Genomic DNA, 142,724 nt, shown 5'->3' on the forward strand with positions numbered 1-142,724 from the left:
CAGTCCGTCACATGCACAGCCCTGGAAGGCACAGAGCATGACTCAGAGCTGTGAATTGTCACTTCATACCCTGGATGACACAATCCAGAGACAAAATAAAGTCTGAACCTGCTGGAGCAAGGGGACCACCATCGACAGGATGATGAAATTTAGAAGAGACAAATTAGGAGAGCAGCACAAATGTTCAGACAGGAAACGGCCCACATTCCAAATGCAGTAGGCCTTTATGGGAACAAAAGGCTAAAACGTTGAACATGTGCTCCCTGAGTCAGAACTTCAAGCAGCACCCCATCCCCCCTGTGGGTGGCATGGCAGAAGCATCCAGAGCGAGACCCAACAACGCTCTCCGGGATCATCACCATTCCTGAGTCCTGGACTCTGTTGATTGAGCAGGTGCCTGCCCCTTCTCTTGTACTGGGGCAGGCTTGGTACTGTGGGCTCTGGGCGTCTTCACATGGGCATGGCCGGTTGTGTCTTTGGCTTTTGTTCTGGGAGATTTTCTGTTGATACTGAGACATGAGATGCGAAGAGAGGTAGGGGAGAATTAACACCCAAATCCTTCACCAATGGGAGACAGGGGTCATAGACAAATTCTTCCCGCTTACTTTCTGAAGATATTCTTATTCCATGATGTTGGATGATGGAGATCAAGTGACCCCATGCACTTCCTACCAGGTGGTGGACACCTTAATAGCCACACAGGGTCCAGTGTGGCAGCCTAGTGGTGGAAGTCCTCACCTTGCATGCTCTGGGATTCTATATGGATACCATTCAGTGTTCCGGCTGCTCCACTTCCCTTTCCAGCTTTATGATTGTGTCCTGGGAAAGCAGTGGAGGACAGCCCAAAGCCTTGAGATCCTGCACTTGTGTGGAAAACTGGAGGAGGCTCCGGGTTCATCTCCAGCCATTATGGCCACTTGGGAAGTGAACCAGCACATTGAAGATCTTTCTCTCTGTCTCTCCTCTCTCAGTAAATCTGACTTTCCAGTAAAAATAAATGCATTTTTTTTAAAAAAAATAGCCATGTTACCGAGACATCGCCTTGCCTACTTTTCTGCACTCCTTACCCCTGTTCCTCAGTTGCATTTCTTAATAAAGGCTTTGCATGTATTTAGTCCCAGATTCTGATTTTAGGAACTCAGGCTAAGACTGACTGACATTGTCTACTGGATCCCTACAGCTGGAGGAGTATTGTGGCCTCACGGGCTCCGTTCTGGAGGGCCGAGGATGAGGAGGAGCCAGGCTGAACGTGGGAGGGGTGTCCACCGTCTCGGGCTGGCTGCTCTAACAGAACTCCTGAACTTGGATGATTGACAATGGCTGTGAATTTCCTGAGCTCCCAGTTCTGGAGACTGAGAAGTCCGAGGCCGTGACCCTGATATCTGATGCAGGCCTTCTCTCTGCACCATCCAGGGCAGAAGGTGCAAGTGTGGGAGAGGCAGGGCGCAACAAGTGAGAGGGCTCCACACTTGCTCCGATGACTGCCCACCACCTGAGAACTGACTCAGTTTCTCAATGACAGCATCCAGTCCACCTCGTACCGGGCCTCACCTGCCCCCGCTGCTGTACTGGACAAGAGCTCAGGACACATTCAGACCACTGCAGCTGTCCCGCTGAGCTGTGTCTGTCTTGCGTCATCATGGGGACCCCCGAAAAGAGAGGAAGAAAGGGAGAGTCTTCTACGCTGGCTCTCTCCGCAGATGCCTGCAGTAGCCAGGTCTGAGCCAGCTTAAAGCCAATGAGCCAGAAATTCAGCCTGCTCTCCTTCCTCTGTGGGTATGAGGGATCCAAGAACTTCAGCCACCAGCACGGCCTCCTGTGTTGTGCACTGTCAGGGAGCCATGGCCTTTTCTGTAAGGGAAGCCTGGAGATGAGGAGGGAGGGCTTTCTCCCTGGAGGCTGGGCCTTCCTGCCTCTCCCCAGAGCGGCGTGGGCAGTCTGGTGCAGATTGGTGGGCTTGTTTGTTTGGCTCATGTTTTGGAGAGGGAGTGTGTGGTCTGTGCCACGTGCAAAGACTCCACCCTCCCCCTAGTCTCCTGGTCTGCTTCTCCATTGTCTTACAGCATCTTCCATCCTCTTGGCTTTCTTCCCAAAGCCATCCTCCACCCTCTCCAGGGACACCCAGCCTCCTCTCAGACCACTGGGTTCAAAGGTCACAGAAGGGAAACCCCCTGGTCCAATTCCACCCCAGGCCTACTTTAGTTGTTTTTTTTACTACAGTGGAACTTTCTGTAACAGGGAACTTAAAGTGTAAATGCCAAGGCCTGATTTCTCTGGAAAATTCTGAATAGAGGGCAATGCTGAGTACTGTTGAGAGCTGCTGGCTGGGAAGTGGGGTGAGGCTGTGTGCACATCCCCTTGGCCAAGTCCTATGTGTCCCAGGATGTCGTGCCCAGCCTTGGTGGGCATTCCGCTGTGAACTGTAAACGTATTTCATTACTTCAGTGAGTACTTTTTTAAGGGCCAGGGTTCCCTGTGGTTACTGGGAATGCAGAAATAACCAGAATCAAGAATCCTGATGGGAGAGGCATAATACTAAAAACACAACCATATTTCATATGTCAGGTGGCGATTACTGCCATGAAGCTGACAGAGCAGACTAAAGGAATAGCAGGTGGTGGGCCAGGGCTGGTGATGAGTTCCGTCTTGGAGGCAATAAGGCGATGTGCAGGTAGTGACTGAAGGCCAGGAGGAGCTTCACGAAGCCAGGGTAAAATAAGGAAGCTTAAGTCCCAGGAGTTATTGGCTGTTTTTATGTTTGCATTGTACTAGAAGTTAAGCACCTGTTGATGTGTCAATTGAGGTTTTAGTTTCACTGTTGTAAACCTTTCAAGTGGATAAAACCAACACCCAAACCTGGTTTTTGCCCTTCCAGTGGAGAGTGAATTGATTCTATTTTCCTAAAATTATTCCCTGCGCCGGGGAGCTGGGTTGTCAAGTTTAATCATAGGACACGTGAGGCAAGACTCGGTAATGCGATTGTCGGATGAGGGTGTGCATCTTCCTGAAGCTCTTTTCTTGGGACATGATCACAGCTGGTGTGAAAACACTACATTGTTGGCTGGTCACCCTGCAGGCTGGGTGATCCACATAAACATGATGCCGTTGTGAGTTCACTTTTCTATTTAGAGAAGCGTGTCAGCTAGAAATACCTCCACCTTCTCTCCCTGACGCATGCGTGCTCAAGCAGTGGCCAAAATAGCCCGTGGAGTAAGTGGCCGCTTTAAAAACCGTCCAGCCACCGACTCCTAAACAGACGGCCAGCAAAGGGAAGTAGAAGTTGGATTGTGAGCGATCAAGGTGCCCACTGGAACTTAACGGGGATTTTGTCAGGATTTGGAAGATCTGAACCACCAGTGGAGGCGCCTCTTGGGATTTCTCGCCTGTTGCTTCGCTTGGTCTCCCGTCTTCGGATTTGAAGATGAACGTGCAGGCTTGCTCCAGGTGCGGTTATGGAGTTTATCCCGCAGAGAAGATCAGCTGTATTGATCAGGTCAGTACACCCTGTGTGACCTTTGGGAGTAAACAAAAAAATGCAAAAAATTTCTCTTGTCCCACGTAGACTCGTTTTTTTTTTTGTTGTTGTTCCCCAAGTTTTTCAAACCACAAGAAAAAGATGTATTTTCCCACCATTAACATTAGATTTTAGTGTCTTCCAAGTTGTCTCATAGAAAGTTATCCGTTCATTTAACTTGTCATAGCTATGTGTGATGATTACTTTTTTAGAGAACGATTTTCTCCTTAGAGCTCAGGGATTTTTATTTTGTTTTATTTGTACCCTACAACATGTGTGCATTCTGAATCAGGGGGTGGGCGGAAAGTAATAGCTCCATCGTCTCTGTGTGATTTCTAGATTTGGCACAAAGCGTGTTTTCACTGTGAGGTCTGCAAGATGATGCTCTCTGTTAATAACTTTGTGAGTCACCAGAAAAAGCCGTACTGCCACGCGTAAGTGCTCGAACCCCCCCGCCCCCACACTGCTGCTGGAGTTTTGTTTGTTTTTCAGCAAATTGCCGATTATCACGTCCTCTGGGGTTGACTCCGAGAAGCTTCTTCCCAGACCCACTTACATTCACTTATTGAAGGGACCCGAGAGATTTTTTTCACTATGCCATACACACACAAAATACACCAAACTTCTTAAAATGAAACCTGTCCATTAAAACCTTATGAAAATATCATCAAATGTTATCCACAACAATGCATTTCTATGAATATGCATATAAGACTTCAAAGTCTTTTAAGTTATTTGAAAACCCTTTCCTGTTTCTTCAAATGCGTTTCAAGCAACCACCTGCGGTCTTTATGTATATTTAATGTATTGGTTTGTGCCTTTTTTTCTTCTGGAATTCTCATTGTTTTGAAAATGAAATTAATCGTTAAGTTTTGTATTTATGGCTTTTATAAAAATGACTGCGCCTTCAAGAGTAATCCCTCGCTTGTCTTGGATAAAGTGTGTTTCTAATTTTGATTTAAATCTATTTTTTGGTAGCCATAACCCCAAGAATAACACTTTCACAAGTGTCTACTACACTCCATTAAGTCTAAATGCGAGGAAGTTTCCAGAGGCCGTGGGTGGGGTAAGTTGCTTCATTTTCCATTTTAAAATAGCCTTTAAAGAAGATCCCTGGGTGAAGGCACCTGTCAGGTTTTTAAGTGTCTCTGTCTGTATGTGAATTTGCTCAGTTCCTCTACACACCCTTGCTCAGTGCATTTCAATAACAAATGTTCTCTTTGTCCACTGCAGTGTTCGAGTCTTGGATAATCTAGTTTGGATATTTGTGTTTCTCGATCCTGGTGTATTCTTTGGGTCTGACAAGCAGTGGATGACTTAGCGATAGCTTATATGATAGGCCCTGCATATGCTAGATACTAGATACATAAAATAAAGATTTTCTAGGTGGAATATGGTACAAGGACCTTTAAAAAATCTTTTTCCTGTAAAAATCTTTTACATTTTGTGAGAGAAATTTAAAAAATCTCTGGATTCACTCTCTCGAGTCTCTGAATTCAACAGTTATTTCAGATTACTGGGGTAGAACTAGGTCAAGGATATTTTGATTTGGAAATTCAGTTGGGTTTGGGACTTGAAGAGCTGGGATGAGGGACTAGACAAGGAAGCCATGTTGATGAATCCAGCCTCTTTTGAGAAACTATCCATCTAGCTACTGATGGAACTCGTACCTGTTAACATGATGATTCACTGAGCTCGCCTTGCCCGTGCCCCACGCAAATAGTTGCTCAGTGGAATGAAGCGTTAGTGACTTTCTAAATTTAGAGTATTACCCAGAGCTGGAGGACTCTCTAGTCATCTGTCCTCACCCATGATTTCCTCCCTAATGTTACCCCACCTTGTCCCCGCTGCTGTCCTCAGTCCTCAAGAAAATGCACAGTGGACAGAGCCTGGAACCTTACCCTTGGCTCTCTGCACCTGTTGCCCAGATGTCACAGTTCACTAAGTGCCTTGCACAGTTGTGAACTTCTTACCATCTTTATCCCACGTGTTTGCATAGCATTTACATTCACTGCATGTTATTACGGTCCCATTTCATGGACAAGGAGACAGAGGCTCCTGGGGTTGCCCATGCTTCGTTGAGTTCTGAGGATTCACAAAGAACCCTCAACTCTAGAAATGGCTCATTGTTTTAGGACTTCATTCTGAATGCTGATTTTAATTCTTAGTTGAGTGCCACACCCTTGTCCAAGTTCTTTATGCTGTCTGCCCTGTTCTTCATGAACACCTTCTGCAGCATTTTCGTTTTTTAAAAATATTTTATTTTTTATTGCAAAGTCAGATTTATAGAGAGGAGAGACAGAAAGGAAGATTTTTCATCCACTGGTTAACTTTGGTCCCTTTCTCCCATCCAAGTGTTAACCTGGCCTGACTCTGCTTAGCTTCTGAGATCAGACAAGATTGGGAATGTTCAGCATAGTATGGCTGTAGACATTGGCCCCTTTCTGTATGTACCCAGAGGATGACAAGCCTTAATGATGTCTTCTAATGACCAGATGTTTGTGCAGTTGGGTAGCAGGGTTTGACAGCTGAAAAGCAGTGACCGAAAGTGCCATAGTCAAGGTTTAACTTTTCTCTGAGCTTCTTTTCTTATTCTGTAAAATTAATGATTTAAACTTCAACTTGTAGAAGTAACAGTTTTCTGGGTCTCATCTCAGACCTAATAAATGATGATTTATTGGTTTGAACAAAGTTTTTAGCCCCTGGAAGTTAGTCTTTTCATATATTCTCTTTAAGAAGTCAGTGCTTTGGCCTAGGTCCTGAAGATGTTGCGGTGGCAGTTCTCAAACTGATCTTTACGCTCAGTGAAATTCGAATAAAAAAATCCTGTTTTTAAGCAGAAATTGACACATTGATTGTAAAATTGATGTGGAAACACAAAGGTTCTGGAATAGCTAAAGAAATCTTGAAGGACAAAATTGAAATACTCTGGTTACCATACTTCAGGCAGAAGGAAATAACCCAATGTAGGACTGACACAGGAATGGACAAACCAGTGAGCTGGAAGACAACATTCAGAAATAGAGGTGCATGTATGTGGTCAATTTTATGACAAAGTCAACCACTGCAAATCAACTTAGCAAGGATCTTAAAGTAATTTGTACTGGCACGACTAGATATTTGTTTGCAAAAATGAACTTGTATTCATGCATGAAAATTAACTCAAGGTATATGACAGACAAAAATGTTAATCACAAACTTATAAAGCCGAGGTGATTATTTCCAAGAAATTGGAGAGCCATCACTTTAGCAAGCTCACTGGTCGATTGAAGTTAAGAACCACGATGGGAATACACACTGTTTTCTGGATTGCTCCAACCTCGGTGAGCTCAGGCAGACATGTGTGATGAGTTCAGGTAAACAGGACTCGGTTCTTCAATCTCTGTGCTCTACACCAGGTGCTCCTTGTGTCTGTGGCTGGGCTGATGGATCAAACGAGGCTGTAGATGAACTGACAGTAGAGTATGCATCATGGTGCACTTAGGATGCTTTGCAATGGACATTTAGGAAAACCTGCAGATTTTAACTGTGCTCTATTTATTTATTTATTTTCTTTCCTGGTGGAAACTTTTATGGCAACATCTTCATTGTGCAGATTGATGACCCAGAAGATAATGAGCAGTTTAAATCTGGTTTTCGCTGGGACATGAAATCCAACGGTGAGGCAGGTGCACCTCACAGGCAACCACTTGTGAATGAGGTGAGACAAGAGTGATTAGTGGGTTTGGAAAAATAGAGAAGAACACCATTCTATACAAAGTAAATGCATTATTGTTGGTATTATTCCTCAGGGAAACTCAGGTGTTATTTTTTGTTTAGCCAGTTGTAATCCAGCAGCCTATGTAAGTCCTCCATCAGCATGTCCTTGTGTTATCTTAATTGTGGTCCAGGCTAAGTTCATTGTCTTCTGTCTCTCAATCACGGGCTTCAGACACAGGGAGGCTCGAAAGCAAGGCAGCCTTTTGCTCTCTCTTCCTGGTCCCGTCTCCATCCTCCCCCTGTGTCATTCCCATCCGGGCCTGTGTGAGGTGCTCTCCCAACAGTCTCTCTTCCAGGTTTGCCTTTCTGACACCTGTGTGCTCATCATGCCCACACATGGACTCCTGGATGACTCAGACTTACTCTTCCCACTGTGACTGTCTGTTGACAACTTCATCACTTCAAAATTCTTCACCATTTACTGTGAATTACACAGAGGAGTAGCATTTTTCTTTCTGTAAGAGAGAATGCACTGAAACTAACCCACTATATACCTCCTCCTATCCTAGTCCCCTCAGTAGAAACACCAACCATTATTAGACTGCATATCCTTTCGGACTGTTCTATTCTCATTTCATTTATAAGCCAATCTTTCTATAAATTATCTATCTATCGATCTGTCAATCATCTCTCCTTCCAAACTATCTTCCTAGTTATGGGGTTCGAACATAATTATTGGAGACTTTGAATGAGTTATTTAATCACTCCTGTTAAGTTTTCTCATCTATAAAGTTAACTGAAAACATCCCCAAAGCCATTACTTCTAATTGAAGCTGTGTGTGTGTGTGTTTCTCCTGAAGCATCCATACCTTTATTTCTTCATGAGACAGCATGCATTGCTTTGCAGTCTGAGCCTCTCGCTCAGTGGAATCTTGGAGCTGTTCTTGTGTCAGTGTCCTTAAACTGTGATGGGTGGATGCCCTGTGGGTGCATCAGAAAGAATGAGTGCACCATGCAGTCCTACCAATGGCCAGGACAGCAACAAACATCCTTGTCTATCAGTTCTTTTGCATTAAATGTTTCTGTAGAATTGATAATGAGAAATGAGGCTTCTAGGTCAACAGCTGTGTGTACACTACTAGAATTATTCAGCAGATACCCACTGGGTGTGTTACATGCTAGACACCAGTGAACCAGGCATGGAACTCCCTGCTTCATGGAGCTGTCCTTCTGGGGTGGATGCCATTCTTTCTCCTTTTGCCTCTGAATGACTGGATGCCCAGCTCTAAGTCTATCTTCCTGCTCAAAAGTGGACCTAGCTCACACAGACTGTTTTTGAAAACCTCCTGTTGTATTTGTTTTCTGCACGGAGCGTTGAACCCTTAAATGCTTTCTGATTTCCATTTGTTCCCCATGTTAGTTCTGTCTCCCAAGATAGGCTGTAATTATCTTAGAAGCGGAACTCTATCGTTCTTTCAGTTTTGCTTTTGCAGTTGTCAGCTGTCAGGCACACATAGGTGCTGGGTTTTTGAAGCTTGTCTGTCTGAGAAATGCTGCTGAATCTCTGAGTGGCTTCCACAGTGGCTCCTCTGTCCAGTCTTGGTCGAATAAACAAAAAAAAAAAAGGTGAAGTTGCATTTGACATTTTCCATGACTCTAGGTGAACTTCAGAATGTTCAGTGGCCGAGGCTCATAGGCTGTGTTATAGTCTAAGAACGCACACATTCTAGCTAGTTGAGACTTACCATATACCTGAAGGAGCTTATTGATTTTTCAAAGGAGTTTATTGTGTATTGAAGCCATCTTATTTTGACAGTGTGTGGAAGTGTGTCTAGGCATGTTGGGGAAGGAGTGTCTTGCCAACCAGATGTGCATATGTTTGCATGTGTCTGTGTGCTTCCTTTCCAGCCAGCCTATTGGGCTAGATACGGGGAGGAAGATGCCTGGTGCCCAGGAGCTCTGCCAGATCCTGAAATTGTGCGGATGGTTGAGGCTCGGAAGTCTCTAGGGGAGGTAAGTGTCCTGGGAGTTGCTTTAGCAGTTGATTGCAATGTTCCTTTATTTTTAAGAGTATGACAGACAGAATGGTGCCACTCCTCCCCAAAGATTCCTGTGTTCTGACCCATAGACCTTCTGTGTCTGTCATGTTCCTTTGTCAGTGAGGCTGTGGAGGGTAGATCCTGGAGGACCAGGGTGGCCCGAACATGTTCATAGGGTCCTAGTGGGGAAGACCTGAGGTGATGTGATGACAGGAGTAGAGGTCAGAGCCATGAAAGGCTGGGAACCAAGGAGTGTAGGCTGCTGTGGGAGCTGGAACCGGCACAGAAAGAGATTCTCATTCAGTCTCTCCAGAAAGAACCAGCCCCAATAAGCTTGGGCCTCCAGACCTAAACAGGACTCTTGTGTAGGTATTTGTCTGTTCCTGCAGCTGTGGCTGCAGCAAAACCTCAAGACCAAGTCACTAATAACGAATAGTGGCCAGTCCAGCTCGTGGTTCTGCAAGGGGAGAAAGCCGAGATCCTGGTGCTGGCATCTTCTTGGCCTCTGCTGAGGAGCTTTTTGCTTCATTACAACGTGACCCAACACAGCAAGCATGCCAGAGAGGGCTTGGCTTTGTAACAGATAACCCACAAATCTGTGAGGCAGAACCCTCAAAACCCTCCTAAAGGTCCTACTCCCTCAGATACCTTGAGGCAAACGCTTTGGAGATCATGTTTCTACCACATAAAATTTGTGGAACACATTTGGACTATAGTGATAAAGAAGGCAATTCCAGCGTGGATTACAGAGACACTTCACCATAGGCACATCATGCCTGCTGGTCCTCACCGCACACCTCCACTTTAGAGAATCGCCTTTGGGAAAGCTTGGTAGTCTTTGGGACTTCTCCTTTAGAAAAAAAAAAAGCAACAGAAGCTACAGCTCATCCAGAAACAAATCATCAGAGTCACTGAAATGTGAGGAGCAAAAAAGAGCAGACATGTCACCACCAGAGCTGTAGAAGTATCCCTAGTGAGTGAGTTACAGCCATGTCTCCTGTGTGTTCATTGCTGAGTTTTCACATGTGCTGTTGGGTCAAGAGTGTTTATGTAGGTTCCTGCCACCTGACACAAGCATTGAATGGGAAACCTTTTGGCCTGGGGAATCTGAGCTCTTCAATGTTGATGATGTTATTCAAATTGCCAGTTCATACCATTTTCACATTTCTTACAAGTGACTAAAATATTTTCCAAGGACCTTACAACTCCAGTTCCATCAGGTTTTGTTGCCTTCCACCCAATATCCCATTGGTTCTCATGTGGTCACTGGTTTTGGCCAACAGGAATATGTGGAAGACTATGAGCAACAAAGAGGCAAGGGGAGCTTTCCAGCCATGATCACGCCTGCTTATCAAAGGGCCAAGAAAGCCAACCAGTTGGCAAGCCAAGTGAGTGTCTGGGTGCTGTTTGCAGTGGATTATGCTCATTTTGTGATTAATGAACTCCTGTGATTCAAAAAGAAACATGGGAGAATTCCTTGGGGAGTAGATATTGATATTGTTGCATTAGGGATTAAATGGCTTTTGTTTATTTTCCACCATTTATTTCCTTTACCTTGATTGGACCACATTTCTAAAATGGAGAGAAGATCGTGTACCTCACCCAAAGACTGGACCAGATTATATTTTAGGGTTGTTTTAGCATTCAAGACACCTTTTTAGTTTTTTTTATAAAGATTTATTTATTTTTATTGCAAAGTCAGATACACAGAGAGGAGGAACATCTTCCATCCAATGATTTACTCCCCAACTGGCCACAATGGCCAGAGCTGAGCCAATCCAAAGCCAGGAGCCTGGAACCTCCTCCAGGTCTCCCATGCAGATGCATGGTCCCAAGGCTTTGGGTCATCCTCTACCACCTTCCCAGGCCACAGGCAGGGAGCTGGACGGGAAGCAGGGCTGCTGGGATTAGTACCAGCACTCATACGGGATCCCAACACATTCAAGGCAAAGACTTTAGCCATTTGGTCACCGTGTTGGGCCCGAGACACCGGTTTTTATTGGCTGCAGAGTAGATCCACTTGAGAAATGGTATAGTAGTTTTTTGTTTTTTGGGTTTTTTTAGTTGAGAGATCAAATTTTGGAGCCTCCATGCTAGAATTTGGACTCCTGCCTCTTTCTACTACATGTGTGCGATGGACAAATAAAAACAAAGAGGTTGAGAAAGACATTTCATTCGTAAAGCGAGGAAAACCTAAGTTCTGAAAAATACAGCTGCTCCAAAATTAAGTGAATTACTCTTTGTTAATGCTTAGTGGTGCCTGTGTTCTCTAAGACTAAGCACATGAGCACAGGTGCTTTTGCTATTTTGCTATTATATTAGACTTGCCCAGGTTTGTGATGAAAGTATCCTGAGAGTATGGCTTCAGGAGAGCTGCAAGGAGAGGTCCTCCCAGCTGCTGTGAAGCACCTGTGACCTTGACCGTGTGCTATTTCATTAACAGGTGGAATATAAGAGAGGCCACGATGAGCGCATCTCAAGGTTCAGCACGGTGGCAGATACCCCAGAGCTGCTACGGGCCAAGGCAGGAGGACAGCTCCAGGGTGATGTATGAATGAGTCGGAGTGGCTTTAAGATCTCTTCCCTCCCCCCACTATTTTTTTTTCCTGGAGAAGCAAGAAGAAAGTATGCAGGAGGCACCCCAGTGCTGTATGGGTGCCAACTTCCTAAGAATTATTTCTAAGGCTTGTACGTCAGCTGGTGTAGACCTTGTGAAAAAAACAGATCAGATTAGTATCCAACCAGATGCATCCCATTAACCATTTCTTTTGCCACTGCAAATCAGAGAGCCTGATTTTTGAGCAGTTTCTATTCCTTGGCTTTTCAAAGCCCCAGTGCTCCTTAGCATAGTAAGAACAAGAGCCTCATGTTGTTCTGAATGGAAGGTGGAAGCCCCAATCCACATCAGCTTAGTCAGCAGTTTTTACTTGATTTGACCTATGCCTAGGGTTGAAATGCCTCTTTTTTCTGCCAGACTTCAATGATAAGACTCAAGGGCAAGAAAGAGGCTTAGGTTCTGGTCTAGAGCCACAGCTGGTCCACAATGGTATAACACAAGTGTATGCTGAATTCCAGAATTGTCTCCCTGTGCCAGATGCTGGGAATAGAAAGGATAACAGGACTTGCATGGCTCTTGGAATATTTGCCCTTCCATGAAGTAAAGCTGTGAAAGGGTAGGCTGTCAGGGTCTCATTAAGAGGATCTGATCGTGGAGGGATTGTGGGCCATGATCTTGCCTTTTCTTTTTCATTCTGCAGGTGACATACACAGAGGACTACGAGCAGCCAAGCGGGAAAGGCAGCTTTCCTGCGATGATCACCCCAGCCTACCAGATAGCCAAAAGAGCCAATGAGCTGGCCAGTGTTGTAAGTGTCTATACCAGTGTTATGCCAGGGAGGAAGCAGGAAGTTAACCTCACCTGGGGAATCGAGCTTCTGGTCTCCTTTTGTGTGTGCTTTGGAGCCAGGAAGTGGCTTTCCTTCATGGGTTTTCCATGACAATGACCTGACACTTTGATGTCCAAGACACACTCATGCAGAAAATCAGCATTTTATAAGACATTCAGTTTTACTTTTTTGGCATCTGTGTGTGGAGGGTGAAATTCTGCAGCTTTGGCCTTTCCCTGTAAACAGGTGAGGTACCAACAACAGTATCAGAGAGAAATGAGGGGTGTGGCCGGAACAGCTACTGGAGCTGAGAGCGCAGAGGAACGTGGAGACCAGTATGGTCAGGTATGTGATGAAATAACTTCCTGGAAACCTACCCTTTTGCATGACCCTAGCCTTGTGGCCTGGGACACAGCTTAAGGAAACAGCTGGATTCTGGCTTTTCTTTGCCCTATTGGTGGAAGGTGGATTTTTCCAAGCCAGAAAGTAGAAATGGAGCAATGATTCAGGAGTCAATTTTGTTCATTGAGAAAAGAGATTCTAAGCCTTCCCCTCCCCGTTTCAAGTAAAGAACTTATACAGACATGTTCTCTTTTGTGTTTGGGCAGTGCAAGCCACCATTAGTTATAACACACATAACTTCACCTATGTACCTAGGTGTGCCTGTTCACGTAGATAAAGCGTAGGCTCATGTACTGTTGTCTTAGATTTGATTCTTGATGATTAGAACATCTTGAGTGAATTTTCAGACCTGACAGGAACAAATACAGAGAACCAGGCAGGCAGACAGATAAACTGTAAATATCTGTAGTGACTTAGATGCCAAGAGGTCCATGCCTCTTTGTAACAAATGAATGCTCATTGCAGTGACCGTGCCATGGAAGCAACTTCTGCTTTGTATCCAAGCAAAAAGTCCTTCTATAGGATTAAGTATCTTATGAAAAAAGCTTACCGTGCATGATGTATAAACACACACCTATGTGAATGTGTGTGTTGAAATAAAACCACAGAAAATTATAAAATGGGCTAGTCCGTAGAGCAAATTACACAAGAATTTGAGAGCTTTTTAAAAAATGTATCTGTTTTGAACTCACTACACCTGGCCGAGGTCATTCTGGCAGTCAGGTACAAAGGAGCACCCAGGCTAAAGAGTTTGCATTCTTGGCAGAGTGGGAGCCAGATGTTCTCACTGGGCCTGGCTGTTTTACATAGAAAGCTGTGTGTGACGGAATCCCAGCCTGGCTCTGGGGAAGACAGGCCCTACCTTTGTTGAGGCCATGGAGAGACAGAGGCAGGAACCCAAGGGGGCATTGTAAGGTCTCTTCCAGATGTGTGTGCCATGTGAGAACAGTGAGAACAGAGGCAGAAGTGGCTAATCCTGCCTGGTGCTTGTTTTGGGATGAGAGACATATAGTATACCCAACAGCCCGGGAAGGGGTACTTGGTCACATGATGAGTTTCATGAACGAAGTTTCCCTTTGTGGGGGTGGGTAGATGATGAGGGGAACTAAAAGAAAAAAAAAACCCTGAGATTATACAATTCTTAGTCTGAAATCCACCATTGGTGCTATTTCAGATAATCTTATGACAGTTGGGAGGTTTTCCCACAAAATTGCAAACAGTATTGTAGTTCCCCCTTCTCTGGTTAATGGTTTCATTACCGGGCAGGACAGTACTGAGGAGGGTGCCATGGCCTCCTTTCTGCATAGGTCTCCCTTGGGGCTTAAGTGAGGACTTCCCTGGGGTCAGTTAAGAAATGAATATTCCATAAATGCTTGGCTGGGGAGACTGGTCATCACCCCAGTGGAATAGAGATGTGGATTCTCCCTTACTGCTGACTGTGTGCTGGGTACCAATAAGTGGGCTGGGCTCCAGGTCTGTCTTCACCAGCACATGGACACCACTGGAATGGCCAACGTGGATGGGAAAAGATGGGGAGTGTTACTGATGGAAGGTTTGGATTGACTCAGCAGGGTTCCCTGGAGGACTATGACGGGCACAGGGGAAAAGGCAGCTTCCCAGCCATGATCACCCCAGCTTATCAGAACGCCAAGAAGGCAAATGAACTCGTTAGTGATGTAAGTATCTTGTGGTGGCAACCCACAGAGGTATAGAGGTGGGGGTGGGGAAGAGACTTGTACAGCGGTGCCTACTGAGCCCCATGTAAAGATTTATTAGAACTGAATCAACATAGAGCGATCACTCGGCCCTCACTTCCTGCCCCGACTACTGATATCTGATTCTTTGGTCCCATAAGTGCTTCCAAAAAATTCTGACACAGACACACAGCTCTGACTCATATTTGAAGGTTGTTTGAGACCAATGTCAAGGCTTGCCCAACCCGATAAGCTCAGGTTTGGAAGAGTGCTCACCAGAGAATGCACTTAGAAATTGAGGGTTTTAGGGAAACAGCTAATTAAAATGTGTGCCTGAGGGTGGAACCCGGGATAAAGTGGTTTTTATTTGCCAAATGTTAGGCAGCCAGCAGTCCTTGATAGTGTATAATTAGCCTGTAATGTGACATGCTCACTGCAGAGTTGAACAACTTGGACTTGGTTCTCTAATCATTAGAACTTAGCATTCCTTTCACCTGTCTGGTCCTTCCTCTGTGTTCCACTGCTGTTCAGTTATTAGTTACCAGAATGGTACCAAGCTTGCCCTGAGCCCAGAACTCACACATGACTCAGTTACTCATTACTAAGGGGATGAGAAGAGACACAGAAGCTCTGAGCAGGATGGGCTCGGACTTAACACTGTTTGCTCTGATCATTTCAAAATCAGTTTTTTTTTTTTCCCCCAGTGAAAAATGATCAAGTGTGAAAAGGGTCAGGAAGTTCCCAGTACAAAGAGGTCCAAGTTATTGATATAGACTTATTCAAAAATGTCTATAAACCCAGTGCAGACATTAAGTCTGGGGTACTTCTGGATGGTTTCTCTCGCAGAGTGTGGAAACAACACTGGTTAGATCTCCTTCTGTCTTTTCTTCCAGATAAAATACAGGCAGCACTTCCAGAAGATGAAAGGAGCAGCGCACTACCACTCTCTGCCAGCGCAGGACAACCTGGCTCTCAGACGGGCTCAGAGTGTGAACAAGTTGGTGAGCGAGGTGCGTATGGCCGTAGGAATCACACGTGTGTGTCCTAACCTTCACTTCGGGGCAGGCAGCAAACAAGGGGCCCCTATGGTAAAAGGTGTCACATGTCATCAATTGCCCACGGGCGGTTAGCTTCCAAAGAATGAATGTGCAGTGACATGCCACGAGCAAAGAGCCTTGAATGAAACACGTGACAGCTTTGTTGGGTTCAGACTTGTCTTCCCCAGTTGTCACAGGGCTGTTGAGTGTGTCAGGCAACGGATTGCTAGTTGCCAGGAAGAACACTGGATGCTCCAACTGTTAGAACAGCCCAAGGGCACTTCAGAAGGTTGGTGGGAAATGGAATGAAGAGATGAGGTGTGCTTGCACAAACTGGAGAGCCCTAAAATGTCAGAGAAGTTCAAGATCAGAGTGTTTCAAATCCAGACACCCTCTCCTCTGGGTTGCAGTCCACGTTCCTAGAAGCCACGTGTCTATGCGAGCCCCGCTTCCTTAGCGGCCAGAGGGGCAGGGTTCTGTTTGATGTCCCTGGGATTGGGTGCTTGGTTTTGTTTGTTTTCCTTTTCACTAGTGAGGACTGACTGGCAAGGGAAGAAATCCCTTTGTAGCCTTTCCTGGTTTCCTCGCAGAGGCTTCTCTCATTTGCATTACTTACTTGGACTCTGCGGGTGCTGGTCCAGTTGGGAATGACAAGAGTTCTGAAAGAACTCTTATTAACAGCTTACCTGCAACTCAGAAACCCCTGCAGATAGCCTCAAACCCGCGTCTGCACTGACTTCCGCATGGCCAGCCTTTTGCCCAAAGCAGTTGGTCAACTCCAGGTCCTCTGACTCTGGACTGCTCAGGAAACAGGAACTGACGTGTTCCCAGGTCCAGCAGGAAGCACTAGAGGAGTTCTGTGGCCTCGGGATCTGCATTTTTTAACCATGTGTTGCAGTTGATTCTGACACTCTAGGTCAGAGGTCCACAAATTACATCCCGAGTTCAAAATCTTGTCCCCAGCTTATATCTATAAATGAATGTGTTACTGGAACACCTGCATCATTTTGGTAGGAAATTTTTTATCTTAGGCCACCCCTTTTGTCATAGGCTCAGAAAAGTCTAGTGTGTTTCTAGTTCAGAGGCTGTCAGGGTCAGAACTGGAACCAGACGTTGGAGGTGCTGTTTGGCCACCAGGTGTAACACTATCACCATGTTGGCCCTTTTCCTGTATGACTGTGCTAAAATTGAATACAGCAATATAAAAACATACTTACAGAATTCGAATCAAATTGCAAAGCAGTTTTATATGTTGTTTTCCCTCTATGCTGTATGTTGAGCACCATAGTGCATCTCACACATGTGCTTTGAAAGGCATGTTTCCATCATACAGTTTTGTAAAACAAATTAAGTTGCATTTTCTTCAGAAAGAAGCTAAAAGGGAACCTTTTCTTTCATTCCGTCTGCTGTTTTATCCAGTAAGTCACACCAGCTCTGCTTCCATGAATGGTGATTAGCCTTACCTGCCTTCTACAGTGACCTGGCATAACTTAGACTCTATTTAATAGCCTTACCTCTTCTACCGAGTTATCCAGGGGGAGCCCAGAGAGTCTGCCCTCTTCAATCGGTAGACATTCTGCATCCAAGTGGTCTCAGTTATTATAATCCTTTGTAAAGTGTCTTCTTAGGTTAGGTTCTGGTGGAATGTACATTCAGAGCCGTGCATCACCCTGAGCACGCGGTGTAAAGGGTTTCTGCCTAGGGACACATTCATGGGCCTAGCACCCAGTTTGAAGAGCAGAAGTCTAGACACTTCTATGACCCCTCAAAACATTTACCCCAAGAGTGACACTGATTTCTAACACAAATTTTTTCCTTTTTAAAAGTTGTTTCAAATATTGTAGCATTTGTTTTTAAGAGGCATTATACATCTGTGGTTTTCAGAATGAAATGAATGTTTTACTTATGATTTGTTTTTATTTATTTATTTATTTATTTATTTATTTATTTATTTTTTATTGTTGCTTACATTGTATTATGTAGTACAGTTTTATAGGCGCTGGGGAATCCACCATGGGGGGAGGGGTATGGGAGGGGTGGGGGGAATCCCCAGCACCTATGATTTGTTTTTATAAAAGAAAATGCATACTGTTGCCGTACGGTATCATATGCCTGGTATTTCAAAATCTTGGGTTGAAAGTTTCCTAAGAAAGAGTGACTTTGAGTTTGGTTCTGTTGTGTTTCCAAGGTGGAATATAAGAAGGATCTGGAAAGTAGTAAAGGTCACAGTGTGAACTATTGCGAAACACCTCAATTCAGGAACGTGAGCAGGATCTCAAAATTCACCAGTGATGTGAGTTGGCAGTGCCAGACCATCGGTTTGGGTACTTCCGTGAGCCTTGGCTGTAAGTCTCTTTAGGAGACTGAATGTGTCCGTGTGTCCGAGAGATGCATGGTCTTCAGGGCACAGAGTGTTGGTGAGGATGGCCTGTCAAGATCGCTCCCCGCAGTGTTCAAACTCTGTCACAGACCCCACCTGCTCCTCCCTCCTTGCCCTTGACTTGGCCAGCTCTGGGTGAGCCCTGTTGTGTTTGTGCTCCTGCATCCCTAGTGTGTAGCACTGAGTCTGCTCCTGTTGAGAAATGCTGCTGAGAGAGCCTGGCTGAGCGTGTGAAGTTCGCTCTTCATGTGGCTCAAGCCTCGGGTTGCCTGGGGAACCAGGTGTGATGTCCTTGTTTTACAGGTGGGCAGATATGTACCAGAGTGACATTTTCAAATTTGAAAATTCTCAGAGGAGGTCTGAAGATTCATTTATGAAAATATCAAGGACCTACACTAAATTCTGTGATTTTACTTCTATTTAGCTAGCTGCACGTAACAATAGAACTTACAATTGCAAGGGACTTTGTAGTGGTCAACTTTAGGCAAGTTGTGGAACTTTTGGAGCCTTTTGCCCATCTGTAAAAGGGGGATGTTATCAATTCTTGCTCCATCACGGAATGCTTATGAAAATCAACTGATACATAGGAATGGAACTCTGCTAAATACTTTCTGTCTGGAAATTCAGGACTGATGATTTTATCATTATTAGTCAGTTACCAAACTTTTCTGTTTACAACTTCTTGTCATTATTTCAGTCTAGTCTCTCTTGAATTGGTGGTGGGATATAAACATCACTTTATGCAGTGTCCTAGGGACTATTTTTCCCATCACATAAATTAGCAAATCTCAGGTTTTATTCTTCGTGCACGACCATTCCTTGGTGTGTGAACGGATTGGCTCTAGTAATCCCAGCCTCTGAGGACCCCAAATGTGCAAGTGCCCCAGTCTCTTCGACAAAATGGTATTTTCGCAGAATCTAAGCACAGCCTCCAAGAATGCTTAATATCATCTCTTGGTTATTTGTAATGCCTAACACAGTGTTCACACTGTGTAAGTGATGCTTTCCTTATACTATCTTGTTTAGGCAGTAGTGACCAGAAAGCAGCCTGTACACATTTGATTCAGGTGTAGTAGCTGCTTGTTTTTTTTAACCTAGTTGCTCCATGGTTGGATGTGGAACCTGAAGATCCAGGGGGACCACAGTGTTCAGAAGCAGAGACAGTAGCATGCATGGGTTTGTAGCATTGCACCCATGGAGTTAGACATGCAGAGCCTGAACCATCAGTGCTTTTCTGTTGCGGCATTCACTGTGAGTTTTCACATTGGAAAAATCTGGTAAATGTGAAGCTCAAAATGTCGAGACAAACAAAAATCAAATCTGTCTTGTGCGATCTATTCCCGTCAGATCCCACATTTTTCTTCTTCTTTTTGCACGCTGTCTGCCTGTCTTACTCCAACTTCTTATATTTGCTTGAAATTTAAGATGAAGAGATTTTCAAAAAATAAGTTTGTCTTGTCTTTGTTTAGTGAAGCACCAATTACTTATCTAGGTTCTATTTACGCTTTGGAATGCTGCATTAAAACAAGGAGTTTGTCTTTGAGTAGTTGGGAAGAGAATGGCTTATTGAAAATTTTCTGTTTCCATGTAGAATAAATACAAAGAAGACTACCAGACCCACATGAGAGGCCGCTATGAAGGGGTTGGCATGGACAGACGCACCCTGCACGCTGTGAAAGTTGGCAGTCTAGCCAGCAACGTGAGTGCTTGAGTGCAAGGGCCTCTGGCGTCGAAGGGGTGGGCATAAGGAATGCAGCCAATTCTTTCTCATTTTGCCCTTAAAGACCCCTGTGTTCGAAAGAGTAAAGATTGACACATGGGAATTTGTAAGAATAAATGGATACAACTAAATTAGGTTAGAGACCTGAAAAATTTCCTTTATCTTCGCTTGGTGTGCTATGAGGAGTACTTAGATTTTTTTCTAACTGATCTAGTGTGCACGAAGCTTCCCACATCTGAGAGAAAAAGATAAATGGATGGGCATGAATCTCATTTGAAGTTCCCAAGATTTCCAAAGCTGGCTGATTTGTTTGTTCATCCATTTATTTCGCCTTTGTGTTTGTAAATGCCTGCAAGGTCATAGGATAGTGGAACAGATCAGGCCTCTGTGTACCCTATAGCATGTAACGTATTCATCTCACGTTGGCTTTGTCAATCTAGTTTATAGGTTTGCAGACAGCAGGCTGTGAATCTTGGAGATAAAGAACACTTAAAGGAAACTGATTACATTATGAAAACACAAACATTAGATATTCTTACTAAAGAAGAATGTTCAGATCTTTAGAAAACAATTTAAATATGTCAGACTCTTGAGTTTTCTTTGCTTTTTTGGGGGGGGCATTACTCAATAACTCTTTCATTGTGCAGAGGTTCCTCTTTTTTTAAAAAAATAAAAACAACAAGGGATTCTGTAATTAATAAAAAAGATAAAATAAATGTGCCACAGACAGAAGTTAACTAATTTTGACTTAATTAAGGAGAACTCTAATTAATTAAAGGCAGACGTGTGAGCATGATTTTTCTTGGAGATGATGAAACCAAATTGCTTTGCTTCTGGTTATTTTGGAAAATATTTCCTGTGACATTCAAACAAGGTCAAAAGAAAGCAGAAACTGATTTTTCCTTTCTGTCTTGTGTGTTTCAGATCGCCTACAAGGCTGACTATAAACACGATATTGTCGACTACAATTACCCCGCCACTCTGACGCCTTCCTACCAGACAACCATGAAACTGGTCCCCCTGAAGGACGTAAGTTCTCTTCCCGCCCTTTCCAGGCTCTTCCCTGGACTTCCTTCCGAGAGAGTGATTCTTAGGCTGCAAGACAGAGGACACAGGATGTAGTAGCCTGTAGGAAGTTACAGGGGTTGAGAAAGGGCAATTCTTTTATGCATGGTTGGAAACAGGTTTTCAATATCAAGTGAGATAGGGACAGCTCTATTTTTCTCTTGATGATAGCCTGAGCCAGATTTTCTCAAAATTTGGTGGACTGTGTATGCTGGACACATAATTTTCCTTTGTGTTGATGGCTTCTTTAAAAAAAATACTTTGGAAGGTAGTACGCTAAGGACTGAAGGAAGCAAAGTAGAGGAGGTAGAGAAAGAGGGAATGCTGGCTTATTTTTTCCTCAGGATTGCATAGGAAGGCGTGTGTATTCCTTAATTTTTATAGGAGTGATTTTGTTAAGGATTTTATTGTAGCTTATTGTAGGAAATGTAGAAAACATATAGCAAAGATGTAGAGAAAAAGATGAAAGTCATCTACTGCATTAAACACTACTTAGTATAGAAGTAAGTTGGTATCAAGGTTCTTTGTCAATGAAGTTCATGTCCTATCAACCAATAGATCAACAAGCAATCCAACCTTTACTTATTGAATGCCCAGTGCCCCTTTCCTTCAACTCCTTCAGGATCTGCACAACCCTAGCCGTTGACTTGGGCACTGCTGGTGGCAGCTAAGTCTGGCTTCTCTCTGGCTCAGAAGCAGTAGGGTTCGGTCGACGTCTCTAGTGTCTGTTGTAGTGTCCAGGATACTGAAGCACAATCAGTGGTGAATGATAGTGTGGTGGATGAAAGGGGCGTTTCAAGGTTGAACTTGTGCATGGGATGGGAAGCAGAGGAGTATGAGGGCCTATATTTTGCTTCTTTTCCCAGGAACTTTGGTTGGTTTAACTCTTTCATTTTACCTTAGTGAAGCCCAAAGTTAAACTTGGACACAGCCAAAGCTATTTCCTTTCTTTTTTTGACTGCATACATTGCTTGATTAAGTTTCAGATCAAGAGTACCTCATTAACATTTGAGTGTGTGCTTTTATAATAGACTTCTAAAAACCGTGCCTACTAAATAGCACCATCCAAATGGGATAGAGCCCTACAGTGCTGTACTCCTATGACTGGCTATTCTGTCTATGTAAGACTTTGGATCAGACCATGCCTCCTCTGAAATATAGCCAGCCTACCTGGTTTTTAAAAGCTGATACAGGATTAATGCTTGATAAGATTGGAAATATTATTGGAGTTTAAAGACAGGTACCAAACTGGCAGCCCAAGAACCACATTTATAGAATGTTGAAGTTTGTTTTTTTTTTTTTTAATTAAGCTAATGTACGAAAGTTGAGAGCTCACCTAACATCTAGTACTTCCATCTTTTCTTAGAACCCGTGGGACACGTGGCCCTAGCTCCTCCATGGCAGCAGTTGACTGGGACTGAGTGGCTGTTCCTCCTTACTGAATACTCTCCTTTAAGTTCCTTCCTGCCTCTGGCATCAGTTTGAGTTTCTGACCTCTAACGTAGGGACCTTACAGTTAAAGAAGTTTAGGAAACTCATTTACAAGAACATTTGCTTTTTCTCTGGTTGGTAGCCTTAAAGATGGTGAAATAACTGTGAAATTAAATAAACAAGCTGGGATTCTTAATTAGAGAATATTCCCTTTCGATGGCAATACCAACACTAACAGAATTAAAATGAGACTCTATTTTCAGCAAAGAAACCTTCAGAACGTAGATGGAATTGAAGGCCAAGCATTTGTCCTGTTGCAAAGATGTGATTAATCTAATGGAGTTTGTTAATTATGTCCTGCAGAGAAAAGTAATTGTATTCTGCAACATACTTAATGCAGAACTATTGGGAAGGAATATGCCATTTAAAAATAGAGGTTTTGTCACATTTTATCATGCATAATTCTGAATTGTAATAGACTCTATTATGAGATGATAATTTTCTCCTCTGAATTAATGTGTTAAGAAGCCACTATACTATAATCTCATTAATAGCTGACATTGAAATGACTTTATATTTCTTAGTTTTCTCTACAGACCTCCTGGCCAAAACTCAGGGCATGCATAAACCTCTCTTTCACCATTAACTAAAAACTTGTGAGCAGTACCTGTCCTTTATCCCCAGATTCAACAGAGCACCCTGTGGTTCAATGTCAGGAACCCTCTGTAGTTCCTAGGTGCTGTTCTAGAAGTTAATGTGTAAGTCATTTTTTGTGTAAATGGTGCTGTCTGTAGCTATGAAGTATCCCTTGTTCGTATCTAAATTGTCAACTCTTAGCCTAAGCATGCTGCCTTTCATAACTCTGGTCCCTAGTGTCTAGGCTGACAGCTGGCTTTGGAGGCAGACATCTGGGGTTCAAATCTCAGCTCTGATATTTACTTGAGTATCATACTCCAGGGCTCCAAGCCTCGGTTTGTAAGGCAGAGGGTGGTTGGGGAGGTGAACTGAGTGACTGAAACAGCACCTGGCACATGGTGGGTTGTTAGTTGATGTCAGGACAGGCAAGGACCCAAGGAAAACGTGGAGTATATGATTGGCAGTCAATGAAGCTGAAGTGGCTCTAAGCACTGTTTCACTTGGGTCACTGATATTTTTAAGGATTTATTCATTTTTTGTTTGAAAGAATTATATATATAGAGAGAGTGTGAGATCTTTCATCCACTGGTACAATCCCCAAATGACTGCGACAGCTCAACTGAGCCAGGCCAAAGCCAGGAGCCAGAAACTTCATCTGAATTTCCCATGTGGGTGCATAGTTCGAAAGACTCCACCAGTGCTTTCCCAGGCTGTAAGCAGGAAGCTGGACTGGAAATGGAGCAGCTGAGACATAAACTGATGCCTTAAGATGGGCTGTCATGGTGGGGAGGCAGTGATTGGAAGTAGGAGCAGGCAGATGGAAGGGCAAATATGCCAGGCCTAGTGAAGAGACAGGAAATGGTCAGAAAGTGCAGTGGTAACTGAGATGTGAGCTCCTGTGGCAGGCAGAGCCACCCAGCGGAACATGGGGAGAAGCCATGGGTGGAAGTCCAGGCAGGGGAGGCAGTAGGAAGTGGAGATACAGCAAAAGGTGTGAAGTTCCAACCAGGCCTAAAGGAGTTGCCAAATTGTGTGGGATCTTGAGTGGGGTTGTCGGCTTCTAGGAGTAAATAGATGTGAAACCAGAAGTGTGAGTGGGGGGTCTGGATGGTGCTATGGCTGCTGTAAGCCACACAGGAACACAGCTGGCTAGTCAGCCTCACCTGGCATTTGTCCAGAGGGAAGAGTCTGTTTAGGGGTCCTGGGAGCGAGGCCACATCTGAGATATCTGTGTGGGCAGCAGTGTTCCTTTTGCTTCTAAGCACAGAGCAGACGCTCAGGACTGTTTGCCAGTGGAATGGATGGACAAACAATGGGTGATGGGAAAGAGCAGGATAAGGGATCAGTATGCTGCTACTTCTGCCTTTCAGGCCAACCTTGTTTAAGTGACAAAACAGGTCATGTGTCAGTTACAATCACTCTCTTTCACTGTAGTTCTGTTGGGATAGGTTCCTGGGGCTCTCATTCAGCCCTGCTCATCTCCTAATACTTTATTATCTACCCTCAAGCCTCAAATATAGTCCTTTAGTTCTTTGCACAAGTTCCCGCACCCTCTGCCATGAGTCTTGGTCACTCACTCGTATTTGGAGGAAAATAAGACAAATTTGGATGAACATGTTCTCATGGGCAACCTTCCGAAGGGCAGTTTTGTGTCTTAACAAGAGAAAATCCACTCGCCCTAGATACCTTGAAATGGCAAAGCAGCAACCCATCAGGCTGAAATGTGGTACCCATCTCCTCCCTCTCTGAAGTCACAGTCTCCATTCAAGTGTTGAGTAGAGGGCTGTTTCCTTAGGGACGCTGGCAAGGTGATGTGAGGGCTAGGACAGGGCTGGGGTACAGGGTGCAGACGTGTTAGGAATGTCCCTCCAAGGGGCCACTAATGTTCCTTTGCCATCGCCACTAAGAAACAAGGATGGTCTTGGAAATTTTCTTATTTTTAAACATCATTTCTTGGTGCATTGCACATAAAAATATATGAAGTATAAATACATAGCTTGAGTTACTGTAAAATGTTCTTGTTCACACATTTTCATTGGGAATGATCCTCAAGATAGAACTCTTGGGACATGCTGTGTATGTGCCAAAACTATCATTTTTTTAATAAGATTTATTTATTTTTATTGGAAAGTCAGATATTCAGAGAGGAAGAGAGACAGAGAAGATCTTCTGTCCGTTGATTCACTCCCCAAGTGGCCACAGTGGCCAGAACTGAGCCAATCTGAAATCAGGAGCCAGGAGTTTCTTCTGGGTCTCCCACATGGGTGCAGGGTCCCAAGGCTTTGGCTCGTTCTCGACTGCTTTCCCAGGCCTTAAACAGGGAGCCGGGATTAGAACTGGTGCGCATATGGGATCCCAACATGTGCAAGGTGAGGACTTTAGCCACTAGGCTATCGCGCCAGGCCCTAGGGCTCTATCATTCTGATTTGGAAAATTGTTGTGGCTGTCTGGTCTGCTAGAAGCTTTGTGAGAGTTTCCATAGCTCCTTACCATGGTCAGCTCTTACTATTGTCAGAAATTACAACTTTCTGCTCTTTAGCAGGTGTGGAAAGGTATCTTGCTATGATTCTGCTGGACATTTCTCTGATAATCATGTGGTTGAGCATCTTTTCTCATATTTACTGCGCAGTTGGCTGACCTCTTTCATGAGCTGCTTGCTTAAATCATTCGTTCCTCAATGTGCTGTTTTTCTGTCTGTAGGCTTGCCATATCTTTTTGTATTCAATTGCAATTTTGGGTCCTTTTTTAATTAATTTGAGAATCATCAGTCTGATGGGCACAGGGGAAGGAAGCTAAGAAAATCTTTGGGGAAAGAGCTAGTGATATTTTCTTATGCCTGTTTTTGCCTAGGTTAACTACAGGCAAAGCATTGACAAGTTGAAGTACAGCTCTGTGACCAATACTCCGCAGATTGTTCAAGCCAAAATCAATGCTCAGCAACTGAGTCACGTAAGTGGCCTGCCCTTGCCTAATCATTGCAAGTTACCTGAGTACCTGACTCCAAGGATTTGGTTTTTATTATTGCTGACATTTATTTAATTAATTAAAAGGCAGAGATGCAGAAACAAGGAGAGAAAGAAAGAGGTCCTCCATCTGCTGGTTTGTTCCTCAAATGGCTAGAATAGCTAGCGCTGGGCTAGGCTAAAGCCAGGAGCCAGAAACTTCACCAGAGTCTCCCACATGCGTGCAGGGGCCACAGCACTCCGGCCATCTTCCACTGCTTTCTTAGGTACATTAGCAGGGAGCTGGATTGCAAGCAGAACAGCTGGGATTTGAATGGTCTCCCAGTGGGATGCCTATAGTCCAGGTGGTGGCTCAGCTTGTTGTGCCATAATGTAGGCCCATGACCTGTGTCCTATTACATCCAGGAAATGACTCTCCCCCACCTTGAAACTTCTTATTTGAAGTACTTCTACATTGGAAAGTAGAGAGAATACCGCCATGTAAGTGCGTTCACCTGTCTATCCCAGCTTTACCTGCTGTCAGCTTGTGGCTAGTCTTGCTTCCTCGATATGCCGTTTCCCCTCTCTCAATCATTTCAAAAAATTTCCACATCGTACATAATTTGATATATAAACATTTCAGTATGACTATCTAAAAGTTAAAAAAGAGACCTGTTTAAGCAGTATTAATAGGGTACCTTGAAAGACTGACAGTCATTCTTAGCATCACCAGGGTGTGAGTTTCGGATGGGATTGGGAGGTGGGACTGCAGCTTTCCGTTTCCATCAAGACTCAGGTTGGGTCTTTTCTCTGTGTATAATCCAAGGTGACTCCCCCTCCCGCCACCCCAGTATATGTATGTGTTTGAGAATTATTCATGACTAGTTATTAGCCCAAGCTCAGCAAGGCATTCAGTACTGCAGCAAGTTCAAACACAAGTTTCCCACTTTTACATGCTTATAAGTGGAGATGGTGTGTCATCCCAAAGAACTCTGGAAAACTGTGTTGAGTGTGCCTGTGGGGTGTGTTACTTTTCCTGTGGCATTTTCACTCTGTTGATTTAAGACATTGAGAACATCACAGTTGCCTCATAAAATGGTATTTGAGAAATTCCTGCTCAGCTACAAGACAAGGGTAAAAATTGGGAAATAGCACATTTATCCCAAAGTTCTCCTGTTCATAGAAAACCCTGCAAATCTATTTTAAATCCAACAGGTGAATTACCGTGCAGACTACGAGAAAAATAAGTTGAATTACACTTTGCCACAGGATGTGCCTCAGTTGGTGAAGGCCAAAGCCAATGCTGAACTCTTTAGTGAGGTAAGCAAGCAACATGGGGGAACCTGTGGTGAGGATTCTTGCAGGCGTGAAAGCAAAGATACCTGGGTGAGCCCAAAGTAGGGAAGAGAGCCTGTTCCTGAGGAGACTGGCCAAATGCATCCACCATGGCATCATTGTGAATTTTTTGGTCTCCTGATACATAACCAGGAATGAATTCAACAAAGCAATCGGATTTTCATTATATGAGCAGGTATACAGCATGTATGTGTGAACACACGTACACACATCATCAGCATCATCTTGGTATTACTGTCTAAAACTGGTGACTTGCCATAGAAGAAATTTAAAAAGACCAATTTAAACAATGATGTGTTTTATGTGTTTGAAAGGCAGAGAGAGAGAGAGAGACATCCTCCAGCCACCAAATCGCTATGATGGCAAAGCCTGGACCAGGCAGAAATTAGGAGCCCAGAATTTCATCCTGGTCTCCCACGGGGATGATGGGAGCCAACTATGTGGGTCATCATCCCATGCCTTCCCAGGTGCATTAGGAGGGAGCAAGATGAGAAGTAGAGTAGCTGGAACTTGAATAGCTGCTCCAATATGGGATGCAGGCATCACAACCTACCAAGCCACAACATGGCTCCTAGAACAGTCAACCATCAGATTTCTCCTGGAGTCACTTAATGGGCTGTGGTGAGGCCTCATTCTAGATGGAATTCGAGACGCACAAGAAGAAAAAGCTAACATTTGTGAATGCTTCTTTCATACCGAAGTGGACACTGTGCGTATAGAATTATACCACCATTAGGCGTTGTGGGGATGCAGTTTACAGCATGGGCTTTGGTGTGAGTTGGCCCTGGGTTTAGATGTGGACATTGTTGTTTCTTTGCCTGTGTGATCCTCAGGGAGCTTTCAGATTTTTCTGATCCTCATAGGCCTAATGTGGTGATGTGCAGTCAATGAGCAGAAAGCATTTAGGAAAGAGACCATAAGCAGTCGCTGTGACTACTATGACAGTAGCAATACTTTCCATCTCTGTTACACTTTACTAGTTTAGGATCCATTTTTATGCTTGAATTCATATAGGAAACCCCGTTTATTCTCATAATAAGTGGCATTCCTTTTACAAATGATAAAATGAGGCCCAAAGAGATCATTGCACCAAGTCTCCTGATGGGGAAACGGCAGAACCCGAAGGAGCACGGGGACCTTCTCTTGGCTCCGTTGCATTAGTTCTGCCCTGTGTGGCTCTCTGCAGCAGGACAGAGAGCAGCTGATGTCACTAATCACTGTTGCCATTTTGATAATGACAGTCAAGAGCCCTCTTGTAATCCAATCAGAAGTCAACTTTGCTTTTGAAAAAAAAATATCCTGTTTAACTTTTGGCAGAAACATGGATAGCAACTCGACTCCTGCTCACCTGTGGTTTTGTTTGTCAGGTTAAGTACAAAGAAGGCTGGGCGAAGACCAAGGGCAAGGGATTTGAGATGAAGCTGGATGCCATGCCTCTGCTGGCCGCCAAAGCCTCCGGGGAGCTGGCTAGCAACGTAGGTTTTTTTCCTCATTAGCTTGGCAACACATAGCAAATAGTTCCAATGAAATGTCAGTGGTCTCCCTGACCAAAAAATAATGACAGTTGCTATTGTAAACATCACAACTCTTTAATCTTCGTCTGGATTCATGAATTACCGGGAGACGTATTTCTGGGATTGTTGCCTTTGCACTTGTTAAAACCAAAGTCCCTTCTTTGCCAAAGTGCTTCTTCCTCTCACCATAGACTTTCTTCTTTCTCTCAAGATTAAATACAAAGAAGAGTATGAAAAAACAAAAGGCAGAGCCATGGGAACCGCAGACTCCAGGCTTCTGCACTCCCTGCAGGTGGCCAAGATGAGCAGTGAGGTAAACTCTCCTTCATCCCCAACCCTCTTAGAGTTGTGTTGCTTTAATTTTTTCTGTTGCCTAGATCACCTGGGACAGTTCCTTTTTTTTTTTTTATTGACTTCTGCCTGCAACTCCTTCTCTTTCCTGGCTTGCATAAGAAGTTTGTCTAGGTTTTTTATTTCACAAATGCAGACTGCCTTTTAAGTAGGTAAGGAATGTGGACTCAGGGTGATGGCATCTGCTATCGAAGTACAAGGTGTTTGGGCACAGTTACTCACTTCAAAGGTGCTCACCTGGCAACTACAGTGGGCAAGATGGTGTAAGAGACCCAGGGGAGGAGGGCTTTGGGAATAACTTATAATTCATGAAGCTTCATCGGCTGTGGGTGTCTTGTTCCATTGTGTGTTTCCATGAACAGTGAATGTGGGTCTCCTGGAGTTGGTAGAGGGCTTGAAAACTGAACCCTAACGCTCTGGTTGCCTGGCACAACCCCATCATGACTCTCCCCATCATTGCCACCATCTGCACCATCCTCACCATCCTCACCACTGTCATTTGCACCAGCACTGCTGTCACTCTCATCACCATCGGTCACCACCCTTGTCATCTTCACTGCTCACACTTGTCAAGCATTTGTGATATGACCATCCCTGTATTAAATATGTTTCAATTATAAAGCACAACAGTCCTCCCAAGGAAAATGAGCCCTGAGGTAGCTGAAGGAACTTTCCAGAAGTCTCCCAGGTGGTAAATGGTAATTGAGATTTGAACTTGGTCTCATCTGGCTGTGCGGTGCAAGATGTGTTGTTATCCATCTTAAAGCTCTCTAGTAACCATGATTAGAATATTCACTTCCTAAAGTAGCTGAGGAAAAAGATTGCTGATTGACAGGAGACAGTCCTTTCAGACACAAAGTAGTATGACCTCAGCTTCCCTATGTCACACCTCCCCAAAATGGATGGCATTGGCCAAACTGCCAACTTCCCAGGAAGTCTTGGGAGTCTATTCTGTGTTTTCATATCACTCTTGCAGGCACAGGCTTTGACTTACAGGCCTTGTTTTTGTGAATTCAAGGTTGAATACAAGAAAGGCTTTGAATAAAGTAAGACCCACTTCCAACTGCCCATGGATATGGTGAACATCAGCCATGCCAAGAAGGCCCAAGCCCTTGCCAGTGACCTTGACTACAGGAAGAAACTGCACAAGTACACCGTACTGCCTGAAGACATGAAGACTCAGTGGGCCAAGAAGGCCTACGGGCTGCAGAGCGAGGTGAGCTCTCAGCTGCAGTTCTCTCTCTGTGTCTCCTTCCATTGGATACACTCTTGAATATACATGTGGCTCTCTAACTTAAAGAGCCAGGAAGAATTGCTAAGAATGGTCTGGGCCTGGGAAGGAGAGATGAGGAGGTGAAACTATAGTTAAGGCAAAGGAGATTAGAGGATGGAAGGTTGGAACAGAATTAACATGACAGCTAAGGTAGGTTGTTAAGGAGCAGGAACAAAAGGAAAGCAAATGTTAAACATGGTAAGGGAATCTTGGAAATGTAACAGGTTGGTGAAGAAGTTCCCTGGCTTGAACACAAACCATGTGATTGGCATTGCGAGGTGGGCACAGTGGCTTCCCTCAACACCACAAGTCTGGCCATAAAGGGATAGGGAGCTGTTCTAGGTGATAAAAGTAGGATCAAGATTTTCATCACTGTCCCATTGGCTTTGTCCTGTGTGGGCCCCTGTGATGGAGGAGAACTTGGTGACCTTTTCTCTTGCAGTTGCAATACAAGGCTGACCTGGCATGGATGAAGGGAGTCGCCTGGCTGACTGAGGGGAGTCTCAGTTTGGAACAGGCCAAGAAGGCTGGACAGCTGGTCAGCGAGGTAACCCAAGCTGGGGCAATTCCTCTGTCCTCCCCCTAGGATTATTTTGTGTGTTTTTCAAAGGGAAAGACCCCCTCACTCTGCACTCAAAGCACTCCCTGAACTAGCTTACCACACCCTTAAACGTCCCGGAGAGTTTTTTTTAAAGAAGCCAACTCATTTGCTTTCAGATGCAGCAGCTCAATACAGTTTACTTAGTTTAGAAAGCTTGTCACAAGCAACACACACAGACCATGTGTTTCTTGCGTGAGGACTGTGTGATTCCTTAAGAAGCCTCTCTTTCTCATTCTCACTGTGTCTGCAATTTACTCTCACTGAAGGCTTTGGGCAGGGCCATTTGACCTTGCTGAGCCCCTCACAGTCAGCTCTGAGCCCATGCTGCCCTGTATGCCATGGATAGCTGGCTTTGGTGGCAGACAGAGGAAGGCTTTTGGAGGCCATTTCATTTGGAAAAGTGACTCAGGAACTTTGGGATCTTCAAGGGGGATTCTTGTTTCAGAGCCAACTAGGTAGAGCAGGCCTACATCTTGGGGATCTTAGCTATGATATCCATAGTGATAATAATAGCGGCTGTTTGTGGACTGATGATGTTATTTAATTGTTGGGTGATTTTTTTAAGTGGATGGTTAATTTATTTTTAAAAATTATTATCATTTTATGATATAGTTCCATAGGCCCTGGGATTTCCCTTATCCCCTCGCCAATTCCCTCCCCCCCTCACTGAGTTCCCCTATATCATTACTATAGTATGGTTCTTTATACACAGTCATATGTCCGTCATTGACGACATGGACAATGGCAGAGAGTCCAGCATCCTATTGTCAAGATATAGTAAACAGTTTCATTGGGAGTCCATCTTTGTCTGGAAGTAGAGATGCATACTGCATTATATCCTCACATCTGGAAATGTCAGTCTCCATTACACAGTTACTTTACATCCCCTTATATGAAAAGCCACAGTACAAAATTAACAACAAAAGGAAAAATAGAAATTTATAATACCATGAAGTTAAACAACATGCTGCTAGATGATAGTCTCCATTACACAGTTACTGTACATCCCCTTAAATGAAAAGCCACAAAACAGAATAAACAGCAGGAAGAAAAAAAATTAACAACACCATGAAGTTAAATAATGTGCTACTGAATGACTAATGTGTCACTGAAGAAATGAAAAATAAAATCAAGAACCTCACTGAAGAAAATGATGTTACTGTATGATTTATGAGTCATTGAAGAATTTGATCAGAAGAAAGTGTTTTGAAGAGATGAAACTAACAACAACAAAAAACACATCTATTTGTTGCCTATAGGAGACACATTTCACCAATTGTTGAGTGATTTATTGTTCACTTTGAGCGTGCCATCCATATATGGTCCATAGTATTCCTGTGAAGTGGGAATATTATTCTACTAATAGTCGCACTTCACAGGAGGAACACGAGGTTTAAGCAAAGTATAACAGAGCTGGGATCCGTACTCAGTGTCTTTGTTTCAGTGCCCCAGCCTTGACTGCTAGGCAGTATTCCTCTCTAAAGCATGTTGGGTAATTTGATCTTACATCTTATTGTCTTATTTCACTTACTCTTCTCTTAAATAAAGATCATTATGGTTAAAATAAATACCTAAGGAAGGTAGGAGGGAAAGAATCTCTTTAGGCTTTTTATGAACTGGTTTCTTACAGACCAACTAAAATCCAGGTGCTGGGACCATAGTCTCATCTATCCTGAAAGGAAAATCATCTGATCGGTCCTTCAACTCAGGAATGTTGATTTTTAGCTCATTTCCTACAGAGTTGACTGATTTTTAAATTCCTGAAGGGCCAGGAAGATTTTTACCATTTTTATATTGTTCCCATGCACTATAGGAAATGGATTTGTGGCTGTCTAGCATACCTGGGATTTGACCTGTTTGGAGTCTGGGTTGCCTGGAAGTTTCTAACAATGACAGGGTAGTGTGCCTGCTTGTGGCCCTGGGAGTCTGGGCAGAATCGGACTGTGAGTGCATCTCTAGTTTCCCCCACCAACACAAAGCCTTTGCTTCAACAAGTCATCCTCAGTGGCCAAATCTCCCTTCCACTTTGGCAGCTCTGGTGGAAAAGCTAGAGGAACTAATCTTCAAGAAGGACAAGAAGTCCCCATAGTGGAGTCAGGGGAGGAGAAGGCCAGAATCAGCACATCTGAAAAATGAACCAAATGGTTTGTGACTGTGAGAGGAGGATGCTGGGAAGACAAGACCACAATCATCCAGGAATGGAAAATTATGAAGATGAAAATCCACCTGACCACTCTTGGTGGCTTGTGGTGTTTCTCCTTCCTTAGTGCTGCTACAACCTGAGTAGTCATAGAAACACTATGGCTGGTGTGAATGGAAGGGTACCAATCTCTCTATGCCAGAAGCTTGATGTCTGTGTACACAGTACAAATAATGTGTGTGTGTGATGGTAGACAGTAGCCCAAGTCCAATGTTGTAACATCTCCTTTCTTTGGGAACAGAAAAACTATCGGCAGAGGGTTGATGAACTAAAGTTCACCAGTGTGACCGACAGCTCACAGATGGAGCACGCCAAGAAGAGCCAAGAACTGCAGAGTGGGGTGAGTCCTGAGCTGCCCTTCCCCCTCGAGTTGCTGTGTCATGGGCCTGGGAACCTCTGGGGACAGCAGCAGGTGCTGCCTGAACCAGAGAGCCAGCCCTCTGAATGGACTGCAGCCAGCTTCCTGCAGCCTCCCAGGCTGTTCTGCAAATTGCACACTGGATCTCCTTGCTTCACCCACTGCACTTCTTCCCTCGTTGTCAGCGGTGGAGGCAGGGCTGAGCTGGTTATTACATGGATGGGAGACCCATACTCCCTAGTTCCTCCCTTTGCTTCGTTCTCTGTATCTCATTGAGACCTCTGCAGCTAGTGGAGAATTATCTCAGAGGACGATATCTGTGCCATCTGTGCAGGTCATACCCACTTAAGCCCAACTCTGGGAGGCACACCAGTGAGGCCCAGAATTGATTACAGACTGGTATTCAACAATGAGCAGGTGCCAAAGTGGCTACACTACGGCCAGCACCTTCCTAGCATTCCTTCCTAAAGGTGTGGGTACACCTGCCAGAACAAATCCTATCAGCATGAGAGTCACAGCAAACCCCTGTTTGCAAACTCAAGTTGCAGAGAAGGAAGAGAAAGAGGGAGAGTATTGAGATTCCCAGGGAGATGTTCACCTATGCTGGCATTCTGATCACTGTGTCTGTTCTGGCGAGTTTTGTATGAGCTTCCTGTGCAAGTCAGGAAGTGCCAAGCAGACAGACGTGAAGACACCGTGATGGCTGTAACTGTGACCAACCTCCACCTGCTTCTGACTCGGTGCTGTCTTCCAACAGGTGGCCTACAAGGCAGGGAATGAGCAGTCTGTCCATCAGTACACCATCAGCAAAGATGAGCCTCTCTTTCTACGGGCCCGAGCCAATGCTGCCCAACTCAGTGAGGTACAGCCAGAGGGGATGGGCACCTGTGTGTAAAGCCACTTGGTCCCCCAACCCATCAGCCAATTGTTGGTGTTCGTGTCAACTGAGGTTACAAATATACGGTCATTCTGAAAAAAACAGCTCATGCCCCAGATCTGGTTCTGCTCAGTGTTTTAGGGTAAGGAGAATCACCTTCTTTTGCAATGAACTGGTGGAGGACTTGAGCCAGTGAAAGGATCACGGGCTAAGAAGTAGTGGCTCTTCCAGGGGTCAGAGTTGAAGGTTCATAACAGGCATGGCAGAAGGGAGCAAGGCTCAGGCATTACTTCTTTGCTGTCTGGCTGTGTTCCTTGTGAGTACCACTTTACTGGGTGTGTAATCTCAAGCAGACAGTCTTCTCTCAGTTGTCCCATTAGCAAAATGAAGCTAATATGAGTCTCTCACTGGGCTGTGGTAAGGCTTCAGTGAGCTGAGAGGGACTTGGCCAGTGAGGATTCTGTCCACGTGCTTGTACAAGAGACTGCAGAATCCTGTCCTTGCTCATTGCATGAAGCTCAAGGGTATGAGTGCAGTGACTGCTAGTCTGTGAGTGTACCCCTACACTGAACTTCTTCCCACTGAGTCATCCAGGAAGGGCCTTTCTTGGCCCTCGCTGCTCAGCTCCCAAGTCTTTGAGGGTCTGATCCAAGCCAGAGGTGGGGAGAACTGTGAGGAGAAGTGGAAGCTTGAGTTTGTTCAGGTACAGAAGGCAAGGCTAACCTTCCAGAAGAAAAGTTCGTGGAATTTGGGGTAGTGACAGGAGAGGGACGAGGAGGAGTCCAGAGAAAGGTCAGGTTGGCTGGGGGCCGTGGGGACAGGGCAGGGGTGATGTAGGGGTGAGACAGGGGCACAGCCTGTGGCTGCAGGAGTGTGAATAGATGTGGGGAACAGGCTTTCTGAAAACGTTGCCAAGCTGTGCCACCCTTGGCTTGTGTATGGGACCCTCGTGAGAACTCCTGGTGTATTCCCAGCTTCAACAGGTTCATTTGTTTCTCATTGAAACCCTGTGTGCCAGTAGGTCATCACGCAGGAACGGGATAGTCTGCCTGGCTGTATCTGGGGTCTGTGGTCATTGCTGTCCTCCCTGGAAATGTCCTCCCTAGGAAGGCCCAGAGACACGCTGTTCCATGGGCATCATCTCTTGTCTCCCAAATCTCCTTTTAGAAACTGTACAAGAGCAGCTGGGAGAACCAGAAAGCAAAAGGATTTGAGCTGCGTCTTGACTCTTTGGCCTTCTTGACAGCCAAGGCCAAGAGGGACTTGGCCAGTGAGGTGAGTCCACCCCTAGTTTAAACAAGAGATCCAGGAGCCTGCTCATGTCCATCCAGGAGGGTTTCAAAGGGGCTGGGTAATTCAGCTCTCTGTACCTCAGTGCTCTTATCTGTAAAGTGGGGATATAGCAGTCACCTTGCAGTGAGGTGAGTCATGCTGGTACCTGGAACGAATTCCCTTCTGCACATTCATTTTCAGTAAGCAGTAGCTGTGAATAGCAACAGTAGCAAAAGATCATCCAAGTTACTCTTTTCAGCAATAAACCAATGCCCAGAGACATTCCACATCTTTCTAAAGATGCTGTGGCTTGTCCAGGCTTAGGAGGGCAGGTTCTGGAGTCAGACAGGCCTGGACGCCGATCTCAGCTCCACTGTGTACCAGCATTGTTCCATGGGGCTGGTCGCTGAGCCTGTCAAATCACAGCGAATTTGTTATTACATGGGTCCTTGTAAAATGAGGAGGAGGAAGTGAATTGTGTCTGTTGAGGACCAGAATGTAGGTTAAATTCTGCTTCCTTCATTTAAAATCCATAGAGCCAAATCGTGATGCAAGCGCCCAAGCTCCTGGTCAGCTGCGTGTGAAGCAGCTCTGACCTGCAGATGCCCTTGGGGGGGGGGGAGGTTCATCCTGTACCTGGCTCAGAGTACATACTCGTGAAACAGGGCTGTACCTGATGTGTTTGTGGTCGGCAGAGGTGTGGGCTGAGCCTGTGTGTCTGTCCTAACGGCCATAGTCATGATCATTTTTGAACGTGATGCCACATGCTGGTGTCAGGTAACAGCTGTTAGTGCATTTATCCTTTCGCTCTTGGCCTAGGGTCCCTAGTGTTGTTGTTGTTGTTGTTGTTGTTGTTTATTCTAAGCAGGATGCTCCCTCCTGCTCCTCAGCCTTCTGAACACCTACATGTATGCAGCTGTTCTTGACAGGGAGTTCCTGTCTCCAACAGCAATCACACTTGGCATAGTCTGTGCCTTTTTCACTTCACGATGACTTTATAATATTCTCAGAATTACCAAAACAAAGGGAGAGGGGAGGATTTTAAGGTAGCTTTCATGGAAAAACATATATAAGATATTCAAAGGAAATCAATGTTGATGGTTGATTCTAAGAAGAGCTTGTAGATGGCTTTGTAGTTGGGATCAGTGCAGTTCCTGTAGCAGGGTCTCACGTATCCCTGCTCTGTTCTTCTCGCTTAGGTCAAGTACAGGGAGGATTATGAGAGGTCCAAGGGCAAGCTCATTGGAGCCAAGACTGCCCAGGGGGATTCGCAGATGAGCCACTCGCTGCACATGTCCAAGCTGCAGAGTGACCTGGAGTACAGGAAGGGGTTCGAGGACTCCAAGTGTCAGTGCCACATCTCACTGGACATGATCCACCTCGCGCATGCCCGCCAGGCTCAGGCTTTAGCCACAGACATCGGCTACAGGACGGCGTCACATCACTTCACCTCTCTGCCCACAGACATGAAAGTGGAATGGGCCAAGAAGGCTTACGGCCTGCAGAGTGACGTAAGCTGCGTCGGCGTGTGTGTGCATGTGCACCTGCTGGTGCAAGTGTCTCCTCACACAGCTTCAGATGGGAAACCAGCCTCTGCATCCCTAAGTGTGCACACTTTGGTTTCCTTGGCGTTTGTTCAATTCCATACCAACAAGCAGAAAGTGGCACAGTTCCTTCTGCCCTTCTGGAGCTGGGGTCTGCGTGTGGCCCAGGTTTCTTTTTCTTGCCGGAGGAAGAATGGATTGTGACTTCCTTAGCTGTTGCTTATCACACATTCCAACCCTAGCAGTCAGTTTTGGAATGAGCTCAGTGGCTAACCAACAGTTCTGCCCCTTTCCTCCTTCTTCAGCTAACTCTTGCACAAAAGTGTAAGTGAGCTCTCAGGCTGGTCAGTCTGTTACACACAAGTGTGCATATGTGTTTGTGTGTAGGTAGACACACTTCCCAGTAGAACTCTTGCATGATGAAGCATGCTAGCCTTAACATATCTATCTAAATGGTGGTCCACTGAAACTACTTGTGGCATGGCAGGTAAGGCCTTGAGAAATTCCCTCCGAGAACTGCCACCTGAGCCCTGTTGTGGTTTCTCATCTGCTTCTCCCTCACATGTCATTTTCAAGAAGCAAACCGATAGTTCAGGAAAATAGGGAGACAGGGAGACATAGCCCCCCATCCTCTCGGCTCCTCCTTCCCTAGCATTGGGTGGGGCCTAAACGCCGCCAACCACAGGGAAGGCTCCAGTTAAAGGGGAAATTAATTTACACATCAGAGCCCTACCTGTGACAGTGCAGAATCAGATAAGACAAAAGAGGCATCTAATTTGACTCAGCTGGCACCAGTGCTACGTTGGGAGCTGGGAGCGGCTAATAGCCCTTTAAATGTCTCTGTGCCAACAATGGCCTGCCTTTCTTTCTTCTTCTTTTTTTTTTTTCCTTCCTTCTTTGTCAGAACCAATACAGGGCAGATGTGAAGTGGATGAAAGGCACGGGCTGGGTCGCCACCGGGTCATTAAATGTGGAGCAGGCGAAGAAGGCAGGAGAACTCATTAGCGAGGTGAGATTTCCTGACAGCGTGCAGCGGGCCTGGCTGCATTCGGCGTGCGGTGTTTCTGTATAAAATTAAAATAATTTCCACTCAAAAGGCAAAGAAAAAGGGAAAGCCACATGAAAGGCCTCAAAACCCAGACTAGGGCTGGTAATTAGAGGGAAACCACATACCAAACACACACCAGTAGGGGCCCATTGAGCCCTGGCAAAAACAAAGTGGGTGACAAATGATATTATGAATAATAATGACAATCAAACAGGGCTCAATTGCTCCCCACCAACTTACCTTTTTTAATGAAGCAACACAGGAGAGATGATGAAAAGATGCATTTAAGGCACCCAGGAAGCTTCTTTGTGACACATTTTCTTCCTCAGTGTAAACAGTTTTTGATATTCACGTGACAATGGCATGTGACATAGCTCTATCTTGTGGGAGAGATGTCTCGTTTCTATTTAAATCTTACTCCTGCCAACTTGTAGCCACTCTAAGGCATTGTTGCTTAAAGGGGGTAAAAAAAAGAGCCAGTTTGTGGCATTTTTTTTAGGGTGGTGCCATCAAACAGCTGTTTATAAAGTCTGGATGAGGGCTTGTCTCGGTCTGCCAGGTGGGACAGTGTCACCATGCTGTGTTGTGAAGGCTCTTCGTGTCTTACAGGCTGTTTGGCAGCATCGCTGACCTCTGCCCACGACATGGATAGCTTCAAGTTGGGGCAACCGACACATTCTCTGCCCAGCATCCCTTGGGGGAATTGTCCTGGCTCGTACTTGAGCTGAGCTGAACGCCATCAAGCAATCATAGCCAAGTCTCTCCGTATCTGTGGAGGGACTTTCTTGGAAGCCCAGGGAGTCTTTTCTTCTTCTTTTTTTAGTTCCTTTCAGCTGCCTTCAGTGCAGCAGCCTCTCTCTGGACTTTTCTGGATGTGGAGGTGACAATGACAGCCATAACCTTGCAAGATTTTTGCTTTGGGCATGAGCCTCCTGGGATCTTGATTTGTGAATACTTTCTGATGGAATGCCGTGCTTAAGACACAAGACCCCTGGTTTGGCTTCTCAAATGCATCTGTCCATTGAGGGGGCCAACTGATCACTTGATAATAGAGCCAGCATCCTCAGGGACTTTTGTCTGATTGGCCTCATTTTGGGGAACCTTGGTTAACACCTGAGTCAACAAAGACCCTGAGAACACAGCAAGGGCAATACTTCAGTGAATTATTCAGTCTGGTTATGGAGAGGAGCGCATAGAAGATGAACATGAAAACTTTACAGAACAGACATTTAGGTTTGAAGATTCATAATCCCAAACTCCTAGTTATTGGGCCACTATTGGACGCTTACAAAAAAAAAGAGTCAGGACTGTTATATGCACACGTTAGACTTCAGGTTGATTTCTTTTTGATCTGTCTCTGGCTGCCATGAGATCTTTGGGGACCCACTTATCACACATTGGTCTTCATTTGCCACTTAGTTTTGCCAAGTTTTTCAAAGAAGTTGCTTATTTTGATGTCTCAGGCAAGTCCTTAGACTTTTGAGTCTGATAAGACACCCTCCAGCAGTTTCTCCCAGCTGTCTCATTTCAGGCTGGCACATTTTCAGGTCAATGTTGAGAGCTGCCTTCTTAGCTTTCAGACACAATGGCAGACACTGTGACAGAGCCACCAAAGTTGACACACCCATACCTGTTGCATAAGGCCAGAATCAGCAAAGCTGTCCCGTAAAGGGTTAGAAGGCACGGATTTTCTGCCTTGCAGGTCATGTGGTCTCTGTCATGACTGCAAAGCAGCCAAAGACAACACTGAAAAGAATGAGCATGTTCAGAAAAACTTTTTCCAAAGACAGATGGGAAGCCAGCTTTTCTTGGATATTTAGCCATCCTAAGACAGTCTCATATATAAAAATCCAGTAAGACCTGTGAGGGAATGATTATGAAACAATTATTTCCTTTTGGAAAAAAAAAACATATGATTTCAATCCCCAGAAAATAGACTTTGATTAAAAAGAGAAAGGAGACATGGCCATTTGGCTTAGTAGCTAGGAGCAGGTGGAGATGCCTGCATCCCGTGTCAGACAGTGTGGGTTCTTTCCTGCCAGTGCAGATGCTGGGACACAGAAGTGATGCTTATAACATTGTTTCCTACTGTCCACATGGGCAATGTGCATCAAGTTCCTGCCTCTGGGTTCCTGCCTCCTGGCTTTGGCACCAACTAGGAAGCTTTGCAAGCATTTGGGGAGGGAACCAGCAAAATTGGAGCCTTCCCCCCCCCCCCCTCCCATCTGTTTCTCTGCCTCTCAAACAAAACTATGTTTTTTGGCAAAATCAATTAATTTAAGGTTTTCAGAATGCTCCACAACCCACAGTGCCCATGCGTATACCAACATTTAAGGCCATTGTGATTTTTTTTGTCTGTTTCATTTCTTCACACTGTATGATGGCTTCTAATGAAAGCACTCCTTTTTTTGTGCGTGATTGTAACATTTTAAGACTTCCTGCATATGTTAACTGAGTCTGGCTCTGAAGCAGTTGGCTGGGGTCTGTTCAATGGAAGGGTTTCGATGGTGGTATCTGCTGAGCCCTTTTGTGGGGAAAACAGCCTCAATGGAAAAATATAACTACGAATGCTCTTTCTTGCTCAGAGGAGCCAAACTAAGATATGTAAACAACTGTGACATAGCATTTGAAGCCTCTAAAGAGAATCCTTCCTAAGTGTGTATCCTACAGTATTTTACCAGTGTAACCTAATTTTGAGATGTTGTCTTTGCACCAGGTGGAAATACTTTAATGTTAATTGACATGAGGTTATTCTTAAATTGAAACAAATATTAACCTGAAGGCACCTAGGATAGAAAGATGGAGGAAGTAGAATAATAATTATGTTCACAAATTCACTCTAATCTCAAGCAACCTATGATTTTCTCTTTCAAATGGCATGAAAGAGCAGCACAAAATTCACAGCTTTGATCTTTTTCTGCTCAACAGAAGCTGTACCGTCAGCATCCAGATGCTTTGAAGTTTACCAGTATTAAAGACACTCCGGAGATGGTCCAGGCCAGAATTAGTTATACCCAGGCTGTGGATGTAAGTGATAATGTATATACATTATGACTCTGAGAGTGGGCTGTTCTTTCAACACGGCGATTGAAGCACAGGGGTCCTTGGGCTTGCTCCTTCTGTTGTCCTAAGGATGAAGGAGCTCCTTGTCCTTTGCAGAGGCCCCCTTAGTGGGAGTGCTTCCTCATTACCGTGCCCACGGGGCGTTCCTACACTTCGGATGCCAAGTGGGGCTCCGCACCCCACTGCCCCAGGATGCCGCTCCCGCCTCCCCATTTGCATGTCTCACTCTTGCATCCCTGATGAGGCCTGAGGCCGTCTCCCCCTCTCCTTTTGTTTGAAAGGGTTGCTTTCAGGACTGTGGACTTGGGTGAAATGCTTGGTCATTGGAAAACCGAGGTCAGGTTTAAGGGCTCTTGGCGGCCCAAGCTCTGGAAGTGTTGCTGGCTGACCTGCCTCTGATGTGTATGTACACGATGAACAACTAACGATCAATATCCAGCCCATTGTTCACGCTCCCTTTTGGATGGGAGGCCAAGGTCCAACCCTTTGCTCCCTGGTCCCGGGGCTGGAGATGAAGCTAAGTGATGGGGACCCTTTAGAAATTCACGTTAGGACATGGATTCCCTCTTTTTGGCTGATTGCCCTGAAAGGAGCCCACAGATCTTTGTAAAGGCCAGACCTGGCTTTCAATATTGGAAAGTCATTCAGTTTTCCACAAGGTGAATTGGCAAACGGTGTGAGGAGGGGTTTCAGAGTCTTCTCCTTTGCTTTCTGACGGAGCCAATTACTCTGACTTGGCTATCTGCAGCAGGCATTCTGAACTGACCTCAGTGCCTGTCGGGATGTGTGTGACAGGGTGATTGGCGTGCTTCTCCATTTAGAATCTTATAATTTCTTGATAATCAGCTCATCAGAATCAAATAGCATTTTGAAAAATACAGAGGGTCAAGCCAGAACTTTCGTGTGAAGGAAAAAAATGCTTGCTTCCTCCTTAATCCTAACCAACTCTAGGGGGCACTGCTGTGATACGTAGAAACTTGGACGCGTCTGCTAAGATTCGGGTTTAGAAAAGCCAGGGTTAGAAACTTTCTGTAATGACTGATGCCAACTCTGTGTGTCACTGCCAACTATTAGGATATCAGGAGCCCAAATCAGATTTCTGGGTGATCAGGTCCCGAGACTACCTAGCACCCACTGGGGCCAGGGTCCTTGAACCAGGAGGAGGGCAGAGTGTTCCAGCAGGGATGGTACAAGCCTCACCTGTGTAAGAACACCTCCTCCACTGCCTCCCACGTCTGGTGCTTCCAAGTAATGAGGGACTGGAGAGACCTCATTGTCCTGCTTGACATCCATCTCCGTGGCATGCCAGGAGTACAGCACTCACTAATGGGAAACTGCAGCATGTCATAATCTGAACTGGGCCTCTGCTAGCTGTGAAGTCTTAGTGGGGACAGGGCACTGCAGTCGTGTCTCTGATGACATGGCAGTTGTGGCGCTTGGGTGGGGGGCGTCTAGGATGCCTGTATCAGGGAGGCTCTGGGTTTCATGCAAATCCTCTCTCTGTCCACAGAGGTTGTATAGGGAACAGGGAGAAAACATCAAGCATCGTTACACGCCGACTGCTGATCTCCCGGAAGTGCTGTTGGCCAAGTTGAATGCCATGAATATTAGTGAGGTGAGGCTGATGCAAGGGGCGCTGATGTTACTGACAAGAGGGTCATGACTTGCTTCCTGGGCACTGCCCACGGTGCCTTGTGTCCAAAAAGACCCAGTGCTGCCTTTATGCTCTTCCTTCTTGTCTTGAAACTTAATGATTTGTTTTTTTTTAGCAAGAGGCCTACATTCTCCTGTACACTAAACTCTGTGGATTATGTAGCTGGTCCTGCAAGAGGGGTCAGGCTCTTTGGAAAGAATGGGACTAGGAAAGTGTCTGGCTTAGAACAAACAGCATCGGCACTGATGAGCTGGGATGTGGGAGCATCTCAGGTGGGCTGAATAGATCCAGCAAATGTAGCAAGGCGAGGGTCAGCTCAAAGCCTTTCCCTCACTCAGTACCCCACACACTGTTTCTGATCTCTGAAGGAAACTTCTGACTTCTTACATATGAAGAACTGTGTCCAAACAATCTCTTTCTTCCTTCAGTCCACTTGCTTCTTAGGAAATTCTGCGTCTGACTCCAGAGCCCTGGCATTTGTAACCTTGTCCCATTTGCAGCTTTACCCGCTTTGAGCACATGTGTGAGGCAAGAGGCAGATCTTTGATGATCATCCTGTTTAATTTTTTCCTGCGTAGTCTCTAACCTCAAGTAGGGTACAGGGAGAAAACCCAACCACAAAACAGAGCTTACCCCCTTATGACAAACTGAGGGTTTGGAAATCACAGGGTCACGGCGAGGTCCTTATCTGGGCTTATTTGTATATTCCTGACAGACGCGTTATAAGGAGTCCTGGAGCAAACTTCGAGATGGTGGCTACAAGCTGAGGCTGGATGCCCTTCCGTTCCAGGCAGCAAAGGCTTCCGGCAAAATCATCAGCGATGTGAGCCTTCAGGACTGCACTGGTGTTGAGCACTACTAATCGGTTTTCACTCCTTTTGCTCCTAACCTCTGCCTTCTTTGCCTGTGGTTAATATCCTCTCCTCTCCAAAGCAACTGGGTTAGCGCAATCAAATAGTGACCGGTGAGAAAGAACGAATCTTCCAACAACAACAAAAAAAATTGCCTGGCCTGGGGTACAAAGCCAAATGCTGGACACAGTACACATGGACCCTGGGCAGATAAAATGCACCCTCTACCAAGAGATTGCAGAAAGCGAGTCCATGTGAAGAGACTGCTAACAATGCACCCACCTTCCTCTGCCATGGGCCGCCCACGTGCTGCAGCGTCCTGCCATTTCATCGCTGAGCCCTTTAGTCATTGGGAGTCTTGCATATGAAAGAATAGACCCTTTGCCGACTCCCGCGCGGTTTCTTTTAACTCCCCCGGTTACTGTCAAAAGAACAAAACATTGTCGCCCAATACCCACCTCTTCCATTCCGTGTCCCTTGTCCCCCGAGCTGTGACTCTCTCTCGCTCTCTTTCCCTTTAGTACAAATACAAAGAGGCATTTGAGAAAATGAAAGGACAGATGCTTGGCTCCCGGAGCTTGGAAGATGATCTCAGCCTTGCACATTCAGTACATGCGACCTCTCTGCAGAGCGATGTAAGTGGGAGAAAAGGCTGTGGGCACGTGGGCCTCACCCATGGATGCGCACGCCACCACTGCTGCCAGCTAATGTCATTTGTACTTCTGGAAGTGGGCACTGATTTGACCACTGTCTTGCTTGATGGCATTGCTGAATCACCTCTGGATTTTCGTTTACTCCTCTCTAAAATGAGGTGGGACCAGTTGATGCTTTAATTTCCTTCTAAGCTGGGGCATCTTTGATTTTGACCAGTGCTAGAATGTGAGCTGGATTTGGCTTATAGAGTGGATTAATTGCAAAGCTTTAAACATGGAAACTTTTATATGAAAGTGTGAGACTTCTGGCCAGTAGTCGGACTGAGTTCCCAAGTTGAATGTGGTGATTGACAGTTCCCGCTGGAGCGGATGTGCGCTCACCCATCACTCAGCCACCTCCTTCTCCAGCTTCTGGCTTTAGGACCCGTGGCACCTGCCTGATCCACAGTTATCGGAGTTTGCCTCCGCACTGTGGTTGCCGATTATGACCTTTCATTTGCTGGTGAACATGGATGAATTTGCTAATGCCAGCAATGAAATTTGTGCTCAGTGTATTACAGAAAAATAAAAACTTCCACATGCACAGTATTGGTCCCTTGTCCAATACTCTGGGAACTCCACCCTGAAAAGGAGATGGAGACGCTGGATGGCTGAGTGGCTGCCCGAGGTCAGTTAGAAAGGGGCAGAGCCAGGACACGGAGCCAGCCCATTCTCCCTCTGTCATTTCATACATCCTCTGCCCTACTTTCCCCATTCGTATCATTTCCTCCCCTTTCTGTCCTGGGAGTCTGGGATTGGTTTGTGCATTGTTGTTTTGCTGAGGGTGAGGGCAGGAGGGGACAGCGGACAGGGCGGCAGAGACTGCAGAAGAGGCCGTTAGGGAGAACCAAATGTCTTGGAACTTCAGGTACCTTTCAACAGCTCCTCCAGAGACGACGGTGGAACTGCTAGTCTGGAATGACCTCCCCCTGCCTCTCTCAGAATGTGGCAGAATTTGGGGGTATCTGTCTCCACGTGTCTTATACACTGCTTCACGAGGCAGTCATCCAAGGCTGGGAGGAGGCTCTTCTTGAGTTCCTGAGGAAGAAGCACTGGTGCTTGAACTTGGCAGATGATGAGGAAAAGAGGGTGGATAGAGCACTAGTTAGCTGTGCATCTGCTTGCCCCTGGAAATGGAAAGAGACAAGCACTTGAGTAAGGGGATCATTGTCATTGCACTGATTCCTTGAACTTCTGGGTAACCCCAACCATAGGGCTTCTTCCTCAAGACCAATGACTCCTGGGAACTGAGCAAGGGTGAGGAGTGTCAGGACCTGCGACAGGATGCATCTGTTAGGTTGCCAGAAAGAAGGGAGCACCCACACTGCCAGGATCATCCCAGGCAGATCCCAACAAATGCACTGAGTAGCTCTCCCTGATGTTCACCTAGCCAGTGGTGACTTTAAAACAGCTGCTGTTGATGTGTCTGCCCCACCAGGTAAATTACAAGAAAGGCTTTGAGAACTCCAAGGCACAGTTTCATCTGCCACTGGACATGGTTACCCTGGTGCATGCCAAGAAGGCACAGACCCTGGCCAGCGACCAGGACTACAGACATCCACTGCCCCAGTATACCTCCCTGGCAGAAGACTTGAGGCTAAGCTGCGCCAAGCAGGCTCACAGACTGCAGAGTGAGGTAACGGGGACCCACTGCCCTGCCTCGGAGCCCTGCTCAGGCCCTGCTCCATACCCCAAGGCAAGGCGATCTCAACCTGCATATGCTTTGCACATGCAGCTGGAGAGTTCCGCACGTCCCCCTTGAGCGTGATTGACGTATCTTCTCGCATGGCTTCTGTGTGTTGGCACTCTGCTGACTTCCAGGCTGAGTTTCCATATTATCTCATCGATCTCCCTCTGTTGGCACCTTTATTCTCATTTTATGGAGAAATTACCATAAGGCACAAAGAAGGCCAACAACTCGCTGAAGTTCTCACAATTGCACTTAAGAAGTGAGGGTACTGGGACTGAATAACTTGAGTTCATGGCTTGCACACAGAGGATTTGCCCATGGAGCAGATCCAGCTAGTTGGAGATCCATCTTGGGGCCTCATCCATCCCTGTGTCACCGTCTTCTGAACAGCCCTGATCTCTCTCTCTCTCTTTTCCTGTCTCAGGACAAGCAAGAAGATGTTTTATATCCTCTGGTTCACTCCCCAAGTGACTACAATAGCTTGGGTTAAATCAGACCAAAGCCAGGAGCCAGGAAGCTTATCTGGGTGTCTCACTTGGATGGCAGGGACCTAAGGATTTGGCCGTCTTCTGTTGCTTGGCCCAAGCTACCTTAGCAGGGAGCTGGATGGGAAGCAGAGCAATCATGGATGCAGGTGGTTGGGTCTGGGGACAGCTCTGATAGGAGACCCTGACATTGGTGCAGGCAGCGGCCTAATATGTTGTAACACCATGCTAGCCCCTAAAGCTGAGATTTTGGAGAGGCTGCTGAGAACCCTTCAGAACTGACCCATATCAAAGAGAAGAGGGTATTGTGGGTGAGGTGGGAAATCCAGGTCCAAGCATTTCTCGTGGGTCCGCTCAAGGAGGTGCTATGGTACCAGGATGATGCATTTCAGTCCTGATGCCTGGTTCTGAGCAGGCAGGCCAGGAAGTCAGGGACAGCCCCAGAGGATGTCCTCACTGCCCAAGAGCCGCAGACCACGCCTCCAGAGAGGTTGCAGCATCCTATTGGATCAGATGTCCCATGTCCCAACTTGCTAGATTTCATGTGCAATGAGATTTGCAGGCAACAGGCCCAGGCAGGACAATGGCCCTCCCTCCTGGTCTGGCGGTGCCCGCGAGCCCAGCAGTACTCAGATCTGTGCCAACTTCATGCCAATGCTGAGTACAGCATTTACTCAGCAACAAGCCCTGGAAGCAGCGGCAGGAGCAAGGGAGCTGCCATGCTCAACTCACCACAGTCCTGCTGTTGTTGGAGCTGGGTCCTGGCATGCCTGACCTATGGTTGTGTTGGTGCTGGAAGGCAACGCACTCAGGGTGGCAGGAGGGCAGTGGATCTGGGGACTGTTTCAACTGTCAACCCCAGATCACTCAGGGGACACACACATGCCCCCTTCTCATGACTGCAGACAGACCTTTGCCAGATGGTTTCAGATTCACCCCATGGTTGCTGAGTGCTGCCCTGTGGCTCTTGGGTTCTGCTCACAAAGACCAGTAGGGCTGTTTAAAACCACACTCCAGTCCAGCATTTATTTTTGATAACCCACATCAAAGTAAAAACCCACCTAGCCTCTCTGTGATAACCACTCTGAGACAAGGGACTGCAGAATTCTTTTCTTCCTTCCTGCGGCTCCACCTTGGCTGGTGGGCATCTGCCTAGAAGCTCAGCATCATCTGGGGAGACCGGTGTGGCTGGGGCTCTGCTTCCCACACTCCCTGCAGGTCTCTGGTTTTGCTTTTTCCTCCTGATTTGCTTGCTTTCCTCTTTGCAGAATCTGTACCGGTCGGACCTGAACTTCATGCGGGGCGTGGCCTGTGTCGTTCCTGGCACAGTGGAGATTGAAGGCAGGAAGAAAGCATCAGAGCTCATCAGTGAGGTACCTGGGGACTCTTTGTGAACACAGGGGGTCCTGTGTGTTCCCCTGAAAGAGAGGGGCTGTTCCTCCACACCCAGCTTCTTTCTTTCTGCGAAAATCAGCTGGGTGTGTTCACCTGTTGTTAGCAGGGGCCACTCTTGGCCTAAACTGAAGTCTGACCTGGCTTCTTTTCCTCCTCCTTTTTTTTTTAATGGAAAAATTGTTTAGTTGCAAGTGAGAGAGAGAGAGAAAAAATAACCCATTGGATGCTTCACTCCCCAGATGCCAGCATCGGGTAGGACTAGTCAGATCAGACGCTAAGGGTTGGAAACTCAGTCCAGGTCTTATATATCAGCAACCCAGTTCCTGGAGCCATCACCACGACCTGTTAGGGTCTGCATTAGCAGGAAGCAGAGGGGCAGGTGGCTGGCCAGACATGTTGACCATGTCCTTGAGCAGCTTAACAGGAATCTTAACCTCTAGGGCAGTTGCCCAGCATGGTCATTTGCTCCCTGGATTCTCCAGTTAATGTAGACTACAGTTAAAACAGATATATCGGACCTGTATTGACCCTTCAGAATCATTCATTGGCTCATCAGATGTACACAATTTCTGCTCCTTCTGAGAGTGGCCATTGGAGCCTCAAGGAGAAAGTGAAGTTCCAGGACAGCACTCCTTTGCTCTGTGATCTCAAACTGATGACTTACCCTCTCGGAACCTCTGCATCTCAACTAATTGAGTGGATAAATTCTACTTCCCCTGTTTGTTATTGCTTATCTGGTGAGCATGCGCAGTTCTAAGCTGTGCCTCACTGGCAGCTATAAGTGAAATGGTTGGAGATAATATCTTAGAGAACAAAAGGACATCCTAGAGTTCCAAGTGCTCTGGAACATGTCACTCAGCAATCATTTTACTGTGTGAGGGTCACAGGACTTCTGATGGGAGGCCCTGGGGTGGCTGGGAGTGTTCAGTGTCCTGCCAGAGTCATCAGATGGACTTGCTAGGCATGCTGAGACAACATCTGCTCTGTGAAGACTTTCGCAAACCCCAAGTTCTGCCCAGTGTGGTGTAGCAGGACCCAGTATAGAGTATAAAACATGCAGTGGCCCAGTCCCCATTGCCGCTGTGTTCCTAGTCTTATAGGGTGGGGTGCAGGCATGTCCGTGTATGTGTGTTCATGTGCATGTACTGTCAAGGCTAGTAACCTCCAAGTTCATGTTCACAGTAAAGGCCCAGTTTCCCTTTCCCCCATGAGCATCTCATTCCACCATGGGCCTACCTTCCTCCTGCTCCATCAGCCCAGGGAGCTCTGAGGTCCCAAAAGCAGGTGGCTGACTGGATTTCGAGGGTCCCCCAAGAACCTTCGCAAAGTGAGGCTTCACAGCTAGGACGTGACACATAGTTCTTCCTCTGGCGTGTGCCTGATACAATCACCTGCTTTTCTTCAGAGTAAATACCGTCAGCATCCCTGGTCGTTCAAACACACAGCCGTGACAGACACTCCCGACCTTCTGCATGCAAAATTCACCAACCAGATCACAAATGAGGTAACGTCTACTGATGGCTTTGGAGAGGCTTTTTAAAAACCAAGGAGTTGTGCAAAACTTGCATGAGTGTTTTGTGGCTAGGGTCGGGAGAGCAGTTGGGGACTTGTATGGAGGTATGGAAAAGACAGGGGGCATCACCTGGAACCTGAGCCCATTCCAGAGGAAAGTGGGGGGCTGAGGCCCCGGCCAGCCACAGCAGCAGCCCACGAACCTCTGAATCCACTTAACATGCTCCTTGCATGAGTCCTAGGAGCTGGAATTGGGAACACCTATGAAATTTGAGCCCAGACATTCTGATATGGGGGTACTGGGGTCCCAAACAGTGCCTTAAACACTATGCCAAATGCCTGCCCTAGATGATTTCACATTATAGGACAGCCCTTCCCCTAAGTTGTGGCTGTCCACAGCAGTTACAAAGGATGGTGTGAGTCAGATGTCTAGATTTTTTTTTTCCTCACTCACCCTTTACCCAATTCACATTTTAGTAGTCTCTAGCAGAGGGAAGACACAAAGGAAGAATTCCCATTCCACAAAGCTATCCCAAGATTATTCGTTCTACTTCTTAGTAGAACTACCTGTTTTGTTTTTCAGTTTCTTTTTATTTGAAGGGCAGAGAAAGAGAGATTTTCCCAACTGCTGGTTCACCACCCAAATGTCTGCAGTGGCTGAGGCTGGGTCGGGCCAAAGCCAGGCGTCCAGAACCCAATCACGGCCTCCCCTGTGGGTAGGCAGGGACCCAAACACTCAGGTCTTCGCCTGCTTTCTCCCAGGATGCATTAGCAGAAAGCTAGAAGTAGAGGAGCCAGGACTGGAGGTGGGAGCTTTGACGGGGGGGGGACGCAGATGTTCCAACTGGCACCTTCACTGCTGAACCAAATGCTCACCCCGCCAAATGGCTGCCTGATAGATTTGAATAGGCAAGACTGACACGTGCAGAATCAATCATCTTGACTCTTTAGCATTTCCCATCTACTCTTTCAGATGTCAGTTCAGATTTTCCCACTTATTTTGTTAGTTCCCATCCTTACCCAAGTTGGGAGGGAAGAAGCAGCAGCCAGGGCTAAGGCAGTTCAAAGAAACAGAACCGATGATCTGGTTTAGTGACACTGCTTAATTTCTATTCCACCTTTCCTACTCACTTTGAAAGTCAGGTGCCACGGGATAACCATGCCCTCTGGGGTGTCTTGGAGAAGTCAGCAGCTGCACACCTGCGTCTCCTCGCGAGAGCTGGTGCTTTTCAGGGGAAGACACCATGGAAAGGGTCTCTGGGTCCAGTAAAGAGTGCAGATTGGAGTTCAGGGAGGGAACCCCCTTTCACCAGGCAGAGCCACTCCCAGCTCTCCTAGTATTGCCTTTGTGCTATGTCCTCAAAGGCAAAAGAGTATGATGCGGGTGTAGAATCTTCTATTTCTGTTTCTTCTTCTCTTAGCCAAGTAGATGGCAATTCTTTTTCCTGTTCCATCAATCAAGTTGACTTATGAATGACTGTCTTTATTCAAAGAAACATCTTCATCAGGCTGAAGGTGCTATTGGTGATGCAGCAAATAGCCTTTTCCTAATGTGGTTCCCTCACTGCCAAAGAGGGGCTTCTGGAAGGGGTATGGTGGCGGGGATGCACAGTGCTGACCTCCTTATCTTTGTTTTTGGCCCCAGCGCCTCTATAAAGCTGCTGGAGAAGACATGAGACACCAGTACACGATGACCCTGGGCTTGCCCGAGTTGATCCGGGCAAAGGCCAATGCAGCCAACCTGAGTGACGTAAGCCTTCCTCATTGCTTAAGTTCAAGTGTGCTCCAGATGCACACATGTGCGTTTCCATGAAGGGAATGAACAGTGACCTCCAGCTGGCCTTTACAGAGGCCTTTGAAAATGCATGTTTTCACATGGCCATGTTAAATGTGCCCGTTCACCAGGTGCTGAGTGCTTCTGTGTCCCAGGGAGCCTGCTACGGGTGGGTGCCCATGAGATTTGCTCCATGTCTGGCTGCCCATGACAGGATAAGCCTTTGCATGTTGATTCGTGTGTTGCTTTATTTTTAAAGGAAGATCTACACATGTTTCCTCTTTAGGTGAAATACAAGGAGTCTTGGCACAATCTTCGTGCTCAAGGCTACAAGTTGACAACGCAGGCGCTCCCCTTCCAGGCTGCCCGGGCCTCTGGAGACATAGTCAGCGATGTGAGTGGAATGAGATGACCTTCCATCTTGCCTAATTTCTGTTAGCTTCATGTAAAACAATATCTGTGGCTGATTCTCCTGGATGAAAGTGAGTCTGTAACCATGTGAGACAGGATGTCACTTGCAGAATACATTAGATGTGAACGAGACCTTTGCCAGGCAGAAGGGAGGCAAGACGCCATGCGCATCAGAGGCTGAACTCAGGCAAAGGTCTCCAGCAGAAAGGAAATGGCAACTTATTTCTAATAGCGATCAATGTCTGGGCAACAGTCTCCTGGTAGTGCACAAAGGGCCTGTGCTGCTAGCTCTACCCAGAACTAGAAAGTGAAAAATTGCAAGACAAATGTAGCGCTCCTCCCTCCCAGCGCTCTGCAGTTCCCTGTGTTGGTGTTAGGACTTGCCGGCTGCATCTCAGCGGTTCTGTTGATAGCATCCATAGCTTTGGGATATGAAGGTGACTTTCTCTTTCCCACAAACAAATCACAGAAAACGTGGACTTCAAATACATGGATCTTGTCTTTGGGGTTTAATGTTTTGCCAAGTGTGAACAGACAAAGCACACGTTTCTCTTTTACCCTTTTTGATAAATCGCTTTTGGCCATAGGACACATAAGGGGAGTGGGGCCTCTATGTGGGTTCTGAAGCTGGGATTTTAATGAGGTGGGAAGAATGGAGCAGTGTTTTAATTGTTCACCCCACCACCACCACCCACAGAGGAAGGTGTGCTCATGGGCCACCTCACTGTGGTTTCCCATATGCTCACCACCTATTAGCGAAGTAGGTGATCTTTCAAGGGTTTGCACTGAAAATGCACAGAGGGCATTGGAACAGGCCAGAGGCCAGCCCCTGAGCAGAGGTTCCTCCGTAACAGTTCCTCTACAGACACGATTTTGTGAAGGAGCGGGGAAAGTTCATTGGAATCCAGAATGTCCATGAAGACCCCCGGCTGCAGCACTGCCGGCGGATGGGCCAGCTGCAGAGCGAGCTCCAGTACAGAAGAGAGGCGACCAGCAGCCAAGCCCAGTGCCACCTCCCCATGGACATGATGCATTTGGTCCACGCCCGGAAGGCCCAGGCCCTGGCCAGTGACCACGACTACCGCATACAGTGCCATGAATTCACAGCACTGCCTGAGGATCTAAAGATGGCCTGGGCCAAGAGAGCCCATGCCCTGCAGAGTGAGGTAAGGGCCCTCGGGGGACCCAGGCCAGATGAGTCTGCCCCCTCCTACCCACCTTGTTTAGTCTGTATCCTCCCAGTGGGGATGATTCATTCAATCACTCAGTGCTTTCTGAGCACTTGCTTGTCACCAGGCGCTGTTCCTTGCCCTGGAAGTACAGTTGTCAACAGAAAGATTCACCCAAGTTACATGCCCACGGACTTCTGTTAGCTGGGAGAGAGATAAAGCATGGCCACGAAGTGTGTGGCTGTCAGAGTGTGATCAACATGGTACAGAGACAGAGACAGATAGGACAGAGAAGTGGGAAGGAGTGTGTGTGTGTGTGTGTGTGTGTGTGTGCGCTCACGTATCTGTGCAAATTGAAATAAGCCACCAGGGTAACTGTCATTGAAAATAGGACATTTGAGCTGAGGTTCAAAGATCACAGAGGAGGACAGAACACCCTAGGCAAGCACAAAAGCAAGTTCAAAGGCCAAGGGCCTGAGCAGGTGCTGCTGTGGTATAAATGAGTGTAGAGTAAAACCACTAAGTGAGGGAGGCATCCTAAGAGTTCCCGTCAGAGAGTGCGGGCAAGTGAAGAATCAGGGTGTAGGCCGTATACAAGTGATGGTATGAATAAGAATACTGGAACCGTGGCTGACACCCACGGACCAGTTCCCATTGTTTTATCCTAGCTGCAGTGTTCTGGTGGGATGGGAGGGGGCAGGAACAGTTGCAATTTCTATTTCAGGGAATGTGGAAAGTCCCAAAGCAGGGCTGGCTCCAGAACTCATCCTGCTGTCATGAATAAAGCCCAGAGAAGAGACATCTTGCCACTTAGTCCAGGAGTAGAAAAGGGAGGTCCTTTCCCAGACCAGGGCACCATGTAGTGGCGTTGCAAGGTGCTGGGGTCAGATCCTGGAGGTTTTATCCGCAGCTCCTCTACCACTGGCTGTGAGAACAAGGTGACAAGTCACCTCCCCCTCCAGGGCTTGAACACAGCAAGGATGACACGGGACCTGGTAACAATGACAATGTGATTATAGCAAATAGCTGGGAGGACAGAATGGCAGGGCTAGCTCTATGGCAACTCCTGTAGGAAGATGCTCTTATTTAGAGAGTGGCCCACAGCTGTCACTTTAACCCTAACATCTGCAGCAGGTTCCCCAACTTCAGCACCTTTGACTTGTAGGTGGAAGAATTGTTTGCTGTTGGGGCTTGTCCTATGCACTGCAAGATAATGAGCAACATCTCTGGTCTCTGTTGTTACACTCTCAGAGTGCCTTCCAATGTGGCAGCCAAAACATGCACCCCCGGATTGCCAAATATGCCGGGAAAGGGGCAAAATTACTCCCTCCCAGCTGAAAATCAAGTTCCTAACTGAGAGTGGTTCTATAGAAAGCACTCGGCGTGTGACCTGGGGCCGTAGAAATGCTTGGTGAATACTAGTTGCCTTCGTATGCTCCAGGCACCCGAACACCCAACTCTGGCTGCCTACACTTCTTTTAGTTATATCAGGCAACAAATGAGGTGCTATAAGCCTATAATTATCTATCATGTGCTTATTTCACTAACTTAGCGACACTAATTTTTCATCACTCTTTGTTGGAAATGACTCTCTCAGTAGAATGTGGCCTGCGTGGGTTTATCTGGGCTCCGCAAAGGGGATTTGGTTACTGAAGCACCTGCTCAGTTTTCCCTTCATACAGCCCTTCCACTTGCTGCTGAGCATTCCAGGGACCCACAAGAAAGGCTCAAGGCCTGGCTCTCTGTTATCCCACAAGGACCCCAGGGCCAGTGGCCTGTCTCCATCTTGGGGAGAGGAGAGGGAGGCTGAGCTAGAGGCAGAAGGGTGGGTATGCAGCCCAGCTGGCTGGCTGTGGAAGCCATCACTTCACCTTTAGAAAAGCGTAGAGGTCAGGTGGGTACACGAGTTCAGATTTTTCGGACTTTACAGGAAACTGTTTTTCTAGATGCCAGCGTCAACATCCTGCCGGATCTTCATGTTACTAATTGAGGAAAAAGAGAAAACCCAACACTAACCTCAAGCAACCATGTGTGCCTCTGCTCATTTGGAAAAGAAAGGAGATTTTAACAATTAAGAAATAGGAGGCATACAAACTATAAAAGAGAGTTTCTCCCATGAAATGGAAGATGGCATTCTTGTACTGACATTGTCACAACAGGATATGTATTCAATTTTTGATGGCTAAACCATTATTGTTTCAGCTTTAATGGCCTTATTATGCCTTCTGTGTGTATTATTTTTAAACTACAAATTTATTTAATTTGGGGGTGGAGGCTGGATTCCAAGGACTATGAAGAGTATGTCCCCAAATATCCAGCTGATTCTGACAGAAACTCAATGTCACCAGATTTGATTATGGTGACCCAGAAACAGAAACTGCCTAGAGTTTTCCTCTACTGAGCCATCACTCCACTGATCAGGCCCCAGCTGCAGTTGCTTTTCCTGTCTTCACCCATCTAGACCAGAAAGAAATCTTTGGGTTAGGTCATGCCAGAGAGGGCCAAGAGACCCTTACCCCTGAAGGCTGAACTCTCCAAGGCTACAGTTGCCCTCACCATGCCCGAAGCCAGCTTGGGTCCAGCACTCAGCTGTGCACCTCTTGCAGGGGCTGCAACCCCGCAAAGCATACTCCTGGCCTATCCTGGGGACCACTCTGTCCCCACCTTTTGCATTTGTGTGACCTTGGGCGGAAATCCAGTGGGCTTCAGTTTCCCCATCAGAAACACCAACTTCATCACAGCTAAAATCACAGGATACTTATCTGGGCATTGGTGTCAGTAAGCTTGCACAAATGATTCCATTTAATATATCAGTAGGTACTCACATCATTCTGTGTTGACAGATGTGAAAGTGTGGCACCACTAGTCTAAGTCACTTGTGCATGGCCACATTCTGCTAGGAAAATGGGTTGCTCTAGAGCACACAGCTGGCAAGGGCTGGAAGTGGGGCTCCCAGCTCTGGTCTCTGCTCTCTGGCTGGGACTCTCTGGCATCCCCATGTGGATGGATTATGAACACAGGAGGTGCTCTGGCTCCCGAGTCTATCCTCTGTACAGTGTCCAGTGTGAGGTGACAGCTCCCAGGTCTCCTGAGAATCGGAGCCCTCGTTTGAACTCCTCCCCAGATGGTCAGTGGATGAGAGGAAGAACTCTGTCTTTGCAGGTCTGGGGAGCCCTGAGTGAGCTGATGAGTCCAGAGCAAGTCCTGTCCCACTCAAGGGATTGTATGCTTCTTATTAAGCTGGCACACGCGTCCCTTCCCTCCGACATGTCCTATGTGCTGTTGTTTACAGTGTTCTTACAGCAGTGAGAACTCAGGGACTGAAGGCTGGGGCTTAGGCATTTGCAGCATGGCGCCCCAGAAACGGGGGTGCCAGGGCACCCCAGGTGTGAACCTAGTGCTGTCAGGAGAAGAGTATGGCTGCCATCGGGGGTGGCAGCCTTCACCTGTGCATGTGCAAGGTCCTTCCTAATCTTAGAATGATCCTTCCCGACCAGCTATGGGTAGCTGATTCGTCTTGACTCGCCTCCCCTCTCCCTTGCTTTCATCCGGAAGCCGAGGGCAGGTGTGTTGTTTTTAGGGTCTGTGTGAATAGTCAAAGCGGGGCTGGGAGCTGAGATATCAATAGACAATCCATTTATGAGAGAATCTGAGGCGCAGTCAGATCTTTGGGGAACCTGCATCTTGCTTTCTGACTTACCTGCGATCGTACTGTTCAGCTCAACAAAAGGCAAGTTGAAAGAGCGCTCCCCACTTCATCTCGCTTATGAAAGGAGCAAGGCCTGGCTGTGAAGAGGCCCTGTAGGATTATTCTCTCCAACTTAGAAATTTATCCAATTTTCTCTGTTCTTTATCAGAGTCGAAGGCAAAAGCTTTGCCGGTGTAGACTGAAAGATCGCGGTATGAAAAGCAATCTGACTGACACGGGGTTTTGAAGCCTGCTCCCGAGCCTGAGTGATGTCTCCCTTCACCAGTCGGAAAGCGGAGTGGAATTTGCACAGGGGCATTAACCGGCAGACAGTAGATCAGAAACGGACCCTCTTTGAGGCCAGCTGTGAGGGACGCTGCGAATGCTGAAATGAAAGAGAGCTAAAAACGCGCAGAGGCTGATATCTGGAGTGATATTTTGCGTTACGGCAGAGCTTATATCTAAATTAGAGAAATGCCATCAACTTCGTTTAGATCCAAAGTTTCGATTTCCTTGGAGAGGTTTCTTCTACCTTTTAGAGTTTCTAGAAAGAACAGAGAAGCAGCCAGGCAGCCGTTTCCTCGTAGGGCATGGGGTAACGGCCGGGCAAGGGCAGTGTGATTTCACCTTGCATGGGGCTGATAATCAGACCTGGTGTTGCCTTAAAGTGCCAGTCATTGTTATCTCCTGCCAAGGGCTCTGTGGTCTTCATCTTCTGAGCCTTTAAACGGAAAGAAGCAGCCAAGGCTTAGCCCGTTTGTTTGCTGTGCAAGCAAATCATAAGGAGAAACTGGGAGAGCAAGTAAACTGAGGCAGGCATCAGCTAAAAGGGTCCCCTCGCTCTTTGAGGTGGTTGTGTGGTCAGTCCTGCAGTCACTGTCCCATGTCCCCTCTCCTACCACTGCCAAAGGAACAACAAGCTAATTTGAAGAGTCGTGGTCCCTGAATCTTGTCTCAGGTGTTTTTGTGAAAAGAGCGCTGTTGTTAGGATCTTCAGTTATCCCAGGGAACCTGAGTTTCATTTTGGCAAAGGGATTTGCTCTGGGCCACAGCAGATCTGATCTGGTGTTCAGGACCCCCTTCGTTCCTGGGCAGCGTGGAGACTGTGTCTGTCTAGCAGGGGTCAATTTGCCTCACTGGTGGGAAGGGGTAAATAATCCTGGTGGATGCTTGGCTCCGGGCAGGTGGCTTGAATCTTGCCTGTATCCTGGCAGGACTTTCTTGTATCATGGACATGATCTGTGATCTAATTCCTTGACAGAATGCACACATTGGAACTGACTTGCTGGTATGCAGCATACACTCCCAATGAAGACGTTGAGTCTTTGTGATGAAGCGCCATTACAGACACTAGCATCCATCAAGGATCTCTAGAAATGCTCTAATCGTTTCAGGCACTGTCCTGATTGATGCCCCTGATTTTCTTCCTGCAGTGGCGCTACAAGTCAGACCTGATGAACATGAAGGGAACAGGATGGCTGGCGCTGAGATCCCCACAAATAGAAGGTGCAAAGAAGGCTGCAGAACTCATCAGTGAGGTACCACCCATCTGCTCCTGCCAGGCCCAACCAGGGTAGCCCAGCTTTTCCTTGGGAAGAGGGAACCTGTTTATGGAGTGGAGACCCAGAGAGAGCACAGCTCTGGGGTGGCTGTGATCCATGTGGTTTTCTGGGACTACTTGTTGACAAATTCTAAGACGAAATGGGACTTGCCGCTCAGGGAATTCACTGGTAAGGAAGGGAAGGCATTGATGTAGGAGAAGGTTCTTGGTCAATAAGGTATGTATGGTTGTTTTTCTGGAGAGGAGGAAGAATCACTCACAGTGTTCAGGAGCCATCTCATTTCAGATGGTGGTAGAAGTTGCACAGGACAGCTGCATTACCTTGGACGTGAGGGTAGCACGACTTTCTTCAGATTCTTAGTCACAGGAACTCTTTGGACAGGATCCAAGCAGGGGTCATTGGATCTCTCTCCCCTTTACAAAATCCCGTAGCATTTGCTAGCCTCTTCCTTTAAGAGTCAATGTCTGTAGAGTGTGCTGGGTCAGAGAGGAGCTCACATCTCTCCCTCCTCTGGATTATTAGGTGCCTGCCCAGAAGTGGGACTTATTTTTCATTCATGCCGTTGGCACCTTTGGCGCTCAGGAGGTGGGCTGAAGCTGCACCTGGAGACATGCCTGCTGTTTTGTGTCATGGGAATCTCTGTCTTCCTCTTACAGACCAAATACCGTAAAAAACCAGATAGTATTAAGTTCACCACGGTGGTTGATTCCCCAGACTTGGTTCATGCCAAAAACAGCTACATGCACTGCAATGAGGTAGGTGCTTTCTCATCACACATCCTAGGCCTGCACAGGGTACTGCGTGCTGCTCACTGGGCAAGGCAGAGCTCAAGGATCCAGGCTCTAGGAAGATGTGCATGCATACCCTTGCCTACTGCCTAGACACTGTGGACCCACTTGTTTCATCTTTTCTCACCTCCATTACTTGAATGGTACAGGGAACATGGGGAGAAGTGTGAGAGTGGTGGCCCTTCCATCAGATTAGGCAAGTTCAGTGAGGGTTCCGTAAAGAAAAGCACAGAATACTCAGGCAGGTACCAAGAATATAGTAAGTGCCCAAGCAATGCCTTGATTATGGTTTGATCTTGATCAATAAAAATAGACTGTGGATCAGATCCCTCTTACTGGTTGATAAGTAACGATAGAAATAAGATATCACTGTAACCCAGCTGGCAAAGCTACATTCAAAACTTCTTCCCCCTTTTACTCTCTGTATAGCTTAGCCTCATTTCCTCCTGCCTGTGTTCATCTTGAGATATAGGAAGTCAAATCTTTCTTTCCTGAAGTTGTCACGGGATTCAATTCTTCATCCACAGTGACAAAGCAGCCCCATCCTCAGAGAGCTCAAATTCTGTTGCAGGTGACTGGTTTGCATTCACAAATGCCCAAATAGAATTTGGGAACAGATTGTATTATCATAGAATGTCCTCTGCCAAAAAAAAATTATTTGCAACCCTTTAATAGCTGTTCTCAAAGTAGCAACCTGAATAAAGCTTGAATTTCAAAATTCTGTCTTCCTGGGACAGGGTGGACCATGAAATGCTCAGGTTCTTGAACACGAGTCAATGTAGTTGGCAATCAAAAGGTCTTACTTGCTGTGTGTATTATTTTTTTTCACAGTTAAGACTAATGCTCAGCAGAGACATCGAAGCTATGTCTCATTGCAAATTAAAAACAAAATAAAACCACAGCTCTGATCCTCAGTCACAGAGAGACTCTGAAACAGTCACACGTCTAGGATGTTGGCCTCACCCCGGCCACATGGATGCCCTTCTCCTCAGAGGGTTGGGGAGGGATGGAGCTGTGTGTCCCCTGGGGTTCAGTGACTGCCACTCTCCCATCTCCCTTCCAGCGTCTGTACAGGTCAGGGGATGCCGAATCCTTGCACAGATACACCCTGGTTCCTGACCACCCGGATTTTGCCCGTGCCCGCCTCAATGCGCTGCACCTGAGTGACGTAAGTGAACTGGTGGGTCATGTGTGTGCCTAAAAATGATCTGTGTCCAAAGTGAATTTTCTTTCCAGGTCCTAGGAAGGAGGACTTGCAGCAGAGTGCACACTAGGTTGAGAGTGGACAAACTGTGTGACTTGTAGCACCTTCCTCAGTGGGCGTTGGAATCTTCATTTGTAAAAGAGGAATGAGGTTGAGATTGACCAAGGTTTCTGCTAGCAGTAAGAATCTGGGCTTAAGCACCTAAGACCTCAGTCATGTGCTGGGTAACTGTTGGAGGTGGTCCCTGGCACCTGCTCCAGATATTTCCCCAGACTCCCCCTCCTTAGCCACTCAACAGAGAAGAGATACTGTTGTCTTACCCTGTGGTTTGCAAAGATGCTGTCATCTGGTCTACCCTGTGCAACTGCAGCTGGCTCTTTTGTGCGAGGCCCTGTATTCTCCAACCCTTCAGTGTTCCCCGACGTGTGCCCTTTGCGTGCATAACCAAGACGCTGCCTCCTAAGCCCAAGCTTCTTGTTAGCAGGGGATGGAGGCCCCCAGTTGTAATAGAATAGGCGGCCGCTCAGCCAGCAAAGCTGTGATCCCCGGATAACAGGTAGAGAGGCGGCAGAATCAAAAGGCTCCGTCAGATCAGAATAACACAGGCTGAGTGTGTCGGCCTGGGGCAGTGTGGGGCCTCCCAGAGCCTGGCCATTCTTCCCTCTCTGGCCTGGCCATTGTGTCCTGGGGCTCCGTGCAGATCAACAGCTGCTACCATTCACTCTGGAGGTGGCTGCCTCGCAGGGGTTGGCAAGAGGCGCCTTCTAGTTAGCGTGTGTATTAGTTTGTTGCATTTGTAAAGCCCTGTAGGATCCCACGCAGTGAATGCAATGGTGCTTTGTAAATATGAGTTATTATGACCATTTGATGTTTTGGAGGGACGCGCAAGGGATAATTTTAGAACAGCAGTTCTGGTGGGCTGACCTCCATCTGGGGAAGCAGGGCCTCCCTGCCTTGTGCGAGCTGGCACAAAGCATCCACCTCATTAATGCTCCAAGGATGGGGGAAGGCAAGGCCTCCATGGGGGCATCTATTGGAGGCCCAGGCCAGTGGAAACTGGGTGCAGCCAGGCAGTCTGTTGGGAGCCAGACTTAAGGACAGGCACCTGGGGGTTGGTCACAAGCATGTCTTCATTCACACAAGGGATGCCAGTTTGTAGAGTCCCAGAGCTGAAATTAGCTGCCGGGGCACGCGGGTAACTTGTGAACCCCTTTTGAAGAGTACTTCTTCGGGGGCGTGTAGAATACGCACAATTGGATCAAGTGCTCTGTGAGGAAGATGTGGAGGCAAAGTGACCTTCCTGGGCAAAGAAAGCCATTGAGATGTGTAAGGCAGCCGAAATAACTCAAAATCAAATGACTCTAATGTGTGAGGATGAGGACAAAACTGTGCCCACTGTGATAAAGAAGAGGAACACCCAGGGTTCCGAATCAAAGAGCCTATGGAATCTAAAGGCTCCCAGTGGCAAGGCAGAAACCTCAACAGAATACAAAAACTCGGGGAGGAAGTGATCACAATCAAGCAAATAGTGTACAGGGAGAAGTCGTGGGAGAAGGGGACCCAGCACCTTGGGGAGAACCCCAATCTGGGCTACATGCTCTGGGTGGATCATGAGAGGTGGGATAGTTAGGGTCCTCAGACGCCAATGCAGAGTGATGTTGGCGTCGGGTGTGGCGAAGCTTGCTGTCATTAACTGAACTCAGATTTCCTGTGGGCTTTCTTCTTAGCAAGGCCCGTGTGTTCCTTACAGAGAGCAGAGAGGGTTTTGACTCCATTTACTACGCTAATATTTGTAGGGCCACCCACATGGAAAGTGAGGCTGAAGGGATTGCTGGTTTGTCTTCACCTGAACATCATCTTTCTGCAGCCTTCAGTCTTAGCTGCGAAACTCAACAGTGACTCAGGAAGCACAATCATTCTGACTCTGGGATTTATCCACTAGGTGGTCACTCCGCAGGCATGGGTTCTGCACTTGCAAGGTGTCAGATACTGTAGGGATTTGGAGTTTGGGTCGACGGGCTTGGATGTTGGAACCATAGGCAAAGGCAAAGGTGATGGAGGACCGTGGCAGAAAGAAGCAAGTTCCAGCCTGCATGCTCCAGGCTCTCGGTGGGCCCCTCTAGTTCCAGGCCCAGTGTGGGATGGGGTGAGCCGCTGTGCTTTTCATCTTCCACTCCTCCTTGGCTTCATCCCCCCAAACCTGTGTGGAACAGAGCGCCAGCCTTGACCTCCATTGCCAGGTGACAAAAGTAAAGTTCTTAAGGGCCTCCTGACCCGCTGTAGCTCATGGAACGAGCGAGCGACCGCCGCGGTCTGGGGCTGTCACTTTGTCATCTTCTGGTGATGTGCCTCCCCTGCTGGCTCCCTTCTCTGCGCTTGAATAAAGGAGAGCCTTCCACTGGGATCGCCAGAGGACTCCTTTCATGGAGCCATTCCCTTATCTTGAAAAAAAAAAATGAGCTACAGAAGATTGTGACGCCTCTCTCGGTGATGTGGGCCTACCTGAGGACTAAGAGGATATGATTACAGACTCCCAGAGGGGGTGTGGGAACAACTTGAAAAGGGAAAAAATGAAAGAGGAAGATATGAAACACATGGGTCAGGTACTCGGTCAGGTTCTTGACAATAAATCTAATTCAGGTGAAGGCGCTTCCCTCCGTGCAGGCTCCAGGGGCGTGTGTGAGATGCAGCGTGCCTCACAGTGACGATGTGGGACATGGCATCAAAGCCAGGCCAAGGGGCCCCCAGGAAGTCAGTGCAGCTAACACATGCAGGGCTGTCAAGCCCTGAGGGGCAGCACTCTCCACAGCTAGGAAGAAACTGGGTTCTGAAACTTTGAGTGTGGCACCTGGGAGCTGCACGCCTGGAATACTGCAGGTGAGAGCCAAGACAGGAAGGGATGAGGCAGGGATCTCTGCTACCCACAGCAGGCAGCAAACAAGCCAGATGTCCAGACTGTGCGCCCCACAAGTACAAAGCCCTTCTCGGCCAGACCCAGCCATTTCAGAGCCGAGGAGTCTTCGGGATGCACATGGGGCCATGGGCTATAACATCCTGGGACTCCATGAAGAGAGGACTACGCAGGAACAAGCAGTATGTGGGCAGCAGGAGTGTCCCTGCTCACTCTGTTTTTCTTTTCCTCATCCAGAAAGTCTACAGAAACTCATGGGAGCAGATCCGAGCTGGTGGCTATGACTTCAGGCTGGATGCCATCCCGTTCCAGACGGCCCGGGCATCCAGGGAGATTGCCAGTGATGTAAGAGTGCTCGCTCTCTCTCTCTCTCTCTCTCTCTCTCTCTCTCTCTCTCCCTGTCTGCTTCTATCACTGATAGGATTCACTTGGGGTTTGTGGAAAAGGCAAACCACAGAACCTGTGGAAGTTGTTCCTCCCTCTGCCCCAGAAATGAACATGTATTTTGAAGGAAAGAAAAAAAGACCCTATTTTCTTGGCTTTTTGCAAGCAATTTGGGATTGGGAGAATGATAGCCCTACTTCTTCTGTCTTAAGAGAGGCTCTCTTAAAAGCAATGTGTGAGCACCTTGGAGTCAATATCCATGTGATTGGTTTGTCAATGTTTAATTTAGGGACTTCTTGCAGCTGATCTGCAGTGTAAGAGTGTGGAAAGTGTAAGTTGGGTATTTGAGAGTTTTTCCCTTAGACTGGTTTGGTTCAAATCCTGACTTGTCCACTTGGCTATTTTCATCTTGGGGAAGTTTTTTAAAATTCTATGATCTTGGATTTCTACATTTATACAGTAGACATTGATCAGCTGTCTCCTGGAACTGATTGGAATGAGGATAAATGGTACATGGTGTTTGGTTCACACACGGTGTTCAGAAAAGGTAGCCACGGGTTCTGATGAGAGTGGTGCCATTAACAAGAAAATCAGTCCTCACACCTTCACACAGTCACCCCCGAGTGGCTTCTAGCTAGACTTTGGTGTGATGAGTAAGAAAGTCAAGGGCTTGTACACAGTCAGGCCTTTAATCGGTAGTCACTGAGATATCCAAGTATGTGGTTACTCATTGTGTCGAGTGAGATAAAGGCCAGTTTGGGATGTTATTGAGTGCCCATAGTAGGGCTACCTTGTTCTCTAGTACGTTGGGTATTTAAAAATCAAAAGCAAAATGAAGCAAATCCCTCACTAGGTTGAAGAGCATTGCACTACAGCCTTCAAAGCTATGGGACATTAACCACAGCAGCCACAGTGCTAACAGCTCCCACTTGGTGGGCACGAGGTCCAGCCCCGTCTCGGGAGATCCTGCCCGTGTTCCATGGAGTAGAGATTCGTGACCCCGTCTCTCACATAGGAAACCTGAGGCTCAGAGAGACCCGTTAACTGACCGAAGTCACACGCCTGGGTCTACCTGAATCTAGATGGTATGCCTCTAATCCACTGATGAGCTTCCTGGCAGGAGATGCCAGGAGATGCCTCCTCCAGGGAAACTAGCTTAGGGGCAGGGAGGACATGGGCTCTTGTGATCCCTCTCTGCTCCTCTGACTTCCAGTTCCGGTATAAAGAGGCCTTCTTGCGGGACCGGGGCTTGCAAATTGGGTACCGCAGCGTCCGTGATGACCCAAGGATGAAGCATTTCCTCTACGCTGGCAGAATTCAGAGTGACAATGAATACAAGAAGGACTTCGCCCGGAGTCGGTTCCAGTTCCACAGCCGTGCAGACCAGCCAGGCTTTCTGCAGGCCAAGAGGAGCCAGCTCCTCGCCAGCGATGTGCGTTACAGACAGCCCCTGCCCCAGCCCACAAGTGACCCAGAGCATCTGGGCCTGAAGCATGCGCAGAGGGCCCACCAGCTACAGAGCGATGTGAGCAGCCTTGCCTTGCCTCCCCTCCCTGAGGCCTTTCCCTGGTGCCTCTTCCAAAGAGCTGGCTCTACTCTTGTTGTTCCGTGGAACCTTCTTTGGGGAGCTGGGCTGAGGCGAAATCTATGCCACATAATTCTTCAGCAGCAGGAGGACTAATAACAGTCACCACCATTTCTGAAATCACTGCTGGGGTATCAGGATTTGTGTCAAATGCTTGCCAAATCTCCTGTCCTGTAGGCTTTGCTATAACCTCAGTTACAGATTTTACAGCCCCATTTTACAGACGAGACACCTGAGGTTCAGAGAAGTTACCTTAATATCACCCAGCAGATAAGTGGCAGACCTGGGAAGTGAACCCCCTTTGGTTTAATGTGAGAGTCCTCAAGGGGTCATAATGGTTACCTAACCCATCTCTGTACTTTCTCTGGGAAGAAACCCAATGCTACGGAAGGGAAGGGACTCCCCATAGGCCACAGAGTGAATTCAGGCAGGAGCTCCAACTTGGCTCCCCTCCTGGGAAGGGAAGACTGAGGGACAATAACAGGATGGCCCAGCCCATGGCCCGCAGGACCCTCCATGCCAGGCGTGTTTTGCATTATGGAGATCTGTTCCCTCCTCTTAGCCTCAGTGACAATATGTTCCTCACTTTGGGTCTTTCTAACCCTACCCAGTCGGCGGCCAAACCACCCCAAACCCTGGTGATATATTCTCGCTTCCCTCCTTTCCCCAAGGTCAAGTACAAATCAGACTTGAACCTGACCAGAGGTGTTGGCTGGACCCCTCCTGGCTCCTACAAAGTGGAAATGGCTCGACGGGCTGCAGAACTGGCCAACGCAAGGAACCTGGGTCTCCAGGGGGCTTATGTGAGTAGCAAACTATAAACCTCCCCTTCCCCCGCCCCACATGGCAGACCCTGGGGAAAGACAAACTTCATTGTTTCTTATCAAAGTTTATTTTTGGCCAAAGATCAGCCTCTCTCAAGTGTCAGATGCAGCTGGAGCAAGGCGCCTGATTTCATGGGTCTGAGCTGGCCAGGCAGATGACACGTGGGTTAAACTTCCTGCGGGGTTTTCTCTGAAGTCACGGCCATTAGTTCTGCAGAAGCAAACCTACTGGGGCGACATCAATCCCGGGCCAGGGCAGCCCAGGCTGTGCTGGCTGCCTGCTCACTACATTAGTGGAAAGGGTCAGGGACGTGCTGGCTACAAGAGTTCTGCATTCTGCACGCTAGTTTTTTTTCTAAAAAGACACCACAGCTACAGGAGAGATTGGCTTTACTGCTTTTTCGTTCTTGTTTTGAGGAGTCTCTTCCTTGGGAGAGGGTGGGAAGATGAATGAGCTCCGTGCTCCCCAGGGTACCTTAGCACCCGCTGGGGGGATAGGAATGGGAGCTGTGTGTTAAGTCTGGGCCCATGTTTGATTTCTGCAGGGAGGGCCAGAGGCCATGGAGGCTGGAAACGATCCCAGAGGGGAGGTGAACCCAGACGCCACCGAAATCCTGCATGTGAAAAGGAAGAAGGCTCTGCTATTGTGACCAAGCAGTGCCCGTGCCAGTTCTTAAGGGATTAGTTGGAAGAGGGAGGAGCCACACTTTAGACGTCTCCTTGTGGATGTGCCATCACAATGGCACACCCACCCATCTCCAGCTCTGTGTTCATTAAAACAACAACTCTGAAATTATCTGGATGCTGTTGTCTTTTTGGTCCCTTCTCAAGGACCTAGCTGGTCCTATTGAGTACCTTGAGTGTCTGGGATGAGGAGTGAAGTGACCAGGTTGTCTCGTACTGAAGCTGGGCAATCTGTTGTTCCACATTGGTCAAGGCAGCCACTGAGAACACTGATTTTCTAGAAAGAACAGTTGTTAGAACAGAAGCAAACCTAATGTATCTTGTGTGGGTTCCATTGAGCCTTGGGAGATCAGAGAGAACCTGATGAAATGGTGCAAAGGCTGGTTCAGGCTGAGCAGCAGGTGTCTCTGTAGAGCATGGACACTCACTGTGTGGAGGTTCTGGGGGGTGCCTGTGGCTTCCCAGGAGGGCCCTCCACCCCTTGGCTGACATGGTTCAGAGATCGGCACCTTAGAAGCCAGTTTCCCTTTGGATGGTGGATTTGATCCAACTCAGGAACTTGGTAACTTGTGTGTAGACCCCTGGTTTCTTCCCACATTCCAAGCCCCAGCTCACTATGCCGTAGATGTAGTAGGTGCCATTCTTCTCACAGGTCAGTGGGCCCCCAGAGTCACCCTAAGGAAGGAAGAGACAGGAGTCAGCCTCGTGATCCAGAATATGTTTGTGCACATCCGCAGGTTGCCAGGGTGGGTGGGAGGGATTGCCTGCCATCTGTAGCAGCTGTCTCTAGAAAGCGAGCTTACCCAGGCTTCCAATACCATGAGGCTCCCTTGTCATGAAGCTCACTGCCTGAGTGAGTGCCACCCTTTGTCCCTGAGCCCATGAGGCTTGACACAGAAGCCAATGACAGGGCTATGGTGCTGTGGGCAAACCCAACTCTCTGAATCTTAGTCACACAGGGATTATTTTTATATTTACTTTGTTTCTTTGAATGACAGAGTAACAGAGGGAGAGAGAAATAGGAGATCTTCTACCCTCTGCTGTATTCCCCCAATGGCCACAATGGCCTGGGATGGGCTATGCTGAAACAAGGAATCGGGAACTCCATCTGGGTCTCCCTCAAGAATGACAGGAGCCCAAGCACTGGGGCCATTTTCCATTGCCTTCCCCTATACATTAGCAGGGAGCTAGATCGAAGTAGGGCAGCACAGACACAAAACTGCCTGGGATGCTGGTGTAATAGGCAGTGGTTTAACCTACAGCACCACAGCACAGACCCCCTATGGGTATAACTGTTGCGAGTTTTGGACTTGCTCCTTATAGTGTCTTGTTTGAACATAGCCCTTCCAGGGCCAGGAGGGGACACACAGGGGAGGAGGATGGGGTTTAGAAGCAGCACAGTCAAGACACTCCCTGTAGTCCACAGGTTAGATCTCTTGGGCACTGAGCCAGGCTCTAGCACCTGCTGGCATGGGTCTCTGTTTCTCGCATTGTAAACTGCCTGCTGGGGTGGTTGTGAGGCTTGTAAGAAGGACAGTGAAAATGACAACAGCTCTCTAACAGCTCTCAGGCCCCCAGACATCCACCAGCCCTTAAGCATACACCTAACAGGTACTTTTCAAATGAATTTTCTCTTTGCATCTTTACCAGAACCTTATGATTTTATGGACCTGTTAGCATCATCTTATAGATTAGGCACCTGAGATTACAGAATTACTTCGGTGACTGATAAGGGCCACACGAAGGAGACAGAACTAGGTTTCAAACCCATGACTCTTTCCAGAACCTGCAAGCCAAGTACTTAAACTTTCTTTTCTTGAGCAGTCTCTTTCTGAGTCATCATCTGGGGCTTAAGGCACATTGTGCCTGTGAGCCTGCATTTCTCCTTGCATGTGGCTATCTGTGGTCTCTGGAAAAAGGACAGGGGTCAGTAGCAGTCATATGCCCTGGAGAGAGCAGGTTCCATTTTCTATCCCAAAGTGGGCTCAAGGCAGGCAAATCCTTATGGGTCCTTTTGTAGAGGTGCTCTATTAGAGACCCCAGATTTACATATGGCGACATTGGATTTTCTAGGGTGGCTGGGTACTGTATTAGGACAACAAGCAGAGAGTTATAAATCAATGTGTTTCTGGAAGTCTAGGATCTATGTGTCTCATGTGATGTGACTGTAACAGAGAGGGGTTTGGGGGCGTGCACTTGGACACTGTGTAAGGTCTCTTACAATCTGTGGATGCAGCTGCCCCCATCTCCCTCTCCTAGAAGCAGCCCCAAGTCACCACAGGCCTCAGCAAGTTGGGATTTCTGCAAGTCTAGACTGAGAGATGCTTGGGCACTAGCCTGGCTGTGGGCATAAAGTCACCTCATGTGCTAGGGTGACCTCTGAAGCTGTCTCTTTGTCTCATTTAAATCCTCCTGAGCAACTAATACTACTGTGACATCTCTAGGCCTTGTATCTCTCTCCTTCCAGCCAATGGTCCTTAGGACATTCATTTGGATGTTTCAGAGCTGCTGCCCAACACTAAGGCCAACAAGACCATCTTCCCACATTTCAACATGGAGCAGAGTCCAAAGGCTGTGGTGTCCTGCAGAGCTGGGTTGCTGAGGTTCCATCGCTACCTCTAAGCACTTGGTTGCTGCAGGCTAGCAGAACCTCTGTAACATCCGTAAAGCAGTGAGAATGATGAACCCCTCACCAGAGGGTTGTGTGAATTACAATGGACAAGGCAGGCACTAAGATACTGGTTGTTATGCTGGGGCATCCATACTGTTGGGGATCCAGGTTGCCAATTGCTTGTGCCACAGCCTTATGACAGGAAGCTCTCTGACCCTGACTCCCTACTCAGTGTTCCAAAGGGCTACTGTGCCCAAGGTATTGAATGTCCTGTCAATCTCTCATTCTCTGAGTACTGTAAGAAGACTCTGACCTGGCAGGTGTCAGTTCCAGGTTTCTGAAGGTTTCCCGCACAAATCATGCTGTCGTCAATCATGTGGTTGTAGAGGCTGCGGGAGTTGCACAAGGTGTTCGTGATCAGTTTGACTTTGGCATCCAGGAGCTGGCGGGAACCTTCCCCTGTGGGGCAGAGAGAAGTCACTGCTGTGGGCAGTGCCCACCCTGTGGGCACCAGGGTGACACCCATCTGCCTAGAATCCAGCAGTGCTACAAAGATCACCAGCTCTCAGCTCAGAAAGGATGGATTTTTTCCAGGAAATGGGCAGAAAAGCATCACCTTCCTAAACTGACAGTGCCTTTTGTTCAGGCTTCACCATGCCAGTGTAGACCTGTAATGCTGCCCTAATCACAGCGGGGCAGAGTCCTCGGTCGCCTGCTCTGTAACTCCGACAAGACCACGAGGCCCAGGAAGGTAAGGAAAGGGACTTGATTATTCATTTTGTATGCGGAGCAGAGGCTGGCATATTGTAGATTCTTAGTGAATGGATAGATGGGTGGATGGAGGGATGATGGATGGATGAAATGCCTGGGAATACTTTCCCTGCTTCAAGCAGAAGACACTTTCCTTCTTAAAGATAGTGAAATTAATCAACCATGTCAATGACTTTGAACAGAGTTTTAGAAGGCAGTTAAGAGAATCTAACTTGTTCTGACCTGGATGTCTTGTAAGAGTTGCATCTAAAAAAAAAAATCACTGTGCTGATCAATCCATTTTGAACAAGAGTTCAGAAGACTCAGATCAGCTACAATGAAGACAGCTTCAAAAAGAGCTTTCTAGTCGACTCAAAACAGTTAGCAAGCCATCTCCTTTTACAAAATCATTGGGCAATTTTGTAGATTACATTCCATTTTCTTCATGAACATATACCTGTTTAAAGTGATTCTTGCATTTCATTATCAAGGGTAAGATTTGGAAGGAAGGAAAAAGAGATTTTTAGTGTTTGAGAAAGAATTGAAATACTTTTGCATTTCTTTGCATTATAGGATGGAAGCTTTTTAGTTCTATGAGGAAAGTAACCTGTTGGCTAATTTTCTTTTGCCTTTAAAAATGTTTCAAGATAACCACAGATTTGCATGCAGTTGTAAGAAAGAACAATTTCTCTTATGCCCTTTACTCAATTTTCCCAATAGCAGTAACTTGTAAAACTGCAACATAATACAACTATGAACATCAGACTAGTGAAAATACAAATCATTCCATTCCACACGAACCCTTTATGTTTCCCATCCCTGTCCCCATCACCTTAATTTGATTAATTTTTTCAGCTAAGACCAATTCCCAGAGACAAGTCAAAAACCTGATTTCCCACCATTGTAGAGAATGCCTACTTTGAGGAGTGTCTTAGCTGTCACACTGTGGGAGACAGAGAAAAGAGTATGACCCGAGCCTCCCTCTCCAGGCTGACTCAGTGACTATCTATAGAATTCTGTCACCTCCTGTGAGTGTGATTTCCAAATCTAGGCAGTGCATATAAAGTTAGAATCCACCTGTTCAGGCAACAGAGCTAATAACCTAATTCAAGTTCATCTGACTCCAAAATCCATGTTCTCTCAGGTCTGTCCTTCCTAATCCACCCAGGGAAACAGGGAGGTTGCCACCAGCACAGGGACGATGGGTGTGGCCAAGGGCCAAGACAGGGAGGGCTGCTTGCAGGGGGTGAGCTTTGGTTAGGGCTTGAGCAATCCAGCAGATGTCCACTCCTGTTACGCCACTGGGAATAGAACATGTGTTCCAGGTTGAGAAGGGGCAGTGGAGTGTAGCCCTTTCCGCTCTGGTTGACGCAGCTCGTCTGAGTTTGGGGAGCATGCAGAACCAGACTCACCTGTCTCCGTTACACCCCAGCCTGAGATGTGGCACTCGGTCCCAGAGGGAAAGGACTCATCGGGTAAGCACACAGTCTTCACGTATTTAGACTCCTGAGCACAGTGACCGTCCACAGGCTTTAACTTGAGCAAAGCTGGGTGGGGAGGAAGGAAGAAAATGAATGTCACCTCATCAGCTTCAATATATCCTGGAAGATGAGCAAAGCAAAGCCCTACCACCCATGGTCCCAAGACTGATTTCTCAGTCACTTCATTTCTAAAACCCCAACCTAGGAGGAGTGTTGTGGTCTGAATATCCCTTCAAATGCAGAAGTTCCATATCTTAGGTCAATGGTACCAAAACAGGGGAAACAAGCCAATTACAGCACTTAGTGGTGGAACCTTCAGGAAGTGATTGGATTCCAGTGTTGAGGAGCAGAGCCTGTGAATCAGGATGGCTTTATGAGACAGAGAGCTGCATTCCCTGTGCCTGGCTGTGCGATGGCCTGTGCTGTCTTGGGACTCCACTGGCTGGAGCATCAACACCCAACCATGGACCAGGAACCTCCTGAACCACAAGCCAAAATAAGCCTCTCTCCTTCATCAAGTTAGCCTGCTCCAGGTATTTGGTTCCAGTGAGGGAGAACTGACTACTAAAAGAAATAACATTTCAGCCTGAGAAGAGCTTCAAGATATAATAATTGAGTTTGAAATAATTTCCAGTCTATTTTTAAAGGAAAGACGGGCTGGTGAAGGAGAGAGAGAGGAAAGGGACATGGGGTGAGCACATGACTGAGCAGTAGCTGAAGTCATCGGCTCTGCACCTGGATGCCCAGCAGATGCCATGGGCATCCACATGCCTGTGACGTCTCTTAGCACATAAGAGTGAGAGTTGTGTATCTGTACCTTCATTTTACAGAAGGGAGAACTGAGGCTCTGAAAGATGACCTGGGTCCAGCTAGGAAGCAGGGGAACTTGGATTCAAGGTCAACCACTGCACAACGTGATGTTCCTACGCCTCAACCGAAGAACTTGACCTACTTATCACAGCACTCAATGCGCTCTTCGGAAGTAAACAGATCTGGGAGCAGGTGTTTGGCCTGGCAGCGAAGATGCTCATTGCAACATCCATTTCCCCTATTAAAGTACCTAGATTTGATAGCAGCTCTGGCTCCTGATTGCAGCTAGTGCACGCCCTGGAAGGCAGCAGTGCTGGCTCAAGTAGTTGAGATTTGGATCGAATTACAAACTCAGCCACCCTAATCCTTGTGGACTTGGGGAGTAAACCAGTCAACAGGAACTCTCTCTAAAATATACATAGATTGTTTTTTTTTTTTAAAGATTTGTTTATTTTATTGGAAAGTCAGATGTACAGAGAAGAGAGATAGATTTTCCAACCACTGGTTTACTCTCCAAGTGGCCACTATAGCTGAAACTGAGCCAATCTGAAGCCTGGAGTCAGGAGTTTCTTCTGGGTCTTCCATGCAGGTGCAGGGTCCCAAAGTTTTGGGCTAGCCTCGACTGCTTTCCCAGGCCATAAGCAGGGAGCTGGATGTGAAGTGGAACATCCAGGGCAAGAACTGGCACACATATGGGATCCTGGTGCATTCAAGGCAAGGATTTAGCTGTGAGGCTATTGCACTGGATCCAAAAATACATAGATTTTTAAAGCGTTCTAAAATGCATTTTCTGCCTTACAGTGTCTATAAGAAATCAAAGCCATGAAGAGAATCTTCTACAAAGGTAAGAGAACCAAATCACAGCTTCTGTCCACAGGGATACCTACTGGAGGCTTACAGTGGTGCAAACCTACCGATGTCATTGTGGGGAATCTCATCTCTCTCATTATAGCGGCTGTATTTGAGTATCTTCTCTACCCCAAAGATCTGCTCATGGAATTCTGTCTTCTTCAGGTCCTGGTCTCCTAGCACCACTTTGAGGTGTTTTTCTTTTATGCTGCAAAGGAAAAAAGAGAGAGAGAGAGAGAAAAAGATAAGTAGATAATAGTCTTAGGCCCGAAGAGGCTGGGAGCCAAGTTCTGACTGAGTGACCTTCAGCAAAACCCTTGACCTTCTGCAACCTTTGTAGCCTCATCTCTAAGCCCTGGCCACCCCTGGGGTCCTGCTGTGTGGTCCCGAGGAGACATGTAAGCGAAATGCCTTAGGAAAGGAAGCAATTCCCATGCGTTAGCTGTCGTTTCTATCCTTCTTGGGGAGGCCTTTCGTTCTCCTGAGGCCTTGCAAAAAAGAACTGCCCTTGATGTTGCCTCACATCTTCCAAAATCTACTGGTAGGAGCTGAGATTTGCTTGTTTGACTTCCACTGGGAGACACTGGGTAGAATTCCAAAGCAATCATTGAAGAGCAGAATGGCCTGGAAGACCGTTAGGGCCACCTGCAAAACCTAAGCTTTGTAGAAACAACCCTGACCGTGAACTTAGGAACCTTGGTCGGGGAGCTGCTGCTTCAGCTTCCCAAAACATACCTGCCCCTCCAAGGGGGTGCGAGAGGCACACTGTAGATGTATCACGCAGTAGGGAATGGGGAGGCTGCTAAAATTGGGTTCACATCACTATCAGCCCCTTCCTTTCCACACAACTGTGGGCAAAGCACTAAAACTCCTCAAGACCCAGAGTCCTGGTTTATTAAAGGCAAATAATAGCAAACTCTCGCCCTCAACAGATGTTCACTCAACAGCTGCTCCGTCCCATGGCTTGCTGTGGGCACTGGAGATACTGCAGCTCATGAGTCAAACAGAGCGAGTTTTACAGGTTAAAGGCCCTATGAAACACACAGGGCCCATAGTAAGCATTACAGACTTGGTAGTTACTTTCTACCTGGTGTCAATGAGCTGCTCCTTTGCCCTGCAGCTCTCTCAGGTGCCTAAGCTTGCTTGAGCTGCCAAGATTCTGCTCAAGGGAAAGGAGCAAGCACCCCTTACGTTGGTGTCATCCTGTTCCCTGCCCTGGACAGCACCTACTCGGTGCAGTGGGCAGCAGTGAGCACCCAGCAGGGGTGGATCAGCGTCCCCCCGCAGAAGTGGCCTTGAGGCATGGAGACAGTTAAAGGTGCAGTGGTCTGCAGGGACGCCTGCCACGGGTGCTTGCCGGCTGTGCTCTTGAAGCCTCCGTAGATCCTCTTGATCATCCCCTGTGCCACTTCGGTCTTCCCGCAGGTGTCGAACCCCTGAATCTGGACCAGGGGCTCTGCAGGGCTCCCCTCAAGGTTTTCTGCGGCTGCGGAACACAAGAAGGATCAGTCACCCTGCACTGAATTGCTGCTCACTCCGAGGGACCTGGGCACACATGCTATTCTGAGCTTAGATGCTAAGGGTCCTAAGCTGACGATGGTGATGAACGGAGAGCAAGCCTATAGAGTTCATGATGGAGATGGACTTTCTTCTCCTTCTTTCAAAATGTGTGACCAGCAGGATCGGTATGTATGCACGCACATGTTCCTATGAACTTGCACATACACAAATCTATCACTAGGCTGTTCATGAGGTCACACGTGTATTTGGAAAATTCTCCAGTATGGTGGGCAGGATGCAGCAGAACTGGGAAGCCAAGACGTTGCACAGATAATGGGGATACAAAGGAGAAGGCAAGAATTGTTGAATGGGTGGTGGGTCACTCTGTTCCTTGAGTTTTGCAAGGAGAGAGAAGGGGAGAGCACTCCACTTGGAAGAAGAGGGGTGACTTCCTGGAGGAGGGGTATTTTGAATTGATTCTCAGAGTGGTTGGAAATGGACAAGAGCAACTATAGGGCAGAGTATTGTAGGTGACACGGCCAGGAAAGCAAAGGCATGGGTGTGAGACTAGATGAGATGGCTGGCGGTGGGCAGGGGAGGCTTCTCTAGGTTGGAGTGAGTACACACATTCCAGACATGAACACAGAAGTGGGCCAGTGAAGACCGGCAGTGAGACCATGAGGCCAGAATTCAGACCCCAGGGCACCCTGAGAAGCTGGGGATCGGAGGGCAGTGAACGTTTGATCATCATGCTGATGGACGTGTCTGCCTAGCACACTGGCTGGGTGTCAGTGGATAGGAGTGGGGAGTGCATGGAAAATGGGGAGGCAGGAAGGCATGAACATTTTCAAGCGTCCCGCCTCCCGGTGTCTGGACAACTTGAGGCTTACCTGGGGCCGAGCAGGCTGAAACAGCACAGTATTCCCACTTGATCTTCACACTGTTCACTTTCACGAAGCACCAGGGCTTTTTGTCTCCATCTGGGTTTCTTAGGAAAAAAATAATAATAAGGTACAAATATTGAAGTTGCACAGGGCAAAGGTTTGGCGAACCTACTGGACTTCTTTAGAAGAGCATTTAGGGAAAAGAGCGCCCCCTCTTGGACATGGAGTTTGAGTGGGGCATTGGAGTATGGTTCCAGAGTATGGGATCAGGTTCCACTGGAACCTACCAGGAACTTAACAAAACTGAAGACAGGTGAATGGTTATTTCTGCTTTTTGCAAAGCCTTAACTTCTTGTAGAGAATCTCAAGGGCTAGGCAGTGTTTCCCAAACTCTGTGCCAGATCAGTGGGACACCATCAAATTATGTTTAGGAAAATTACTAAGATTCCCGTTGGAGACCTTTCAGGGACAGAGAACTAAAATGGCCACACAAACATGATGAGAGGTCTCTCTCTCTCTGCTGGATCCTCTGAATTTCATTTGGAGAAATGAATGGGCAGCTGGGTCGGGGGTGGGGCATGTAATACTAGCTACCCACAGAGACTGGTTCAAAGTGAATGAAAGTGCAAGGTAATTAGTGTTTTGTGAAAGGAAAATTCTCTTGCTGATGGAGCCAGCTTAAAGCCATGTTAGAGACTCCTGCCCCTTATATACAAATCCTTTAAGAAATTGACCTTGGTTAGACCTAGGGCAATGGGAAGCAGGCAGCAGAGTGGCCTGGAGGCAGCAGAAGAGAAAGAGTCTACTAGAGCCATCACAGGGAGGAAGAGGGCATTATCCTTACTGGGGATAGCTTGAACACTCTTGTGGCACTGTCAGGTTCCAGACATCCCATTGGTCTTTCTACCTGTCTTGGGTGGGCCCTTTCTCTGTTTCAGAAGCTGAATCCTCCATCATCACCATTCCCAATCCCCACATAGCATTAGTAACAAATGAAATATTTGAATGATCCCCTGAGAGTTGGGAGTTTTTGTTACTGCAGTATAACCTTGCCTACCCTGAGAAGGAAAGTCTTTCTAGAGAGAACGTTAATGAGTTTCAATGATCTGCTTTTTAAGCAAGTCACCAAGATGGAGCCCGGGGAACAAGGTAATTTTTTACCTACAAAAGTTGTGTTCTCCAAGCCCATGGATCTCCGCATCCTCCATAAACATGTTGTAGTTCTCCTGCAAGAGCAGGTGTGAGTTCCAGTAAAGGCATGGATGCTGGTTGACCGTCCTGCTCACCTGCCCTCGATAAGAATAGCCATCGCCTGTGTAGCAATCATCAGGACCTCAAAGACAATAGGCAGGGATGTGAGAACAGAGATCAATGGGCATGATGCTTCCAAAAAGGGCTTGGTGTATAACCAGGGTTGATAAGACAGAGCCTGAACATTTATCACTCTTAGACTTCACAACAAAATTGTTAAGTGTTCCACACCCAATCCAGCTTAATGTGAAAAACATGGTTGTTAGGGAGTGGACACTTAGTGTCTTAGTTGTGGCTCATAGAAGAGCAGGTGAGAGATTGGGGGAAGCCCTGGTATGCCTGAATGGGACCAATTATCTTCACTACGTCTCCAGGTTACTGCTTTCTTCACATGGAGCAAGACACAGCCTGTGCTCTTAGGTTGCAAGGCAGAGACTAATGGCAGAGTTTGGGAAATCTGACTTGAACCAGTTTAACAACAACACCAAAACAGGGAGCCATACCAACTTCGCAGAATCTGCCCCAGTACTGGTCAGGACAGGCACAGCGGAACCGGGTCCTCCGCTTGTGCTGGGAGCAGGTGCCTCCATTCTGGCAGGGGTTTGGCCTGCACGCAGCAACCACTGTGAACACAGGGAGAAGGGAGAGAAAGCTCCTGAGATGGAGAGAGAACCAACCTCTGACATGATGAGGAGATGTGGATGGAACAGAGGGGAAAAAACAGCCCCCTGGTCGCCATAGGAAATATACCCAGGGATCTTAAGAAATAAGCAAACATGGATGAAGCAACGTGGGAGGAAGCCACGCAAAGAACACATTAGTGGACAGGTCCCTAGGCAAGCAATGACCAGAGGCATTGGCTCAACTGGGATTGGGAGGCCAGGCCCCTGAACGTGGCTGAGGCCCTTGGTGTCTGTGGGGCCATGAGAAGCTTAGCCAACCTGTATGAATTTCACTCTTCATTTGTAAAACATTTCCAATACTGGTTTGGGGAAAGCATAGAAGACAAATCCGACTCATGGCACTGACTCCTATCATTTCCTTTACATGGCTCACCTCAGAAACAGATCAGGGAAGCAACTTTTGAGATGATTGTTTCTGAGTGGGAAGGGATACAGAGGAGTTAATTTCCACTGGACTCTCCAGGAATGACAAAGCTGCAAAAATCCTGATTTAAGGACCCACACTGAAGGCCATGGAAACATGAGCTGCCTCTGAACTTCCACGTAGCAGGGGCAGACATCTGAGTCTAATCTGGACCATGAAGGAGCCTCCCCTCTTACCTGTGGAGCAGTCTGGACCTGTGTGAGGGTGCTTACAGATGCAGCGGAAATAAGGAGGGCTCTGGGTCACGAGACACTCTCCTCGCCCACAGGGATTGTTTTGGCATTTGTTTTGCACTGTGGGTGGGCAAAGCACAGAATATCATTTGGGGCTCATTGTGCCTGGAGGGATACCCATATGCTGTAATGTTTCAGGTGGGGGGTGGTCACAGGGTGCATGTGATCCTGTCCAAGGTGCTGAGCCGCTACGCTAACAGAGACAAGGTTTCTCTTCACATTGGATCATAAATGATGGCTTCTTGTGATCTAGTGCTCATAGTCCTTATTTTATATCTTAATAAAATGCTTTACTTTTGTGTCTTAGCAAATGAGTCACAATTTTAGTCTCTGTGTTTGATAGCTGGGTCACATCTCATTGATAGCTTTTTCATTCTTTTGAGAAACTGAGGGTGAAGCCAGATACTCCAGTTAAATCCACTGTCCCCAGCAAATCTGATACAGTCACTGAAGAAAGCGGTGCATTGAAAGTTGGAGAATTAAGTGAAGAAGGCAAAGAGGCAAGAAATCAGCAACAAAGCCCTGCAGGGAGGACCCTCTTTGTCTCCCCCAACCTAGCTGATATTTGCCAGGGAGGACAGAATCCAAGTTCTCTACATGACACAATGAACACAGGGGTGTTTTGTTTCTTATGCCTTAGCCTGTGGCCTCACGATTACCCACAGAGCTCACTAAAAGCAGACACAGTGAGAACAGCTGGTGGAGTAAACATGGGGCTCCAAGCCGGGCAGCAAGAGTCTAGTTTTGGCTCTATTCTGAAGTAGCTGTGTGCCCACAAGCAAGTCCCATGACCTCTCTGTGCCGCCCTTCTCTGATGTGGCCGTGCTTGTGTGTCCTGAAGTCTTTCTTGCTTTCCCACCCAAGGACAAATATTTCTCTGTTGTAGTTAGTAGAAAAATCTTGAAAACAAAATCCACGAGTATGGAGTACATCGCACTTACACTCTAATTCATGCCTGCTCTTGGTCTTGATCTTGTCTTATGTAGAGTGAACACAGTATGCAGATGAAGGGTCAGTGAGCTGTTGCCAGGAATCCTGCACCAGGATCCATTACACATGGCACAGCCTGGGCAGTGACAGCCCTTTCTGTGGGACTGCTGAGTCCCTCCCTGTCTCCGAGAGCTGGAGGAGAAACTGTTCCCTTTTTTAAACCCAGAGGGGAGAATGAATCTGATGAAAACACACTCACCATTCTGACACCTGTTCCCAAAGAAAGGGGCCAGGCAGTTGCACTTGAAGGTGTTCCCTCTGACAATGCAGTCCCCTCCGTGCTCACAGGGGTTGGACTGGCACGGATCTAAGACACAGGGGCAGAAGTCAGGGGTGAGAAGAAGGCACTGGTGAGAAGTCCCTGCTTGCTTGTTTCACTGCAGGCTCCTGCCCCCCATACAAGAGAGTGATGATGACAAAGCCAGAGGGGAAAACCTAGGCTTTCCTTAGTGAGCAAGGACAAGTGCAGCCATGTGGCCAGAGGGAGGGATTCAGGTTAGCAAGAGGGGAGGTGAGAAGGAATTGTGACCGTTTTTCCTAGGTCTGCTTCCGATGGGGCCTTTCTCATCGAGAGGCTCCCCTCTCCCTCGTAAGTGTCTTTCTCCTCCCCATCTCGCTGGGAGTGCCACGGGGTCTGCGTCTGATGCTGAAGGCATTCAGAAACCTGAAGACCTCCCCTACTTCCAGTGCCCAGGGGCGCAGGTCAGGAGTGGGGAAAGAAACCCACCCCTAATGAAGCACAAGCTTTCTGAAGATCAGGAGAGAAGACCAAAGGCAAGAGGGTGACAGAAGAATTGATGGCGAGGAGGGAATGACCCAGTGGCCTGCATCTTTCTTCAACTACTTGTTCAGTTAGATTTTGTCATATTTCATCTGTGCCTTTGGCTTTTCATGGTTGTCTGAATGGATCTTCCCTTGGGGAATTCTTTATCCTTCTGTTCACACACATTGTTCTTTGGTTCAGGAGCTAGGATCCCTGGGCCTGGCTCTTGTTTTGAAGGTCCCTCTGATGTTCCCCTGGTGCCCTGTATCTTGGCCCTGCCTTCCAGGCCACTTTGCACTGTTCCATCGCTTTTATTTAACTGCTAAGTGCTTCCTGTGCCTTCTCCTGGTTTAACCACATGGCTTCTCTTGGACCCAGCTGCTGATTTTCTTTTCTGTTTCATTGCCCAGGTTCACAAATGACAAAAACAAAAACAAGGATGGTGGAGGCACACATGTGTGAGTATACGCTTCCTGCTCTCCCCTCCCTTCCCGCCCCCACAGACATATCCCCCCTCACAGTAGTGGGAAGCTTTCTGAGAGTGGAAATAATAATAATAATAATAAAAACAGCAAAGGCACAAGAAGAGGAAAATTTCAGCCAAATTGGTGATGCTGCCGTGAGAGGTTCACAGCTAACCCCGACTCTTCTGCATAATTTGGACTTAACCAGAGATCCAAGTGCTGCCAATTACTTTGCACATGACTGCTATGCTCGGAGACCTGGAAGATGAAGCACTAACTTGCCATGTTACCCGGGCCAAGTCAGCTTCTCTCTTGGTCTCACTTCATCTGTCATTTTAGGTTACAAGAGCTGGTCTCTAAGAATTCCCCCATTGTTCGCAGTGTGATTCAACGGGCAGAGAAAGTTAGCCTAAACAAATTCTTTGATACCCATTTTACTATGCTGGTCAGAGAAGGAAGAGGTGGTCCTTGCCTATGGTAAAGCCCATTCCAGGTACAAAGCCCTCTTTTTGGGGGTGGGTGGGTTTTAAATCAGATGCGGTAACCCACCGTTCTCCTCATAGTACCAGTCGGGATTCTCAGGGTAAGCAGATGTAGCAGCCATGTTCTCTGTCTGGGTGTCATCCTCGTAGCTATAGTCATAATTGTCAGGAGTCCAATCTGCAGGGATGTGAATAGGATGAAATACTCATCATTAACCCCAACGAGGCCAGCATTTCATCTAACTGAGCAGCCCTCCCCCAAAGGCTTCCAGTCCTCAAATAGAAGTTATGTGTCCTTTAGCTCTTCACCCTGTGGCGGCGGGGGGGCAGTCAGACTTCAGGACTTTTGAATTGGGAGATGCCAATTGGGCAGTGTTGGCACTCGCAGAGTCAAGAGCATCTGATTTAAGATAGAGAGAAGTCATGCCCTTGTACTCACTGGTCTTGGCTAAGCCAACTGCACCCTTGGTACCTTGGTTGTTACATCTTTAACCAATGGGCTAAGAACTGGGACTCTACAGGTAACCAAGGTCCTCTGGAATATACCAGGATCAATGGCACTTGAGTACTTTACAATGACTTTTTCCACAGGACTTTGTCACCTTTAGTTTAATGAAGCCAGAGAGATGTGGCACTTTCCTTTTGGTTGTGATATTAGACTCCCAAATCATATCTACAGCATCGTTATGACAATTCGTATTGATTTATGCCCATGTCAGCCCCTATGCTGAACAGTTGTATGTCCCATCTCATTTCATCTATGAGGTTTATGAGGGTCCTCAAAATGTGCAGGCAAAAGTGAATTCAAAGATAACACGAAATTGCATAAACTTTTGGAAGTCTCCTTGTATTATTGCTCATTCAACTTTGAGAGGCAACTTGGGCTCAAAGTGATAAAGTAACTTGTCAAAAGCCACATAGTTAATAGCAGCTAATAAGCGGAGGTAATTTGTCTTATTATAATCATTAGACCCCACTTGCTCAGCTGCTTCAGTGGGAGTGTTACAGTGCCTAGGATATGTCCACATTTACCCTTGGGAAAGCGTGTCCATTGATCCTGCTGACTACCCATCCTGCTAATGAGGAATCTTCCAGAGTCCATCTTGAGGAGGTTGTGGCTCTTGTTAGTGTAAAGAGAAGTCTGTGTGGGGTTATGTCCACTACAGTAAACCTCACCCAAAGCCAGGTGTGTTAAGCTGGACTCAAGCTCTTTGTTATCTAGCCTGGAGAGAGTCTAGAGGCTGGAAGCTCTATGAACTTTGGAGAGAAGTTTGGGATTTGAAGAAAGTTGGATTGAATTTGCTCTCCGCAGCTGGCACGAGCCTGGCATGTTAGCAAGTTGGAGCTGGAAGGGAGCTGTCCAGAGGCGCATATGATAATGAGACAGAGCTGACTTAGAACCACTCTCCCGCAGGGCTGCTGGTGCTGTGAGCAGGCCACTTACCACGCCTGATTATCAATCACATTATCTCTCTCTCTTGTCTCCCAGTTATTCTGTTATAGTCTTTATCTCTTTGACTTTTGAAAAATCGACTTTTCACAATAACTGTTTTATATTTCCCATTAAAATGGAACTGTCTTTTTATTTCTTTGTGAATGCACCAACTCTGGCTCCTTGGCAAAGTTTCACCTCATTTATCACAGTGTCAAGTCAAGACTCCCTTTGCTTGCTCATTATTTCCCCTGCGCTGCTTTTTCCCCTGTGCTATGAAAATTCTCCCGGAGGAGGCCTCCTTTCCAGGGGTGAGGATCTGGGTTGAAGATAAGACCATTGTCTTCTTGGGCAAATCAAGTTTCCTTCCATCTCTAGTGTGATAAAGCCAAGAGAGTGAGGAAGTCAGGAAAAATGTTGTTTCCAAGTTTGACATGAAAGATTTCAAATTGACATTTGGGAGACACAATGGGGCTTGGTAATGAGATGATGGCATTGGTGATTTCTTTCTGCTGTGAATTTATTTTTGTTTTTGCAACAGGTGTTTATAGATAAGTGTCCTATAGTTTCCTCCTATAATTTCTCCCATCATGCTTACACGTTGGGGACCAGACTGGTTAATGCAATGTTAAGAATCACTGTCTTCCTTCATCTCCATGGGTAGATACTTGGGGATGGGGAAGAGTCTTCTTGTTTATGGGAGAATGTGACTTTTTCAGGTGAAGGAGATAGATAAAATGACTTTGGGAGGACTTTGACTAGATTACAGCTCTATTAAGATCTACTCATTTTCCAGTGAAGCTAATGAGAGAACAAAACACACAATCTTTGACGCTTAATCAGTAAGTCCTTCCTGTTGGCTTCGGGTCTCACATTAAGGTGAATACAAACAGTGGAGCCTTGGTGGCCCCAGGTCGCCACAGCAGAAGCCATTCATTGCAGGAAAGGCAAGAGATGATGATATTAACACCCCTTACATTTAGGGTGGGCTGCAGCATGTCTTGCAGGGGCACCTTGTAAAAGCATTGCTGGGAGAGCTTCTCCACCTCCAGCCCTAAGCTTGTTTGTTTTTTCCATTATGTTGGCATTTCACATTACTGTCTGTGTAAGAGACATCCACTGTGCATCCACACTGGACCAAGGATTATCCCAGAAGACAGAAGGTGTTGTGGACAGCAGAGGGTGCTCCAAGTAGATATAGGAGATAGTCTTGCCCTCAGAGGAACCTCCATCCTGGGGAAGAACCTTAGGCAAGGAATGAGATGCATCAGTATTGAATGGGTGAGGAGGGACAGGCACATGGCCAGACCTACGTGCAGCAGCCTCATGTCCTGTTGTGGGACTCTAGTTTGCTATGTGCCAACCTAGGGTCAGGAAGGACCCCCAGTTCTCCACCCATTCCTCTAGTCACACCGATTGCAGGATGAACTTGCAGCTTCCCATCCCTTGGGAGTGGTGTGGCCTTGGGACTGTCTTTGTAGTGGAAGAACAATGTGTCAGCTCAAGCCAGGCTTCTGGAAGTCTTTTGTAGGGATAGACATTCCCTTCCTGGTTAAGAAGCCTTCTTGGGTTGTCTGCATCCCACATCACAGTGCCTGGTTCAAACTCTGGCTCTATCTGACTTATGTGAACCCTGGAAGGCAGCAGGTGGATAGCTCAAGCGCATGCCTCTCTGCTACACACAAGGGAGACTTGGGCTGTGTTCTAGGCTGCTGGTTTGGCAGGTTTTAGCCTCCATGGATGTTGCAGGCGCTTGGGAGGTGAACCAGCAGATAGACAATCCTCTGTCTTTTCTCTATTGTGTGCTTGCTTTTTCTCTCTTTCTCTCCAGGGCCCCTGAGACTACTATTTGAACAGTCTGGCTTGTTATGCAAGAGCTTGAGGAAACACACGGTCCAATAACAGGCCCAGTAGTCCCAGCTATGGACCTGAAACCGATGAGAAAGTCCAGCCAAGAACAGCAGAATGAAACTCTGGCCAATCTGCCAGCTGACTGCAGACACAAGAGGAGGCCCAGTCACAATACTAGAGCCTGCTTTGGACCAGGAGAATCACCAAGCTGAGTACAGTCTAAATCACCAACCCATAGAATTAAGATGGTCAGGCCACTGAGTCAGGGCAGGGTATTCTGCCTTAGCAATAGACACGTATGGCTCCACCGATACTAACTTTCTGGTGAGATAAAGATTTTTGAACTCTGGTTAAGCTGCAGAGTTCAGCTGTGGTGACTGGCTTCCGGTGGCACCTGCCTTAGGGTGTTTGTAGTTTGGTTTCTTGGCTTTGTTTCCTTTGAGACAATTGTCTTCTTAAACGTAAGGGTCGTTTCTATTCCTCTTTATACCCCACAAGGCCAAAGCAGATGATTATATGCAGCTACCCTATGAGTAGGCTTCAAAAAGTTCATGGAAAGTGGAATTCAAAGGTAATATGGGACAGCTGTCTCATGTTAGAAAGCCTGTATCGCAAGGCAGAGTGCCTGGGTGAGAGTTCAGACTCTGGTTCCCAACCAGCTTTGTCTTAATGCTGACCCCAAGAGGCAGCAATGATGGCTTAGGTGGTTGGGTTCCTGCTGTCACATGACCTGGACTGAGTTCCTGGCTCCCAGCTTCAGCTTCTGGCCTGGGGCCATGGCAGGAATTTGCAGAGCAAACCAGTAACTGGGAGCTTTCTCTTTTTCTCTCTCTCCCCCTCTACTTTCTTTACATCTCTCTGCCCTTCCGATACATACATGAGATAAAGTGACTTATCCATGCACTTTTCGAAGCCTCCTAGGTCTGACAGGTGTTCCTCTCTGTGCCCAAGCCTCCCAACCTTCTGATTGGCCAGCACACAGTCCACAGGCTGTTGGCATCTGCTTGAAGCAGAGCAAATGGAGCATTAGTCAAGAAACCTGGTGAGATTTGAGTCTCAGGTACTTAGGGAGGAAAATGCCTGCTGAGCTGTGTGGACAGAAGGAAACTTCTCCAGATACTTTCCTAGGTGGAGAGGGTTGGCAGCCTAACATGCACATGGTTATCACCAACCAACAGCAGGAAGATGCAATGGACTTCAAGACAGATGACCTGAGACTTGCTCGGGACTATGGAGGAGGGGTGGGCGCGGGGGACAGAGAGGTGCTGCTAGAAGCATTTTACAGCAGGTGGAAGATAAAGTCTGTTGAGTGTCTCTACTGGTCATACTGTTTCTCAAAATGGCAAGGAACAATGGTGAGAAAACTCCCAGCTAACCCAAACACTCCTAGAAATGGGCGATTATGGATTCATTTTTCTTATCCTTCCTTCCTCCCTCCCTTCCTTCCTTTTTCTCTCCTCTTCTCTCCTCCCTTCCCCTCTCATCTCCTCTGCCCTCTTTCTCTCCCTCCCTACCTTCTCTCTCTCTCTCTCTCTCTCTCTCTCTCTCTCTCTCTCTCTCACACACACACACACACACACACACACATTCATGTCAAGGGCAGAAAGACAGGCCCAGAGATCTTGTATCCACTGGCTCACTCCCTAAATCCAGGATCCTGGAATTCAGCCCTGATTCCCCATGAAGGGAGCAGGGACCCAAGTCCTCGCACTGTCACCTGCTGCCTCCCAGGGTGTGGGTGAGCAGGAGGCTGGAAGTAGGAATGGAGCTGGAACTGAAACACGTACTCTGAGGAGGGATGTAGGGGTCCCAAGCTGTACCCCAACAACTGCAACAAGACCTGTCTCCGCAGCATTTTCTTTGTATAGAGGAGCTACCAAGTGAATGTGGTTGCACGCAATCTTATTGACCGACAAACAATCCCAGATGTGCCAAAAAACCAAGGTATCCCAACTCAGGCCTCTGACTCTGTGTCATCTTTGCCTTTTAAAGAGTTGGGAAACATCTTGTGGGCTTGTGTTTCCAGAAATCGCATGGGTTTGACCTGCCGGAAGTAACACACATTGCGAAGTCATCTCTCACATAGGCTCCGGGTCCCTGGGCTAGGATTACCACGGGCCACGTTCAAGGTCTCTCCCAGCAACTCAGAGTCCTCGTGAGGGGGTTTGCAGCTGTTCAGGCTAAAGAGCTTGCCAGATGTGTGGAACGGAATGAAAATCCCCGGAATGTCGTCCCTGTTGGCGTCATCCATCACCGTGGCACAGACGGCCCCTCCAGAGGCCTCCCCGGAGCCCTAGCGCTGTCACCCCACACTTGATGCCTCCAATCTGGCTGACGGCGTAAGCCCAGCAGAGAGCCTCGCTGGCAGGCGGCAGGACAGCTGATGGATGGGCTGGGCCCAGCTGCTGGGCAGAGGCACATCGCCAAGCCTGCTGGCTGCCATGTCACCTGCTTTGGGGACACGGGCAGAGCCTTCCCCCTTTGATGGCCACCTCCTCTGCCACCCGCTGCCAACTAGGGACTTTCTGCAGCAGTCAGCCCCTTGCCAGGCTCTCCAGCAAGATCGACACCAGAAATGCCATACCCCATGAGTGGTTTCTGTCCCCAAACACTGCTGAAAAGGCAAATGTGACAAATCCCATTACAGCACAACCTTCCTGGGGGATTTGATCAGACACCCGCAGGGACAGTCTTAAAGCTCAACCCATCCAGGGCTAGCTCCATGGCACAGCAGGCTAAGCTTTCTCCTGCAGTGCCAGCATCCCATATGCACACCAGTTCAAATCCTGGCCCTTTCTACTTCCAGCTCCCTGCTAATGGCCTGGGAAAACAGCAGAAAATGGGCCAAGTTCTTGGGATCCTGCACCCACATAGGAGACCCAGATGAGGCTTCTGATTCCTGATTTTGGATAGACCCAGCTGCAACCATTGCAGCCACTTGGGGAGTAAATCAGCAAATGAAAGATCTCTCTATCTCTGTCTCTCCTCTCTGTAAATCTGCCTTTTGCACAAAAATAAAATAAATAAATAAATAAAAACACACAAAAACCCTTCAACCTACCCATGCTGGAGGGGCTGAAGCACTCCACGTGAGCCTGGTCTAATGAGGAAGGCTCACACAGCACATTCCAGAGGGAACCCGGGGCCAAGGGCCAGTCCATCCCGAACTCTCCATGTCACCATGCCATTGGGAGCAGAGTTCATGAGGAACCCCTTTCCCCAAGATGTTCCCCGTGCTGTGTCAGTTCCCCAGCCAGTGTTAAATACTTCCAGTGATGGCAAGCTCAACCTCTCCCCAGAGCCCAAGGGTCCATTCAGATTTTTGGACAATTTGAAAGCTCTTTCCGTGGGCACATCACATTTGTCCCCATCGCCCCTCTGAGCTGTACCATTACAGCCCTGAATCTTCAGGACACATAGTGTAAACCCAGCCCAGTTGCTGGGGTCTCTGTTGGGTAGCCCCAATGCTGACAGTGGTTCAGGTTGTTCACTGCACAACTTCACGGTGTCGTGATCATGTTGTCTTTTTTTTTTTTTTTTTTTTTGCAACTTTCTAGCATATGACAGTGGAGGGTCTTGAAGTAAAAGCACTTCTCCATGCCCACAAAGTCACCCTAGAGGTCTGGGTGAGGCTGCTCCACCGCACCCTGGGGACAGATCTAACCCTGTGCTAACACACACCTATCTCTTCTGCTGTTTCACTCTTGGCCTCCCTGACGGCCGGACCCGAGAAGCCCCTCTCCCAAACCCTGAGCCCTGTGTGCTCCCACCTGGAGCAGGGGCAGCTTGGCTAGACCCTGGGCTTTGCTGCTGGGACCCGGGCAGTGAGGCAGGTGGCTGCTGTGTAGCCATCAGCCAGGAGCCCTGCACTCTGGGTTACTGCACTGCACTCTGCTGCTTCCTGCTTTTTCTTTGGGGAAATACACCAATTCTCTGCAGACTCCACAGGTCATGCTCATTTCTGAGCGGGACTTTGCAAACCTAAGTCACCCCAGCAACTGCTGTCTGTGTTCCGAGTCAGTCCGGGAACTGAGTTTTGGAAGGGACTATAGCCTCCATACGCTGTGGGCCTGCCCCACTCCTCCATCAGTGAGCAGGGCAGGTGTCCATGCCTGGCAAAGGCCGGCCTGCAGCCTGACGGAGCTGGGAAGGGCAGCTGAGGGAGGCTTGGAGCCTGGGCCAGAGACCACAAGTAGACAATGGGCTAGGAAGCAGCAGCCAGGGCTGGGGTTCCACACAGAGGAAACTGGAAGGGCAGGGCCTTGGGGGCTGGTCGGCAGAGCCTGGGGAAGTGAGCCTGGACACAGCAGAGGAGGCATCACCATGAAGGTGCAGGTGGCCAGGGGCCAGCCAGTGCCCCCTGGCCTCTGTCTTTCATCTCCTTCATGCACATGGGGTCAGGAACAGGTCTCGCCCCTCTCTGGGCTCCCGTTTCCTTCTCTGTTGAGGCAGTGTAGTTCTTTACCTGGGACAATGAGGCTCAGTCTTGGGGCTATCTATGGTTAGTGGGAATGTGCGTAAAGCATTGTATAGGCGCATCATTTCTGGGCAAATCCTCCAAGGCGCATGGGACATCCTGAACCAGCAGAACCTGAATCCCTCCAACACTTTAGTTCTTGGGCTTTTCTCTTTCCCTTCCCCTCCCTCTCCCCACTTTACTTCTGGCTCAGAACCTGAGCATGGTTGCTGAGAAGCCTCCCTCACCCCCCACGGGAGAAGGGGGATGAGCACACTCACCGGGGTCCAGGTCGTCCAGAAAAGATGTCAAGGAGAACTGCAAAACAAAAGAGCAGAGAGCAGGGCACAGGTGAGCCAGGGGCAAGGCTGAGCTGAGGGCATCACAGCCCCCATGGCTTGAAGCCACTGGCTGCTCTCTCAAGGTGGCAGCTGGCACTGGTGCTGCAGGCGGTGCCTCTGTTTCTGGAGGCCTCCAACCCTGGGCTGGCGTTGTGGCTTGGCTTTTGGCATTGAGCAGGGACGAGTGTGACTCGCCTGCTGCACGCAGGAGCACGGTGGCACGGGCACAACACTGCAAGCAGCAACTTAACCCATAACCATGATGTCAGCCCCTGTGCTGGGATTCATGAGAGCGGACGACGTGTGTTGGTCCTGAGGAAAATGGACTTACTCTGAAGCTATGCACACTAGAGCATTCCTAGTCTACTCTTGGTGTGAAAAAAAAAAAAAACCATTCAGCAAACCAACGCATCACCGCGTACACGGGGAGCAGAACGCATGCAGACATGGCAAGGGTGCAGCACTGTGGTCTCTGGGTCGATAACATCACTGTATTCTGCTTCCTGCTTTTCTATAAGCCTGAAATATTACGATCAGTGGAGGAGAAGCCCTGCAAAAGAAGGGATGGGAGGCAGGCTGTCCCCATGTGCCCACACCCAGCCCTGCTTCTGTGGGGCAACGTTGGGGTTGGCGGTGCGAAGATGGGAGTGATGGTGGGCATCCTGGCAGAGGCACGACAGTGACGGTCATTCACCTGGGCCTTGGGGCCTGCCTCCCCTTCTCCCCTTGAACTTGCTTGGAGGACATGGCCTGTCCCTCCCTGTCTCCACCCAGAGCTGAAGTCCTAAATTTGAGCTGGGTGAACTTGGCCACTGTCAGACTTAAAAAGGGGGCAGGACACCAAGCAGGTATTGGGGCACATCCTTCCCAGAAGGACACAGCTCTCCACGACCCGCTCCAAAAAGGGAGCCCCAAGTCCTGGCTCTAGCTGAGCCTGGGGGACAGGCTGCTGCCTTTCTGCTCATGGCCACCAGGTGGCAGACGTGCCCTTTCGAGGGACTGCGCCGGAGGAAAACTTAAACAAAACCAGCCACCGGAAATTCCGGTCTGGTCTGGCCCCTCTAGCCCCACTGGCTCTGTCAGCGAAGCATGAAGTCAGTTGTGCTTCGGGACCCACTGCTGCCGTCCGACAGGAAGCTGGGATGCTGTGCGCAGGCCCAGCCTCGGGGATGGGTATCTGGACCACAGGGAGCATGCCAAGGCCAGAGCCCGTGCTCATCTGAGTTCCTGACATTGACCTGGACGCTGGCGCCCGTGGTGGGAGCACAGGTGCAGGCATGCATGCTTCGGGCCACTCAGCAGATCTGAAGAGGATGTTCAGAAAGAGGAGGAAGAAGGGGAGGAGCCGCAGGAGCAACAGGGAGGCAGGAGCTGTGGCCTGGCCTCAGCCACATAGCTGAGGCCTGTGCAGGTGGTTCCGATGTACTTAGTTTTGCTGGTTGCTCACAAACACCCGAGCCTTTAGGTGCTCAGACTGTGTCCATTTTAGAGGGGAGAAAACTGAGATGCGGAGACGATGGTGCCCCCAAGAAGCTCAACGGGGAAATGCTGTTGGCAGGATGTAACAGCCGCTGCCACTTCAGAGTCCTTGCCCTCAGTCACCCATGCATGGCCTACGTGGTAGCAGACAAATGGCAGGTGTCGTGGGCCAGTGGTAAACACCCCTGCGCTGGCGTCTCATGCTGGAGCACCGAGTCCAGTCCCAGCTGCTCTGTTTATGATCCAGTTCCTTGCCGGTGTGCCTGGGGAAGCAGCGGAGGACGGCCCCTGCTGTTTAAGTGCGAGATTCAGATGGAGATCTGGGCTTCTGGCTTCGGACTGGTCCAGCCCTATTTACTGCAAACACTTGGAGAGTGAACCAGTAGATGAAAGGTCCCTCTCCCCTTCTCTGCAACTCTGCCTTCCTTAGAAATAATCATAAAAAGGAAAAGTACTGCAGAAAGCAACTGAAGAGCTCCCTCTTTAGCAGAGAGGCAGGGTATAGAACTAGGTTAAAGGATCAGGGCTTTCTGGAAGCCCTGTCCAAACGGGCCACAGCCAGGGCTGCTTGGCCCTAGTGACAGAAAGGATGAAAGTCAGGTGCAGCGTTGGCCAGCCCACTGTGGCAAGCACAGCTCAAGGCAGAGGCAAAGGGACGCGGACCACTGACCGCTTCCACTCTGTCCACTTCTACTCCTCTGCCTCCACTTGCAGCGGGGCTCCCGCAGAGGGTGGCCCCCGAAGCGTCCTACGGCTGCAGCATAGCTCTGGGGTACACCGTGTACACTGGGGAAGGTCAAGGCCTCCTCTGCTGTTTCACTCTGTAACCCACGGCCTGTTTCATTCTGCCGCTCTGGAAAGCCAAACAAAAATAAAGGCTGGGGTTGAAAGTTCGAGTTCATGTGTTCCAGGAATGAGTTTATGGAGCCTGCTCTCAGGGCACAGTGAGGTAGGGAAGAGGAAGTGGGGGTGGGGTGCAGGGGTAAAGCGTGTCTCATGGGGCCAGAGGCGTGGCTGCCAATAAACCCACGTGGAGGAATCTTTCGGAGCAGGTGGAAGGTTTGAGCTGTGATCCCAGGTACCCCTTCCTCCCCGCTGACCTGCCACCGCCTGGTGGCAGACCCCACCAGGGAGGGATCAGGACTCCCAAGGAGGGCTGGGCAGGAGAAACATGCATGCCAGGACCAAGTGTGTGCTGCACAGTGGGCCCAGTCCTTGAGTGGGACCAGGCACACAAGGCCATAGCAAGTGGGGGCAGGTCCAGATGACAGAGGTCAGAGGTTACAAGAATCCAGGGAACCAGCCCAGCCAAATCCCGTCGCATGCCCTCCTGCTGCAGACACAAACTTTGTCATCTGGGGAATGGTTGTGCCAAGTCACTCACAATGCTTTTTTAAAAAATGGTGATAAAAGGCACATAGCATGTATCACTTTAACAATTTGTAAGTTTAGCGTTCAGTGGCACCAACCAATGACATTCACCGTGTTGTATCACCATTGCCACTCTATATTCAAAACTTTTTCACCATCCCCACTAGAAACTGTGCCAGCTGAACAATCGCTCACCTCCAAGCTGCTGCTGCCCTTTATCTCAGAATTTGCTTCTTCCGTGTACCCCACACATCAATCAGACCTCACGAGAGATGCCCTGTTGTGTCACAATTCCCTACTTCTGTCTTCAAAGTCCAACCCTATACAAGCCTGTCTCAAACATCCCTTCCGTTTTATGGGCTGAATCGTATTCCACTGTATGTTTTTCTCTTTCATCACCACCTGTGTATCTACTACATTGCATTTGTGTGCCCATCGGTTAATAGGCCTGAGGGGGTGTGCTCCTCGGCTATTGTGTGGAAAGCTGCAATGGCTGTCGGCGTGCAGAAAGCTGTGTGGGTCCTCGCTTTCAGTTCTTCGGGTGCTTAGTAAGACATGAGATTTCTGGAATTCTGTATTTAAAGTCTTCAGGAACTGCCACATGGCGCAGCACCACACCATTTTTGGATTCCCACCAATAATGCCCCAGAGTGCCAACTTGTTTACCTCCTCCTCATCCTAAGCTGTGCCATTTTGTTCTTGCCAGGCACGAGGAGCCATGCTTTCCCTTGCAGTAGCACTCCAGTTGCTTAGTGCTGTCCGGAGATTGGCAGGTTAGTCTTGACTTTGCTCGGGGCAAAGGAGGGAAAAGTTCCCTGGGAAACCCCCGGCTTTGCTCTTGTGTAAAGTTGTTGACTAGTTCCGTTCGGTTTCCCCAATGTGTAAGTAAGAGTTGCCTTCCCCACCTGCTGTTTTATTCAGGGGAACTTGACTATTGTACAGCGTTTGTAATGAGTTACTCCAAAGGACAGTGCCTGGTAAGACCTCGCATTGCACATCCACTGCCCCCAGGCCCACCCTGGGGACTTAGGGCAAAGTATCCTGGAATGCTGGAGGGTGAAGGTGAGAGAGAAAGGCTGAAGAAACCCAATGCTCATTTCTGTACAAGGCAGTGCACGGGGAGACTCTTGGAAAAAGCAGGTAAGCAGTGTGCCCACTACACTGCATGAAGCCCACCTTTGCCTTCCTGGCTCAGGGCTTCAACACAGAAAAGCCACCTCTGGCGTCCAGCACTACTGCCCCCTTCCTGGGAGGCTGCCTTCACTTCTGAACCTTCCAGGCGTCACAAGGGCCATGGCTGGCACCTGGGTTTATCTTGGAGGTGCCCAGTCAGTGGGAACAAGCAGTGAAACACAGCCCAAGGTAGTCGTGTCCTTCTCTGGTTTAGCATCCTCCTGCCTAGTCCCAGCACGGGGAAGATGCGGATGGTGCAGCCCATCTCCATCCTCCTCCTCTCCCTGACCTGCTCCTAACCCGGAGAAAGAGCCGCCGCATACCCGCAGCAGCCAGACTTCAGCAGCATCCCCGTGTTCTGCCATCGCCCAGCGACGGCAGTAACGCTTTCCTTCAGGAGAGAGAAGAGTCTGATTGATGACAATATTAGGAAACCACTTTAGGCTTTGACAAAGTTGTGGAAGTTGGATACACTTACAGCTAAAGTTATGAGAGCCTCGGACTGGTTCATTGGCTGCTTGGCAACATGTGACACACAGGGTGCATGGAGGGAGCCCCAGGGATGGCTGTGACTTCAACTCCTGCTGTAGCTGACTCAGGCTGCCACCCTGCTGACCCCACGCTGAGCAGTGTCAGTTGCCTCTGGGCAGTGCCTGGCACACTGGTCTACACCACAGTGCCTATGCGCTTGAAAGCTGGCGGAAGGCGGGTGGATTATATGGACCCAACTTGAGAGATCACTTAACTTCTCTAGTTTGTTATCCACAAAAGGTCACTACTTCCAAGGCCCTCTGAGGTGCCTAAATGAGATAACAAACAGCAAGCACCCAGGGCCAAGACATAGTAATTGCTGCTCCCTCACTATTGTTGTTGATACTGTTATTAACTCCTGCTGCGGTGAGTTTGGGACTTTTTTGTTGTTGTTCTGTTTGTTTGTTGCAAATCTCTGCGTGTACCCTGGGGGGAGGGGCTGGCCCAGGAGAGAGCTGGCTCAATTCTGCACAAAGTCTTCTGCAACTGGTGCATCAGGGTCACAGGCTCATCCTGCCAGCCCCTTTCCCCTCCCCCCTAAATCTTTCCTGGGATCTTTGCCAAGTCTTAAGCCAGGAAACCTTGTTATATTAATTATGAAGAAAAAAGCATGTTTTATTTAAAATGCCGGCTGCCAAATATTCTGCCATGCTGTTGCACTGTGGCAGTGGGAAACCCTAATGAATTTAAACTATAAATACTTCTGAGCCTATACACGCACACGACTTCCCGCCACCTGAGTCCCTTAAATAGCAGCACACCCTGACAAAGTTAATGAGGAGGGCCCCTGCTCAGGAGCAGTGGCGTTTTTTATTGTTGTTGTTGTTGCTGTTTTTTGTTTTGTTTTGTTTTTAATCTATGAGACATGATAGTGAAATTCAATCCCTCCATTTTCCAGAAAGCTGGGCGGGTTACACAGCAAGAGGGACAGTTTCTGGTCCTAAGATCTCCTCCTGCCCTCCTCTTATTTCACCCAGGCCTGACAGTAACATTCTGGCTCTCCAAGGCGCTACAGGATGGCTTACAGCTCTTTGTTTGGTACTGGGGTCTCAGATTTGGAGTGCTTGCGTTAATCACTGGTGGAGCCTGGTTCCTTGCCCACCCCAAACTGCCTTCCATGGTGTTTCAGAGCAATACCCAGACCCGTGCCCACTCACTCGCTCTCCCCTCTGTCTCCTGGCAGACAATTAGATGAAAGGGTTTCCGGAGAATGGCGGCCACGTGGGCTCAGGGACTGTAGCTTGCGGTGGCCATGCAAGAATGTAAGCCTCTTTCACCTGGATGTGAGATTTTTAAGAAAAGTTGGAAATCTAATCTTTGCCCGAAAGGTGCCAGAATTCAATTGTTGCCAGGTGAATAAAACTAAAATGCTCTCCAGGCTGACTTCTGCCTGCCAAATAGAAACCACAGAATGTTCTCAGAGCCATCGGAAGATACTAGAGTTCTAAGGCTTAGACAGCTTAGAAATGGGAGCAAACGAACATCTTCATTGTCAAGGAGAGGAGAAGCTGCCGTCTTCCCTGTCTCTGGGGACCAGCGGAGAGAAACAGGGCAGGACCTATAAACTGTGTGCTCTAGTTTCTGACCCTGGAACTGGTCACATTTCATTCCACCAGGGATGGATTGAATCCTAAGTCACTGTAAAAACCAGAGCAAGAAGAGGTTTCAAAGACAGTATGTGTGTCTCCCATGATGGACAAGGAATTGGGCAGACCTGGGACCTGTGCAGGCTTGACCATTAAACGTCTCTGGGCTTTGTTTCTGATCTGGAAAGCAGGAATAAGGGGGCAGGACTGTGCTGGGGACAGGTGCTTCCAAGTGCCAGGTGAAAAAAAAAAAAAACACGGACACCAGAACCGGAAGGCACTGTGGAAGACGGCCTGGTGATCCCAGCAACAGCATTGGATCCATATCTACCCCTATCACCTTATTGATCATCTGAATTAAAGGGGACCCCAAAAAGGGGGTCTTCCATGCTTGCTGCAGGATCAGCATTCATGGCTGAGTCTTCGGGTGTCTTTCCCATGGAGAGCAAGCATAGAGCACGGGCCATTTCCGATGGTACCACTGGCTTTGCTTAGGTTTGGCACATGAAGAGTATGTTACGTATTGCGCAGCTAGCACACCCTGACCCCAGAACCTCCTGGCCCTGGCAGGAAGGACCATGCCCCCAAATATAAGGTGATAGCATTGTTAGCCATGGCCTTACCCCTGATGCTCCTTAACTAGCCAGACCTTAGCCTGTTACTCTAAGCTCGGCTCTGCCCCGGCCAGCACAGCGGTTTGCCTTGGTAGCAGTAAAGTGGCAGTAAGCACAGCACTGGCTTTCTAGAGCCTTTCCCAAGATGAACCAACCTGCCGAAAGCTTGGGGCCTAGCACCCCCCCCCCCCCAAGAGCCACTCAGGACAAATGGCAGGCCGTGCCACATGAGAGTGGGAGCCCCCACCTGCTGTGTGGGGCTTCTCTGTCCATGGATGGTGCCTCAGATGCTCCAAAGCATTTGGACCACGTGACCACTGTGCCCTGACGTACACGTGCCAGCCCACGGAACACACCTGCCTTCCCAGCCACCAGTCTAGCATACATCTGGGCTCAAAACCATTCCAAAGCCTGGAGTCCTCTCTCCTGCAACTGACTGTGCTCTCCGCCTGAAGGCTCTATTACACATCACCTCTCTTTTATCTACTATTGACCTGTAATTTCATTGCTAACCCTAAAAAGTCACTGGGGCTTGCAGGGGATTAAAAAAAAAAATTTTTTTTTCCAGGAACCATTATCCTCTTGTGAACTTCAAACAGACTGCGGCCAACCCTTCCCTTTGCCTGCAAACTGGAGTGTATAATTCCTTGCACCTGGCACTTTCTCTGGACCTTTCACAGACCTCTGATGGCTTCCACTGCCTCCCCCTTGGGCCTGGGGGACTTCCTCAGACATCCAAAAGGCAGTCACATCATGTAGGAGGTCCGAGAACAGTCTGTCATTGCAGACACACACACACGAGTCACTTGGCAGCTGAATTTGGGACTAAGACAGGTGTGTGAGCCCAGTTTATCCAAAGGGAAGCAGAGACTGTTGTTTTCAAACCAGGCTCATCTGAGCACCTGTCAGTTTGTCGCCTTCCTGCAGGATCTGCTCTGTCGATGGAGTTGGGAAATAAATTGCAAAGCTGTTTGATAAAAGGATTATAACTGTCCTTGACCCTCTCATCCCCTGGCACTCGAGTGTCACTCTGATGTTTAGGGAAGCTGCATTCAGTCTGGGAACAGTAAGAGGAAAAGGATCCCACTTCCTGAGAGCCACGGGCATGGCCTCATTTAGCCAAGATCTTCCTCTCACACTGGGCCTTGCAGAAAACAGTACAGTTCAGAGACATGGTAGAAGCTGCCCAACGTTGCACAGCTGGAGCAGGGCAAAGAGGAGATTCAAACTCTGGCTCCCAAACCCACATTTGTGCTCCTGCCAACAGCCAGGCGGGAGTTCCGAGGAGGCATCACGCTAAAAAAAAAAAGGCTTTTACCCAGCTCCCCTGCCCCAGTACCTGCAAAGTGCCAGGTCACACGAATACACAATAGCAGGTGACATTGCAGAACCTCCTTGCCACCCACCCCTAAAGGTTTTGACTGTCATATCTCACGCTCCTTTGATGGTACTGTCCCTTGGGCCCCTGATCACCTGTTCCACCCAAACTAGATTGGTCAGGGGAGAAAGGAGAAAAAAGTCCTGACCCTCCCGTCCCCAGCTTGTCCCCAAATGTACTTTTTACCTAAGCAAGCCCATTGTCAAGATCATTTACCCGCCCTGGGTGATATTCCCTTCTGAGGTCCTGACACAGGAGTCTTTAGCCTAGTGCTTGTCCCAAACGACTGGAAAGCTGGGTGTGTGCACCAGCAAAGGCATGTTGGAATATTTTTACTCAGAGAAGGTGTGTAGCCACCAATGACCGCTCCAAGGATCTCTGAGATTCGTACCAGATCACAACTGATGCCTCCATGGGCTCTCCCTCCCCAGTCCCCTTTACTGGGGCACATTCTTGGAGGCCTTGGTCCAAGAGGGCTCAAGTCAGGTGCTTGTCACCCAGGCAGTGGCTGCTCAACAGCAGCTGTCGCACCACGCTTTGGCGAGCTCTGGGAATTGGAACATTCTTGACCAGACACATCGGCCTCTCTCTCTCTCCTGCCATCTCTGGTGGCTGCCAACCCTGCGGGTCGGTCCTCCCAATAACCACAGCGTCTTTCAACTCTCCATGTTTGGAAAGGACACTTACCCCGTTAGCTGTCTTTCCCACCAGGACCACTAACAGCAGGCCATGGAGAGGGCTTATTCTGGCACACATCTGGCTGGTGGAAGACCTCCCGTTTTGCTGTGTTTGCCTTGAGGGGGAGAAAATGTCAGTCTCCAAGGATTCAGGAACCAATGAAGAGAATGCAAATTATTAACTAGGCATCCAATACTGTTTAATGTTTAATGTGTTGCAAACCAACTATCTTGATCAAACAAAGGGTAACTTTGGGGATGGGCTGAGTCACAGGATGTTTTATCAAATGGGGAAGATGAATCCCCAAAGACAGTGGTGGAGATGAAAGAACTCCCTGGCACCTCCTTAAGCACCTCAGAGCGGCTGAGTGTTCCATGCAGAGGGTCCTGACGGTGTCACCACGGTGGCGCGATGAAAGACCCCAGAGCAGGTGAGACTGTCGCCTTGGGCCCTTGTCCTTGCTGACTCAGAAGGAATGTTCATAGATTTCTGCTTCATCCAGTCTCAAGCAGAATTAAGGCATGGATGGCTCCTGATAACATCACACTTTATATTCATGAAAGATAAATTAAAGGATGCAAAACTGCTATTGACAAACATTGATTCTGGGGCCTTTGAAGTATTGCCCAAGGTTGCTTGTTGGCTTCAAAAGTTTTCTTTTAAATCTCATTACATAAGGGTTTTCTTTTTTTTTTTTTTTTTAATTATTTCTTTCCCCTTTCATTGGAGTCTTTCTTTGATCAGAGGAGGAAAGAAAAAAAGAAGCAGCCCAGGATTCTGCTGGTTGAGGACAATGAGTTCTTGCGCTCCTTCTTTGCAGGCAGGGCTAGCTGAAGCAGCAGCCACCTGCAAAGGGAGGGTCTCTTTCCTAGACTTGAGCATGAGTCCTCATCAACACCTGACAGTCCACAGAAGTCCATGCACAGGCTCCCAGAATCTTCCAGTCCTCAGTGTGAACTACGTACCTGCAACGCTGCTGCCCGCTGAGGCACAGGCTGTGCCACGCTGCCTGCTGACACGCACATCTCAACGGCTGCTCCCACCACAGAACACCAGGTTACTGCCCAAGAGAAGGCCAAAGGCAGCGCTGCGGCCACTCACTGGGCCTTGAAGGACCAATCAAGTCTTGTCTCATCACTCCCCAAACAACTCCCAAAGGATTTTCCTTTTTTCCGCTTGTTTTGTCTCTATCCTGTTTGGGGAAGCTTTCAATTCCTCCCTGATAACAGATACCCAGTGTCAACAATAGATGCACATGCTGGTCCCTTTTTCTGGAAATTTTTTTTCCAACCTCATCCAATCTTTTCCCCAATCTTAACTCCAACCCTTACTCTGCTCTTCACTCTTACGAGCTCTTGAGGAAGTTGAGTTGGTTAACACCCTTTGCTCATGCAAGTGTTGGAGCTAAGCCCAAATAGTGCATCCTCAGCAGCCCTGTGCGTGTTCTTCACAGCACTTCTTGCTGTCACAGAGGGTAGTGTGTGTATGACTATTTTCCCCCAAGACGCTCTGAGACCGAAAGCCCTGAGGGTAGCTGTCTGATTTGCTCACCATTGACTCCCTGGTGTAGATGGCTCACCCTGGTCGGGTTCTTGATGCGTTTTGTTGGCTGGAACAAAGAAGGGACTTGATTAGCAGGATGGTTGCATAATTGATTACCAAGATGCCACAGGTAACGAAGTCAGGTCAATGTGAGAACAACTGGATGGGAAAAGCCAAAAGTTCAAATGAAATTTTAAACATACTTTGTTTCTGAACATCAGATTCGTATGCTTCGAATATTCATGGAGGGTCTACTGTGGGCGAGGTGTTGGTGACATAGGGGTGAAGGAAGCAGGGATGAACTTGGCTTCTAAGGAGTACACAGTCAGGTTAAGGTTAAAGGTGTGAAGAAATCCATCTTAGCTACTGACAAGCATTAAAAAGAGTGAAGCAAGCTGATGCAGCCAAACCCTTAGGGTGGGGGGCAGGGGGTCCTTAGTTTGGGAGTCAGTGATGGTGGCACTGCAGGTCATCGATGTGCGCAGAGGACCCTGTGTGCTGTTGTCTGTTTTCAGAGAGCAAGGGCCAAAGAGCACAGGTGGGGAGGTTGCTGTTTTCCATGCTCCAAGCTGGAATCTGAATAACATCCACCAACAGAAGCAAGCAGAAAAAAGGAAATTCGCAGTCAAGCCAACTCACTAAATCACTCGGTGACCTGAGTGTCCCTCTGTTCCCTCTGCTGACTGTGTGAACTGCTGGCCTCCCGACTTGGTGGAGAGAGTCCCAGAAAACAAACCAGAAGCTTTTCTTCCTGTGTCAACAGGAAGTGACCCAGGTGAGTTCGCCGTTTTGTCTTTGAAATCCAGATTTGTTTCCCTGACATGCAATCTTGGCTTACTTTCCAGCAAAAAGGCAACAATCTTGCTCTTTTTGTGATAACTACAGTGGTCCCTCCCTCCACCTATTGTCTCTTATTTCCCTCAAGTTTTGTTACTGTGACAATGTGAAACCTAGTCAACTTCTGCCCTTGGTCCCAAAGAATTGGTTAGAGACACTGGACCCCTGTCCTTTGGAGGACAAAGCAGGCTGGTTTATCAGCAGAGCTGGAGCAATCCAACCTCGGAGTTCTGTTTCTAAAATCAGAACACAGTAGGGGCTCCTCTCCGCTGGGGGTTTCAGGTGTTACCGAGCAGCCCCCACCTTGGGTGCTCAGGGTGGCACTTTTCTCACGTGTTGGGTTACGTGCCCCTGAGAGGCCTTGGGAGTCTGGTTTCCTGGAACTGGCTCTTCCACGCCACAAAGCCTTTGATGTCCTGGGTCGCACTGGTTTTTGTTTTTTTTTTGTTTGTAACAGCAATCACCTGTTGCAGCTGAGCAAACCTAATGCATAATTTTCTATTTTCTTGTTTTGTTTTTAAGTGCGCAGTCTCTTCCTGCTGGACTTCCAGTGTGGCAGGTAGCATTGGAAGAGTCCCCAAGCCTGGACTCAGAGCAGACATTGAGACAGGAAGGATGTTGGGTGCAGCCACAGCCTGTGAAGTCAGCATCTTATAGCCGAGTATCCAGTTGAGTCCTGGCTGCTCTGCTTTGGAGCCAGTTCCTGCTAAGGCACCTGGGAAAGCAGCAGATACAGCCTCAAATACTTGAGTCTGGGAGACCCAGATGGCGTTCCAGGCTCTGGCTTCCCCCAGATCTATCCCAGCGTTTCAGCCAGTTGGAAAGTGAACCAGCAGACAGAGGAACTCTTTCTCTGACTCTATCACTCTACCTTGCAAAGACACAGCATCTTAAAAGCAGAACAGAAATCAGGAGGCGAGGCTCCTGCAGTACCACCTCCCCACTGCACATGAGCAGGGATTTGAACTTGGGAGTCAAGCCAGAACTTGAACCCAGCACTCCAATATGGATGCAGGTATCCCAAGTGACATCTTAACCCTGATGCCAAATGCCCACTCCCATAATGTTTACGAAGTGCATACCATGTTCTAAGTCATGCTTTAGGGAGGAAAGAAAGGAGACCAGGGAGCAGCCACATGCAGTAGCATTCTTGGCCCTCATCCCATGTGCTAATTCTTTGTAAGTTCCTAGAGTCACCTCTGGTCAGAGAAGATGTACAGGGAAATATCACAGCTCTGGTCCCTCGTTCCCATGGTGCCTTGCCTGACTCAGGAGGCCCTGCTTTGAGAAGGACAAGGTGGAAATGTCTTGGTAGCTTGGCCTGAGATGGGTAACTCTGTGACCATGAGTACATATTCGCATTGTATGCCTGCCCTTTGACTTGGAAGAATCTGGGCTGCCCCATGTTTGCTGAAGCAAACCAGGTCATGCTGCACAGTCTCTGTGTCCTGGTGCTTGCATAATCTTAAGCTCAAGCATCTCCATCCCAAGATTGACCCATTTCGCAGCTGTGTAAATTGAGGCTCAGAGAGGTGATGCAGCTTGACCCAGGGTTGCGATTAGGAGACTTTCCTGGGACTCAGTTAGAGCCACTGAGGTTTGCATGCAGGGAGTTGGAAGCATGGAAGAGAGAGGGAAGCAGGACTGGACAGAAGAAGTGGGACTGCAATGCATTTGCTACTGAGGCTTGACCCATGGAAAGTTCTGGATCCATGAGCCAAAGGGGCTGGAACATTGTGCTGGGATCCCATCACAACTCCCTGTGGTGGAGGATAACTCTGCAGGGGAATTTAGTTGATGGTCCCCAGCGACCAGGACAGCCAGAACGCCGGTGCAGAAACCATAAACTCTTAACAGCTATCAAGGTGGGTTATACAGTTAGAGCCATGCTGCTGATTGGCCAAAGAAGGAAGAGCAATCTTAATATTAAACATGATTGACATCATCCTTACATCAACTTCATAGGGGAAATAAAGGCATCACTACTTGAGTCAATTCTGGGCCAGTTTTGATCTTTGAAAACTCTTTCGGGCCCTGGCACGGTGGTTCAGCAGCTAAAATCCTCACCTTGCACATGCCGGGATCCTATAAGGGTGCCAGTTGGTTTTCCCGCTGCCCCACTTCCCATCCAGCTCCCTGCTTGTGGCCTGGACCTGGAAGAAGCTCCTGGCTCCTGGCCTTGGATCTGCTCAACTCTGGTCCTTGTGGCAGCTTGGGGAGTAGAAGATCTTTGTCTCTGTTTCTCTTTCTCTCTATAAAAATGACTTTCCAATAAAAAAAATTAATTAATTAAAAAAAAATCTTTCGACCTGATGGGCACAGGTAGGAAGGGGACCCCATGGTTGCCATGAGAACCCTAAATTCTCTGGGCCCTTCAGCATGGCCAGATGAAGGAGGCCCTGCTACAGGGCTGGGCAAGGGGTTGGGACAAATCAACATACTCAGTGCTTGCTTTTGCTCAACAGCAACTGTGGCGTCTCCAGCACCGAGTGGATAGATGCTCAGACAACACCAGCAGGAGGGTGAAGAGAACAAAACACCTCGTGCGGTTCCATTTTGGAAAGTGCTCCGTGCCACACACCTGCCCTCACACCTTAGAACTGGGAACGTCGTCACTGGCTCCTTCTTCTCCTCTCCCTCAAACCCAAATGTTTCTGCCATCACAATGCATTTCAAATCCTTCCAGAACCTTCCACCTTAGTCCAAGCCATGCCACCTTCTGCTTAATGTCCTGCAGTAGCTCCCTCACTGCTCCGGTTTCCCTCCAGCTTCCTGCTGAATCCATTCTCCATGACCATGTTGTCATTGTCTCTTAAAAACTTACTCCAATTCTATCACACTCCTACTTAAAATGCTTCAAGAGCTTCCCTTTGCACCTGAAATAAAATTCCAAATTTCTCATCAAGACTCTGCATGAGCTGGCTTTCTGGTCACATCTCCAGCTTCCTTTGCAGCCCTTATTATCCGTATACTGTGCTCTGCAAGGCCAGGGATCATGTCTGCCTTGTTCACTATCTCCTTATCCCTCCACCCTGGAGCAGGTGTAAGTGTTCCTAAGTGTCTGCTGGGTGAATGGAAGGCTGGCTGGATGGGAAGCGGCCAGCCACATCAGATCGGAAGATCCTTTCTCCTGGCAAGGACTCAAAGCTAAACCACAGACTCCAAACTCAGAGGCACCTGCTGCCCCCGCCACAGTGACCCCTGGCTTGAAGTCGTCGGTGGCTCTGACCTCTGTGATCGATGGGGCTTGGGAAGATGTAAGAACCATTGGTGCGTTACACCTGTGTGGCACAGCCCAACGTGCATTAAACACCTCGGGACCTTCACACAGGAGCTGATCTGCCCATCTGTTCTTCTTTTCTTTCTTCAGTCTTCCAGCAGAGCTTCCATCTTTCCTTTAGCTTTGTAAATGGCCTCTGTTCCTGTGGTTGTCTCCAGCACAGAGCGTGTCTTTTCCTTTCCCGACCTCTCCCAGGCCAGCAGTCAGTTCCGCAGAAGCACCAATGTGGCTTCTTGCGTCTCCAGCCTCACACCGTGCCATCAGCAGGGCTGCGTGACGCTCATTCTGAATGCATCTCTGTTTCATTAACCATTTTCAACTAAAATGCTATATAGGTTTTGTATGGTGCAAGGTCTCCTTTCCCCACTCCTCTCCCAGACACACCATTAATATAATAATAATAATAATAATAATAATAATAATACCAAAAGTGGGAGGGGATCTTGAGATCTGGGAGACCTTGGCAATGTGGACAGAGTATGCAGTGATGTGTCCAAAAGCCTTTTTCCTTTGGGGGAGGGCAGATGCCTGAGCACCTTGCTACAGTGTCATTCTAGACACTGCCATCTTCCCCAAGCACATTTACATGCTGGGCTCTGCAGTTGCTAGCAGGAACCGGAGTTGGCACCAGACTGAGCCCAGCAGAACAGCCATTGTCTTGCTGTGTGATCTTAGGTACATCGCTTAACTTCTCTGAGCCAACTGAATAAGTTTCATGCGGATTAAGTGAGATGATAGTTGTAAAAGTCGTTGATCCATGGTTATCCTCGGCAGGTTTGTCCATCTTCCTCTCTTTCACTGTTCCACTACTTGCCTGCTCTCTAATTCACTGTGGAAACTACACACATAAGTTCTCCAGAGCGGTGTGATGATCAATGGAACACGTTTGACAAGAATAGAAATAACTCACACAGCGTTGTGACCTCTTCCGATGCACCTGCTCGCTTTAAGCGAAGTCATGGAATGCCGGGTAGCATGGTTCCTGAGGACACGCTAGACATCTCTGTCCCTGCTGAGAGAAGCCCAATGGACAACTACGTAAGCAGGTCCTTGCAAGGCTGGCTCTGAGCCCTGCAGGCCAGGTGGCAACCAGGGGAAGACACGGCGGTGGACCCCAGCTGCCAGCAGCACTGAGCTGTCACTCAGTGCAGGGAGAGCAGCCACCATGTTGACTGTTGTCATCCACTCCAGGCAATGGCTGCTGTGTGTCCAGGTGAGGTTTGGCTCCAAAGACGGTGCCGGAAGGACAGACCTCATCCGTGATCATTGTTTTCCTTGCCTTACTTTCCTCATCTGTGATCAAATGTGATTTGCCAGAAGAGGTTGCAGCGACAGTTCAAAGTGTTCAGACTGTGCCGCCCATGCCAGCATGGAGAGAACCTGCGTTAAGCCAGCTGCCCTTCCAAGTGTTTCAGGGCAGGGCCTTCTGCTGTTACCACTCAGAGAAGTAGTATAAAGGATGCTGAAAATTCACATTTTGTGGATGAACTAAGCGTTGTTCAAGACGATTGACTAAAATGACTGAACAACATAACAAGGTCATGGGCATCCCCTACAGCACAGCTGTGGGCCAGCCTTTGACCTGGGGTCTCTGGGCCTTGGACTCTGTGCTGCCAGCCCTTGGCACTGAGGAGGCCCCAGGAGGGCTGCCACGGTTCACAAACACAAGCCTCAGTGAGGAGGTGGCTGAACCCTATTCCCTAGGAGGTGGCTGAACCCTATTCCCTAGGAGGTAGCTGAACCCTATTCCCTAGGAGGTGGCTGAACCCTATTCCCTAGGAGGTAGCTGAACCCTATTCCCTAGGAGGTGGCTGAACCCTATTCCCTAGGAGGTAGCTGAGCCCTATTCCCTGGGAGGTGGCTGAACTCTATTCCCTGGGAGGTGGCTGAACCCTATTCCCTAGGAGGTGGCTGAACCCTATTCCCTAGGAGGTAGCTGAGCCCTATTCCCTAGGAGGTAGCTGAACCTATTCCCTAGGAGGTGGCTGAACCCTATTCCCTAGGAGGTAGCTGAACCTATTCCCTAGGAGGTGACTGAACCCTATTCCCTAGGAGGTAGCTGAACCCTATTCCCTAGGAGGTGGCTGAACCCTATTCCCTAGGAGGTAGCTGAGCCCTATTCCCTAGGAGGTGGCTGAACTCTATTCCCTGGGAGGTGGCTGAACCCTATTCCCTAGGAGGTAGCTGAACCCTATTCCCTAGGAGGTAGCTGAGCCCTATTCCCTAGGAGGTAGCTGAACCTATTCCCTAGGAGGTGGCTGAACCCTATTCCCTAGGAGGTAGCTGAACCTATTCCCTAGGAGGTGACTGAACCCTATTCCCTAGGAGGTAGCTGAACCCTATTCCCTAGGAGGTAGCTGAGCCCTCCCCCCTGCTAGTAAGGGCCCAAGTGAGTGTTAAGTATTACATGTGATTGAGGCCCGGCACGATAGCGTAGTGGTTAAAGTATTACATGTGATTGGTGTCCTCTTCCACCTTTTCTACCCGACTAAAGAAAAAGTAGAAAGGAAAAAGAAACAGTGACACCACTTGGTTGCTTACAGCTCTCCTGAGATCCTGGCCTTGGATCGTCAGGAAAATCCTGCCCCACTGGCGGATGGGCACATGGGCTGACAGCTGATGGGGGGTGGAGGGAGGAGGCCCTGCAAGAGGGGCGCAGAGGGGCATGCCCCAGGGACAGTCCCCAGTGGGTGGGGGTTTGCTCTCCTCACCAGGGCACCTCCACCACTGGCCAACAGAGTGTGGTCACCTTCAGCCACTGCATAGCACCACACAAGACTCGTTGGAGCCTTGTTGGGACTTTGGATAAAGTGGGCCAGAGCTTCTGGTCTGGCTTGCATGGTCTTGGATTGTCAGTCCCCCTGAGCCCTGGTCTTTGTATCTTTGAGGGTAAAATAGGTAAAGCACTTGGCTGGAATTTCTTTTTTTCTTGTTAATATATTTTTATTTTTATTTTGAGTTTTGAATTATGTGGTACAATTTCGTATAGGCTGGGATTCCCACCCCCAAACTCCCACCCCCGATGGATTTTTCCCATTTTACTATAGTGGCGTAGTCCTTCATAAGGAATCATAATTCTATCAGTCTCTTATTTAAGTGTACCCCAATATCGTTGGTACAGACAATGTCAGACAGTCCTAGCTGGAATTTCTTCTTCTGTTGCTTCTTTTAGAAAATGTTTATTTAATTTTTTTATTGGAAAAGCATATTCACAGGAAGAAGGAGAGACAGAGAGAAAATTCTTCCCTTTGCTGGTTCACTTTGGATTGGCCTCAATGGCCAGAGGTACACCGATCCAAAGCCAGGAGCTTCTTCCAGGTATCCCATGTGGGTGCAGGGTCCAAGTGCTGTGAGCCATCCTCTACTGGTTTCCCAGGTAGATTAACAGAAAGCTGAATGGAAAGTGGAGCACCCAGAACATGTACCTGTGCCCACAGGAGATGCCAGTGCCTGAAGATGGAGCATTAGCCAATTGAACCATGGCACTAGGCCATGAAATCCCTTCTTCGAACATTTTATTTGTTTTTATTTTTATGCAAAGGAGAAAGACAGAGAGAGCTGCCGCCTCCTGGTGTGCTCCACAGATGCCCCTGGCCAGGGAGTTCAATCCAGGTGTCCCACATGGATGACAGGGACCCAACCCCTTGAGCTGTCACCCGTTGCCTCCCAGGGCACATGTGAGCAGGAATGTAGAATCAGGAGCAAAGCTGGGACTTGAACTCAAGCCCTGTGGTGTGGGATACAGGCATCCCACTGCTAAGCCATGCGCCTGTCCCTGCTGTTTATTCTTGGTGGGTTTCCCAACATATGGAAACACTGTGTGGGCATACTGCATACAACATACACACATGTAAAAATGTACACATGTGAGCACACTGCACATAACTGCTATTTGTCCTTGGACCCTGTCCTTTCTGTGCTGGACATGACATTCCTGGCTCAGCCCTCTTGCCTTCTGGCTTCAATGAGGGTTTGGCCACTGGGGGGTGTTAGTAAGAGACTTGGAGACCTACAGAGGTGCAGGTGCACAGCTGGGGTATGCCTCCTCTCTGTTGCCCAGAGCATCCCCACAAGCTTTTATTCCCTGCCTGATCCCAACTCCTCCAGAATCTAGCAGAATGTCACTGGCTAGTGCGACAGAAGCTTTGTTGAATACTTGCACAAGCTAAGGGTTCAGCCTACATCTTAATCTGACCGCACCTGCTCAACAATCCAAGAGGACTAGGACCGGAGTGTGAGCCAAGGCAGCCTAACTCCAGGGTCATGCTCATCTGTTTCACCAAGATGTATGTGCTATACCAATGGCCAGCACAGGGCTGGCAAGCCTTGTCTCAATCAGCAAACTGTCACCATGACCACCGGGCACCACCCCATGGCCAGTCCCTGCTGGCGTGGCCTGTGGATTGCCCTGCTGAGCCACCCCAAGCCTGGAATGGCTGAGGATTTGAAGGACCCAAGGAACTAGGCCCGAGGGAGGGAAATGGTACAGCCTTGATGGGAGACAGGACCCTTGCAGCAGGTGCTGAAGATGGCCTTGCTGTGGACAGACAACTCTACACAAAGGAGAGGGAAAAGTGGAGGGGTGGAGGCAAGGGGCGGGATGGGGAGGGGTGAGGTGGAGAGGGAGGAGAAAGTCACAGGTTTCGCAGCCTCAGCTCTAAGGAGGCGGTCTCTGATGGCCAGGGGAAGGGCTTTGAAAAGTGGAGGGGTTGCGCCTCCAACCCTGCTTCCTGAAAGTGGGGGTGGATCCCTGCAGAAATCACATGGGGACCCCTGCTGTGGAACCAGGGAGGCCAGGAAGGAGTTCAGGTGAGGGGGAAGAAAATGTGAGCAAAGGATTGAAATGGCTCTGCCTGTACTTCCAGGCCTCGGATTCCCAGGCTGATAGCCCAGGGACCGTGCGTGGCCTTTGGGTTGCTGCTGTCTGGACAAGATCCTGGGCCCCCGCCCCCAATCCAAGACAGCGCTCAAAGCTGGATGGACCTCTGCGGGCTGTCACTACCACGTGAAACATGACCTAGACAGAAGCCGCTCTCACAAGAGGTGGTTAATGTGTTCATTGCCTGTCTTTAGGTCTTGTGGCAGGTGGCCTGTGCCCTCAGCGCGAATCTTTGTTCAAGCCAGAAGGGGCTGGACAGGCAGCAGCAAGGGAGGGCTGTGAGCTGCTGCGGTGGCAGGAGTGGGAGCTGAAGGCTTTGCAGCCTAGGCCATGAGTCACAGCTAGCAGGGGTGGCCTAGACACATGTGCTTCTGGGACACCAGCCTTTTTAGTGGTGTTGGACTCGCCATGGGCAGATGGCGTGTGGGGTTAAGAGCAAGGTGCATGTGCCTTTTTGATCTATTCGTCTCGTTTGAGTCAAGCTCCTCACCAGGTCATGCTTCCTTCCTTTTTCATCCGTCTATGCTGCAGCAACAAGCAGGTGTGTGGTAACAGTTCCAGTTCCCCCAAGGTTTTTTTCACCTACTGAAAAACCTGGAAAACCTGGTAAGACAGACGACACGACATGGAAAAGAGAGCTGTTACAGCACTGCGCATACGTAAAATAATAAGTAAAACATGCAGGCATTTTTTTTTTTTTGGACAAAATTGACTTGACAGCAGAATAAGGAGATGAGATTTAACCAGGAAAGATGGTAGGTTTTCCGAGTGGGCGGGCCCTTGTCTGTCTGAAGCCAGAAGCGGTGGCTTAAGTGGATAACTGGAAACTGTACAGGTGATCACCAGGAGAACTAAGAACAAAAATTATTTAGAGTGACAAGGACATGGCCTCGGACTTGCAGAGGGATGTCATATCAACCACCCATTATGAATTCTTTACTTTTAAAACCATATTTATATGTACTGTTGACACAATAGAATTTCTTTTTTTTAAATTATCTAATTTGATGATTTTGACTAATTTTGAAAACTATAGTTTCTAAAATATTGGTACTTCTTTCCTCCAAAAGACCAGGGCAGGTACATTTATCCCGCAGAGAATGGAGAGAGAAGCAAGAGGTGGATGGCACCCGAACGTCTGAAACATCGGTTGCCATGGTAATGCCCTCTGGAGGCCCTGCCCCAGGTCCTCAGGCTGGGGGCAAAACTGTTGTCTTCCCTGAAATGTTCCCCACATCCCATTCCCAACCCCAACCTCCGGGGAAGCTCTTGGACCCAGACAGGCACCTCCTTCCCTACCATGTCCACTCACAGAGAAGCCCAAGTGACCCTGGGCCACAGCCAGGAGCAGCACATGAAAATCAGTGTGCCCCTGAGGTCCGCATGCGTGACGGGGGGGGGACTCGGTATCATCTTGGGAGACCTTCTGCCCGTCTCCACCTTCCTGCAGACTTATCCTGTAGATGGCATTCCCGTCTCCCCACAGCCTCACCTGTTCCTGGCCTTGACCCAGTTCTACCTGGAATGCCTGGAAGCCTTGCACAGGAGGGAAAGGAGCTAGGAAGAGAGCATAGCAGGTGTTTTGTTTGTTTGTTTGTTTCTCAGCAGGAGCTCTGTCCCTCCTGAGTTTCTCTTTTCTTCCTCTGCTTGTTCCCACGGCTGAGCTGGGCCACTCACCTGCCCCCAGGATGCCCTCTGCAGGGCACTGCCTATGTTCTGGGTTCTGTCACATCCTGCTCTTGACAGCTTCACCTGGCAGGGTCGTGTCTGCTGATTTGCAGTTGCATCATCACAGAGATGATTCTACAATCACAGGATTGTCACTTGGGGTCGCCGATACCTCTAGCTGACATTCCCTGAGGAGCTGCCAGTCTCTTGATAAGGTACAAATTCCTGCAAGGTGCCATTCACCCTTTTGGGACCCACCTTTGTGTCCCCAGCATCTCTGAGGCTGTGCTTCCCCCTTCCGGTCTCAGCTGGAGCCCTGGAGCCGAAGCCTGCTTCTCCCCTTGGCTTGGAGACCAGGCATGTACCAGGGAAGGGGTATGTGTGTTCTTGGGTCCCCTGTGAGGGCCTGCCTGCTGTGAGCTGGGGCTGCCAGGTGCCTGGGCTTTGCTGGGACATGTACTGGCCGTGCACGTGGCCGATGCTCCCTGCCTGCCTGCAGCCCGCTCCTCCTAGCTATCCTGAAGGAAACCTTCCCCCTCTATTTGTCCTCTGTGCGCTAGCACTTCTGTCCTTGGGCTTGCAGGAAAGAATGTGGCCGCATTTCCACAAACAGTTCAGTGCTGGGGCTTTCTCTTATCTTTCAGCTCTCGTTTCTCACAGCGACTTCCATTCGAGGATTAATCCGACCAGGAGTGGAATCTACTCCCGTGCTTGGAGACAGCACCTATACTGGGGTTTATCTGTCCTCCCCCCAGTCCTGTCACACCCTAAGCTTTGGAGCTTAAAAAGGCTTAGGATGCATCTTAGGTAAGGGAGCCTTTGGAAAACTCAGCTATTGATGAGCTAAACTCAACCACTGGCAGACTTGTGTGGGCGCCAGCCTGAGCCCTCCAGGTCTTTCCTCCGTGGGGAAAGGCTGCACCACCTGGCTGTGCAGACACGAGGTCCCATGTAGGGGCGGCCCTGCTCTCAGCACACTCAGGTGACCAAACGGTGACAGGCAGGGATAGGTCTGGCTTACCAGCTCAGACACCCTCCTGCTGGCAACACCCCCACAGCCCATGTTAGAGGACTGAGGTTCAAGTGTGGGGTTTGCTCATGACTGAAGCCTCCTGCCCATGGGGACCTGGGAAGGCAAGAAATGTTGGCTCGAGGGACTGGGGGAGACCTGGGAGGAGGTTACGTCTCCAACCTGATCCAGCCTCAGTAATTGGAGAGTAAATCAGAAAACGGGAGCATGCAATCTCTTTCTCTCTCTTGCTCTCAATAAAAACATAAATAAAGAGGATGGCAGACAATCTTGGTGCAGTCTCCTTCCAGACAGCCAAGTGCTGGACATTCGGAACTTGCCCCAGCCAAGGAACCGTGTCCCCTCCTGTCCTCCTTCTGTTTCACCTTCCATTAATTCACAGCACACTAACACACAATGGTTCCTGAATGGCAAGGATCCGCTTTGAGAAACTGGGAGTCAGTTTCATTTGTGTAAACACCAGTATGCACTTGTGACTACGAGGGCCGCAGTACCCCAGGCCGCATACACTGGTTTGTCACCAGATCACCTGTCCCATCTGGGGTCTGTTGTGGAAGGAAGTACTATTACATGATGCACGACTATGTCCAAAGCTGTCAGAGAGAATTGTGACACTGCACGGGGGCCTTGCCATTCCTTGTAAACTGTTTTCACGGGTGCTATTTCACTTGCTGTATCTGATTCCCACCTGACATATGAGCAGACTGAGGTCCAGAGGGAGGCTCATAGCCCAAGATTCTGACTCTAGCACAGCCCTGCTGTGGCTTGGTCCAGCCCCTGCTGCCTCCCATAGGGAAATGGGAGGTTGCAAGATGGATAAGTGCACAAGGCATGGGCCACGCAACGCGAGGAGGACGAGCCCTTTGGAACACCTGCAACTCAGGCTGTATCCATTGCAACCTTGAAACATAATGGATAGGAAGAGGACCAAAGAGGAAGCAGCTGGGCTGCAGCGGACCTGTAGCAAAGTGGTGCCAATGACATTCAAACTGCAGTAAGGCAACCTTGCATGTGGGAAAGGAGTTGGCAAAGCCAGTGAGAGAATGGAGGTCGATGAATCTGCATAGGTCCCCATCTTCACCTTCACTCTGTGCTGTGGCCCTGAAGGCAGAAGAGGAGCATGGGCGGGTCAGCTGCCATAGTGGCCCCAGGCAGGCTGCATGCAAGGGACCCCTGTGTGGACTCTGGCTTCAGGACATGTGAAGTTCGCTCAGAGGCTGCAGGAAATGCAAGATGCCTTCACCGATGCGGAAGGCCAACACGGGGAAGAAGGCCTGGTGTGCACTTGTTGTAATTCTTGCGGGTATTCCTCCAGAGTTTTTGGAGGAACCAGTACCCGCCTGTCTCCGCTAAATTATTCGAAAAACACGTGCTAGCTGCTCAGGGCCTCCTGCTCCCAAGGAAGTCCTCATGGGATCCAAATGGGCTTGTCCTCAGCCCTGGCTTTGTCCATGAGCAAGACTTGCCTTTCTCCCGGACACAGCGTAGACCCAGCACATCCCACTTCAGGATGCAGGGTACACACACGTGGACTGCCTTGAGTGCAGAAAGCCCACCCCTGTGCTGAACTGCACAAAACCACCTGGATCATGTTCCTGTGGAACAGGTCTGAAGCAGAAAAGGAACCAGCAACAAGGAAGGGAACATTTATCTGGGAGCCAGGGGGACTTGGACACTGCATTGGAGGGCACTGCCACGCTGTCTGTGTGAGCTGATTGGCTACTCATGAACTCCAACAGCATGTCCACCCTTGACACAGCTGCCACTCAAGATCAGCCAGCCCTCATTGTGGGCAGCTGTCCGGTGCCTGTTGGGGTGCTGGGCATCACTCCTGGCCTCTAGCTTCCAGCTGCCTGCAGCATCCTCACACACACAGTGACAACTCAAAAATGGGGGATGTTACCTACATCCGCAAGGGAGGGAATGGGACAAAATAGTTCCTGATTGAGAGATAATGCTGTGCACCAATAAGGACAAAGATTGGTTTTGTTTCTGGGTCCCTGGTGGTCTCCCACCTCATTTGTTGCAAATGCTTAGGAGCTTGGGTTGGGGCCAGATGATTCTGGGATTCAACTCTCACTCTGGGTCTTAGAGAGAAAACCACACGTGGCTCCTAGATCTGTAGCAAGGTGCTTGCTTCCTCTGCGACTCAGTTTCCACCTCTAGAATATGAGCATAACTGCTCTCTCTGCAGGGCTGGGAGAACAGGAGACAATGCCTAACAGAAGCCTAGCATGTCTTGTGTCCTGGGAATGGCAAGTCTGGAACAAGAGGTGAAAGAATCAGAGCTCCTCTCCAGAGGATCTGGAGTTGCTTGAAGATAGCCCCTGGTGGAGACATGCCCTGCAGGTGCTGGCTGGAGGACGGAGGGGACGGCAGTGTGGATGCTGCAGGAACGCCCGGCTCATCCTCATCTACACCATGCGTGATTCATGTGCTTGCCATTGCTCCCGACAGCCCAGAAGAGCAGCTAGCCCCTCCTTCGGGATCAGGAAGGACAGACTCTGAGATCCACGTTGGACACAAAGGCCAGCAAGTAAGGGTAAGACCCAGATTCCAGCCTGGGGCTTCTGATCCTGCCTCCACTCAGAGATTCAAAGAAAGAAAGCATCCTTGCTACTACCATGATGGCACCTGCCACCTGGCACAGGCTCCTATGTGTCTGCCGAGCTGTGCTGAGAGCCCCGTCCCATCTACTCTGTATAACCGGAGATGCTGAAACTCAGAGGGACCAGGGCTGAAACTCAGAGGGACCTGCTCCAGGGGGGCAAAGCTGCGATTTGACTCAAGCGGGAACTGGCTCCGGATCTGTAGTCCTGACCCCCGAGGGCCCGCCTGTCCCCAGAGCAGGAGACCCCATGGTTCCCATGTTCATTTCTGCGACTTCACATTGTGTTCAGAGGTTGCTGGTGGTGGGAACAGGGTGCGGAGGAAAGAAGGTCGCTACAGCTTCCCCTTGGCCAAGCCCCACTAGGCACAGGTCCCGCACGGCAGGGAGGACAGGCCCGTAGCCAGAGTATTATTTTTACCTTTCCTATGAAACCTGTCTGGGGATGAGCCGAATTTGTGAGAACATGTAGGAATTAGAGAACTTCTCTCTGTGTCCTATTTACTCCCGGGAAAGGAGCAAGGAGATAAAAGAACAAGGTCCCTTAGAAGCGCCAGCAGCTTCCTGAAGGTGATTCGTCGCCGTGGGAACATCTGAGAAAGCGGCTCAGCGCGGTGTCGGCCTGGCCCCTGGCACCCCGTGGCTTGTGCTCACGGCACACTGCTACCCCTTTCCCAGCACAGCCCGCCACCCATCGCGAGGTCGCAGGTACATCCCGCCCGCACCCCCACGTCCGCCGCTAGGCCTGGGGTCCAGCCTGCAGACACAGTTCTAGCACAGTAGTTCAAGGGCTCGGAAGCCACGCTTCTGAGTTCATTGCTTCCTTTTGCCACTGAGCAAAGGGTGAGACCTTTAGCAGACAAGCTCTTGTCTTGAGCCTCCGTGTCCCCACCTGTCAAATGAGGATTATCCCCGCAGCGATCACACCTGCAAGGGAGGCATTGTGACACTGCACACTTGATCCTCTTGGGACACATTCCTACCCAGAGCTCCAATCCACAGACTGCGGGGTCAGACAATGGAGCCCTCTGCTCCTCCCACAAGCACAAGCCCACTAACTCCCAGGGCGTCTCCCCCATCAGCCCTAGATGATACAATGGGCTTCAGCTGGGTTCCCAGCTGGGTGGGGGCATCAGTGTCTCTCAGAGGCCTTCCCAGGAACCGCATCAGTCAATGGAAAGATGCATTGGCTGTTTCAAGTATGTGTCCTGCGGCTGGGATTGGGCATATCCCAACCTTACAGCAGGTCAGGTGCTGAGCGACACTCTCCTAACACAGCTGTATTTGAGAACCACCAGGGCCTTAGGAACTGGGGACTCCACTGTCCGTACGTTCTGGATGAGGGCACAAAGCTCAGAGAGGTTAAGCATCTTCTCAGAGGTCACACAGCGAGGACATGTGGCAGCTGAGGCTCCTGCCGAGGCCTGTTGGTCTCCTGACCCGAGGGTCTTTCATATCCACCTGTAAATGGCTTCTGACAGGAGCAGAATTGTCCCTCTGTGTCATTTTCTGAGCGTTCAGGTTTTTCCAACGAACTATGCCCTTCTCTTTGTCAGAGGTAAGGACAAGAGGGGGCCTGGGCATAAGACTTAATGGTTCCCTATTACCTACAAAAAGGCTTTTTTTCCCCCCACTCATCTTAAAGGATCCTTGACCTAGATTCGTGGCATCGTTTGGAATAACCAGGTTGCAGTGGCTGCCTTCTCATTAAGCCATGACCTTCACCTAGCTCATCTCTTACCTGTAAGTGCTGTTTCTTTGCCTCCCCAAACTGCCTTGTGGAAAAGCTAGACTGGGCCTGGAGCACAGGAATGTTTTCTCTCTGGTTTCTCTGCCCCTGGTAGCTCCGGCTCCTGACTCTTATGCCCCGCTGTCCACAGGAAGCAGCCCTGGGCCGTCCCAGGCACCTGCTATTGAGAGGCCCAAACAAAGGTGCATCCTCCCCTTGGGTCCAGCCCTTCCTCCCCCATGGCAGGAGCCAGCAGGTGGAGTTCCAGGTCAGAGGAGGCCGCGCAGGGCATCCCAATGAGTTGGTCAGTTCTCCTTCCCAGCATTCCCAGTGATCGCTAGTGTCTTTCCACCTGGCACCCAGTGCCTGCTCTCCCCTCTTCTCCAGGACCAGCTCTGCCACCTGCCTCCTGCCAGGATGAGCTTGGCCCTCACCCTCATTGCCGACCACACCCTACAATGCTCCCCCTCTCCGTGGCTGTCAGCCAGCCTGAAGCCTGAGACTGCAGGCCCAAGCCCTCATGCTCACTAGCTCGTTTTGTCGTAATTCCATCGACTTTACTGCCGCTGGCACGAACATCTCCTCCATCCTCTGTTCATCTTGCATCGGCCCACGTGCAGATTACAGTGCCTGCCAAGGCATCGGGCGGGCATTCGCTGTGGGTGTGGGAGGGAGAGACGATTGATTAGTGATGTCTGCCACAGGCAAGGAAGGAGAGGGAAGCCCAGGGGCTCCAGGATGCGCCAACAGCCTCACTCGTCCACACCAGCTCGGATGGCAGCACCTGGCCAGATCGCCAAAACACCTCACAGCATCTCCAGCCATCACAGAGACCCTGCAAGGCAGCTGTTCCCACCGGGCCACTCCGCAATTGAGGGTGCATCGCCCAGAGCGTTGAAGTTCCTGGGGCTCAAGGTCCCTGAGGCAGGAGCTGCTGGGGCCAGGGCAGGCGCTCAGGGCTTCAGATTTCAAACCTTGGCCATTAGAAGGACAGGTACTTCACAGTTTATGTATTTATTTATTTGCGAGAAAGACAAAGGGAGAAGGCTCCCGTCCACCGGTTCACTTCCCAAGGGACCACAGAGGCTGCAGATGGATGGCAGGAACCAGGAACTCAGCCCAGGTCTCCCACGTGGGACATGGGTGGCAGCAATCCAGTGACTCGAAGCGTCCCCTCTGCCTGTCTCTGTGTGTGTGAGCAGGAAGCTGGAGCCGAGATGCCAGCCCAGGGCCTGAGAGGCAGCTCAACCACGAGACCGAATGCCCACCCACCGGCATCCTTACTGCTTTGATGATGTTGTCCACCCCCACACAGGCACCTACCACAGCTCTCAGCCCAGGTGGGGGTCGGGGTGGGGATGTGTTCTCTGTGAGGCTCTTTTGGGGGACTGGTCAGGCCCTCCTGATCATCCCTCGTTCTTACTGCATATGCATTTTAAAGATTTATTTATTTTTATTGCAAAGTCAGATATGCAGAGAGGAGGAGAGACAGAGAGGAAGATCTTCCATCCAATGATTCACTCCCCAACTGACCGCAACGGCCAGTGCTGCTCCAATCCGAAGCCAGGAGCCAGGAGCTTCCTCCAGATCTCCCACGCGGGTGCAGGGTCCCAAGGCTTTGGGCCGTACTCGACTGCTTTCCCAGGCTACAAGCAGGGAGCTGGATGGGAAGTGGAACAGCTGGGATTAGAACTGGTGTCCATATGGAAACCTGGTGCATTCAAGGCGAGGACTGTAGCTGCTAGGTCACCACGCTGGGCCCTCTTACTGCATATTTGTCACAGCGTTGGAAACAGAGTCACAGTCACATGAAGAGCCTGTGGCCTGGGTTCAAAATGGGAGAAATCTGTAAATCAGGTTTTTTTTCTCCTTGTAACAGCAGTTTCTGGCCACAAGAGGGCAGTCGAGACAAGGCCACTAGGACGGCTCCTACCAGCCACACAAGGAGTGGATAACTGAGGCGCAACTGTTGTCTGTCTTTGACCGTGGCTGTGGGCAGAAATTGTCAGGTCAAGTGAGCCACAGCAGGTCCGGACCAAGGTCTGAGGGTGACTGCCCACCACTGTCAGCATACACCACACTAACACCAGGCATTCATTCGTGTTTGGATCAGCTCCCCTTCGGGAGCCCCTCCTACACGCCAAGCACAGGGCCAACCCATGGGGATGATGAACAAAGCAAGCCGACCACTCCAGCACAGGTTTCCACACCGACTGGCTCTGAAAGTATGGGAGGGCACCCCAGAGGAGGCAGCAATTGAACTTGGTCGAGAAACTCTGGGAGATCAACGAGTATGGAAGCTGCTGGTGCAGTTGGGGGTGGGAGAGTGATGTGGGGAGCAATGGCTAAAATGCCATTGGGAACAGTCCCACCTCATACCCCACGTAGGAGCCCCTGGGTTCAGCTCTGTATCCCTTAAGCAGGTGAATTTCCAGCCCAGCCTTTTCTTTTTAAAATTGTTATTTATGGGGCCAGTGCTATGGCCTAGCAGGCGAAGCCTTTACCTGCAGCCCTGACATCCTGCACGAGTGACAGTTCGTGTCCTGGCTGCTCCACTTCTGATTCAGCTCCCTGATTCTAGTCTGAAAAGACAGTGGAGGGTGACTCAGGTCTTGGGGCCCTGCACCTGCATGGGAGACCCGGATGAAGCTCCTGGCTCCTGGCTTCAGATCAGCTATGCACCCGCTGTTGCGGTCATTTGGGGAGTGCACCAGCAGATGGAAGACCTCTTTGCCTCTCCTGCTCTCTGCAACGCCCTCTCTCAAATAAAAACAAAGTAAATTATTTTAGAAAATGTATTTATTTATTCACTTATTTTTGAGTGAAAGAAGAGAGAGATCCCATCGGCTGGTTTACTCTCAAAATGCAGAAACTGGGCTGTGGCCAACACCAGCATCCAGGAACTCGTTCCAGAGCTCCTTTGCGGGAGAGGAGCCGAATTTCTTGAGCCATCGCTACTGTGGCCCACCCCAGGGCTGGGGTGTGAACCCCGGCCCCCTGGCTAGGGGTTGTAGGCATAATACTGGCAAAGCCAAATGCTTCTCCCCCACCCCTTGGGCCTGCTGCTTCTACCAGAGCCCTCACCCCACGATGGCCCCTCCCCTTTTTCCTCCTGAGTCTTGCTGAGGTCTACAGAGAACGGAGTCCTGCCCAGTGAACGGAGTCCCTGGGTGTCAAGTAGGGGTGTGGGTTATGTGGCCCTTGTGGTCAGCTCCAAATGCAAGTCTCAGTTCTATCTGCCTCTTGGCTTGTGCACTTGGATCAGACATTCAACCTCCCCAGGGCCCCCCATTTCTGCATCTGTGAAATGGGTACCCTGGTCTCTGCCTCGGCTGTGTATTGCTGACCATCTTGGTGGCAGAACCTAGGCATGGCTGCAAGGGAGCACCTGGGTGAGTGGCTACAGTTTCAGTTTCTGTGGGAGAACAACACCCAGAAACCCATAAGGGTGACACAGCCATTGTGGTCTTGTATGTTGCCACCCAGGGGCAGAGGAAGTGCAATGCAAAGCCTGGCCCCTGGGGGCGCTAGAGGGCGGGTCCCTGTTTGCCCACTTGCCCCCAAGCATCCCAAGACAACACACCCTTTCCCCCTCCTCCTCCTGCAACAACAATAAAATAACTACTTGGGTTATGAAGTGCCTACGTAGCCCTCAAAAATCCTTATTCCCATTTCACAGATGAAGCGATTGAGATGCAGAGTCCACAAACGGAAAAGCAACTGATGCTTAAGAGGTGAGCAATGCTGGGAAGGGAACCAACCCTGAGGCTACCCTGGGCCTCAGCTTCCCCAATCCCACCCAGCCCCCTGCCCGGCAGGCTGAGCCACATCCCACACTCCCTCTGCCTCTGCAGGTTCCCTGGAGAGCCTACAGCTCTGCCCAGCCCTGCTTTGCAGCCCCTGCCCCACGGGGAGCTGCTGTTCTGGAAGTGGCTATGTGTCTCAGGGCAGGTTGCCCTCCCTCTCTGAGCCCCAGGGTTCTTGGCAGGGCGGCGGGCCCCTGACATGCACACATGTGAAGGGCCCCTGGTGAAAAGGTGCCCCAATACTTTATAGGTGAGCTCATCAAGTAGCAACAGGAAAAGCTGCCAGCTAGACAGTGGCTCCAGGCTGCAGTGTGCAAGGTAAGCCACGTCCAAGTGTGCGTGACGTCAACACAGGCCACAGGTGTTTGCTTCAGACTTTGCAATGCTGTTCAAAGCCACAGGGCTGGGCACGAGGCCTCCACGGGATGGGCATCCCCTCCCTGGCAGCCTCTGTAGGCCTCCTTGGGCACTTAGCAATAACTGTCCTGCAGGTAGGAAGTCGGATCCAAGGGAGGGGGAAAATGGGAAGGAAGCAACTGAAAGTTCTCCCGGCAGGTTGGCTGCTCTGCCCCTCCTCCTCCTGCCACGCAGATGAGTGGGGGACACCCAGCAGGTTCTAGGGAAGCTGGGACACGGGCCAGGGCAACACGGGGCCGTACCACCTGCAGAATGCTGTTTGAGCCCAAGGTGCCACTCCACCCAGGTGCCATCAAGTTCTCACTTCCTATTTCTTTCTTATTTCTTTTTTAAAAAATTATTATTTTTATTGGAGACAGAGAGAAAAATCTTCCCCTTGCTAGCTCACTCCCCAACTGGCTGCAACAGTCAGAGCTGCGCCAATCCAAAGCCAGTAGTCAGGGGCTTCTTCCAGATCTCCCACATGGGTTCAGGGTCCAAAGGCTTTGGGCCATCCTCTGCTGCTTTCCCAGGTCACAAGCAGGGAGCTGGGTGGGAAGCGGGCTAACTGGGACATGAACCAGCGTCCATATGGGATCCTGGACCTTGTGAGGTGAGAGGCTTTAGCCGCTGAGCCATCACACCAAGCCTGAGCTTTTGCTTCTGTGCCCATCTCTCCACACTTCCTGGAGGCCACACTCACCAGCCATCTCAGAAAGTAAAAGTCCTGTGATGTGGCTCCTGGTCCCACTGAAGCCCCACGGAATGTAAGCCTGGGCTTCCAGTGCCCCTGTCGCCTCACCTGGAACTGGAGGTTCATGGAGCTGCCAGCCATTCCCTGGTCCTCTACCGAACGGTGTCACCTCAGGACTGGGGACAGCTGGCCAGCCCTGCGCATCCCGGGCAACGGAAGCCACAGCTGCTCCATTTTGGCCTTTTGCTTGCCTGCCCACCTTCCTCCCGGGGGAGAGAAGAAAGAAAAACTGGGATGTGACAGACTGTGGCAGGAGGGAAGTCCCGTGCAGCTCAAGATTCCAGAACTGTAGCTGGTGCTGAATTTGGTGAGGGCCTGGGAGTGAACAGGGTGGAACCAGAGGGATACAAGTCCAAGGCCTGGGTGCCCAGGGAGGCAGAGCTCACTGCGGAGTGACCGCGAGATGAGAGCAGGCACATTGCACTGCAGGAACAAGTGCATTCCTGGCATTCAGAAATCCCCAAAAACCTCTGCAAGCAGAAAACCATTGCTTTTTAAAAAGATTTATCTATCTATCTATCTATCTATCTATCTATCTATCTATCTATCTGTCTATCTATCAATCATCATTGGAAAGGCAGATATACAGAGAGGAAAGACAGAGAAAAATCTTCCATCTGCTGGTTCACTCCATAAGTGACTGCAACTGCAATGGAGCTGAGCCAATCCGAAGCCAGGAGCTTCTTCCAAGTCTATCACATTGGTTCAGGGTCCCAAGGCTTTGGGCCATCCTCTGTTGCTTTTTCAGGCCACAAACAGGAAGCCTGAAGGGAAGTGAAGCAGCTGAGATATGAACTGGCACCCATATGGGATCCTGGCAGGAGGCGAGGATTTAGCCACTAGGCTATCATGCCAGACCCGAAAGTCATTGCTTTTGCCCAAAAAGCCTGGATCCTGGCTTCGGATCAGCATAGCATCGGCCGTTGCGCTCACTTGGGGAGTGAATCATTGGACAGAAGATCTTCCTCTCTGTCTCTCCTCCTCTCTGTATATCTGACTTTCCACTAAATAAATAAATCTTAAAAAAAACACACATACACAAAAACACACATCAGGTCCCAGCACCATGGCTCAATTGGCTCAGCTTCCCCTTCCAAGTGCCAGGATCCCTTTTGGGTGTTGGCACGTGTCCCAGCTGCTCCACTTCCCACCCAGCTCCCTGCTTATCGCCTGGGAAAGCAACAGGAGACGGCTCAAAGCCTTGGGAGCCTGTACCCATGTTGGAGACCCAGAAGAAGCTCTTTGTTCCTGGCTTCGGATCAGCATGTTTGAATGAGGAACTGGTGATCCCAAAAATTTTCCCTGGAAGATGATTTTGGCATGGCTGGTGATCCCTGGCCAGTGCCTGGTGCAGCCCCCAGACAGAAGTTTGGGCCCCAGCCGTTGGTGGTAGCTGGGAACCTGACCGGAAGCAGGATCTTCGGCTCCAGGGAGCAAAAATGGCTCCTCCAGGATATACCCTCCATCGGATTTCTCCCAAGGAAGCCAAACACACAACCTGATGCGCCCTAGTTTGTCCCCATAAAATCTGATCAGTGGCAAGGAAGAGGCTGCATGGACGCAGCTTTCCCCAGCTGTGGCAGGGAGCTGCTGTCCCCTGCTGGTTATGAAGTCAAAAATGACATTTACATCTGCCCTTGATGCGCAGTCAAGAGCATTGCACACTCGCCGTGCAATGGCATGCCTTACGCAGCCCTTCCCTTCTGCCGTGCGAGTTAGCAAGAGCTGCTCTACATGTGTTTCTGATGCCGAAACTATAACATTTGACTTCTCTGCTCTCCGAAGTGTTATCCAAATAAATAAGAGTTAGCTGGTGTTTATTTAAACTTTGTCATAGGACCCAAGGTTCTCGTTGCTCTTCTGACTTCAGCGTGCAGCTCAGCTGCTCAGTCCCTTGCCCTTGTTTGTTTGCTCCATTTGTGCTGTGGCCTGCCTCTTTCTCAGCAGGCACACAAGCCACCTTTGGGTACTTTGCATCCTTGCCACTTGACCTGATAGGCACAGTGGTGTTGGGTTACTCTCCTTCCTCTCCTGGCTTCCTGGGCATTCCTTCTAAAGATTTCTAACCTTGGTCCCTAATTTCCATCTATCAGTCACCAGGAGGAAAGGGAGTAGGGACACCAGTGAATTCAGCTTGCTTGGGTTTGAAGGGTTTCCTGGGCAAATGGATAAACTGGGTAAGAATATGGTGTCCCAGGCATAGCATGGCATAGTGGCAAATCAGGCTAATCCTCTGCCTGCAGCACCAATTTCCCACAGGGCGCCAATTCATGTCCCAGCTACTCCACTTTTGACTGAACTCCCTCCTCTACTGACCGAACTCCCTAGGAAAGCAGTGGAGGATGACTCAAGTGCTTGGGCTCCTGTTCCCTAGTGGGAGTCTTGGAGGAAGCTCCTGGCATCAGATCAGTCCAGCTCTGCCCATGGCGGCCATTTGGGGAGTGAACCAACAGATAGGAGACCTGTCTCTCTGTCTCTCCTCTCTCTGCAAAATCTGGCTCTCAAATAAAAATTAAATAAATCTTTAAAGAGTACGGGGTGTATCCAGCTAACCAACCTGCAAACACTTACCCATTGCCTGAGGCCCATTTTCTCTTTCAAAGAGCTGCACTTGCCCCATGGCCAAACAACCAGGGGAAGGACGAGGCAGAAGGCTCCTGTGTAAGGATGGTGGCTGGAAGCAGGGTGCTATGCCCATTGCAGCATGTGCCAGTACCCAGAGGCTGGCTGGCAATGGAAAATGTCTGAGGAGGTGGGTGAGGATCCAGGGCTGGCCCACCTGTTGGCCATGCCTGTCCTACCAGGCCAGGGTGATGCCAGGGCCTCTTCACAACGAACAGCGAGCCCTGGGGAAGACTGGAGAACAGGGAGAGGAAAAACCCAGCACTACCTGGGATCACGTTCTGAAAAGATCAGACATCCATCCCAGGGAGTTAAGCTTACTTTAAAGAATTGTTTTAAGAGGAAGCAAATGAAGTAAGAATGTGAAGGGTGAAGCTTTCAGCTGTTCGGTTTTTTCTTTCTTTCTTTTTTTTTTTTTTAAGATTTTTCTGCATTTGGGGGTGGAAGGAGTAACATTCTGGAGACAAACTTGGTTTTTTGTTCGTTTGTTTGTTTGTAGAGACGGGGAGAAATAAAGAGAGAAAGAGATCTTCCATCAGCGGATTCATTCCTTAAAAACCCACAGCAGCTAGAGCTGGACCAGGCCAACCAGAGGCTTCCCACGTGGCCCAAGCACTTGGACTGTTCTCTGCTGATTTCCCAGGCACGTTAACAGGGAGCTGCCCCAGAACTGGAGCTCTGATAGGAGACACTGGTGGCTTAATCAGTAGCTTAGTGCACTGTGCCACAATGCCAGCCCACACCGGAATCCTACCTGCAGACACATTAAGTCTTAGCAGAAGAGAAAACACCTCCTCCCCCCATAGGGACAGTCATTATTATAGCTTCCATTGCTTTGAAGATCAGGTCTAAATATGTACCACAAAACCCTGGACAGTACAGCCCCTGAGCTGTTGTGTTTCTGTTCACATCTGGCATTCTGCCTTTCCAACAAAGAGATCTTCAAGTGATAGACTCTTCATCCGTCATAATGATGAGGAATAACAAAGTCACTTTGGGAGAAGTCATTGGACAAGCCAAGACCAGCTAGCAACAGCAGAATCTGGGAGGGAGTTGCCACATTGTAATATTCAAAATATTTAGTTTCCCAAAACAAAACATTACAAGGCATGCAAAGAAAAAAAGCATAACCTGAGCACAGAGAAAAGAGAAATAGCGGTTTCTAAGGAATCCTAAATATTATACTTATTAGTTGAAGACTTTAAATGAATTAAGTGATCTGTTGTTAAAAATAACAAAGAGCTGAAAGAAATCATGTACAAAATCAAGGAAGCCAATAAAAATGATGTATTACCAAATAGATAACCTAAGTAAAGAGATAGAAATCATAAAACCAAATATAATTCTAGGGTTAAAAAAATATCATAACCAAAGTGTAGCATTACCTTGATTTATGCCCAACGATGGAGTCCAAAAGATAGGAGAAAGAATCAACACATTTTGTAACTGAGATTATCCAAGTTGGGGTATAGAAAGAAAAAAAATTAAGAAAAATGAACAGCGTAAAACATTTGTAGGAAAGTAACAAGCAAAAGGGGAGTTCTCTGAGAGAAGAGAAGGAGAAAGGAGATGATTTGAATAAAGAACAGCTTTAAATTTTTGAAAAAAATAAATCAGTTACATGTTCAAGAAGCTCAACAAACTCCAAGACAAACTCAAAGATGGCTGCTCAGACGCGGGCCGCTCAAGCTGTGTAGTTGAAAACAAAGACAGAGTCTTGACAGTGGCCAAAAAGAAGCTGTTCATATGCTGTAGCTAATCTCAACATAATTAATAGTTGGTTTATCTTCAGAAATCAGAGGCCAGAAGACAGAGGGATGACACATTCAAAGTGCTGAAATTGAAAAAAAAATAATCTACCAACCAAGAACTCTATACCTGGCAAAAATCGTTCTCCAGAAATGCAGTAAAGGACCAACGTTGAGGGGGAGTGATGTCAGCATCCCACACTGGAATGCCAGCTTGGAGTCCTGGCTGCTCTGCTTTCAATCCAGCTACCTGCCAGGGCACCTGGGAAGGCAGCAGGATGCGGCCCAAGCGCTTGGATCTCTGCCTTCCATATGGGAGACCTGGATGAAGATCTTGACTCCAGGTTTTGGCCTGACTTGGACCTGAGTGTTGTGGCCACTTGGAGGAGTTAATTGGCAAATGTTGATTTCCCTCCCTCTCCGCCTGCTCCCCCCACCACCAATGATAGTGCCTTTCAAGCAAATAAACTAATGAATACATAATTTTTAAAAATGTAATAGAGATGAACACATTCTCAGATAAATAAAACTTTACAGAATTAATTTCTGGTAGATCCTCTCTAAAATTTGGCAGTCTTTTGAGTTAAAACATCTTTCATGTCTGCTAGAGGCTGTTTTCTGGCTCTTGAATGCTGCCTACTTGTGCTGTCCCCACGTGGTAGATGGGAAGAGCGAGCTCTCTGTGTCTCTTTTACAAGGACAGTGGCCCCAGTTGTAAGAGCTCTGTGCCCATGACCTTGTCTGCTTTCAGAGGCCACCTCTGAATCCCATGTCCCTGGGGATTAAGCTTTCAACAAATGAATTTGAGGAGAACCACAATCAATCAGACAGGAACACCTATCAAAATACCAGGTTTCTTTTTGCGGACGATAAAAAATGAATCCTAAAATTCAGACAGAATGACATCAAATTATTTTGAAGGGGATTACATTTTCTGGTTTGCTGTTACCGCAGAACTGTAGTGGACAGCGAGTTGCTGGCATCACGTTTGAGTTGCAGATGAATGGGATGGAAGTGAAGGCCCTGACTTGAACTCCTGTATTTCAGGCCACTTTTTACTAAAGGTACCCAGAGATATTCAACAGGCAAAATGCAATCTGTTCAACAGACAATGCTGAGACAGCTCCAGATACACATGAAAAGTAGCTCACTTGAGCTCCTACCCTACACCACATGCCAAAAAAATTGCTCAAGTTGACTCAAAGGCTTTAATGAAAGAGCTGAAATTCTAAAACTTTAGAAACATAGGTATCTGAAAGGTTACCAAAAAGTGCATGAAAATGAAAGTTATAAAAAAAACTATGCATGTATTTCAAGACATTTATCACCAAATAAACATTTTGCTACATTTTCCAGTGAAATTTCACAGTATCTTTGTAGATTTTTATCTTCCCGGATTAGGCAATGATTTCTTACATGTGATGTCAAAAACAGAAGTCACAAAAGACAAGAATAGGCAAATTGGGGTTGATGGAGATGAAAACCTTTGGCACATCAAAGGATGTTATCAAGAAAGCAAAACAACAATCTATTAAATGAGGCAAAATCTTGACAAATCATATAATGAATAAAACTCAAGCAACTAGAATACAAAAAAAGAACTTCTAAAACTCAATAAGACAAAAAAAAAAAAAAACCCAACAACTTAAAAATGGGCAAGTGACTAGAATTGACATTTCTGTAAAGATATGCAAATGGCCAGGTCTAGTGCTACAATGCCTAGCGGCTAAAATCCTTGCCTTGCATGCACCGGGATCCCATATGGGCGCCACTTCTAATCCCAGTTGCTCCACTTCCCATCCAGCTCCCTGCTTGAGGTCTGAGAAAGTAGTCAAGGACGGCCCAAAGCCTTGGGACCCTGCACCTATGTGGGAGACCTGAAAGAAGCTTGGGGCTCCTGGCTTCAGATTCACTCAGCTTTGGCCATTGCAGCCACTTACAGATTGAACCAGTGAATGAAAGCTCTTTCTCTCTGTTTCTCCTTCTCTATGTGGATCTGACTTTCCTAATAATAAGAAGAAGATATGCAAATGGCCAATCACCGCATTAAAAAAAATCTTCAATATTAGCTGTCCTTAGGGAAATACCAACCTAAACCACAGCAGGATACCACTTCAGACCCACTAGGCTGGATACACTTAAAGAAAAAATAAATAAAAGCAAAGTAGTAAGTATTTGGTGAGAATGTAGAATTATTAGAACTTTGATATGCTACCGGTATGTGGGAATGTGAAATGATACAGCTGTTTTGGAGATTAGCTTAGCAGTTCCTCAAAATATTAGACATATAATTATCATATGGCCCAGCACTTTCATGCCGACTTATGTTTCCAAGATCATTGAAAATGTATGTTCAAAAAAGACCTTGTACCAAATGCTCATAACAACATGATTCGTAAAAACCTCAAAGTGGAAACAACTCAGACATCCATCGACTCAAAAATGGATACACCAGATCTGCTGCGGCCACAGAGCAGATCACTCAGCCGCAAAAAACAACAAGTACTGATATATGCTACATCCTAGACAAACCCTGACAATATTAAAAGTGAACAAAGGCAGACTCAAAAGGCCACATACTGTGTGATTCCACCTGCATGCAAGGCCTGGAACCGGTCACTCCTTACAGACTGGGAGGAAGAGGAGAAGCAGAGCAATGCTGAACAGACACGGGATTTCTTAATAGAAATGATGGAAATGCACTGGAACTAGTCATCAAAGCTGTGTGGCACTGGGAATCACGGACACCTTCAAATGGCTAAAATGGGAAATTTACTCTTCTATCCCAAAAAACATTTATTGCTTGATGATTGAATCTATCCCATTTCCCTACTGTCCTGGTAACTGTTCATGTATGAAGAACTTAGTAGGACAGTGTCTGTAAAAGAGGTGGTGGCAGTTGGAAACGCTGTTGGTTGCGTGTAAGAGAAATCCAACCTGCAGTGTCTTAGCCATGAGGATATTCACAATACTTTGCAAGTCATTGGAGAAATATGGTACTGTCATTCATCGGCAATTTGACTTTCAAGGTGATGTCTGTGTCCAAGGCAAAAAGGAAGGGAAAGCATGGTGCCAGGGCAATCTCCTTTCTATAAGCGATTGTCTTACAGCAATATCCTCTCCTGCAGCCCACTGGGTGGTACTATGCCATACTAGACTGCAAGGGATGTTGCAGAAAGACCTTGACATCTATCATGGGAGAAGTCAATGGGAAAGAAATTGAAGGTAGCTAATGGTGGCAATATCTTGCAAGGAGAATAAGAGAAGGAAGTAGGTTTCCTCTTGAAAGCTATAATGCTGTCCCTAATGGATTGGCCCAGTCTCTGGATCACTGTGCTGAGGCAGCCTCTAAAATCATTAGGATAGTATTTGAGGGCCTGGTACGATGACTCAGTTGACTAAATCCTCACCTTGAATGTGTTGGAATCCCATATGTGTGCCAGTTCATGTCTCAGATGCTCCACATCCTATCCAGCTCCCTGTTTGTGGCCTGAAATGGCAGTAGAGGATGGTTCAAAGCTTTGGGACCCTGCAAAGAAGCTCTTGGCTTCTAGCTTCAGATTGGCTCAGCTTTGGTCATTGCACTGTTTGGGGAATGAACCAGCAGATGGAAGATCTTTGTCTCTCTCTCCTTCTCTTCCTAAAGCCTTTCCAATAAAAATAAATCAACCTTCTAAAAAATTTGAAATATTTATGAAATACAAGTTTATTGAGGAGCTAAAAATGTTACCATCTAAATACAGTTTTGTCACAAAAATGCATTTTTCATGAACCTTTTTTTTCATGAACTTTTTGAAGGTACCTTGTATGTATGCATTTCAATTGTATTTACTGCAAAGTAAATTTAACTTACAATTTTATTTCCTTAAACTTCTGAAAGTAATCTCACATAGGCTTAGTTAGTCATTGAGCTAAGGGAACAGTAAAGGAACAATTTACTGTCCTTACCCCTGAATTATTATCCCAGGCAGAAGAATGAATGCAACAGTCAGGGGGTACAGCAAGCAAGTCTGTAAAGCACACAGGAATCCCCTTGTCTGTGAAAAGGCCCTGGCAGGCACTTGCTCTTCTGGCATCAGAAACAAAGAGAATGGTTTACACGCAATTGGGCTATTTCTTCTCTCAACATTGTGATTTTTCTTCCCTAACACGGAACAAAAAGCAGCTGGTGTCCCTGAAGTTTGTGTCTGGGAGGGTGCATACCCGGGATGTGGCAACCTGATGGAGTTGTGGTCTCTTCCTGCTGTTATTGGTTGGGTGATTTGGCGTGAGTTATTTTACAGATAGGAGAACTGAGCCTTGGAGAGGTAAATATTTCTACCGAAAAAGTGATGGTTCAAAAATTAAATAGATGTGAAAGCCCTTTGGAAAGTTACAATGTTTAACACCAACATGAAGCATCACCTCTTTTGTATGTTTCTAGTTCAACAACCGACATTATAACTCTGAAGAAAAGTCATCATTGTATACAACCCAAACAGATATACAGAAATAGACCATAGACTGAATGACCTTTTCAAGCTTTTTCTGAGTCTACATCCTCCTACCAGATACAACCATGCGTTATAACTCTGTCTTCCCAGACCTTTGTCCTAAGCATGCAAGTACTGGATGCAAAAAGATACCTTTTCTGAAATGTAACTTTTTATAAAGATTTATTTTTATTAGAAAGTCAAATCAGGACCCGGCACGATAGCATAGTGATTAAGGTCCTCACCTTGCATGCCCAGGATCCCATATGGGCACCAGTTCTAATCCCGGCAGCCCTGCTTCCCATCCACCTCCCTGCTTGTGGCCTGGGAAAGCAGTCGAGGACGGGCCAAAGTTTTGGGACCCTACACCCGCGTGGGAGACCCAGAAGAAGTTCCTAGCTCCTGGCTTCAGATTGGCTCAGCAACAGCCGTTGCGGCCACTTGGGGAGTGAACCATCAGACAGAAGACCTTCCTCTCTGTCTCTCCTTCTTTCTGTATATCTGACTGTCCAATAAAAATAAATAAATTTAAAAAAAGAAAGGCAGATCAGATTTCTGGAAAGAAGGAGAGACAGACAGAAAGAGCTTCCATCTGCTGATTCACTTCTCAAATGGCTGCAATGGCCGGAGCTGAGCTGATCCAAAGCTAGGAGCCAAGTTCTTCTATATGAATTCAAGGTCCAAGCTGGAGGAAATGCCATCGCATCTGTAACAGGGTTCATTCCCTCCTGCTGCCCTACACCATTGCTGGGGTTCTGCAGAGTTTCAGCAGCGTCTGATGTTCAAAGCACTGGAAAAAGGACAGATTTCCTGTCCCTATCCTCACAGCCTTGGAAGGTGGCCGGAGATGGTGCTGGTTAGCTCCAGCCCTGGTCATCCCACAAACCCAGGGCTCCTGGGCCGGAAGTCAGCATTCCCTGGCCCCTCAGCTCTCCCCATGGGCCATCTCCCCTGCTCCCCTCAGCCTCAGGGCACCTTCTCTTCCAGACTCAGCTGGTTTGCACTGTACATCCCTCCCTCCGCTTTTCCCTGCAGTCTTAGAAAGCCATTGTTGCCCCTTGGCTGTAAGATTGGAGATCAACAGAAGACATTAAGAGAGCTGTTGTTTTTCACCTGGTAAGGCACCCTGCATTTTGATATGTGTATGTGTATCTTCTTTACATAAATAGGACCATCCTACCCACGATATTCTGCAACTTGCTTTCTCAGAAGCAGTGGCCAGGTCTAAAGCTCTGAATCTATGGCAGTGAAAGGGTGAGAAAAAAGGACTTGTCTGGCTGCATTGTGGGACTATGAATGTTGAACTTACCCTAGAAGAAGAAATCCCACTGGTAAATAAATAAAAGCTCAGCACACTCACTGTCAGGAAAAGCAAATGAGAACCGCAGCGAGGAGTCAGCATTTGGTACTCCGGCTGCGTACGAAGGAAAAACCCTTGAGGACTATTCCTTCTGCTTCTACACCAGCTGTTCCTTGCTTTTGCTTGTTCCTTTCACCGAGTCAGTGCAGGTCATGGTACTGCACCAATGCATGAGCCCTAACTAGCTGCAATGTAAGGAGCAATGTAACATGCTCGTTGCACGTTAGTGGAGGCTTTGGTCTCAGTAGCATCCTCACTCAAAGCCTCACATTCACAGCAGCTGCAACATCTGGAGAGCTAGGAGAACTGGTGGTCTTGCACCAGCAATTCTATGTTCCAGCCCCAAGTGTCAGGCATGACTTTAGCTCACAACCCGCTACTCCAGACTAATTCAAGAGCTTCCTCCATGGAACGCCAGAGCAGGAGGAGTGAACACCCTCATCCAGGGAATGGCAAACTTAGCAGCTATCAGCAACACCAACCCACAGCACCTTCATCCTGGTTGTTGCTGGGTTGATCCAGGTTACAGTCCATGTGCCAAGAAAGGAAGTGCAAGAGAAAGGACTAAAGGCTGATGGGTGTGCAGACTGCTTCCCCCACCCCCCAATGATCACTGCCTAAGGCGTTTGGACTGCTTGTTGCATCCCATGGAGTCCATCCTCCCCTCCCAGGGAGGGGTCCATACATCCTTTTGGTCCTCAATGGGGCCTTGATAGTGATGAAAGAGGCAGGAGCTGGAGATTAAGCTTTCGGTCCAGAACTCAGGAAGAAGTTTCTGGAGCCCCAGGGCTCTCAATTACCCCCTTAGGAATGGGCTTCCTGCATTGAGAGCCAGCTCCCCAACTCTGCACCTGTGTGAGCACAGGTGGGTTAACGTTTCCATGCTTGAATTCTCAAGAGTAACATAGTCAATGATGGGATCCTTCTTATAAGGCCATTTTCGAGCAGCATGTGACATGGTTATAAAGCTCTTGGTACTTCACAGGAACTCAGTGCTGTGAGCATCTTTGCTGGGGGCAGCCAGGGAAGGGCAGAGCCGTGAGTTCTGATGGGCAGCTAGGGGATGTTGGCAGTATCCTAATCCTCTGGGGGAAGCTGAAGGGCCTTGGGGATCTTCTACAAGTGAGAGCCACTCCACGCCTGCATAGATGCCCAAGAGAGACTTGTAAAGCCTGAAAAAAGAGTCTGACCCCACTCCACCTTCCTGAGGGCTGGAGTCAGCTCCTTGCTTTCCTTCCTCCTAACCTTCACTCTTATAGGGAGCAACCCAAGCCCTTGCTGGGCAGGCAGGGGGAGAATTCGATTTATAGCCACATGACAATACGTTTACTGCTGTGAAGCCATTCTGTTCTCATGTTCAGGAAAATTTAGAAAATTCTAAGGGAATGTTAGAGTTCAACAGTCTAGTCAGGAATTTAGAGATATGCTTTGGAAATATAAGATGTTGACAAGCAAAACCAGTCCATTTTCGCAACGGTCACTCAAAATCACCATGGATTAGCCATTTCCCACCAATCCCCTGTATGCTCTTTATGCTTGCCTTTGTCTCGAACCTCCCTGCCATTTCAGTTTTCCTTAGGAAAAGACTTTCTTGGTATAACACTGGTTAATGAACCCAAATATTTACGTTTACCAATGGTATCTTCTGGAACTGGTCATTTGGGAAGTTGAGGAACAGACACCTGCAAGTCTGGACCTCTGGTGAGCCTGTACTTGAGTGTGTCAGTCAGCTGCAGACACAACAATGCTTTCTCACAAACACCCCTGGAACCCGGGCCACATGGGGGCTGCTCTCATTCCTGGGGCTGTGGATTGGTGTGGCACCTGTGCTTTTAGGCTGGGTCAATTTCAAGTTTCCTCCTTGTCTCCTGGTTCTCATTTCAATGACTCTTTAGGGGCATGTTTCTTCACATGGTAAGCGTCAAACCCCTTCAAGGGCAGGCAGAAATAGTGGATCTCCCAAAGACCTGGGCTTGGGGATGGCCCATTGTCACTTCTGTCTTATTGGCTGGGCAAAGCAAGTCACAGGCTCAAGTATCAGCCATCTGGGGCTCCAGGTGAACAATGGAGGGGCAGCAGAGAAGGAAAGATTGTGAGCAAGCAACCCAATGTATCTTTCTGGTCCTTGTTGGAAAACCAGGATTACAGCTTGGGCATGGCGGTGGGGGTCCAGGACCGAGTTCCAACTGCAGTTCTGTGTCAAGGGAAGTAGGCTGAGGCTGCCCTGTCCAGGCCACATCTGTTGAGTGACAGAACAACCCCTGTCCTTCCTGAAAAATGTGGCAAATGGCAGCTAGGGAAAAAGAGCAATCTTCTGACCAAAAATAAAATTAAAAAAAAAAAATCCAGGAACCAGTTTCTGCTAAAATAGATCAAAAGTGAGAATGACTCACACATGGGAACTTTGAAGGATCTACTCAGCTGGCTGCTGGAGGGCATGGACTATGTCACCCGCATCTTCTCCTTTGAGTCCTTAATCACATCCTTTGGGGACCTTGCACAGGCCATGCGTACTTTTGATGTAGCGAAGAAAGGGTTGGTCTTCGGAAACATCCCCCTAGGGCACATGTCTCCAGGAGCTGCCTGGGGAAGGGATCCTGCTAAACTGGACCATGTGGGGGGGGGGCTGGCATTCAAATTCAGTTCAGAAAACATTTTTCTTTGAGCCGCAACTAGGAATGAGCCCTGAGTTAGGTTTTGGGATTGCAGCCTGAGGAAGAGATGAGGCTTTTCCCTTTCCTGGCGCCTCCATGACAGCAGTAAATGAGAAAGAAAGAAGTAGGAGGAAGAGATGGAGGTTCTACAGGAGAGCAGGAATGGCTGGGCAAGGAGGGGACCTTTGAGTGGGACCTGAGGGAAGGAGAGGGGGCTGTGAAGATACTTAGGGAAGAGGGGACCCAACAGAAGGCTGAGCAAAGTGGGAAGAACTTGGAGGGAGGGGATAATAGTTGAGTGTTTCATCTGAGAGCCTGGCTAAATCCTGGCTCTGCTCCCATCCCAGCTTCCTATGACTGCACAGGCTGAGAGGCAGCAGGTATGGCTCATGCACTCAGGTCCCCGTCATCCATATCAAAGACCCAGATGGAGTTAGGACTCCAAGCTTTGGCCTGGCCTGGCCCCAACCATTGTGAGCATTTGGGTGGTAAATCAGTGGATGGGACATTTTCTCTTTCTCATCTGTATATCTCAAGTAAACAGAACAAAGCAGCAAGGAAGTAAATGGCTGGATTTGAGTGAACAAGAAGGTAGGACTGCAGGAAATGAGGCCGGTGAAGTAGCATTGTCAGACCAAGCTGGGTTCGCGGAGAAATCTAAGAACATGGAACTTGGGTTTCTGGAGTTGCTGGCTGAGCCATGAACTAAAATGAATGTGCCTGTCGTAAAACAGTTTTGCCTCCTGAAAGTGAACCACATTGCACCTGTGGAAAGTCTACTCCAGACCCTAGTCTAGGGTGCTCTGGTCAACACCAGCATGCTGTCAAAGGAATGAGCAGCACAGCTCTTCAGCAGCGACAGCCCCCACTTGGTTCTCTCTTCACTCGTATGTCACAAGGAGGCCAGCCAGCCTTCTGGGAGGAACTCAATGTATCGTGTGGTTCTCCATACCAAGCTCTGGAGTCAGCCCCCCTGGAAGCATACGGTTCCCACTCACCTGTATGGCTTCCTGTAAGCCACGCCCTCTAGCTTTCTGTGGGCAGCTGTGCATAGGGAGACAATGGCCGCCTGTTCACAGCCAGTTATTGTACCATCATCCTGAATGTGCACGGCACTTGTGGTTGCTGAAGCATCCCAGGGGAATAGGTTGCATGTTGGAGACAGCTCCATGGGGCAGAGAGAGAGAGAGAGAGGAGGAGAGAGGGCACAGGTGCTGCTGAGCCATGGTTCTGGCTCTCTAGATTGAAAGTAAAACAAAACCAAAGAAATCAAAATGGGATTTTCTACTTGCTGTTGAAGAGGGTTGTTTCTTGGCTTCAACTTCATCGAGCTGGATTCTAGAAGGGCCACTTTTTACTTCCACGCTCGAGAAGTCGTTTTACCAGGGAGTGGCTGTGAAATCAGAGCATTCCTGGTAGCTAGCCAGGACAAGTTCATGACCACTCCCAGGTGACTCCACTGCAGCCCACACAGAGTTAATTCAAATATGCCTCTTTTTCCCCTTCCTGGTGAAACTGGAGGGCGTTTCTGTTTTATTTCCCACTCCTCTGATTAACTGTTTTTGCTTGCTTTGTCAAGAAGTCACTCCTTTGTGCTTTAAGAATGATGAAGTCATTTTTAGCTCTTTGCCTTATCCCAAATCCCTATTACTGAAGGCTTTGGAAGCTATGCCTGTTATCCTTAGCTTCTAGGTATAATTAGTGCCCATTATAATTGTACAACTGACCAATCACGGGAGGTTCCTGGGGAGGACAAGGGCTGGGAGAGCGGGACCATTAATAAAATCATATTTAATAGAGTCTTATCTTGCCAAGGGGGAAAAGAACGCCATCTGTCTGGCATCCCGCATCCCAACACCATGCAGGGGCTCGGGCCTCCTTGAGGTGGCAATGCTCCCCTAAGTGTGCAGCAAACAAACTTCAAAGAAGACACAGCTGCAACTAGGGCATGACTGTGGTGCTTCTGGTCACTGCCAAAGGGGTAGCTACCAGTGTACTGTGAGTGGACAAATAGTTTTCACCAAAACAAAACAAAAAAACAGAAAATGCACCCTCCCACCCTACTGGAAAAAAATAGAGGAAAGGGCAAACTTTTCATTTCTGCAGGTACAGCTCTGCACAAGGACTGTTTGTCTCCTCCTGGGCTGCCTTTCAGACAGAAGCAAAAGAAGCAGGGCCAGGAGATTGCTAAGTCCCACTCATCCCTTTACCTCCTGCCAAAGAAGCCAGGATCCTTCTTTACATAGCTCAGTAGCTGAACGTAATCAAATATGCAATCTATAGGAAATTCCCACCACCATTACTACTCTTCCATATCTGGGGACACAATGGACTTTTCCCTCTACCCCTGGCTTATTGAATGATGTTACCAATGTGCTTCGACTGCATGGGGGATAACGGGGTTAAAATCCTCACTCTACAGAAAAGAAACCTGAAGTGCAGGGGCATTCCATGTCTCACCCAGGTCCAGCACAGACAGATGAACAAATCAAGTTTCTTTGTTCCTAGTAAAGACTAATTTCTACCATAGCATGAAGATGATAAGAAATGCTTTGTTTTGTTTTAATGCATGCATGTTTTAGTCAATGCAGTTTCCATAGCTTGCACAAACCCAGGCTGCAAAATGTGAAAAAAAAATAATAAGTTAGAGGCCAAGAGGATTTTATAGACAACGGGACTTCTAAAAGTTAATAGAAGATAGAATTACAATATGCATTCGTTTTGGTGCAAAGAATTTTTAAATCCATATGAGGGTCTTAGAAAAGTTCACAGAAATGCCTATTATAAAAGTACTAGACATGGGTTTTAAGAGGTTTGGCACCAAATTAACTTATCTTTTAATTCCTTTTTCCACGAAGTTTTTGAAGAATTCTTATAGGATTTGATATAGAATTTTGGAGCTCACAGCTGACTGGGAACACATGTAGATGGTTCAACAGGACCAGAGTCAGACCATAGTACCAATAGCAGAGAGAGATTTTTAAAAATGATTTGTTTATTTTTATTAGAAAGGCAGACTTATAGAGAGAATGAGAGACAGAAAGATCTCTTCACTGGCTAACTCCCAATATGGCTGCCATGGCTAGAGCTGAATTGACCTGAAGCCAGGAGCCAGGAGCTCCCTCAGGGTCTCACACATGGAAAATCCTCTGCTGCTTTCCCAGGCCACAAGCAGGGAGCTGGATGGGAAGTAGAGCAGCTGGGACACTAACCAGCACCCAAATGGGATGCCAGCACAACAGGAGGAGGACTGGGCAATTGAGCCATTGTACCAGGCTCCAGAAAGAGACTTTGATTTGGAAATGATTGCGACAGGAAGAAAGACTTCAGTATGGAACTGGAGGGTCATCTGTAATTCAACTGAACCAGGGTGGGGGGTGTGTAGGCAAGGAGTGGGAAGCTTGGTCAAGGAGGGCATCTTGGTCACGGCCACCTATTACCTCTAGGACAGGACTGATCCCTGCCCCATGCATAAAGACAGTGGTAGCACAGCTGGCAATGAGGACTCCCAACACCCACAAGATTGCTTCAATGTCTTCTTACAGTTTCAGGAGCTCACAAGAACCTCGCCTGTAAATAGGCAGGGCTCAGCATCAAGAAAACACATGTGATCGAGTGAGGCTTCTGGTTACTTGGGTTCTAAACACAGTTCACTGTCTAAAAATGCAGCTAAATACATGCTGGAACACTCTATGAGATGGATGTCATGTGAGAAATAGAGCACTTGATCAGGAGTCCAGACTTCCCTGTAATGATTGACGCTGACAATGCTTTCCTAGTCCATCTTGGCTGAGGACTTCGGGGCCTGGAGTCTTGTCCCACATCTGTCACTGACTACCTGATATTCACTTCTCTGCTTCATAGTTTTCTCATTGAAAAAATGGGGAGGGAAGACATTGGACAGATTGATCCTGGTGGGCTATTCGATCTAGAGAAAGTGTCCACTCTAGGGCTTATGGGTAACACGCCTCTCCCCATCCTTGCAGCCAGAAGAGCATCCTGTAGTTGATGATGACATAAGAGCTAGGTCAGATCCCCACTGGACCTCCGAAGGAGCCACCATTGGACTCACACTGCACACGTGTTCCATGGAGGACCAAAGGTAGGATGGGTGTTAGAAATCTTCTGTTGCACAGCTGTTTTCATCCAAAGACATTGGTGCTTCTGGCAGGAAGTGACCAAGGGTTTGGGTGCCCTCACCCAAGCATCTCCTGCCTTTGGCACAGGAATGATTTTCCTCCAGCAAATCCAGGAACAGCATCCCCCTGTCAGGTGGCAGTGGCTATCAGGCGACAGTGTTGGCCCTGAGAGATCTGCCTTCCAGTCCAGCCCCTCACTTTTCAGACAAGAGGCTCAGGGGCAGCCTGAAGATCTCAGCTTGTTGCTGCAAACTCCCCAGCTAGTATCACCCAGAAAACAGAAAAAAAAAAAAAGCTGTGTGTAGACTGTTCCCTTGCTTCCTTTCTTCCTTCCTTCCATCCTTGTTTTCTTTCTTCTTGAAACCCAACAGGGAAGTTCAACTTCAGGTCCAGAGGAAAGACTCCTCTACTGCTAACTCCCATCCCACCTTGGGACAGCACCCCATCTTCTGACACCTCTCAAAGAAGGGGAACCCAGAGACGGCCTCCCTCTTGCTTGCCTCTTCAGGCTGCATTTGCACATCGACCCCACCTACCCAGCCCTCCCCACCACACACAATTAAATAAATATGCCTGGCCCCGGTCCATGTGGGAATTCTGGAGACTTACAATTGTTATTTCCAGGAATGCACAGACACCAGCAAAAATTCATTTCCCAAACGCATGGCTATTTTGAGAACCAAATCGCCTGCTCTGCAGCAATCAAGTCGGGGCCTTTTCAAGTCTCGCTTTACAATAGGAACCTGTTCTGCCTTCAGCTGCCTTTTGCCTACAAGAATTCAATAAGAGAGAGGGAGAGGCAGGCCATTAGGATTTCCTCTCCCCATCTCCGTCTTGGCACGACATACATTCCTGGCCAACTTTCCTGCCTCTACATCTTAGTAAATTCTTCCTGACAATAGTTAGTGACAAGCATGTCAGAAACAACAAACTCCGTCATCTATACGGCTTATCAATAATTTAGTCTCTTCCCCCTCGCGAGAGCCTGTGTGTTTTGCAATAATGAAATATATGATTTTAAAAATAAATAATAGGCTGTTGTCAGCCCGATTGTAGCTGCAAGTTATGAATGTGATTGATTGATTGAACATTTGACTTCGTCTGCTGCGGTAGGATCAAAGGCAAACTCTACCAGCCGCCTAAGGCCACTAGCAATTTATTTAGAGACTGCGTTCGTATCCCAGCAGGTAGCAATATTGGACTGAGGTACACAGAAAATCAGCTCTTTGAGGTTTTCTCCAAGTCCAAGGGAAGCAACAAATGAGATTTTTTTTTTTTTTTAGTTCATTAAATCATTAACCACTTAATCACTAAAAACAAGACATTATAAGCATTCCCCTTGGCTGGGATACCCAGACTGCAAAAGGAACGCAGCTTTTGCCTGGGATCCAATGTTGGGAAGTGGGCCCGTTTTAAACAATGTGACAGTCTGTAATTTTTTATTTATATGGCACTGTATTTTTTTTTTCTTCATCTTAACTAATCAGGGCGGCAAGAGCCACACTGACATCCGAAAGTGACAGGTGTCTGAATCGCAATGAGTTTTCTACACACCAACCAACCAGAGGGGAAGGAAAGGGCAAAGAGGTGTGGGGGAGATGTTTGTAAAACAAATATTGGGACTGCCAGACATGTTGAACGGAAGAGCTAGACAACAGAGAGGGAAAAAAAAAAGAAAATGGGGTTCAGGAACAAGTTGGCAGGTGCGGGCGGCGGGCCCCAGCTCCATCAGAGCACAGTATGTAGGGTGCCCAGCCCACACGCTGGTCTTGCTCTCTCCAACAGGGGCTCTGGGTCAAGCAGGAGTCTCAGTCCACCATACAACAGCTTCTCTGGGCTTCAAGAAACCGTGCAAACCAGAACTCTCCCCAAGAACGTGGGAGCTGCTTCGCATTCTGATGAGCAAGGCTGGTGAGCAGCGGGGCCTGGTCCTAACCAGGGTGCCAGGAATAAAGGAGACAGGATGTGAAGGCCCGAGGACATCCGCCCGCTGAGGGACAGCCCAGCCTAACAAGCGCAGGTGAGCGTCCTCCCTGTTCCGGCAGGGGAATGGAAGAAAGGCAGCGTGTCTTCCCTTCCCAGCTCCCCGCGTCCCGCGCTGTCTGACCTCAGGCAAGGCAATTTCATAATCACCCGAACGCTTTTGACTTCATAGGGCCTTTCATCCGCGGATCTCAAAGCACTTCACAAATTCCGACTCATTAACCTTCACCACCCACCCGGGGGGACCAGGGCTGGGTTGGTTTCCCCTGTGGTGGGAACACTCAGCTGGAGGCGCAGGGAGGCATGCTTCTTCCTTCAAGGTCACTTGAAAGTTGACCAGCAAACTCAGGAGTGAGATCTGGAGCAGCCAGCGTCCAAAGCCCATCCTGCCAACTGGTGGGCCTCAGTTTACCCTCCCTTGTGCCGTGGGGCCGGGCCACATCTCTGATTGTCTCCACAGAGCACAAAGCTGCTGCAAGTCCAAAGGAGAATGGAAGGAACCGCATTGCTTACCCCTGCTGCATGCAAACAACTGTCTTGACCTAGCTCTCATCCACCCTGCACGGGCCCATAAACCCCATTTTCCAGGACAGGAAACCAAGGCTGAGGGGCGGGAAAGAATTTTCTGAGTGTCACTTAATTCACAGGTAGCAGAATTAACATTCTATTCATGATTCCTCACTCCAAATCACAAGGATAACCCATCAATACTCCCAGCCATTGCCTTAACACAGCCCCTAAGGAGGGTCTGGCTTCCTGGTAAACCTTTCTGGATCTCTGAACAACCCATCACTGGAGCCTCCGAGTTGCAGGGAAAATGCAGAAGCCAGGGCAATCAGAAAGCCTGATGTGGCTGTCGGAGCAGAAGAGCAACAGCTCTGCCCTGGAATGGACGAGTTGATCTGAAAAGGGCAGGAGAGACAGGTGAATGTTAGCAGAACAGCTTGGGCGGGGGTCAGAGAGACCTGGGAGATGAGCTGGCAGGGGCTGTGGCCATCACCGTAATACCACCTGCGAGAGAACAGGCAGTGGGAGCAATTCTAGGTTGTGTTGCTTTGTGACATGGTAAGGGCCGCAAGAGGGGTTTCGGCTGCTTCAGAAGGGGTCTTGAATGCCATCTGGGTGTTTCCTCAAGTGTGATGCCCAGCACAGGCAAGCCAACAGTCAGCCTGGCACTGTGGGCAGTGCGTCTGGGCAGGTATCTCCAGCTGGTCTGTGTCACCTTACCACCCCGCCCTCTGTTCTCAGTTGGCCTGGACAGTCTCACTCCTGGGTTTCTGTGGCTTTTAGGCTTTTTCTTAACGATTATTTATGTATTTATTTATTTGCTGGAGTTGCAGGCAGAAGCTTAGCGTGAGATGCCGCACTACCAGCCCCTAGGAGGTGTTTTGATCACATGTTCTCCATGCACTCATGTAGGTCATTGGTGATGGCATATGCCTTCACAGGAATGTGGAAGAGGGAGGCAGGTTAGCTGATTGACTCTGCTGTCTGTGTGAGCTAATACACAAGCCAGGGTTTGAAGGATGCATTACAGGGTAGATAAACTGTGACCAATAGTGCCCAAATGTCAATGGCCTCATGCAATGGAGCACTGACTCACTCATACGTCATCCCCTGTTCATGTCCCTGGTCAGGAGTGCTCCGGGGCTGGGCACTGACTTTGGGGCCAGGTCTCCGAAATCCTGCATATCTGATTTAAGAACAGCAACGTGTGAAGTGTGCACAGCACCCTGGAACCAGGCTTGCCCATGCCATAAGTCTCCATTAGGCCAATCTTGGAGCTCCAGGAAGGAGGCTGAGCCATACCATGTAGCTTGGCATCCAGGAGAGTTTGGTGAACCAAAAGCAGCATCTGTCCCTCACATGCCTCCTGTACCAGGCACAGTCTGCTGTCACCCACAATTTTGCTTGCCATGATTTCAGTTACCTGTGGTCAACCACAGCTCAAAGATCTTAAAAAGAGAATTCCAGAATGAATAATTGCTATTTTTTAAGTTACATTACATGGTGGGTGGTAGGATGAAATCCCACACAATTCTACAACTTGTCTGTATCCAGCTTATCCATGCTTTAGATGCTATCCACCTGCTGCTTGCTTAGCAGCTGTCTCAGGTACCAGCTCCATGAGGACAGCTTCCCAATGCTGGGTTCAAATACCACCTCCCACTGCTTTTTCGATTTATTTATTTTTCTTGGATTTACAGAGAGAAGGAGAGAGAGAGAGAAAGATCTTTCATCTGCTGGTTTACTCCTCAAATGGCCACAAGGGCCAAAGATGAGCTGATCTGAAGCCAAGAGCCAGAAGCCAGGAGCCTCTTGCAGGCCTCCTTCTGGAAAGCAGCCATCCTCTGCTACTTTCACAGGCAACAAGCAAGGAGCTGAATGGGAAGTGAAACAGCTAGGACACGAACCAGTACCCATATGGGATCCTGGCATTTGCAAGTGAGAATTAGCCAATTGAGCCACCACGTTGGACCCCAAACAATGTGGATTCTGTAAAGATTAAGGACATACTGGTTGGCAATGAGTTTCCATATGGGGAGAGGGGTTCAGGGCTCTTTTCTTAACCATAGATTTTCAGTCTCAAAACCCAGACCCTGAATGGGAGACCTAGGTTAGAAGAGAAGGTAAGGGTTGCTCCCTGCAAGGTGTACCCATGGGCCATTAGCAGTTCCAATGGAGTTCTCTCAGTCCTTCCCCTTGCTTCCTACACTTCCTTTGCTGGACAGGGGCCAGGCTTCGTGGCATGCTCTCTTTTCTTTGCATTCATGGAGAAGCAGGGACAATCGAATGCAGTGGAGAAAAGAACCGGAAGCGAGGCTGAATAAAATGCTGCCTTGGGTCTGTAACAACCCTGGTTTTTGTCCTGGCGAAGCCACTGCAATCTGAGTACACAGCTGTGTTCCAAAACACAGAACCTATTTGGAGATTGTCCTAGTGACCTAGAAAGCACAGGTTCTCTGGGGGAAATTTTTAACAGGAAGGAAGTTTTGAACAGCATTACTGCTAAGACCACGGCTGCACCTGGCAAAGGCCTGGGGCTGTTTTTCCAGAAGGCGTGTGACAGATCACTGTTTTGCTCAAGATTGCCTGGAGAGGGTGAGTCCATGGTGCTGGGTGGACGTGGAGGAAAGCCCCTGCCATTGCTGCCTGGGTGGGTATTGTCACCTTGTTTTTTTTTTTTTGTTTTTTGTATCTGTTGTTTACAGAGAAGAAAGGAGAGGGGACTCTTTGGCCAGTGTTAGCCTAGACGCAGTTGTTAAATTAGCCACATGTCCTGCCTCCTACTAGAAAGTGGCAGACGCATCTCCATTGTCCTTGGTCCACAGGGCCTTTTGAAACCTGCCCCCGTCCCAACAAGCTCTGTTTGTTCCATGGGAACAGCTGCCTTGTGAGTGTGCCATCATTGGGCAGAAATAATACCACAGAATTCCAGGCTGAGCCTCTATGGGGGTACAGCATCCCCCTCTTCCACAGGATATAT

General features: G+C 48.4%; 2 protein-coding genes across 2 annotated transcripts; one reads left to right on the forward strand and one right to left on the reverse strand.

Moving 5' to 3' along the window:
- Positions 1-3,149: 3,149 nt before the first annotated feature.
- LOC121163973 (nebulin related anchoring protein) lies at positions 3,150-66,792 on the forward strand. The gene is given in 42 exon segments (XM_040991782.1): positions 3,150-3,493; positions 3,854-3,948; positions 4,493-4,580; positions 7,110-7,214; positions 9,122-9,226; positions 10,536-10,640; positions 11,696-11,800; positions 12,510-12,617; positions 12,885-12,983; positions 14,612-14,716; positions 15,628-15,744; positions 17,960-18,064; positions 19,743-19,850; positions 20,796-20,900; positions 25,854-25,952; positions 27,161-27,265; positions 28,669-28,776; positions 29,027-29,128; positions 30,185-30,382; positions 30,882-30,986; positions 33,482-33,580; positions 34,356-34,460; positions 35,643-35,750; positions 36,947-37,258; positions 38,196-38,300; positions 41,268-41,366; positions 42,913-43,017; positions 43,772-43,879; positions 44,429-44,542; positions 46,038-46,235; positions 48,043-48,147; positions 49,575-49,673; positions 51,327-51,431; positions 51,742-51,849; positions 52,721-53,032; positions 58,157-58,261; positions 58,942-59,040; positions 60,137-60,241; positions 63,426-63,533; positions 64,786-65,097; positions 65,829-65,960; positions 66,527-66,792. Coding segments are annotated over 42 exon segments (5,187 nt in total). The 5' UTR covers positions 3,150-3,421; the 3' UTR covers positions 66,632-66,792.
- Positions 66,793-67,175: 383 nt separating this feature from the next.
- On the reverse strand, positions 67,176-93,308 carry HABP2 (hyaluronan binding protein 2). Its single transcript, XM_040992497.1, has 13 exons — positions 93,267-93,308; positions 88,861-88,897; positions 80,908-81,018; positions 79,331-79,438; positions 78,085-78,201; positions 77,305-77,424; positions 76,712-76,883; positions 75,557-75,654; positions 74,397-74,652; positions 73,232-73,374; positions 71,439-71,573; positions 69,590-69,735; positions 67,176-67,340 (listed from the first exon to the last, which is right to left on the reverse strand). The coding sequence occupies exons 1-13, from the start codon at positions 93,306-93,308 to the stop codon at positions 67,176-67,178; spliced, it is 1,650 nt and encodes a 549-aa protein (XP_040848431.1).
- Between the last annotated feature and the right edge of the window lie 49,416 nt (positions 93,309-142,724).

Source organism: Ochotona curzoniae, unplaced genomic scaffold (genome assembly GCF_017591425.1).
Source record: "Ochotona curzoniae isolate NIBS_2020 unplaced genomic scaffold, NIBS_Ocur_1.0 contig_66, whole genome shotgun sequence".
Lineage (NCBI taxonomy): Eukaryota > Metazoa > Chordata > Mammalia > Lagomorpha > Ochotonidae > Ochotona > Ochotona curzoniae.

Excerpts from the sequence above, each read along its gene's own strand:
- HABP2 (XM_040992497.1), bottom strand. The coding sequence starts at position 93,308 with ATGGCAGAACACGGGGATGCTGCTGAAGTCTGGCTGCTGCGG. Across the intron at positions 77,425-78,084 it reads AGGTCCAGACTGCTCCACAG|TGGTTGCTGCGTGCAGGCCA; the intron begins GTAAGAGGGGAG and ends CTGTGTTCACAG. Across the intron at positions 69,736-71,438 it reads CTGGGGTGTAACGGAGACAG|GGGAAGGTTCCCGCCAGCTC; the intron begins GTGAGTCTGGTT and ends TCTGCCCCACAG.